The following is a 144179-nucleotide window of genomic DNA, read 5'->3' on the forward strand; positions in this document are numbered from 1 at the left end:
AATCTGTAGAAACATCAAAATAAAACAAATGAGCAAAAATACTCAATTACAATGTGGAAAAGAAGAAGAGGAAGAAGGAGAAGGCAACAATGATGACTGTGACAATGTTTTTTGAGGTGAAGTGCAGTATTTCATTCTCTAATAAATTCTATGTGTCTTAAAGGAGACACTAAAAATTGTTCCACAGGAGCATGGAGATATAACTCCTAATCATTGCACAAGAGATGGAGAAGAGAGGAATAAGGGCAGAGGTTGATCCAGTCAGTAAAACTTTTGCTCCTCAAGAAGGAGGAGGGATATTGTCAGTTCAGATCAGATCCATTGACAACTGATTCCTCCTTTCCAGCCAGAAGCTTTCCAGAAACTGCAGTAAGATTGAGGACAGAAGGTTCTTATGGGCTCTGACTACACATTTCTTTAAAACATTGAATTGTATCCTGGACTTGATAACATTTCATATACAAAAACAAACAAACAAACAAACAAACAAAACCTTTTTTTTATTATGCAATGAATATTTTACAAACGTTCCTCAAATTATGTCTCTTTTTTATATACTTTCTTATTTTTGCTCCTTGAGAGTTCATTTTCATTATTTACTTTTTTATATTTAGGATGACCAAGCTAAACTATTGAAATTCTATCAAATCTGAGGACCCAATTAACAATGAAGTTTCAGCAACTCTGCTCATATCCACATCCCACTTTATGTGCTGGGTTAGAACTGTGACTCATTCCTTAACATCACATTCACAAATGAAAAAACAGCTAACGGCAAGGAGAGAAGGCAGAAATGATCAGTTTCGATGTGAACTAAATATTTTTTACCTGTAGGAAGCCATCCTATTTCTTGCTTGAGGGAATTGAATACACTGTAATATAATGTAATCTTTAGAAGCATAATGGCACAGAGCTGTCTAGGAATACAATGTGCCAATTCTGACATTGACAAATTGCACAAGAGTTGATGGAATATAAATGGGACCAACAACCCTTCCGTTCCCACTGACATTTAGTTTCTTTGGATATAAAAGTGCTCAAGTCATTTTCATGCAAGCACTTGTGAAAGATTTTTAAACTTTTTGAAAAGAAGCTTAAAAGCACTGACTCTGGTATTATTTTGGTACAAACTAAAAGATTTGTGCTAATAATAGCCATTATTTCTAAAAGAAATGACTTGTAAACTGATCATACAAGAGAACTCAAATAAACAAAAACAATTGCCAATCAGCATCACAAATTTCAGTTTCTCTATTCAGGACATTTCTTCCTCCTCGTATCTGAACCCTGTGTGCTTTCCTAGAATCTTACTGGATGCATTACAGAGTTATTATTGTTTTTTGTTTACATAAAAATGGGTTTCATTTACTTCATTAATTCTTTGAGAGTTTAAACAATACATTTTAAACATATTTACGTCCTTAGTTCCCCATTTACTGCCCTCTGAACACTCACATCCCTGTCACCTAAACGGAAGGCTACTATTTTTCTTTTCTGATTTTCTGTTTCTTTTCACTTAAAGCAGAAATTATTTTTAATATTCTCTTGAGTTCTTTTTACATCAAAAACACTAAAATCTTTCCCAAACAAATTTGCTTCTATCTTTAGATAATTCTGTCAGAAACCTTAGATTGGCCACTAAATATCATGGATTTTCCACAAAAGGCTATATCGTGGATAACTTTAACTGAAAAACAATGCTTTTGAAATATGGAAAAATAAGAAGGCTTTAACAAACTGGGTCACTAATCATAAATGTTCTCAGCATTAAGAAATTAAAAGGTACAGATGTATGAACTCTGTTTTACATTGTCAAACACTCTTGAGCTTGTGGCTCATTCTGTTGGAGGAAACTTATTTTCTACTTGCATCAGAAATCATTTGCAAGCAGCTTCCTGGCTACTGGTGGGAGGTTCAGCGGACTGACTTTTCCCGTGTTGGGATTTTTGTCTGGCTGCAGCTTCTGCAGGCCTTGTGCCTGTTGTCAGAGTCTCTAGGAGTTCAGTTGTGAGTCAGCCCATCATTTCTAATGAACACTGTTTCTTAGATCATCAGTTCACCACTGGCTTTTACAATCTCTTCCATAGAGATTCAATGTAATTGTAACATAAGACAAAACTTATCATTATAAAATTCACCAAAATAGAAAAAAAGAAAAGGTGCATGACATGTGAATAGCAATGGAAATGAGAGTTCTTAACACCTGTGAGTTGGATGCTCCTGGGAAAGGGGATTCTAGATTTACAGAAATGTCAAAGGATCTTTTTTTCCAGAAGAAAAGGCAGAACGCTGTGAAGATGTCAATTCTTCATAATTTAATTTAAGGCTTCAATACCCATAAGATCAATATTTCTACAAACCTGTTTCTGAACTTGTCAAGAAACCTTTCCTAGTTTGTCATGAAGCAAGCAACTGTGAGAACCAATGTAGTTCTGGGGTTTAATTCGCAGAAACATGCTCTACTTTGGTCTTCATGTTTGAATGTTTATTTTGGAGTTAAAAAATACAAAAGAAAATGTATCACAGAAATATAATCTGAGAAATTGTTTATAATTTAAGAAAATAAATATAGTAATTAATCAACAAAGAGCAAATAAACTCACAGAGAAAAATTCCATTTGTGCTGGTTGAAAAGGATGGTTGTATCTAGAAAATTAACATAGATTCTCATCTATCATCCTGCACAAGACTAAACTGCAAATGGATTAAGAACCTCAGGGTAAGACTGGACCCTGAATCTTATAGAAAAGAAAGTGGGAAATAGGCTTGAAGACTTTTTGAACAGTACCTTGATACCACAGACATTAGGACCAACAAATGATAAATTGTCCCAGGAAGCTTCTTACAGCATAGGATGCTGTCATTTGAGCAAAGTGCATATGGAAAAAAAATCTTTATATGACAAAGGGTTAGTAACTACAATATACAAAGAACTAAAACCAAGTTAAATATTAAGACTAAAAAAATAGCCCAATTTAAAAAATTGCAGGATAGAATGAAATATTTTCAAAATACCAAACATAAATGGCTTACAAACACTTAAAAAAAGTTCAACATCCTTAACTGTCAGGGAAATACAAATTAAAACTACTTTGAGATTTTCTCTTACCCCAGTCCTGTTGGCAAAAATTAATACACCAAATGACATGTGACACATGTTATTTGATATATGATTTATGATAAATACATGGCAGTACATGCTTGCAAAAATGGAGGAAAGGAGAACACTAATCACTGCTGGCATAAGTACAAATTTGTAGAGCCACTATGGTGATCAGCGTGCAGGTTTACAAAAAAAGACACAAGGTACAGATATGCCATTATTGATCATACAACCAAAGCACTCTTCATCTTATTACAGAGACACTTGTTCATCTATGTTCATCGGTGCCATTTTCCAAATGTCAAAATACTGAAATCAGCTGAGATATAAACTTGCAAAAATGAAATTTTCAGTTATTTGGATGGAACTAAAAAAATTATTTTGGGTGAAAAAACACAGACTCAGACAGACATCACATGTTTTCTTATGTAAGTGGATGTTAGCTTTTATGTTTTAGATATGTATTTCATTTAGAATATCTTCATAGGTTAAGTAACTAGTAATGGATGTAGAGTGAGGAGAGGATGCCCTATGTAATGAGAACTAGAAAATAGAGTTACAAAGTGTTAAAAGAAAATTATAACAGGAGAATTAAAAATGGTGTTAGATGAGAAGGTAGAAAAGAAGAAATACAGGCAGAGATGACTAATAATCAAGACATTTTTAAACGACATTTGGATTCCTTTCACTGTAGAGCTCATGTACAAATAAAATGATTCTAAATGGAATTACCATATAATGGGAAAAGACAATACCTTACCTATGTGTTATAATCTACCAGACAAAACATACAGTATCAGGAATAGGAATAGGACACATCTTTTTGCGTTTTGGCCAAAGACTTCAAATGCACTCCCCCCATTGCGCAGGAAGTGTTCCAGGCTATTATCAATGATATGTGTTACCTCCAAATCTGATAGAAAGAACGTATTGCTGAAGACACCACATGCATGTATCTTTGAACATGAAGAAATTGAATTAATGCTCAACTGGTCACCTCACCCTCATTGTTTAGTGTTCACAGTGCTGATAGGTACTGTATACATGGTAACAAGAGGGAAAGGATTCATCAATCTCTCCCAGCTACACATACTATGATCAAAATACTGACCTCCTGAATGTTATACCGACTGGTAAAATAGTGTCACAAATGTTATTGAAGTAAACAGGCACCTTGGAATTGGATGTAAGTCCTCACCTATCAAGTGATACCTGTAGCTGGGGCCAAGAACCTGAGACTAGAAAGGTAACAGGCCTTAAGGGAAAACTTATTAATATTATTTGATGAACGAACATAGCATTTAAATGACTCCTAGTGACATTTTGAGATACCCATTGATCACTGCATTGCTCACCAGAGAAACTTCTTGCAGTTGATGGTAATTAAAATAGAAACCCAAAGACAGAAAACATATAAAGAATGAAAGATCTTTGCCACTCAGTCTGAAATGGTATATCTTTGTCACTTCCATAACCTCATGCTTCTGGGACCCACAAGGAAGGTGAGGTAGAAAGATTTTAAGGGGCCAAAGGTGGTGGATGACTGCAATAAAATTTTATTTTCCAAACATGGTATAGCAGATGCACATATGAGCTCACAGAGACTGTGACAGTATGCACAAACCTGCACATACTCAAGACACACAAAATTAAGCATATAGAAGAGTAAGTGGATACAAATTCCAACTCCATCCAAGACACTATTTACAGTTCATAGCTGAGGGGAGAGGGAAGGTCAGTTGTCGCTAGAGTTTTCCTGCCTGGCCCACAGTCAGGACAAATCTCTCTCACCTGCCAGTCCCACAACTGCTCAGACCAAACCAAGTAAACACAGAGACTTATAATGCTTACAAACTGTATGGCCATGGCAGGCTTCTTGCTAACTCTTCTTATATCTTAAATTAATCCATTTCCATAAATCTATACCTTGCCACGTGGCTCTTGGCTTACCGGGATCTTCACCTGCTGCTTGTCATGGCGGTGGCTGGCAGTCTCTCTGACTCAGCCTTCCACATCACAAAATTCTCTCCTCCTTGTCCTGCCTATACTTCCTCCTGCCTGTCTACTGGCCAATCAGTGTTTTATTTATTAACCAATCAGAGCAACACATTTGACATACAGAAGATCCCACAACAGTCAGTTTCTACAATGGAGTGACAGTTGGTATATATCATCAACATTCTATGGAAAATCTTGTGTTCAGGAATATTTGGCCAGCAAATACCAAACTCTGTGGTTTGTTTTTATTGCGGTTTTTGTCTATTTTTTTTTAAGACAGGAAAAGTATAAAGATGAATATAAGGGCTGCAGAAGAATCTAAATGGAGTTAGAAGAGATGATAGAATATGATTAAATATGTTGTATAAAACACTCAGAAAATAAAAAAATAAAAAATTAAGAAATTAGAAAAGTCTTCTAAGTAAAAGTAGGTACACTGAAAAATGATAGATCAATTGATTTTTAGGTAACTAATTATTGTTGCTTATCTATATAGATAAGAATATTCATAACAGCAAAGTTTCTACTAAATTCTAGACATCTATTTTTGTCTCATAACCCATCAGAAGTAGGTTATCCAAATTCATCAGCTCTTTTCACCATACATTTTTTTCTCTGATGTTCCCTATCAGAGATAATATCACTACAATCCTTCAAGTTGTCAAAGCTTAAAAACTATTTTTGATGTTTGACAAATATAGTTTGTCTCTGTTGGTATAATATTCTTCTTTTGAAAATATTTTTATATATCCACCAATGAAAATTCTACCTAAGTAATAAAACTCAAATCATGAGATGGTCAAATATTTGTGATTGACAGTAGAGAGAATCTCTTTTGATTCTGCTTAAAGCTGTTTACAACAATGTCAGTTGTATATCACATAAGCAGATTTACAACTCTCCACAGAAGTTGATGGAATTACTAAGATATTTTCTAGGGCAATTTCACCTGATGATTTTAGAGTTGATGATATTTGTCTTTGTGGTCTCCTTTGAAGAAATTTCTTTAAAATATCTGATTGCATTCAATGAGTTTCATGACCCTTGCATGAAGAAATTTAGTTAATGCAAAGACCGACTGTCTTGTTATGAAGAGTTCAATGAATATATTTTGCTTCTTCCAATACAATAAGTGCATAAAGATATTTTAATCCTAGCACTGTAACTTTTGTGCAATAAGCACTGTTTTGTTTTTGTTTTTAAGAAAATTTTAGTTCCAAAAGTAAAATAAAATAATTCTTAACATTGTTGCGGAACACTTATTTGCTGCATTTGCCATTTTAATTCCCAAATAACTCTACTAATTGTAGGAAATGCCCAGGAGGCCTCCACCCTACCCAAAGAACCACATGCACATAAGGAATGATGAGAGTGGAAAAAATAGTCTTCCCCAGACTAACTGTTATACAATATCAAATATCAACACGGATAAAATATATATAAGTAATAATATACATACAGAGCAGGTCATATACATATATACATATATGTGTATACACATAGGTGTGTGTGTGTGTGTGTGTGTGTGTGTGTGTGTGTGTGTGTGTGTTCAGGAAAGGGTATGTACAAACATATACCCATGTATTACACATATATGCATGTAAAAAATTTTAATGAGAACAGAGGTCTTGAATTTGAAAAAGAAAAAGGAGGACTGTTTGGCAGGGTTTAGAGAGTGGAAAAGGAAGTTGAAAACTGTGTTAGCAAGTTATTAGAATCTCAAACAATAAGAAAAACTTTGAAAATCATTTATGTCATATGCATTAACAGAATACTAACTAATGCATTGATAGATCTAAGATCTGAAGTGGACTTTTTTAAGTTTAAAAGAAATGTATTTGTTAATTTACCTTCAGTCTCAGCTAGAATTACATCATGTCCTTCATTTAAGGTGGCCTTGATCTTACGAGATGCTCAGTCCTCAGTCTTTTTCTTTACCTCCTAACATATTCTGATTTCACTAAAAATCTGAGAAATATTCAGTTTCAATGTTTTATTTAGATATTTGTTGTCTTGCCCAACAATAATGGCCTGTCTATAAAATTAATAAGCTGACTACATCAAAAATTTATGTGATCTTGTTCAATTTTGTATGATAAGAGTGTAAAAATTGTCTTGGAAGGTGTGACTATGCAGTAAAATGCATTGAATATTTGATGGCTGCCAATCAATCTTACAACCGTCTCTTTCATCCTTGTGTAACTGTGAACCTAGAGCCAGTCTGCACATGTTAAAAAAAATTTATCTTCCCCACTTAAAATGCAATAACATTTTAAATTAATAACAAGTAAAAATTTCAAAAATGTATAAGTATATTAAAATGGAGCAACTTGCCCTTGAGAAACCAACAGATCAGGGAGAAAATTAAGAATATATTTTTGGAAACAAATGATCATAGAGATACAATGTACTTAAACCAGTGGTTTCCTCTAAGGCAGTATGTAGAGCAAGGGTGACAGAAATCAATGCCTGCATTATAATTTAAAAATATATCAAAAAAATTATTACTACTTATCAGTAACAAGGCCAACATAGGAATTTTTGTTCGAAAAGTATAAAACAAAATTGACAGACCCTTTGACCAATAAAATAATGCACAGAATCTTCAAATCAATAAAATCAGATACTTACAGATAGTGAAACTGATGCCACAGATATACAAATGATTTTCAGGTGTTCGATCAGACATCAAATTTAATAAGTCTGAGTAAATCATAAATTACTGTATCTACCAAGATTACATAAAAAAAACCTGAACAGAACTAACATGACTTATGTGGGGTCTGGTGAGAAAGCTTCATTAAGTACTTTCCTTACATACATGAAGACCAGAGTTTGCAGTCTGGAGTCACACTTAAGTGACCAGGCATAGTGGCTTACACTTGTGTTTATAGAGCTGAGGGAGGTTGGCTTTAAATATAAGCCATAATATCTTTGATAAACAAAGATGTTAAATATCTTAAGGAAATGCTGTGAAGCACATTGAAATATCATATCAATAAGACAATACATCATACTAAATTATTTTCATTCTATGCATTCAAGAATATTTCAACATATACAAATAAGTAGATTGGCCAAACCTACCAATGGAATAAAATATATTACTGGAATTTGTATGGTGACATAAACAAAGAACAAACTACTTACCCCAAACATTAATTAATTGAGAAAAAAGTACAATGCAAGTACTGACAACTGATTCTCAGCAAACTTGTAATTCACTCTAATTAGAAAAGGCATATTCTACAACGAACGCTGCTAGGAAAACCTGAATAACAATGTGCAAAAAAAAAATCAATTGTGTTTCTCACCAGTTACAAAAAAATAGTTTAAAAACAAGTACAGAATTAAATATATGGCCTAAGGTTTTAAAATTACCAGAAGAAATAATGGGTGTAGTATTTAAGACATTGGAAAGGTGATATTTTGGGAAAGGATATAAAACCAGAAAAAGAAAGAAACCAAAATAAACAATTGGAAACTCAACTGAACATAGTCAACAAAGTAAAAGGGCAATTTACAAAACAATGGAAAATATTTTTGAACTATATCAGGCTAGAGGCTAATGTCCACATATGAATGGAATTCATAAGAACAAACAAACAAAGAAGAGACAAACACATTAATACTTAATTTACCTGGGTTTGGATCTCCTATTTTCTTGTTTTTTTTTTTTGTTTTTTGTTTGTTTTTTTTTTTTTTTGGTTTTTCGAGACAGGGTTTCTCTGTGTAGCTTTGTGCCTTTTCTGGAACTCACTTGGTAGCCCAGGCTGGCCTCAAACTCACAGAGATCCGCCTGGCTCTGCCTCCCGAGTGCTGGGATTAAAGGCGTGCGCCACCACCGCTCAGCTTGGATCTCCTATTTTCTAAAGACGACATACAAGTGAAGAACTCATCAACTGTACTGTCAGGAGCATTGTTTGTATAAATGACCAATATGAAACAATTGAAGAATATAGTATGGAGTTTTCTAAAAAATTTAAAAACACAAACATAAAAACATATGATCAGCATACCATATGATTCAGCAATCCCATTCCTTGGTATGTAAACAAAGACAAAATAATCAAAGTTTCAAAGAAATATTTGCATGCCTTTATCTTTTATAGTTCTCTTTATAGAGCACTAATATTTTAAACTGAGTGCCCATCAAATGATGAATGGTTGAAAAAAATGAGGATCAACCACACTGTTGGATACTATTCATTGATAAAAGGAATTCTGGAATGTATGAAGCATTAATATACCAAAAGTTAATTATGTTAAGTGAAATAATCCAGATTTCCAAATATAAATTCTGCATAATCTCACCTAATACAAGAATAGACATTTATAGAATCTGGGTTAGAGTTCTGGATTTTAGAGAATATTAAGAATAGGTAAAATGAAAAGATGAAAAAAATGCCCATTAAGTTATTGTTTTGTACTAAAAACTTGTGACATACTAAACCTATAGGTAATTAGATACTACTGATCTCAAAAAACGACAAGAAACATATTGTCACCAGAAGAAATAAATGTAAATAACATTCTAGTTTTGAAAATGTAATTATATCCTCAACCAAACAATAATATTTAACACAAACTGTGAAGCTAACTAAAAGTTAAAATACATTTTTTAGAAAAGCAAAAAATACGTATGAATTTTAGCTAATATAAGTAATTGTTCTTAGCTATATGTTTAAAAGAAAATATAGTGAAAATGATATATAAAAAGTATGAGTTGATTTTTTTGTGTGTTTATTTTTTTTAAGAAATAAAACAATCATTATATGTTTTGTACTTGTCTTTTCCTGGCTGGCACAATCTAACACCAGTTCATCTGCAATAGAATAATGATGACAGACCACAGAAATGAGTGTGCTCAAGTACTACTTAATGAACTGAGTTTCTTGGTTTGTTGTTGTTATTTCTAGTAGCGTAAATGAGAGTGGATGTCTAAAAGGTAGCTACTACATGGATGGGATGCTACCCAAAGTGGGATGATGACTCATGAAAGTTGCAACTGGAGTTCTTGTAGTCCTTAGGAAGTCAACCTAGTTAGAGATCATCGGTTCCTTAGGAATCATTTAATGCTGTTATAACCTTGTAGATAGGTCTGCTGAATCATCCCACCTGAGCTTTGTAAGTTTCATTTACTTCCTAACTCTTACAAGATGTATTCTTCCTTCTGGGAGGGAATGTTTGAATTCAGAAGAAATAGCTAGGCAACAACATTATATATAAATAAGAAAGGAGATTTAAAAGAATAAAAAATCTGATGAGATAAATGCAAATACAAAGACTACATTATGATAATCAAAACAGTTTTCAGGAAATGTACATTGCAAAAGAGATGAATCAGAACCTACTGAAAGAATTCACACTTGAAAATGCAGTCCTTTCTGCATTGATATTTAATTTTGTACCAAGTGACTATGTAGATTGTTACATGGTCATGCTTGTTCTCCTAAAATATTGAAATTAATTCAATATAAGTTTTATTTTCTCTTTATCTCAGTGAGTATAGTAGCTGTCATACAAACTTCCAAAAGTATTCTGTAATGTAAGATAGGAGTAGGTAATAGATATAGCACATCTCTGATAGGAATCCATTAATAATTCATTATCTGGACACCTCAGGGTGTGACAGAAGCTTTTAATAAATGCTCTAGTGCACTCCCAGTGGTGTGTTTTGCACTAAATCCATGACACAGAGGAATAAACCTGAGAGGATAAAATAGTGTGTTTATTTGCTGAATAGTTCAAGTAAAGAGTTATTGAACCATTTTTCTTTGTAAGACAGGGATGGATTTGGTTTATACTGTTCTACATTTTTATTAAAAGTAAGACTTGTCTTGTGTTTCGAAGTCTTTCTCATTATTATATATACATATATCCATTGATAATTTATGAGAAAGCCTGAGAAAAGAGGTAGTAATTTTACTGAGGAAACAAATGCACAAAATGATTTACATTACTTTAGCAAATATTTGAACCCTAGGAGGATCATTTCAACTCTTTAGGTCTTGCTGAAAACCCATGGTTTTCATGAATCTTTCCTTCTATGAGGATCTATTTCACATCCATTGCTATACTTAATGGAGCTGTTAAATTACTTCCCATCATTCTTTAGTCCTTAGAAGTGAGAATTATAGGGAGTTAGTAGCTATTTATCTCTTTTAGGGTGAGGTCAGAATAATGTTTGTTTCTATTCTTTGGCCTGATTATTCTCCTTCATCATGTACCCTTTTCTTCGGTTCCACATTCTGCTTTTTAAAATACTGTTTTTGACCCTTTATAGCTTCATGTTCTGAAGGACAGTAAGGTACAACATAGTGCTTGGTGCTATTAATCATTTATTAGCTAATTTTGTGATGAAGAAAAACAATGAGAGTTTATAAAGTGCAACTACAAATCAGGATTACATGGTGGGATTTGTAAATGGAATAAGGGAAATGAAAAATCAGAAGTTCAAAGAAAACAAAAATAAAAACTATTTCACCACAGTGGGCAAGGCAGGAAAGTAAGAAATATTATGTTAAATTTCTTCAGCTGAAGTGAGGATAAAAACAAAATTCTAAGAAATATTTTAAGGTCATGTGAATTTTATACAGACTGTGACAGCATGCACAAGGCTTATTCAAGTTCAGGTCAAACAAATTCCCATGATAGGAGATGGGGGAGGTAGTCATTGAAGTCCTGAAATCTTTAGCTGAGGAGCTATTGGTAATATTTATCTGTTGGTAGAGGAAGAGTTTAATTTCCTTAAGGGTGTGGCCCCTGACAAGTAGAACGTGCTCCAATGGATGGCCACACTTGTCAAAATCTACCTCCAGTATTAACTGGACACGGTAGATTTTAAAACAAAGAAAGACACCATGAAGGGTGGGCACAGAATCAGGAGTGTTCTTACAGGATTTAGGGAAGGGAGTGAATATGATCAAAATACAATTCATACAATCTGCAAAGAATTAATAAAACTATGTATAAAAAGAAGTTTAAAGTTATAAATAACTATATGTTTCTCTAAAACTGTAACAATTCTTCCCTGTTATTTTGTATAGCATTTTTAAACACTTGTCGCCGTTGTTGACACAATTTGATCACTAAATTCAGTAATTTTCAAAGAATTTTTCTTCAAAATAAATACTCTTTACAAGAAAGAGATCAGGAAAAATGATACACTTACCCTTTTATAGTTTACTTATTCATTTAAAAATGCTTTTTATTGGGCAATATGTAAAGTATATAGACATTAGGATTGGTTAAGTGAGGTACCCATGCCTATCAGCTTTGCAAGAATAAAGTCTAGTCATTAACTGGTGGATGATTTGGGGAATATTTTGGGTTTTTTTTTTTTTTTTTTTTTTTCCGAGACAGGGTTTCTCTGTGTAGCTTTGCGCCTGTCCTGGAACTTACTCTGTAGCCCAGGCTGGCCTCGAACTCACAGAGATCCGCCTGGCTCTGCCTCCCGAGTGCTGGGATTAAAGGCGTGCACCACCACCGCCCGGCTATTTTGGGGTTTTTTAGTTGTTTGTTTGTTTTGTTTTCTGAGACAGAGTTTTTCTGTGTAGTTTTTGGTGCCTGTTCTGGATCTTGCTCTGTAAACGAGTATGGCCTTGAACTCACATAAATCCACCTGGTTCTGCCTCCCAAGTCCTGGGATTAAAGGCATGCACCACTGCCTCCTGGCTGATTTGGGGTATATTTTAAAGGTAGGGTTAGCTAGCAGTCCTGATTAAATGAATCAGATCATACATGAATGTTATCATGAATGCTGCCAAGAATTTTGACCAACACAAGTAAAATACAGAAACTTTCATTTGAAAGGAACAATTTATTAATTGTTGAATTGAGTTCAGGCTGTATTAGGAGGAGAAGGGGGAAATTATAATTTTTAAATACAATTTTGGGTGTTGTAAGTTTGACTTTTGAAACTATAAATATAGATATGATTACAGAAGGTTATATATGCATTGAAGTTCAGTGAATAAAATTGATGAGATGGTATTAGAAAAACTAAACATTGATTTTTCAAATGAAAATAAAGACCCAAAATCCAATTTCAAAGAGGGAGATATATGCATATATAAGACGTATAAGATATATATATATGTATATATATACGTATACATATATATATATATCTTACGTTTTATGCAGTAGAGAAATGTGAGACAGTAGTTTTATAAGTATATTACAATGTCCAACCTATTTTTCACACAAGGTGCCTAAGGGAATGAGCTAGTTCATTGGGGGTATTGTAGAAATAAGATGATGAACTTGGATAAGGTACAGGGACAAATAGCCAAACGAATGGAAACACATGAACTATGAACCAGTGGCTGAGGGGCTCCCAACTGGATCAGGCCCTCTAAATGGGTCAGACAGTTGATTGGCTTGATCTGTTTGGGAGGCATCCAGGCAGTGGGACCAGGTCCTGTGCTCATTGCATGAATTGGTTGTTTGAAACCTGGGGCTTATACAGGGTCACTTGGTTCGGCCTGGGAGGAGGGGACTGAACCTGCCTGGACTGAGTCTACCAGGTTGATCTCAGTCCTCGGGGGAGGCTTTGCCCTGGAGGAGGTGGTAATGGGGGGTGGGCTGGGGGGAAGGTGAGGGGGGCGGGAGGGGGAGAACAAGGGAATCCGTGGCTGATATGTAGAACTGAATTGAATTGTAAAATAAAATAAAATTAAAAAAAAAAGAGATACCTAAAACATTATGTGAACCTGCTTAGAATATTTTATTTTTAAAATTGGGAGAAACCTATGAGCTATGTGCAAAGTCATTGTTAAGCTAGCAGCAAAATGACTGGGAAATTTATATAAAAGAAAAATACTCCATAGATCTAGGCATTTGCTTTCCACTAATCCCAGTTTTTCCAGCCCAATCCCAATTTCCCCTCCCTCTGCTCCCAATCCTTCCTCCCAACCTCTGCTATCCCTCCCCATCCTCTGCTATTCCTCACTCCTCTGCTCACAGTCCCTCCCCATCCTCTGCCATCCTTCCCCATCTTCTGCTATCCCTCCCCATCCCTTCCTCCTCCTTTCTCTTCAGAAAAATGGAGGCCTCCCATTTATATCAACCAGCCAAGGCATATCAAGTTGATGCATAGTTTTCATATTTTATCCTTCTATTTACCTTTGAAATTTTAATTCCTGATTCAAGTGGCAAACACCTCCAACATCATTAATTAAAAAATTTTCTGTAATGGGATCAAAGGTTGCAAGTGTCTTAATTCTCACTTGTTTTCTGTTGATGATTTGAAAGTTTAGCTCTATTTTGGAAAAGTGACTGAAGATATGAAAAGCAACAACCACATACTGGGCTAAAATTTTCCTTTTCAGATAATTAACTGATAATTGAATTCCTAAATCTCTGTGTTTATGAAACAGAAACAAGCATTTTATATTTTAGGGTAACCTATAACTTGCCACTCTAACTAGCACATAATTAGAAGAGATTCATGCTCAGAATGTAGACCAGCCATATTTCATCAGAAATGTTATTAATGTCCTACTTTAAATTTGCTCCCATTGTTATTTTCATTGAATCAGTGATCAAAGCACACTATGAAGTAAGGCCACTTATGTCCATCGATGTGAGCAAAGTGCATTTAATTGTAATGATGAGAAGTCCACCAACCAAACAATGGCCAAATCAATGCCAAACATTATTAAAAAGAAAACAAACATATGATGAATAAATGAAACTGTGTTTTTGTTAGAGTTTTAGCAACATCTGTGACAAAATATTCCAGATAAACAGCATGTATGAAAGAAATGGGTTGTGTTTTTTTTTTGTTTGTTTGTTTTTCTCGCTTCATATTTGTCAAAGTTTCAGTCCAAGTTTCTTTAGTTACTTGGCAGCATGCATTTAGGCATGTTTGGTAGCAGGACATCACAGACGAGGCATGATCAGAGGAGAAAGAAGAGCAATGAAAATCCCAGGATTCTTAAGTGTATAACCCGACTTATGTCTTCTTCCAGATCTTACATCCACAACATTCTACTGTACCTCACTGATAGACAGGATAAAAATTAAATGTCTAGTACATGAGACTTTGTAAGACATACCCTCGTTTCTAACTGCTGAAATGCTCAAAATTGTATCATCAGGGAACTACAAAATAAAACAAGGAAACAAATCTAGCACCAGTAATAGCATCTAAAGTCCAACAGCAAATGATGTTGGGGTTTGAAACCAACAAGGACTCTCTCCTGTGCTAGCTCCACCTGATATGATCACTGCCAATACTTATAAACTACCAAGAAATCCTTTAATAGGTGAATTAAAAATAAACAAACAAAAAACTTTGATATACACATAGAAATAACACTCCCTATGATATCATTATACATTATTTAGTAATCCACAAAGTGATAAGAAGTGACTTTAATTGCATATGGCCAAGTGAAAAAGTAAAATCTGAAAAGTGATGGCCTATGATTCTAGCTTCATGTCATCCTGGAACTTTAGAATTATGAACAGAAAAGAGTTAGTGATTACTAGAAGTTATGTAGTGTTGACAGAAGAGATGAATGGGTGGAGGAAGGTGAACCTGTAGGAAAGGGGAGGGGAGTTATTTTGTATGACTCTGTAATCATTATATACTAAAATAAATTATATACTAAAATAAATATAGTAAATGTGCAACACACAGACTGAAAACCTGAATTATCCATGAAAATTAGGTGACAATAATACATTAGTATTTTCTCATTAGTGAAGATTAATTCTACACTGTGCCAAGATATTAATAAGAAAAATGTACCAAGATAGGAGTGATAAGATGTGTGTGTGTGTATTCTATACTCCACACTAAGAGTTTCTATAAATTAAACATTTTATTAATTAACAAAAAATACAGAAGTCACATTTTTCCCTTAGAATATATTATGTTTTCTTCCAGTGATGCTGTGAATAGTAATTATTTCAGTCCACAAAGACACATTCGGGTCTGAGTATATCAGTGGTTCAAGGTGCTTTCATTGAACATGTGCATATAGTATGAAACTGATGAACTGAATGAAGTTGGTGTTAACAGACAGTGGAAGATGAGCAGCTCTGGATAATAGTCAGTATTACCATAGCAAAGAAACATTTGGACAGCATCTCCTTCTGCTGAACTGGATGATCACGCACATCCTCAGAATGGTTCTTCCCGTTAATTATCAGAATTTTTGCATAGCTCTCTGTTCAGAATTTCAAATAATTAAGTGTTAACACTAGCAAGGGACTTATTAGACATAGCAAAACCATTATTTACTGAAAAGATTCTAAGGTGAGAGAAACAAATGTTTGTTAGGTTAAAAATAAAAATAAATTCCTCTCAGGGGGTGAGTGATCGCCTCCCACACACAGGCCAGCCTTGGGGCTTTATGGCCTGGGCTGCTGGGAATGCGACTCTCACCTGCCTGATGCCATTCGCTCAGGAGGGTGGGTCTCATTATGAGGAGAAAATATGTGGTGGAGAAATGTGAGAGAAAGAGAAGCGGAATGGTTCATGTGCTATGGAAAGTGGCAGAACTGAAGAAGGCAGAGGCTAATGTGGGTGGCCTGCTTGCCACTCGGTGCCATGGTGACTTCAGAGCCCAGGCTACTGCCAAGAGCCATCATGTCTGGGTTTGTGGTCCTACTATAGCCAGGGTCTGTGTGGACATCCATGTCCCATATTGTCACCAAAAGCTACAAAGATGCCTGGTATCTGGGCTGCCACCTGTGCTCATGTAGGTGTTCAAGGGCCATGCCACTACTTGGGGCATGCTTGTCTAAGTGGCCTGTGCTACCACCTAGTGCCATGGTGTCCTCTGGGCCAGGCTGCTGCAGAGGACCATGTCATGTCCCTATAGTAGCCAGGATCTGAGTCATCTGTAGCTCCTGCTGCACTGGGGGCTGTGTGATTGCCTGGGGTCTGATCAGCCACCTAGGACCATGTTGATGCCCCAAGGGCCATGCTGCAGCTGGGGTCATACAGATCTGAGTGGAACCTACCACTACCCAGTGTCATGGTGACCTATGGGCCAGGGCAGCAGTTGGGGGCTAGGTTGGGGTTCGTGGATCAACTGCAGCCAGGGTCTTTGTTGATGTCCATGGCTCCTATTGCCATTGAGGGCCATGCAGATATCAGGGTCTGGGGCCATATTTATGTCCAAAGGCCACAATGAAGCTGGGGCTTTGTTAATCTGAGTGACCTGCACTTCTACCTGGAGCAATAGTCACATCCAGACCTGGCTACTGCCGAGGACCATATCTGAGTCCATGGCCCTGCTTCAGCTGGGGTCTGTGTTGAGGTCCGTGGCCTATGTCACCTCAGGGGGCCATAGGAGCCATGTGTAATGAAATCACAGGGCCGTGCTGAGCTGGTCCTCCCTTGACGGTCCTGGGAATACTTGACGTGACCCTTACTGAACACGGCATCAAGAGAGATGACCAAACCCCACAGGAGAGCTGTCACCTGCTGCCCCATGCACTTGGGACAGATGGCAACATCCCTCACTATAGGGTAAGGAGAACTGATTTTCATGGCATGAGCAAGCATACGGGAATGGGCTCACCTCTGTGGGACAACCCCAGTGGCCTGGACTGACACAGCTCAGCTACCATCCAAACCCACGTCTGGGCCTTGGGTTGTCCACCCTAACATCTACTCCACCTAGGACCTGCTGGAGCTCATGAAGGAGCTAGTCCTGGTACTGTGGAAGGATACCAACAGGATCTCCATGACTCAAGGCGGCTGCAGGATATCACAGAGTAGTTTTAGTGAGGATTCCACAGAAAATGCTGTACCCAAAACTAGAGGTCTTGAACCAGATGGAGCAGAAAAGAACATTTGTGGTTTTGTTTGTTTGCTTGCTTTTTGTTTTGTTTTGTTTTGGTTAGATTGTTTTTTATTTTATTCGGGGGGGGGGGCACTGCAGGGGTATGAGAGGTAAATGGAATTGGGATGTATTATGTGAAGTTCCCAAAGAACCAATAAGGAAATAGTGTTAAATTTAAAAAATTAAAAATAAAACAAGATTTTATTAGTATTTAAGACAGATTCACCTGGCTTATCTTGGATGTTGTACTTGTGCCGGTACATGGTAGGACCTAGGAGATGTGGTCAATCTAGTGGGCCTGTCATGGAGAATATCAGTAAGAGAACTAATCAGACTTTTAGAAATATGGCTATAGAAAGCATTGAAACTGATTAAACATGTAAACAAAATTTGCAATATATAAATTGTGTAAGCAAAACATAACATATAAATGTTATATGTATATTGTACATTGCTATAAATCTAAAACGTCAAAATCTATACCACATTCCAGTCAAAAGCAATATGTACAGATATCTGTAAATATTAGGACATGTAATATGTATTGCTGAATAGCTGCAAACAGTTATAGAAATACATATGTGTCGTTTCATATTTAATTACTACCATTATTAGTCTTTCTCTTTTAACAGTTTTATGTGGGATTCTCTGCTTTTGCCTTAGTAGTTAGAGACTTTGTGATGAATGTATTTCAAAGCAGGTGTTCCCTATGAACAGATGGAAAGCTTGTGGAGTCTCCAGTAATTGAGTCATTGATTTTGATATTTTGATATTACTAACTCCCCATACTTTCCTGCATGATCTGTAAGTTCTTCTCCATATTTCAGTTTCCCAAGAATACTCACTGGGCAGTTGAGGTCAACATTATAAACTGATGAAACAACAAGTACATTTTAATGCAGCTACTTATTAACCTTAATTGACAGAATTTAAGCATTTTTTTCTAACAAGTTGCAAAAATGCCTTTCGACTTCTAATTTTGAAGAGATTTTGAATGAAACCCTTTGTTAACATACTGAGCTCTAGACACTGAACAGAGTACTCTCATGTATTTAGCCTTATAAACTGTCCATAACCTCGGCGTTTATAACTGTTTTATTGATTTTTAGCATGTCCAGAGATTCTTGTTAAACTATCAGGATTACAGTAACAAAAATTACATACCTATTTTACTTTAAACATGCATTGAAACTTGTTTAAATGCTAAATTGTGAGGAAAATTAAGGTGCAACCTGATAGATTTACAGGAAAAAATAATATATGCAAAGAAAAATGCACCTACCCACCAGAATCCTGCAAAAAAGGCCATATTCACAAACACTTATCGTCTAAATTGTAACTACTATCAAAATGCTATTAATCGCTTTAGTATGACTTATAGGAAAGCATTACTCATCCTGTTTGATAGAAATGCAGGCCTTTCTACAGTCTCTAAGGTACCATCTGATCACAGCCACCATCACTCAAATCTGACACATATTGATATTTATGTATCAAGAACTTATAGCTCCAACATACTGACAAATTATTTCTAACTTTAACAAAAAACTATGAAGGAAAGCAGTATTTTAGAGGTCTGTGTCAAAATTCCTATTATTGTAGAGGTGGATCAGCAACATTTTTCTCTAAAACAGTGCTTTCTTGCCTAAGCTGAGAGAAAAATAACAATCAAAAACAAAAATCATCTCATTGGGTCTCCCTAATAATGTACATTGTTCTCCTGGGAGATCAAACAATAGCAGAGTTCTTCTAGAATTCACTGAGGCAGCAACCAGGAAACAAGTCAAAACAAAAGTTATATTTCTGACTATTTTATGGGCAGATAACATGAATTTAAGAGAAAAAAGACGAGGTTTTAGCAAGTAATTTTGAGTCATTTTTATCTGTAGTTTTGCTTGTTTGGATAATGTCTCCAATAAAAAGCCAATGCTTTTTATCCTAAAATTCTCAGACATCGACACTGGGTTTTAACAAATGTCCAGAAATTATACCACTTGGTTACTCCCCACTCACTTCTAAGGAACAGTGGATTAAATATGATTTCTTGACTATATTACCTTCATCCTGTAGATATCAAAGTTTACACTAGCTTCAAGTAAGAAAAATGTATGTGTAAGTTTGTTTATTCTTTCCCTTCCATACTTTTATCTAAAAGTTCATTTATGCCCACAGTCAATTTTTCAATTAGTATTATTTTTAAAGATATATTCATATGTGCATGTTTGTGTGTATATGAATTTTTTTCACTTGAGTAAATGTGTGTACAACTTGTGTGTGCCTAATATTCACATAAGTCAAAAGTGAAAATGTGGTCCTCTGCAAATGGTGTTGCAGGTGGTTTTGAGCTATCATGTGGGTGCTGGGTAGAAAACCTGGGCCCTTTGTGAAAGCAGCTAGTACTATTACATATGACCCATCTCTTCAGTCAGTATTATAAATACCTCTGCAATGATCAATTGGTATCAATAAGATGCTTACTTTGTAAAAAAAAAATCATTGATTTAAACATGGGAATTCTATACATCACCGTAGAAGTATATAAAATCCATTTCCATTAGGGAGGTAGTTATTAGATCTGGAAGGATATCCCTAAATGAAGATTTGGAATTTACTAGCTTATATTGTTCTGATTTGCTTTAATTTGAGACTTTGTAAAGACTAGTATTTCCCACATCAGGTTTTATTTATCATGTTTTTAACATAAGCAAAGGATGATATATGTGCCACCCTTGGAAGGAGACACATCATAGCTGGATTTTATTTTAATTTTTCTTAAGTGGGAGTTAGAAAATATTGATTTTAAAAGTCTACATTAAAGTAGTTTAGCTGATGAGCTGTTGACAACTGATCACTACTTTGGGAAGGACAACCACTTTTCCTTCATGTGATGGCCCTGGTTAGGTTGCTCATGGCCCTGTGGTGGATTCCATATTCATGTACATATAAGCAGCACTGATTGGATTCAATGGTTAAAGATAATAATAATTTTAAAAAGATCATTGGTAGGCATGGTTATACACACCTTTTATACCAGCAGTGGTAAGACACAGGAAGGCAGATCTCTGAGTTTCAGTTGAGCCCAAGTTTTCATAGTAAATCCTGGGACAGTCAAGGCTGCTTAATGACATCCTACCTCAAAGAAAACAAACAAGAGCACATGAACTCTAGATGTCCCAAGGTAAATTGGAAGGAGGAAGTGAAGTGTAGATATAATCAATTATATTGTATGTGTATATGAAATTTCAAAAGAATAAAAAAAAATAAAAAGTATTGCAGGGTCTGTGACCCATATTTCCATCATAAAAGTCTATGAACTCCAGTGATTCAATACAAATGCAACCACAGCAAATATGTCATTAAAGTCTACTGTTCTTTTGTTCCATTGAATCTTATTTATAAGTATTGAGCTTTTAATTCTTCAGTTTTATAATACACAAGCCACAATCGAGACTGAAAAGGTATGCATATGGCTTGCACAGGTCTGTACCTGATCCTCCACATATATATTAAGGCTTCCAGTTATTGTTCTTATGGGATTCTTGAGTGTGTGAACAAGTGGGTCTCTGATTCTTGTGCCTTCTATGGGCTCTTTTCCTTCTCTTTATTTGTCTTGTCCAACTTCGATGTGACAGTTTTTATAATAAATCTTATTATATTTTATTTTGTTATTTAAAAGAATGAATGAATGAATAAATGAATAAATGAATGAATGAATGAATGAATGAAAACCTAGACATTAGGGTAAAAGTGCCAACTAAACTTTCACTTATAACTGCTGGGAGAGGGAAAATCAGTTTTCTCCAATAGAGTAACACTGAGTATATCAACAACTACAGGACAGGTCTCATGTTTTGGAGTAGTTCAACAAATCATAATTGAACCCTGGGTTTTTTATTGTTTTGTTGTGTGTGTGTGTGTGTGTGTGTGTGTGTGTGTGTGTGTGTGTGTGTTTAGTTGGTTACAGTTTGGAGGGGCTTTTATTCTTTGTTTTTTGTTTTGTTTTCTTAGGTGTAGTTTTATTTTATTTTGTTCCTTTTAGGTGTAGTTATATTTTGTTTTAATAGTTTTGAGGAGATTCTAATTTTTTGTTTGCTTTTTTTTTGAAAAACAACTTTAAAAAGTTGGGTGGGTAGGAAGGGGAAGAGGATCTGATAGGACTTGAGGAAGGGGAAGAATATGATCAAAATATATTTACATTTTAAAACTGTGTTATGTAATAAAAATTTAAAAAATACCCATGGATTTTTCTATTGATATTGTGCTTCGTGTATCACAGACTCCATCTAAATACATACACAGCTTTATAATAAAGTAAAAAAAAAAACCCACATCATACAAATTATATAAAAGCAGATAATGGTATGGATCCAATCCTTAATTCAGACCTACTGAGAATGTCATAGAGATATGAAATTTTAGGTAAATCAGCTTCCTATGGAATGACTAAATAATTAAATAATTTAGGATTATTAGTAACACTGTTTATTGAAATGTATTATTAAGGTAAAGTTCAGAAGAAGAAAGAGAAGTGTGTCGGGATAGTTTAGAATTTCTCAGTAATTTGGGCTTTGACTGCTGAGTGTCATCTCTCAATTGGCTACAATATTTTCATTTTTAGATTCTGTTAGGTCATAAGATACATGTGAATTGGCCAATATGAAATATAAATAGAATTTCCCTAATAATTTATATTGTTATGCTCATTTTGCAAAAAAATAATTATTTTCAAAATTTATTTGCAGAAAAAGAATTCTGTCTTAGTCTCCATTTAATCTCGCTTTTTTTTTGTTTTTGCTTGTAAAATGAAAAATACATATATTCTAATTAAACTTGTAAGTAAGCAGTTACAAAGCTATATATTTTCTTAGGTGGAATTTAGCTCAACATCAGTGTGACGTAGTTTTATTATTATCTCATTCAATGAGGACATGAGTACTTAGCAAAACTAGGTTTTCATCAAATGTCAGACACTCTGTTTTAGGTTTTGAATTTCCAAATCATTCCACTATCTGGAAAGAATAATATTTTCAGTTTTGTTCCACTAATAAAATAAAGTGTACAATTGAAAAGAATTTTAACTTTTAGGAAAATTAACTACACCACTATGCAAACAAATAAAGCCATGTGTCTCCTTAAAACACCAACATTTAAATTTGGGTTTTATCATGATGAAAATTTTTAAATCTCAAATTTTTGATGAATTTATTGGGGAAAACAGTAAATATTCCTTTCTAGAAGTTAATAGCAATGGGATCTTTAATACTCTGAAAGTGTTATTAGTTTTATTGTTGCATTTGTGGTTGACATATATTGCAAAATAAATGATTGTATATTATGCATGGATAGTGTAGATTATGCACATTTAGAAAACTCTATAGCATAGGTGTTTTGCACTCTCTCTACAAAATCACATTAATACTTACTTGGTAATTAGTATATGAGATCTCATCTTATATAAACAAGATCAATTTTCACAAAACAGGCTTCACTTCCACACAATATGGCAGGTTTCTAGTTTTTGTCATGTGAAATAGAGTTCATGTCCTTGAGAGAGAGTATGTTACCTGCCAGAGAGAACAAACTCTCAGTGCCTTGATTGGGATTATCTAGGCTGCATAAATGTAAGAATTTTTTTTTTTTTATTTTGTAAGGTAATCCACAAACTGGACAAAGCATAAATATACCCTACATTAGTGAACTGGGAAATAGTTCCTTCTCTCATAAACTGTCTCATTTAAATGGAGGCTATGCAGAAGCTGTTGACATAGCTTTTAACTATTTTAAAATTTATTTTTTCTTTCTTATGTTTACTTTTATATTTTTAAGATTATAATTACAACATTTCAACCTTCCCTTTCCAACCTCCAAATGCTACTGTATACCTTTCCCACTTTCTTTCAAATTCATGGTCTCTTTTAAACGAATTGTTATCACATGTATGTCTAGGCAGCGTTCATTTTCAGCACTCAGGAGAATAACATTCTAAAAGAAAAATAGTGAATTTAAAGATACTTATCTCAAGACATATATCAAGTCAAAATTTCTTGATTTTTATCATATTGCTTCAACGTTTGTAACTTCATGTAACCTATCAAAGACTATATTATGTTTGTAAATTCTATTAGCAATGTAAAAGAATATGATTGTGACCAATATTCTAAAAATATGAGTTTGTCTAAAATGTGAATTTTTTGGTTTCTTACATATACAATATATCTCAAAAAATAAATATGATAAAAATGAGTCATTTCAAAAAAATATGTCTATATATATAGAAAGAGAGAGATACATATATATGTGTGTATATGTATGTAAGGATATAATATTAATTTGTATATGTATGTGTCTGTGTGTATTTATATGTATAATGTACACACACACACACACACACACACACACATATATATATATATATATATATATATATATATATATATATATTCCTGAATTCAACCTATTCATTCCACAGAATGTGACTTGTATTTGTGTTTTCCGGCTGACAGTTGGGCACTGGACAACCAGTTAGTGTGTTCTTCCTTGAGGAAGATGACCTTTCCCATTTCCAGCTTTTCACATTTTTATATAGTTCTTTCTGTAGGGTTCAGGACTCATTTATTTTCTTCCATCTAGTTCTACGACTCATGTATTTTCTTCCATCTAGTTCCATATGTCTATTGGTGTTGTCCTTACTCATTGGGGCAGTGTTGGTGAGAATTCATGGGTGTAATGGATATAGCTGTTGACGTTACTATGGGATGCAGTTTTCACAGAACCCCTCCCTCACCTCTCATCTTTCCATTACCTCTTCTGTAATGTTCAATGAGCTTTAGGTCCCAGAGGTTTTTATAGGTATAACATTGAGACTAAAACAACTCTTAGTTTTTATTGGTTATAGTTTTCTGCAAATTTTTTATCTATTGCAAAGAGAAGTTTCATTGATGAGGGATAAATAATTATCTGCAGGTATAAGGACAAACATTTGTAGATTGTTTTGAAAGATCATAATGGTTTAAAAAATTAGTGCTTGTAGATTGCCTTCTAGTAACCATGCTTCACTATCACTGATCTACTGATTTTTGGGATCAGGAATCCAATCCAAGTAACACAACAGTCCTCACTTCTCATTAATGTTTGGTTTTGGTAACTTGAAAGGTAAGTTACAGCAAAGAGTCCATCCTCTGTAAATGATCCTGTTAAAATACTTGCATAAGAAGCATTGCGAACATTCTGAAAGTACATAATTAATTTCAACTTCATTTATGTTTAAATTTTATTTATATTGAAGTAAAAATATTTCACACTTTAAGTAATACAGTAATATTATAAAGGTTAAAGAGAAGTCTTCATATAATACCATGCTGAGAAATAAGGGTGTATATTCCAGAAAATCTTAAATTTCTTAGGTATTCTATTACAGGGCTTAAGATATTCAAAATTTCATGATGACATTATATAAGTGAATTTGAAATACTTAATCAAAGACTTTAAATATTATTCCATATTTTGAAAATCCTAGAATTATTTTTAAGTGTTCCCAGGATTTGAAGGTAATTTCTTACATTTTAGATGAGTTCTGTATTATAACATGGTCATTATTGCTTATATTACTTATACTATCTTCAATATTTACATTCTCTTATATATTATAAGACATACCTAAGACACTGAGTCATTATTTCACGCTAGATAAGAACACAAAATAGCCTGTGCATTTAGTATATATACAATATAAAATTAATCCATACTAAATAACTAATTTTTTTATTTACAGTTCTATTTTACTGATATTTTATGTTTCTAAAGGTGCAAATTTTTTCTGACAGTATTCTAAATACGAAATTTCCATGAATTCTCTAAATAGAGCTCCCTGATGTGTTTAATTGGATACCAAATGGGCATGAGTTAATTTTAATTGTTCTTCATTGCATTTAGAACACCCTATGTTCTTAAAATATCTTTAACCAATGACAGCAAGAACAATAGATCTATCTATAGTAGGATGTCCGTCCCTGGTGAATTTCCCTCTGCTAGTAACATTACAAGATCCAGTCTCAATCGTCCAAATTGTTTGGATTCTGACTTCCCTTTCCAATTCTAGCACAGCTCATCCTCTATATTTATCTGCTTTTGGCATTGCTTCCACACAATAGATCTGGGAATTGGCTTGTCTCTCTGCTATCCCTAACTTCTGAAAGATATCTCATAACAACTTATCCAGAAATTCTTCCTTTCCATTATTTTGATCAAAAAAATCCACACTCATGGGTAAAATAAAAATAAGTGAGTTCCTTTTCTCAAGGTAGAAAATGTCACCAGATGAAAGCTTGAGGTTTTATTCAGCTTCAGTGTCCTGAAATGTTATTCAGTTTTGATGCCAAATGTTATAAATCATAGAGACATTTATCTTCCCATTCCAATAGATCAGCAGAAACCTCAGGGAGAAGCTTTTACATTATTGCAAATTCCTGATGGTTGTCCCATAATAAAACTTTGTCCATTGAAATTCTTTCTTTTTTCCCTTCACAATCAGACATGCTCAAATGCCTAACACATGCCCTATCTTTTGAGATATGAAATTGACACTAACAAAAGAATACCACGTATGGAAAGGTTATTATAATTTAGACATAAAAATACTTAAGTGAATGAGGGAATATATATATTTATTTATATATACATACATACAGTTAAATATATATAACTATATAATATATAATGACATATGTAGACATATATTGTTAAATACATACATATATATGTATGTATTTAACTTAAAATCCATGTGATTTATCATAAATAACAAACCTCACAGAAGTAACAATAAGATATATTTTCAGATTTTTTTCTCTGATATCAAAGTAATTCAGATATTAGAATGAAAACCTACTGTGCGGATATAATATTGCAGGTTTGAAATAAGTCTCTGTATTGATTGTGAAGGATTGTAATTGTCTCATGAATGATGGCTGGTTGAATAATGTATTTCAAATCACCCAAATTATCGTGAAATTGTTATTAGTTAAACACAAATCTTGCTCCAAAACCATAAATCTTGTCTTCACACTTGCCATCTTTTTTCTGTATTAAAAATATGAATATATTGTATACTGATTGGAATAAGGCTTGAGCTTGCAGGTGCTGAAACTCCAGTCCCCACTACATATATCTGATGGTACTGAATAAATCAAGTGGAAACTGTATCAGATTAATTATTATAACTAATATTAAATGTTCCAGACAGCATTAATTCTAAGACCATGTGCATATAATTACATCTTCAAAGAAAGCTATACAATGCTACTTCAGTGTTTTCTAGATAAGGAAACTGACACTGTAGAGACTAGGTGATGTGGTCCAAGTTGTCCCACGCTTTAACTTAGGCAGTGGATACAATAGTACATGTGGGAAATTCAGAGAAATATTCTTGTGGTCGCCAACACATAGAAAGCCTCAAGTTTCATTTTATTTATTTTTTTATAATGATTCATTTCTGATAAATTCTAATGAGTTTATTCACATGTCTCATATTTCCTTAGATATTCCAGAGAAAATCTGCATTCTCAACACATCACAAAATTCCTTTGAATAAAACAGTGCTCAGTCAGTGGAATAGTTAGGAAGCCACTGTAATTGTACATAACCCCACTTTATTTTGTGGTTACCTAATTGACTCTAAATATCTTGCTTCTTCTGTGCTTTAATTCTAACTTCATATAGAAATTAAATGTGCTTTCTTGTTTTCTCACAGTTTTGTCATTACTTTCAAAATTTTATGAAATTTTTCTCTTTTACCTGATATGCATGCACAGATTTTATTCATGTAGTACTAATGTTCATGAACATTTAATGTCTTGTTTTACTTCATTACTATGCTTTACTCAATTGTTTTTATGTTCTGTCCTATTATTTACTTTAGCCTGTTTTATAACTTAGCAGTATTTTATTTTGCAGTTTTTGTTTAGTATCATAATTACTGAACTCAAAGTTGTTTCATAATTTTTTAATTTGAGATTTTATTTTGATAATCTTTTTAAAAATTATTTATTTAAATTTATTTGATGTACATTGCTGCGAAGGGGTCAGATCCTTGGAGTTACAGACAGCTGTGAGTTGCCATGTGGATGCTGGGAATTGAACCCAGGTCCTCTGGCAGAGCCACCAGTGCTCTTAACCACTGAACCATCTCTCCAGCCCCTTATTTTGATAGTCTTTAAGGATATTACATTGGTTATTTTTATATTGCTGTGTAAAAATATGCAAAGGACCCAATATAATCAAGTTTAAAGGCAGAAATATAGTCCGAGCTATATTTCCCTTTGATTTGTGCTGGAGACTGGGAAGCAAAGAGGAGAGCTTAAAGGTTCCATAATCCTTTCAAAGACAATCATCAAAGGCCTGTCTTGCTTCCTAATGTCACTGTACCACTAGTCTGTGAGGAGTTTTGGACTACACAAAAGAAGAGAAATGTAGCTGAGTCTAAGTGAGCAAATGTCCATGCATGTGTTCATCATTTTGTGCTTCCTGGTTGTAGATGCAGTGAGATCAGCAGCTTCAAACATCTGCTGCCTTGCTTTGCTCTGTGTGTATTGATAGACTTCACCTTGAGTTGTGATTCAGTTGAATCTCTTTCCTGAAGGGTTGCTCTATTGTGGGGATATTTTATCACAACAACAGACACGAAAATAGAACACCTTATCAAAGACAAAATTTTTAAAATGCATTTTTAATTCTAGGCTATATTTTAATTTTGAGAAATACAGTCTTTGATTTTTAGTCTATAATAAATGTATTATTATACTTATCTGATATAAACCTGTATATTTTTCCATACTGATGACTTATTACTAGCTAAGTCTTCATTATTCATGAGGCTATGTGAAATAAATGATGAGCTACATATGACTGTTGAAGATGGACCTTGACAAAGTAAAGGAGGGAGGGAATATTGGAAAAGGTATATAACATAGAAAATTTAGGTCTGCTGCTTCGTGATGGTAAACCATATCATAATTAATTCATCTTAAAATACATAAAATAAATTTATGCATATAAAGTTTCATTTTTCCTGTGAGAGTATAGATTTCTACCAAGGCAACTAAGGGGGCAGAGAGAAGAGGAGTGTGTCTATTAGCATTGAATACAGGACATGAAGCTGTTTCTTTTGGTTATGAGTTAGTCTGTACTTTTTAGGAAGAAACACAGCGGTATCAAGTACAGATATGTGAAGAAAAAAACAGTAGCAGTCATATGAAATACATCATTTTGATTCATCTCTGTGTTACTATCTCAATTATTTCTCCTATACAGCTATGGTTTTAAAAAAATGTCATTTCCTGTTTAGCTAGGGGAAAATCTTTACTTCCACAAAGAGAATTACTTTGAGGAGTTTTTATGGGTTTGTACAAGATTTATGATAGAATGTTAAGCTGAAATATTTTAACTTCAATATCTTATAATTTAGTATAATTTGAGGTGCCCCAAAGCATTGCATAAACTTTAATAGAGAAGTCTTTCTGCCTCATTGCAACTGAATGATTCTAAGGAAGCCAAATCGAGGACTCATTATATGCGCTGGTGGAAGCATCCTTTTAAGCTGCAGTTTTGTTTAATTTCTGTCACCTTACCCATGACAGCTCTAACAAATAAAGAAACTGAGGATGAATTCATAGGGATAATTAAGCAGTGCTGATCTTAGGACAGTTGTCTTTTCAATGAAACACTGATTGCATTGTTCATAACAAAACTATCTCTCCATGACAGAACTAATTAGTGACCATCTGAACTTACTTAGCCAAATGAAAAAAAGCAATTAAAAGCGTCATCATCACTGGATCTACCATTGAACAGCTGGTTATATTGATAAGCAATACAGCAAGTTAAAGCTACTTTAGAACACAATGGAACATAATCTGCTTCCTGAGTAGTAATTAGAGAGCAATGAGAGAATATGAGATTATTGTTGAAAAGGTGTACTTGCAATGCAAACAATTTTTAAAATACATTTTTCGTTCCTGAATTGGCATAAGAATTATGGATGGATGCAGTATGTATTAACTAAAGTATTTTCTATTCCTATGAGATTTACATATATTATTAAAATATTGGTCAACAATTTAAAATCTCCCTCATATGCATTACATTTGAGTGGCGTGACAATTGAGTTACCAGGACAGGCGAAAAGAGTCTTTTCGTGGGAACCTTTGGTACAGAAGATTGGGAAACAGATTGCATGACATTGGAATGTAAAATCCTAGAGGACAGAGATAGATGTTTCTACTGCAATATGTGGCAAATTAATACTCTGAAAAGAGTAAATTTGTGAATGCACTTGTTTGTATGTAGATGTGTGTATTTACATGAGATCTGAATGTTCTTGAAATGACGAGAGATTTCCTCATCCCTGTGGTAACTCCAAGTCCAAACATTAATGATATTTAGAAGTGTGGTCATGTGGAGGTGATTTAGGCTTACATGGTGTCGTGATTACATTAATGATTCCAAGAGAATAGTGAGACAAACTCACAGTAGCAATCACATACCAATTGTTCCCTCTGGTGCCCATTGTCATCTTGGGGCACACAGAAGTACTCACCAGAAAAAATAAACTGACCATATGTAGATGTGCAGTCCTAAATTTCTCAGGAATCAGAACTATGAAATAAGACAATCTTTACAATACTCTTTCCATGTTACTTGCTATCTAGTATATCATGAAAGTAATAGAAAAAGAATCAAGGCAGTTATTCTTTTTAATTCTTTTAGAACATATCCATATATATAGAAATTTTTTAAAAATTTCGTCCAATATAATTGATACTTAAGATTTATTACAAAATTCATTTAAAGAGCATTTATAACATCCCAAATTCAATTAATCAATGGTGAATTCATTATTTCCTGATAAGAATTCACTCATCTATTTTATAGTCATTGAGTCCTCTCTTATTGACTGTTAGGTACCTCCTAAAACTACTGAGAGTACAATGTTGATTTTGAAAACAATACAAATCAAACAACACACACGTATTCTAATACACACATATACAAACACAAACACATACAGAGCCAAAAATTGGTGACTCCAATGTACAAAATACCAGCTTCTAAGCCTTGCAACCTGTTGAACTCAAAAGAAAGGTGAAAGAAAAAAGAAAGAAAGAAATAGAGAGAAAGAAAGAAAGAAAGAAAGAAAGAAAGAAAGAAAGAAAGAAAGAAAGAAAGAAAGGAAGGAAGGAAGGAAGAAGGAAGGAAGGAAGGAAGGAAGGAAGGAAGGAAGGAAGAAAGGAAGGAAGGAAAAAAGAATGAAAGATGTAGTGAAATTAAAAGTTTTAAGGTGAAGTTATGAGAGGTTTTCTAGTGGTTTCTTGGGCCAAGACAGATTAAACACACACCAAAAAAAAAACAAGAGAATGCAATGCTGTAGCGGGAGATAGGTAGAAAGTTGCCACAGAAGCTGATCCCCACCAACTAGATGAACGCCTCCTATACAACTGCCTGGCGAGCGATTTATCAGGTACTCTTGGAGATGATTTTAGTCTCCCAGCTTCCATAAATACAAATTAACTTCATTGTGGTTAATCTTATCATGTGTGGTATTTTGTTACAATTGCTACAGTGAAGTTTTTTGTAGTCATATTCATAAACATACAGATATGACCCATACAGATATGGGTCATATTTCACCAATATCATACACAATGTGTTTTTGAGGGAATTTTCATAGGAATACATGATCCTAAAAGCATATTCATGTCTGTAGATGAATTTCTAAGCTGTCTTATTAAATAAAGAACATGGAGCCAAATATAGAGATGAAAGTCTTAGAGATCAGGGAACTAGTGAGAGCCACCAAATAGCCTTAACTCACCAGCTCTGCAACTCTAAAAAGTGAGTTACTTCCTGTCTACTTGTCCTTTATTGCCATGCTGTTCTGCCCTCTCATTGGCTATTAACCCAGCTACTTCACTTCCTTGTCACTGTTTGTCTGTACAGACCTCCAGGTCTCTATGGTTGGTATTGGGATTAAAGGCATGTGTCACCATGCTTGACTATTTTCCCTAGTGTGGCCTTGAACACACAGATACTCTGTCTGCAAGTGATTGGATTAAGGGTATGTGCTACCACTGCCTGACTTTTGTGTTTACTTAAAATGGCTTGCTATTTCCTCTGATCTCCAGGCAAACTTTATTAACATAGAAATAAAATATCACCACATGTCCCCTTTTTTGTCTAATAAATTAAAAAATGATAAAAAAGTTATAACTAATATAAGGAAAACTATATACAATAAGTACAATAACTGTATACACTATATATAAACAACAAATACATCAACAATGTCTAGTCCATTTGCATTTGACAAATTCAGAGAAAATATTTCATATTCTGTCCTATTTTGGTGAGTCCAAAATATATGTAATTTACTTTATATCCTAAATTGTAATATCAACAGAAAACTATCCTATGATGTCTTTCAAACTTAAATACTTTATACCTCTTAGTGAATTTTCTTTCTGAAATTTCTTAACAACTATCTAATCTTCAACTCACTCAGAGACCCAAGAAGGAAATAACATTACCTAGTAAAACAGGAAGTGCAATCCAGTGACTTCCAAAAAAAAATGTGAATTGACAGAAACAGCTGCCTGGACCGTCACCAGAAGTTTCTCTGCAATGTTGGGGCATCGTCTTTAGCCTACAGGCTTAGCATATCGACAGACTCATTTGTGAAGTAGGATGTACACAAGATCTACAGCTCGACCTCACATTTGGTTTGAGTATTCAGTGTACCAGATAAACTTGAATTCCATCAGTGTCCTGTCATGATTCAGGGTTTTAAATTCTGGATATTGCTGATGGTTTTGGAATTCGCCTGCCTATTCTTGGCTTATGGTTGGCTTCATCTCCTTTATTAAATGCCAGTCTACCATTGAGAGATCAGACTCTGTCAGCCTAGTTACTTTTTCAAGAATAATTGTTTCAGCTACTGTTCCACTGCACATCAGAAGCCATTGGTCCACTACCTGTTCAGCTGCCTTCAAAGAAAAGGGCACTGTACCTTTTCCAGATTGCAAAGCCACTTCAGCAATGGTGTCATATTGTCCTAGCCTCAGTGGACACCTGTTGCCAAAGCTGCAATAACACTTGTCTTAGCAAAGATTGGTAATCCTTTGTTTTGTGTCCTATTTGTCCATTTTGAATAGCATACTGTCAGAAGTCAATGCGAGGGCACTTTGTTGCCCAGTGGCTAACTTTTGCCACAAAGAAAGATAACTCCATATGCAGTTTCTGTAAACCTATATCTTCTCTGAAGTAGATTGGTGCTGCCAGGAGCCAACATGTCTCACAGTCATAAAGAAAAAGAAAAAAATCTAAGTCATTAAATATGAAGATGACCTGTCTATCTAAAATATATCTCTGCTTGACCTCGAAAACATACATAATATGAATGTAAGTTCAATTGTAATGTCTAACTCCTAACTTTCATTTCTTTATATCCTAATAGTTGGTAATAATAACATTCAAGGATTAGCAAATTGCATTACAATTTTAAGAGCTTAAATTTTCTGTTTTTAATCAATTGCATCAACTTTCTCACTGATGGTGTAGTATCATCATAAGAAAATAACTTTCTTTTTTTTAATTAATTTTTTTCTTTATTAAGAAATTTTCTACTCACTCCACATACCATCCACAGATCCCCCCTCCTCCCTCCTCCCACCACCCAGCCCTGTTTCCCAAGCCACCTCACATCCCCACATCCTACAAATTGAGGTCTCCCATGGGGGGTCAGCAGAGCCCAGCACATTGAGCCTAGGGAGATCCGAGTCCTTTCCTACTGCATCAAGGCTGTGTAAGGCGTCACACCACAGGCACCGGATTCCCAGAAGCCTGCCCATAGACCAGGGACAGATCCCGATCCCCCTGCCTGGGTGCCCCCCAAGCAGTTGGAGCCAAACAAGCGTCTTCTGTATCCAGAGGGCCTAGTCCAGTGGCTCCACAGTCACCAGTCTACATTTATGGGCTTCCACTAATGTGGCCAGTCATCTCTGCATGTCCTCCCATCATGATCTCCACTTCCCTCACCTGTGCAATCTCTTCTCTATCTCATCAATTGGATTTCCAGAGCTCAACCTGTTGCCTGGCCCTGGATCTCTGCATCTGCCTCCATCAGTCACTGGACAAAAGCTCTATGATGACAGCTCAGCTTTTTGCTAGGCTGGTCACTAGAGTAGACCAGTCCAGGCACCCTCTGGACCACTGCCAGCAGATCAAGATGAGGTTGTTCTTGTGGATTCGTGAGAGCCTCTCCAGAACCCTGCCTCTTCCTATTCCCGTGATGTCCTCATCTATCATAATATCTTCCTCCTGGCCCTCCCACTCTGTCCCTGTTCTGCCTTGACCCTCCCATTTCCCTATATTCTCATCCCCTACTCCTCACCCTCTGCCACCCCCCACACCCAGTCTGTTCATGTAGATCTCATCTACTTCTCCTTTGCAGGGTCATCCATGTGTCCCTCCTAGGGTCTTTCCCTGTTAGCTAGCCTCTCTGGAGTTGTGGGTTGCAGTCTGGCCATCCCTTCCCTCATATCTAGTATCCACTTATGAGTGAGTACATACTATGTTTGTCCTTCTGAGTCTGGGTTATCTCACTCAAGATGATATTTTTCTAGTTCCATCCATTTGCCTGCAAATTTCATGATATCATTGTTTGTTTTTTACTGCTGCATAGTATTCCATTGTGTACATGTGTCACATTTTCTTTATCCATTCTTCATTTGAGGGGCATATAGGTTGTTTCCAGGTTCTTGCTATTATGAATAATGCTGATATGAACATAGTTGAGCATGTGTCATTGTAAGATTGAGCATTTCTTGGGTATATTCCCAAGAGTGATATAGCTGGGTCTTGAGGAAGATTTATTCCCAATTTTCTGAGAAACTGCCATACTGATTTCCAGAGTGGCTGTACAAGTATGCATTCCCACCAACAGTGGAGGAGTGTTCCCTTGCTCCACATCTTCTCCAACATAAGCTGTCTTCAGTGTTTTTGATCTTACCCATTCTGTCAGGTATAAGATGGTATCTCAGAATTATTTTGATTGCATTTCCCTGATAACTAAGGATGTTGAGCCGTTCCTTAAATGCCTTTCAGCCATTTGAGATTCTTCTGTTGAGAATTCTCTGTTAAGCTCTGTAGCCCATTTTTTTAATTGGATTGTTCAGTATTTTTGATGTCTAGCTATTTGAGTTCTTTATATATTTTGGATCAGCCCTCTGTCCGATGTGGGATTGGTGAAGATCTTTTCCCATTCTGCAGGTTGTCATTTGGTCTTATTGAACGTGTCCTTTGCTATACAAAAGCTTCTCCATTTCAGGAGGTCCCATTTATTAATTGTCGCTCTCAGTGTCTGTGCTACTGGTGTTATATTTAAGAAGTGGTCTCCTGTGCCAATTTGTTCCAGACTACTTCCTACTTTCTCTTCTATCAAGTTCAGTGTAACTGGATTTATGTTGAGGTCTTTGAACCACTTGGAATTAAGTTTTGTGCATGGCGGCAGATATGGATCTATTTGCAATCTTCTGCTTGTTGACATCCAGTTATGCCAGCACCATTTGTTGAAGATGCTTTCTTTTTTCCATGGTACAGTTTTGGCTTCTTTGTCGAAAATCATATGTTCATAGGTGTGTGGATTAAAGTCAGGGTCTTCAATTCGATTCCATTGGTCCACATGTTGGTTTTTATGCCAGTACCAAGCTGTTTTTATTACTATAGCTCTATAGTAGAGCTTGAGTTCAGGGATCATGATGCCTCCAGAGGTTGCTTTATTATACAGGATTCTTCTAGCTATCCTAGGTTTTTTTGTTTTTCCATATGAAGTTGAGTATTGGTCTTTCCAAGTCTGTGAAGAATTGTGTGGGGATTTTTATGGGGATTTCATTGAATCTGTATATTGCTTTTGGTAAGATTGCCATTTTTACTATGTTGATTCTACCTATCCATGAGCATGGGAGATCTTTCCATTTTCTGATATCTTCTTCAATTTCTTTCTTCAGAGACTTAAAGTTCTTTTCACACAGGTCTTTCACTTGCTTAGTTAGAATTACCCGAAGGTATTTTATATTATTTGTGGCTATTGTAAAGGGTGATGTTTCTCTGATTTATTTCTGAGCCCTTTTTTCATTTGTATATAGGAGGGCTACTGATTTTCTTGAGTTTATCTTGTATCCTGCCACCTTACTGAAGGAGTTTATCAGCTGTAAGAGTTCTCTGGTAGAATTTTTGGGGTCACTTATGTATACTATCATATTGTCTGCAAATAATGAAAGTTTGACTTCTTCCTTTCCATTTGGTATCCCCTTGATCTCCTTTTGTTGTCTTATTGCTCTAGCTAGAACTTCAAGTACTATATTGAGTAAGTATATGGAGAGTGCACAGCCTTGTCTCTGATTTTATTGGAATCGTTTTGAGTTTCTCTCCATTTAATTTCATGTTGGCTGTCAGCTTGCTGTAAATTGCCTTTATTATGTTTAGGTATGTTCCCTGTATTCCTGATCTCTCTAGAACTTTTATCATGAAGAGGTATTGGATTCTGTCAAAGGATTTTCAGCATCCAATGAGAAAATCATGTGGCTTTTTCTTTCATTTTTTTTTAATATGGTGTATTACATTGACAGATTTTCATATGTTGAACCATGCTTGCATCCCTGGGATGAAGCCTACTTGGTCATGATGGATAACTTTTTTGATGTGTTCCTGGATTTGGTTAGCCAGTATTTTATTGAGTATTTTTGCATCAATGTCCATGAGGGAGATTGGTCTGTAATTCTCTCCTTTGTTGCATCTTTGTGTGGTTTGAGTATCAGGGTAACTGTAGCCTCACAAAAAAGAGTTTATTCATGTTCTATCTGTTTCTATGATGTGGAACAGTTTGAAGAATATTGGTATTAGCTCTACTTTGAAAATCTGGTAGAATTCTGCACTGAAATAATCTGGTCGAGGGCTTTTTTTGGCTGGGAGATTTTTAATGACCATTTCTATTCCCTTATGGATTATTGGTCGATTTAAATAGTTTATCTGGTCTTAATTTTACTTTGGAATGGGGTATCTATCCAGAAAATTGTCCATTTTTTTTTCAGATTTTCGAATTTTGTGGAGTATAGGTTTTTGAAGTCTGACTGGAATGATTCTCTGGATTTCCTCATTGTCTGTTGTTATGTCCCCCTTCTCATTTCTGATTTTGTTAATTTGGATACTCTCTCTCTCTCTGATTTTTGGTAAATTTGGATAAGGGCTTATCTATCTTGTTGATTTTCTCAAAGAAACAACTCTTTGTTTCATTGATTATTTGTATTGTTCTCTTTTTTTTTCTATTTTATTGATTTCAGCCCTCAATTTGATTATTCCCTGGCATCTCTTTCTCCTGGGTGAGTTTGCTTCTTCTTGTTCTAGAGGTTTCATTTGTGCTGTTAAGTCACTAGTGTGAAATTTCTTCAACTTCTTTATGTGGGCATTTAGAGATATGAATTTTCCCCTTAGCACTGCTTTCATGGTGTCCCATAAGTTTGAGTATGTTGTACATTCGTTTTCACTGAATTCAAGAAAATCTTTAATTTCTTTCTTATTTCTTCCTTGACCCATTGGTGATTCAATTGGGCATTATTCAGTTTCCATGAGATTGCTTCCTTTTGTTTTGTGGGTGAAGGCACCTTTAGGAGATCCTTAAAAGAAAATTTTTGGGTTAATTGTTAAGTTCCAGAAGAGGTAGCTATATCACTTGTTGTTCAGTCTCTGCATAGTGCCAAAGTGTAGGGCTTACCAAGTCCTTGTTCGAGTAGTCTGTAAAGCTGGATTATCTCAGCTAGCCATCTTGAAATTGTTCTGAGCAGTTTGTAGTCCAAAGCTGAATGTTGGGTGATGTTTGTCAGCTTAGTGGTATTATTATTGTCCATGTGGATTGTTGTTGTGGGGCCCCATCATATCTCTGGAGATTGCAAATTTGCCATTAGGCCTGGTCGTGATTCCATGCAGAAAACTGATAGAGACTCCAACACAAAAACATGTGTAGGCAGCTAAATGAAGCCTTTTTTCTAGAATTAATTAGTATACTATATGACCAATGATATCATGACAAGATATATATACATATATATATATATATAATATATATATATATTATAATTTTTGATGTAAAATTCATACCTCAGGAAATGTTTAAAGAATTAAAATAGAACCAAAGAATTAGGATTAGTGGTGATAGAATAGTCCCTCAATTTTTCGTTTTCTTCTGTCCCATATCAGAAGGTATGTCTTTAAGTCCCAGTAAGACTATTGTGATTTAAAATATCATAAATATGAAAAGCACTTCGTACAAGGGATGTACCAGTCATCTCAGGATATCAATCCCTTACTCTGGAGACATTTGTTAATTTGCTCCAGAATATATCATACTATATTTTGGCCCTGAAAAGAATCAAACTCAAACTTTGAATTTCTTATGAATATGTATTGTTCTCATTAAGAATAGATAGTTTGAAACATAATAAATTAATTTGGATTGTCTCTGTGTCCTCATTTGCTTTTTACTCTTCATTTCTTTTTGAAAAATATTCAATTTATGTTTCCTTAAAAAAGAGAACTATTGTGGGGGTATCTTTGTGGATTTCTATGGGCCTCTCTAGCACTTTGCTTCTTCCTATTCTCATGTGGTCTTCATTTACCATGGTCTCCTATTCCTTGTTCTCCCTCTCTGTTGTTGATCCAGCTGGGATCTCCCGCTCCCCCAAGCTCTCTTTCCCTCAACCCTCACCCTTCATTACCCCCACTCATGTCCAGGTTGTTCATGTAGATCTCTTCCATTTCTCCGTCATTGGGCAATCCCCGTGTCTTTCTTGGGGTCCTGTTTTCCAGGTAGCCTCCCTGGTGATGTGAGTAGCAGTCCAGTCATCCTTGTTCCACATCTAGTATCCTCCTATGAGTGAGTACATACCATGTTTGTCTTTCTGAGTCTGGGTTACCTCACTCAGGATGATTTTTTCTAGATCCATCCATTTGTCTGCAAACCTCATGGTGTCATTGTTTTTCTCTGCTGAGTAGTATTCCATTGTGTATATGTACCACATTTTGTTTATCCATTCTTCAGTTGAAGGACATCTAGGTTGTTTCCATGTTCTGGCTATTACAAACAATGCTGATATGAACATAGCTGAACAAGTGCTCTTGTGGTACCCCCACAACAGTCTGCTGGCAATGGTAGAGAGACAGCTCAAACTGACTTACTCTGGTGATGGGATGGCCAAACACCCTAATTGTCGTGCTAGAAACCCCATCCAACTACTGAGGGATCTGGATGCAGAGATCCATGGCTAGGCCCCGGGTAGATCTCTGGGAGTCCAATTAAGGAGAATGAGGAGGGTTTATATGAGCGAGAATTGTTGAGACCAAGGTTGGATAAAGCACAGGGACAAATAGCCAAACAAATGGAAACACATGAACTATGAACCAATGGCTGAGGGGTCACCAACTGGGTCAGGCCCTCTGAATGGGTGAGACAGTTGATTAGCTTGATCTGTTTGGGAGGCACCCAGGCAGTGGGAACGGGTCCTGTGCTCATTGCATGAGTTGGCTGTTTGAAACCTGGGGCCTATGCAGGGTTGCTTGGCTTGGCCTGGAAGGAGGGGACTGGACCTGCCTGGACTGAGTTTTTGGGGGAGGCTTTGCCCTGGAGGAGGTGGGAGTGAGGAGTGGGCTGGGGGAAAAGTGAGGGGGGCCAGAGGGGAGAGAACAAGGGGATCCATGGCTGATATGTAGAACTGAATTGTATTGCAAAATAAAAAAAAAAAAAGAGGAAGAATAAAAAAAAGAAGTAATAGCAAAAAAAAAAGAGAGAACTAATTTCAGTGATACATCACTGAAGAATATATTCACTACAGTTCAGTAAAGTGATGCTAGGACAACAGGGATATAAGGGTAAAATACATTTTCTCTTATGGCATCACTACCATTTCTTTGCCAAGAACTACACTTAGGGAGATAGTCCATGTATGTGTCAAGCAAAGAGAAGAAATGAAGAAACCAAAGATTTAGTATTCTGGTTGAGAGGAGAGAGACAACACTCTCTGAATCTATGTATATTCAACAATCACTTCATTTGCATGGATTTATGGTTTCAACTGGCCTTCCACTCTCTTAACCATGAAGTCCAAAGGTTGCTGGTCAGTGCAAACATAAAGTACCTTGTACTTCATTTGCTAGCAACCCAGGCTAGAATCATGATAACAGCTTTTGTCATGTTTTAGATGGACTTTTCAAAAAAAATCACTCAAAAATATTAATATAATACTAATATATAAAATTCTCAATTTAAAAAATATATTTAAATTAGAATACAGAGGCCACTTTCCTTCTAGAGAAGAGCTGACAATATGGCAACTTCTGGCCCAGAATGACCCAGGCTAACTTCATGATGGCATACTTCCCTACAACACATCAAAGCATCACTAGCTACATCCTTCTAAATATATTTTTCCTCCCCACTAAGACCTCAAATTTCCCTTGTTTTTGAAGACACTTCTCATTTTGATTGAAACACCATTGTCATAACTCATACCTCTGGACTATTTGTTTCTTGGTCCCTCTCTGGAGGCCAAGCCAGACATCACTGCACTGCGCTCCCAATGCATCCTAATGACCTTCACCAAGCATAATGTTTAGGGCTTGATGGATGAGCTTCATTGTCAACTAGATGACATTTAGAATCTCCTTGGAAACACCTCTGGGTGTGTCTAGAAGGATTTTCCAGAAAAGTTTAGCTGAGGAGAAAAGACCAACTCTGAAAGCAGAAGGTATCCTCACATGAGCTGGGGTCTTCAACTTAATAAAACGAAGACATTGAATTGAACAGATATGTTTACAATGTGGCTAGCTGCCCCAGCCATACCTCTACCTTTCTCCCATTATTAAATATACAACCCTCATTCCAAACGTTAAAAGAAACACTTTCTTCCAAAGGACAGGAGGCAGGATACTTCCAAGTTGCCAAGCAACTGATCATTTAGGGAAGAAACAAAAAATGTGTTTGTGCTTTAATCTATTTACCAACCCATTTCCCAGTATACATTTTGATTTAAAAAAAAAAAAAAAGGAAACATAGCCGTTGCCCTTACAAATTGATGGTGTTTGTGTCCTCTCAGGAAATTGGGTGGAATTGCTAAGATTGAAGATTGCTTCCATCAAATAACAGTATATTACATTTTCTAGTAATTCTTCTTTTCTTATTATATATACTAAGAAATCACATTGATATTCAGCTTTTACTGTAGCATTGCATTTTTATTTGAAATGCCCTCAGTTAGTTATTTTCCCTTTCAAAATATTTTTTTAAAAGAATGCAATTGTCTTACCCAAAATTTTAATTTAAAATGTATTATACTGTAAAATGCAAGCATGGATAATATACATAAAATATCAAGCCACTCACATACATAAAAATTAAAAATATTTGAGATTTAGAAAATAATTTAGAATAAAATATGTTGAAGAAATTATAAATAATGAATAGTAAATTGAGAATTCAATTATAAAATAATGAAAACTTGTGAATGAATTTCATCGGATTAATATTTGCATTTGGCTTGGTATATATTATTAAATTCTTATTGAAGGTTCTATGTCTTTAAATCATTTTATGGATTTTTTTATTTTTTACATAATTATTACAACATTGTAGACTTTGAACAACACCCAAGTCTTTGAATTGAAAAAGATTTGGAAGAAAATCCCTGACAAATGAAAGGGGTACTTAAGCACTGATTCTTGCTTCTAACATAAAACTCTTTTTTCTATGAAACATTTTTCTAAGGGGAAATGATGTTAACTGTCTAGAACTTCAGAATTGAAAAGGCTTCTTTTTTTAATCTTTGCCTTCTCTACTTGGCTTTTATTTCATAACTACTTATAAAAATACATTTGCTGTATTTGTTCCTGTGTGTATATATTGCACAAATTACATTCACACATATTAATTTTTTGTTCTCATAGTTTTGCTATATTGTTTTTTCATTAAATACAATAAAGTTTCATTTTATCTCCTCTCTCTCTTGTTCTGACCATTCATCCATTACTACTCTTTGTTATATTTGGTTGTTTTTGGTCTACTTTCTGTTTGCACATACTCAAAGGTAAGAACCTATATATATTCTAAGAATCCAAAACAAAGTTAGTTTAAGTAGGTTGGAATAAACTGAATGAAATAACAGAGCAGGCAATGAGTTGATCATATTTTAATAAAATAATGGCATAGGTAAAATTAAATAAAACACTGGCAGCTGGAATGTTTAACAGTCATCACTTATATCCACAACAAAAATGAAGATGAATAAGTAGAATAACACCAACTCTTCCTATCTTCATCATCTTGATGAGGTCATTTCAAGCTCCCAACTCAGGGTTGGGAAAGCTGGTATACACAGCTATTCAACTGGCTGAGAAAAACTCATGTCTAGAAATTTCACAGAACCCAAATCAAAGTTGGAAAACCTAAACTGTGACAGTCAAATTACACGAGGCTCTGTGTACAAACTAATATCTAAAACCTGTGGGGAAATCAACTGGATGGAACACCAGAAAACCAAGTTCAAAAATGGAGGAGATTATCCAAGCTTTCATGAGTGTTATAACTGAGAGCTCTCTATGTTAATTCTCGCACAATGCACTATGGCAAGAGGCAGAAATACAGTTTTTATTAAGGCCCACAGTAAAAACAAAACAAAACAAAACAATTAAGTAAATAGCCGTCCTGTGAGAATTTTACCAAATACTACCTGACCTGGGGTAAAGGAAACACATTCCCCAAACCTTTCTGAACTTCATGTCTCTGAAGTCTCAAAGGGAAACATTAAATCAACCAAACAATGAAAACTAAAACAAACCAAGAAGCTAGCCTCCAGCTAGTGGAGTCGGAGAGAACCCTACTACATTGTATCCATCGTTGTGTAAAACTAATCTTTCCTTCCAAGAGTATAAGACTTCAAATGGAAGTTTATGCAGCTAGCACTCTATATTTGAAGGATCTGTAAGGAATAAAACAGAAAAATCTCTTTTAACTCCACACTCCATTGCTCAAAAAGTTGGTAGTAGTTATTATTACCTGTCTTGTAGTCAGAGACATCCCTTTGGGTTATATTTAAAGGTATTTCATTGGTTAAACTAATTACCACCAAGACAGTGATTTCACTGTGTATTTGGGATATGAAGCCAGTTCGATAAGAAGAGGGCCTGTATTCTTGCAGCATGTTCACTAGGGGCAAAAATAGACATTTAACAGACTGGGTGAGGATAAAAAAAGGAGACATGACAGGGTGGGGAGGAAATGACGGTGAAAGTACTGGGAGAGACAACCGGAAGTGGAGGGCATCTGGGTGGGACATGTGGAAACTTTCTGGAATCTATGTGGGTGATCCTAGCCAAGACTCTAAAATGGGGGGATACAGAGCCTGAACTGTCTATCTTCTGTAACCAGGGAAAGCTTCCAGACCTACAAGTTGTCCTGCTTGCAGGATGTGCTGGAGAAATGGCAGCACAGAATGTGTGAGAGTTGCCAATCAATGATTGCTCTTACTTGAGGCCCAGGTCACAAGACAGAGCTCATTCCTGACACTGTCTGGAAGGTCAGAAACCAGAGGCTGGATACACCACAGAACTAAGATAGAATTAAACATGACTGACTGGCACGTGCACACACACACACACACACACACACACACACACACACACACATAAATAAATTGATTTCTCAGGATATTCTGCTGTGCTTGTAGATCAGTTCCTATCTCAATTGTCATCAGAGAGGCTTCATCCAGTAACTAATCGGAGCAGATGCAGAGACACAGAGCCAGACATTGATGTGGAATGAGGGGAACCCTATGGAAGAAAGCAGGAAGGATTGTAAGAGACAGAGGGGAAAGGACACCACGAGGACACAGCCCACATGGTCAAGTAAGCAGGGCTCATGGGAGTTCACAGACTGAAGAGATTATCAGACTTTGTATGGGTATGTGCTAGGTCCTTTACATGTATGTTATGATTGTTAGCTTGGTTTTCTTGTGGGGTTCCTAACACTGGGAGTCTCTGAAACTTTTACCCTCTTTTGAGACCTCTTTTCTCCCAGTGGGTTGCCTTGCCCAGCATTGAAATGAAGGTTTGTACCTACTCTTATTGAATCTTGTTATGCTGCATTAAGTTGATATCCTTGGGAGACCTGTTCTTTTCTGAATAGAAATGAAGGAAGAGTGGATTTCGAGTGTTGGGGTTCAGAAGACTGGAGGAAGGAAACTGAGGTTGGGATGTAATGTGTAAGAGAAGCATAAATAAAAATAAAAATAAAAAGAGAAATAACTGATTTGTGTTCATGAAAAGACAGGGAGAGAGTGCTATGACAAAACGCATTTAAAGATTTGAAATGCAGATCGTTGAGCTGAAGGATTAGAATTATTCTAACACAGGAAAGTAAATATTCACTCAGGAAATGTAGTAGTTTTCAAGTGGTCAAAAGAATTATGTGGACTGGATCATACTCACACATATGGTGTTGTCGTACTCTTACCCCGTTCTCTCTTTCTTGAAGCTTACTGTGATGAGAGCCTTCTTAGAACAAATACTAAACAACATGGTTTAATCAATGTCAAAGTCTTCTGTGTAACAGAAACTATCTCAGTCATGTAGCTGCTTGTAACACCTGGTAGCCATAAAATATCCAAATGAAAGTCTATGTTACCATATTAGGGGAAGAAAGGGAGTAAACTATATAAGGCAAAGTCTTGCTCCAATCAGGGCTCAGCTTTAAGAATGTGAATCTTCTGAGCAAATGCTGGCACAAATAAAGCTACTTTTTGGCAAAGATTTTCAATATCCACTGTCCCTGTCAGAATACTCTGTTACATTACTGTGCTGAGTGTGGAGAGATGATGAGGGAATGTCAGTCAAAGGACCTAGGTGGAGAGTACTTTTAAAAAACAGACTGGCCATTAAGCATTCAACACTAGATACTGTTTTATGTTTTGCTTAATTTGGCTCTGTGATGTCAATAGGAATTACATTTACTCCTTTCTCCTTTGTGTTCACATGGCAACATTTGCTACACTACAATATACATTAGAGGAAAGAGATATAAATCAAATGATTTTTGCCAGATTTATTGAAGGAATATATTATATAAGAGATTTTATTGCCTTACTCACAGTAAAATATTTGACTAAAAATATAATTGTTAGTAGATTGACCATTCCAATTCAGCATTTTTAATAAGAATCACAGTGAAAAACAAAAATTTACACAATGAGCATAAATCAAATCCTGATAATGTGGTTTGAAATCTGATTCTCCACTCACTGTAAAATGATGGCATCAAAATGATGCTTGACATTGTATGTCCAACAGATCCTTCAACATTCGAAAGATGTCATTATTTTAAAATGTACTGTCAACAAAATGAAAAAGACAGCTAAGTTCGCTCCATTTATCAATGTGCACCTATTATTATACTTTAGTGGGCCTGTGTGGATATGTTAGTGGATCGTTGACTCAGAGTGAAATCATCTGTGCCCTCTGTCTTCTGTGCTTTTGTTCTGGCCAGGAAAAATAAACCTGTATGGTTTCTCATTCAGAGTCCACACTGACACTCACTTGCCTTCTGTGGACCTAAACTCCAGCTGCTGGCCTTGTGTTTTGTGTCCCTCTCACTCCAGATTTTTATATTTGGTGATCTTTCCAAAGCACTTTTGTTCAAAGTCCACTATTTCTGCCTGGACCTCTAGTCTTTCTCCACTTCCTCCAACAATGTTATTCTCTCAAGGAAGCCCTCCTCCAAGCACCCTGTTATTAAATTAATGACCAGTGTACATTTTCATAGCACTCTCCACCCATGATCTCCACAGTTCAATCATGTGTGTTTCTTTAATGTCTGTTCTGACCACTAGTATGCATGTTGCAAGAACCAAGTCTTTATTAAGATGACTTAGGAAAGGTCAGGTTGCCCCGATCCTGTACCTCCTCAGATTGGGAGCTGCCTTTGTCCATAAACTAATGATTTATCAGTCTTCTTAATAAAGTGTATTATAACTCCCAAAGAGCCCTCTTTCCATGCTGAGAGGGGGCCTAATGAGTACAAATAGTTTTGTCCCTCTGGAGAAAAGGCCTTTTCTAATGTTTAACAGGAGCCAAGGTTACATCATAAAAATCTTCTCCACCTGCACCTTGTGTCATGATGTCATTTCAGCCTTTTGACTTTAAATGTCCTATTCAGCTTTCCATTAAGGCTTTTCCCAGGACACCAGCTTGCTCTTGATCAGCGGGCTAGAGGCCTCACTATATTATTAAAAGACTCAATAAATCATGGTGATATGTAACTACTTTCTTGCACAGATTATCTCAGTTACTCCTATCTAACCCATCTCCACATCCCTGTATCTAGTGAAATCACTGACTTTTTATTTTATTTTACTTTATAATTTAATTTAATTTTACATATCAGCCACAGATTACCTTGTTCTCCCCCCTCCCACCCCCCATTCCCCCAACTTTCCCCAAGCCCACCCCCCATTCCCATCTCCTCCAGGGCAAAGACTCCCCTGGGGATTGAGTTCAATCTGGTAGATTCAGTCCAGGCGGGTCCAGTCCCCTCCTCCCAGGCTGAGCCAAGTGTCCCTGTATAAGCCCCATGTTTCAAACAGCCAGCTCATGCACTGAGGACAGGTCCTGGTCCCACTGCCTGGATGCCTCCCAAACAGATCAAGCTAATCAACTGTCTCACTTATCCAGAGGGCCTGATCCAGTTGGGGGCTCCTCAGCTTTTATGGTATTTTAGTATCTAGTAAAATCATTGACTTTGTGGTATTTGATTCAGTCAATGAAGAATTAGTACAACTCACATTTCTTTACTCTTTATTTTGATAAAATGAAATTAATGTTTAATTTGCCTCTGGTTATCATTTGGTAACATTGTGTTATATTAGTTTCCCCACCCCTCCTAAACTTATATGTAATTTTAGCATGTATTTCCTGCTGTCAATTAATAATGAGCCTCTCTAGACTTTTCATGATGGAAATTGCACTCCCTTTCTGTGAACCAAATTCAAGATTCCTACATTTCTTCCTCATAATATCTTGCTTGCCTATGTGTGATTTATGCATGTAATATGCATGCCTTTGTAAAGCAGTATATTCTATAATTTTACTTATCAGAATAATTCTGTTCATTTAAAATATAAGCCTTACAGCTTATGTTTATTTGGGGGGGATGTGGCTTATTTAAAACTTTTGATGTACTTTTCTTTTTCTAATGCATGAATTGCCAAAAGAATGAGTGGCCCAAGGGCAAAATTTACATGTCTTTATTTAGCCTACTGTAGCTGGAATATTTTAAATCTAGGCTTTTAAAAAGTCATTACTAATGGTATGGCATGCCAATATTAAAATGCAATTTCAACAAACAGAACTTACATGCTGACTGAACATTTATAGTTCTGAAGAACAAATTAAAATTTATTACAGTCTTTAATTTTCTCCTTGAGTTATCTTCTTTAATCTCGTTTACCTTCAGGTCTTTGAAGAAAGTTTAAAAAAAAAAAAAAGGAAACTGGCAGAAAAAACAAATCTTACAGGATTTTTTTGAAGTACCACCTTTTTATACTTAATATCATGGAACTTTATGAAAGAAATAAATGTAGAAATGTAGATATAACAGGAGCTGTCAAAAGATCACATGCTCTTTAAACTCAGTGGCTTCTTTTGAAAAGCTGCAAGAATAAACATTGTTCTGCAGAGGAAGTATTTTTAAGAAGACAGAATGGATGTTTCAATCTAGGCCCATTTCACATTCACTGTGAACAGTTGGACATTATTGAACAGGCTTTGCCCTTTACTAGTAAATCCTGCAGCTAATCTTATTAAGAACTGCTGGAAACGGAAGTTATATAGAAATCAGAAGTCAGCTCCACAGTAGAAGGATCAAAGAGGTTTTCTATTGTGTTAAATGTCCTTTCTGTGCTTGTTTTTGGAAGTCAGCTCATTGAATTAATTTTATTTCAGGTGGATATAAATGTAATCGCATGGGTTATACACCCCAGGGCCACCATGTGGGAATGTTCACAGGTTGAGTTCTCTGACTGACCCCCTTTCCTTAACATGATTTAGATAATATTAAGTTACTTTGAAGAATCTTTGAAGCATATAATATATTTTCTTAGAATGATGTACCCTTTACTCCTAGATAATTCTAATGAAGAAAGAATGAGAACTGAGTATACATATATTCCTCCAAAGTCTCAAAGTCTTGTAAAATCTTATATATAAAGGAAGAATCCATTGTGGTCTTCTGACTGTGTAAGTCAATGTGAAGTTCTGACAATTGGTAAATGTCCGGCTAGGAATGCTGTTTATGACTCTGTGAAGTGTCTTTTTTGATGCCGAGCCTATTGCTAATTGGATCTTATTAAAGTAATTGCAAACTTGCCTGTTGTCTTAAAAGTTCCCCAATGTTACTTTTAAAAAGTGTAAAATGTTCTTTGAGCACATCCGAGGTACTTTACAATCTCCCTTCCTTGACTAAACTCACCCTGTTGGGTTACCCCTCTTTTAATAACATCCCTGAAAGTTTTAGAACCCTATAAACCTCCTAGGTCTTTGCTAATGCCATGTTTTCACTGAAGACTGTCTATGTAACTGTTGCTTTTCATGGGCGATGCCCTCTGCTCGATTCTGTTTTCCTTATAGCAGTCATCATGTATCTGATGCACAACAAACAGCTGTGAACTACCTGAGTTATAATTTAGTGATCATTTTCACTACCTTAATTTATTGGATTAAACATAATTTAAAATGTTATAAAAACATTGTCTCTTGTTCCGTCACTAGCACTGAAGAGGGAGGGAGAGAGTAAGACAGAGATAGAGACAGAGAAGCAGCAGAAGAAGAAGAAGAAGAGGAGGAGGAGGAGGAAGAGAGAGAAAGAAAGAGAAAGAAAGAAAGAAAGAAAGAAAAAGAAAGAAAGAAAGAAAGAAAGAAAGAAAGAAAGAAAGAAAGAAAGAAAGAAAGAAAGAAAGAAACTAGCAAGGTATTGGACCATCCATCAAAGGTCTAATGGATTAGTAAAGGAATATCAGTTGTAAGAAGTACACTGATAAATTAAATATGATATACAAAAAGATAATCACCCACAAGTCTAATTTAAGTATGATTTAACATTAGACTAGAATTTGGGTTGATGTAGTGCTTCCAGAATGGATAAATACACCACTAAATATCTACAGAGATAAACATGAGTCATTTTTTAAATTAAAAGTTATATCTTTAATTTCAAAGTCTCACTAAGCAATGGATGAATTACCTTCAAATTGAAGTACTTATTGAAATTATTAGTGTATAAAAGATCTAATAACTCTCTAAGAAAAGAAATTTATGATACTGATATTTGCAGATAAATTATTAAGGTGCAGTTATACACATAATTGAAAACAATCACAAAAAGTATTTTATTGATATTATAATCTCGATGAGTTTGGGGGCACATAATAGGTGAGTATGGCTGCATGTAACGTTTATTTCAGTACCGGAGAGCAGAGGGAGGCGCACTCACAGTATTGCTAGTTACCCAGACTCTCTGCTTGATTATAAGGCTCAGAAAAGATCTGTCTATTGAGAAATAATGTGGAGAGCAATGTAAAAAGACATACGACATAAAATTTGGCTTCCACATACACATGGACAGCAGAAACATCCACATAGAGAAATATATGCACATACATATATACACATGAATGTTTAAAATTAAACAAAAATAATGTTCAAATTGAATTTATAGTGAGAAAGATGATCCAGATTTTGTCAGAAATATAGGATATTTACCATTTTGAAGGACACAAGAAAAACTGTGTTCAAAAGATTTAAAGGTAGAGACAATCAAAGATTAATTTCCGATACTACTTCATATTTTTACATTTTAAAATATTTATTAGGTAATGTGAAATGTGCTGTGAGTAAAGCTTTGTATTTATTTTATTGAGAATTGAATTCATGCATGAAATGTGTTTTGATTACCATTCCCTGTTCCCTCTGCTTCAATTCCATCCACACATTCTTACTTGAATTCTTTCTCAGCTTCATGTTTTGTTTTGTCTTGCCAACAAAGCCCGCTTCTCACAGCTAGTATTTGCATTGTCTGGGGGCATCTACTGAAGAAAGGGTACCCTCTCAGGGATGCATTCTTGAAGAAAACTGACTTTTCTTCTCCCCTCCTGAAGCTATCCATTGCCAAGAGCTCCTCACTATGGGTGAGAATACACAATTATCTCTACCTTCCATGCTGGAAACTTCCTTTATTTTACCTTGCTCGTTTCTTATGCATTCTTCCATAACCTTTAAGTTCAAGCATACAACTACTTTGTTGTGCCCAAGACACTATTTTGTTGTAGTGTCTAGCATCTGTGGATCTTAACAGTCTGTCCCCTCTTCTGTCATGACTGATGAGCCCAGAGCTGAGAGGATATGACAGAATTGTCTCATTCAAAGCCAAATGTGCTATACAGTCTCTTGTTCTCTACACATTGTCTCATGGTGGATCTCTCTGCTGAATGACTTCTGATGCTAAAAGAAGCTTTTCTGCAGAGACTGAAGAGACATCTACAGGTATGACTATGAGGCCTTAGAATTCATTTTAACAGTGTGGCCTTATAGCAGAATAATAGTATTATTCTGTAGCATGTTGTTCCCTAAGGACTGTTACCTGTTTCAAAAAAGGTTCTTGACCCCAATAATTGTGCCAGATATGAGTTTTGCCATGTAGTGTGGGCCCCAAATATAATCAGGAAGTGATCTATTGCTCCTATAATATTAATGCTATTATTTAGCCACTAGGTATATCCTTCCAGGTCAGTCACTATTGTGAATCATATGGTCACAGCTTGCTACAATTAATGTTAATTTTGGCCATAGCCTGCTAAGACTGATGATTACTTTTCTCCTTTGGAAACATTCATAATACCAGAGCACTATGAAATATAGTCACTATAAATATGTCTTCCATCTTACTACCCAATTGAACCTATATTCCATGATCAGATAGGTGGTATCTTCTGCAATAGGATCTCACTATTAACAAAAAGCAGTGGCAATACTCTGCAGTGTTTGGATATTTACAGACCTCAGTAAGCAACTGCTCCAAAAGAGGTAACACAGTCTTGGTGCTGGGCTTGTTATCTGATTGCGTGCATTTTCTAGTAGAGAGCATTGTCTCCCCATTATGGCTTAACTCATATAAATACTTTATTATGTTTTTTAACATGTATACATTCTAAAGATCTTCTACAGTGGTAGGTATCCACATTATTTTCTCCAAGTATGTTTGTTTTCCTTGCTGTGCTCCCTCCTCTACCCTGCATTTATAGCCTCATGCTCCATTTTGCATTTATTGGGGGAAAATCAAGGAAGACAAATTTGTTAAACCACAAGCACTAACGATTGAAGTAAAAAATGATAAAGGTGACAACACATAGGGTTAAATCAGGAAAGCACTAGAAAGCATAGGTAGCTTCAAGTGGGAATGAGTACAGATACAATAAAATAAAGATTTATTTGTTTCTGCTTAGAAAATATTTGTGAAGGAAGACTCATGAATACTAATGAACAGGGGAGCTTAAGAGTGTGTGTTTGTGTGTGTGTATGAAGTGTTTAAAAGGATGTAGAATTAAGACTCTGTTAAACATCCATGATTGTTACAATAAACCTCCTGTGTATAAATGATGTTGTCTCTAAGTGAAGACTAACATGTAGTTTAAGAAGGATAACAGCTTAACAAACATTTCAATTTGATGATGACTACACACACAAAGACTTTTATATTATTTTTGAAAATCAATTTTCATACAGTAAGTGAAGTTTCTACACTGCCTTAACTTTGTAAGTGCATAAACTTGTGTGGAATTCCTACTTTTGCCATTGTTGTGAAGTGTTCATGTTTTGCCTTGATGGTTTCTTTCATAACTTCAAGATGAGTTTCAACTTTTCTCATTGAACACACTGTTACTGGCCGTTCAGATTTCACTGCTCTAAAGCAGTTTTAAATTATTGCTCACAGTCTCATTTCTTTCATCATAATGGTGTTCTTACAGATAAGTGGCAGCAGGAAACTCACACCCTCCACGCAAATAGTTCTGACAAAGATGTAGTGTTATAATAGTGCTGGAGATCAAAATTTATAGATTGATAATGTTGGTCAACAGCCATTCATGGACCAATAGGTAACCAATGTTGAAAAGGAAATTTCAGCCGGGCGGTGGTGGCGCACGCCTTTAATCCCAGCACTCGGGAGGCAGAGCCAGGCGGATCTCTGTGAGTTCGAGGCCAGCCTGGTCTACAGAGTGAGTTCCAGGAAAGGCACAAAGCTACACAGAGAAACCCTGTCTCAAAAAAAAAAAAAAAAAAAAAAAAAAAAAAAAAAAAAAAGAAAAGGAAATTTCAGTTGGTCTGGCTAGCCAGGAATCTCTTAGGATGCACCTGTCTATTCCTACAATGCTGGCACAAAGACACATGAAAAAGTGCATAGCTCTTCTTATGGGTGCTGGGGATTCATACTGAGGTCCTTAATCTTGAACAGCATTGTCTCTCATGCAGTAACCTATCACCTACACCCCTTTACATAGATCTTACAGAAAATTCCTTTGTTAATTATATATTTGGGTATTTGTAGTTTTAAAGATGTTCAAGGCAACCTCCACAAAGAGGAAATAAACTCTTAGTCGGGAATTACTAAACTTCATGACAATTTTGCCATTTGGACGACAAGTCTTTTGACTCAAATTTGCAGAATCATTCCTCTTCCTGGTAATTTCTATAGTCAAGGAGTTATTATAGAAGTTTCTTGGTATTAAATATTCATTTTGACATGGAATTAATACTATTTAGCCTTCATCAATTCATGCCTGTGGCATTGAGGTGCTGTGACAGGGAATGTCATGAAATAGAGTTCGTTTTCTAAATTTCTAAGTGTATATAAATGCATATACATTTTAATTAGTGTATATAAATGCATATACATTTTAATTAGTGAATTGTTATATGCCTTCATCAAGTATAATGTGTACTTAGAAACATTTAAATAAATTTAATGATTTAATGAGGGTAATTGATGTATCTATCCATAAAATAATCACTTTTTTGAGAAGTTTATAGATTATCTCTAGTATTCTCTTGTATATACACATTTTCATAAATTATGTTCAGTTAAATATGCTACACAACCTTAGATGCTTACTTACTCTTTCAAACTACATCTCTTCAACTCCTACCCTTCCAACTGTGGTAGCGACTGACCCTCCTTCTCGTCTTCTTTTTTCTCTTGTGATTGCTTCTCCTCATCCTTCTTCTTTGTTTGGCATAGAGTGATTATCATAACCATACATATTTATATGTATATTGTACAGCCCGCTACATCTCTACTCATGCATGCAGGATATACTTACTCCATCAGGAAAGGAAATATGTATGTGTTCTGATGATCTCTTTACATTTAGGTATTCCAAGCTCTACTCTTCTTATTCTTCATAATTATATAATAATTTATCAGAGAGTGAACTCTTTAACGTGAGTGTTTTATTAAGGTCTCTCCTTTTTTTCCTTTTTAAGCCAAATAACAAAAAGAATAAACTCTTGAATTATCTTCATGAAACTAAATTTAGAAAAGATGACAGGGCAACATTTGATGGATCCAGGATAAATTATTCTACGTTTTCCTGACACACACATACTGAATTGCCAGGTGATAACTTTGCATGGGGTACATTCTCCTGACTACATAACTTTGACATGTTTAGAAAATGACTGATTAAAATAAATGATCTCACACTACCAAGAGAGATGGAAAAAGAGGCAAAGAAGAAAAAAAAACATCAATACATAATTCAACCCATTTCTTTATATGACAATTCAAAAATTAATTTTAAAAATTATTCTCAGCCCATGTTATTTGGAACCAAAGTGAGATAAAATCAGTGTGGGCTATTCCAAAAGTCAATGCTGAAGAAGGAGATGGCTTTAGGCATGGTTAATTATTACTCCATTTTATGTCTTTTCTGCTGCCTGCCTCCAAGTCATATATGTATACAATATATTTTGATCAAATCCACCTGCATTCTTTCTCCTCCAATTTCTCTTCTATCTCCTGACCTTTATCACCAAACTTCATGTGCTCTTTTATTAAAATCCAACCTTGGAGTACACGTAATGCTGCCTGTATGTGCGTGAGTATTCAAAAATCTACTAGATCATGGGCAACCTCACACGGCCCATACCTTTCTTATAACACTGGATGTGCATGTCCTAGCAGTTTATCAGTTTCAAGCAGCTCCTCAGATAGGTGTAGGACTCCTTGAACATCCCATAACCCACCCAATTCATGTGCATGATTTTATGGGCTTAATGGTGTACATGTCTTATACATACAGAGCCAGTTTCTGTGGGTCCCTGTGTAAAATAGTTCTGTCATGTCTGAAAAAATTATTTTGCTATACTCATCCCAAGCCTCTAGCTATTATAATCCTTTATCTTCATACTTTGAAATGATCCCTAAAATCTCACAGAGCATCTAATTAAGCAAGAACAATTATTGTATACATGTAACTGGGTTTATGCCCCAAAGCTTACATAAACTAGACAAGAGTTGATTATCTCTAAATGTTTGTTCAGTTATATAACTATATAAAGTATTTTGTTCAAATTGGTAGGGTTGAAATTAAATGCTAGACATAACTCCTGCCCTTATAAGCTTTTAGCTTATCTTTAAAAAGCATAAATAGCCACATAAAGTTAATATAAAGAATTAAATATCAACAAATACAGGAATGAAGAACTTTTACAAATAGTAAAGTCTAATTATTCAACACAAAATATGCCAAAATGACCATGACAGTTTTTTTATAGGTGTATTTGGATTACTGTGTAAAGTATATTGGGACACTAGAGGTATTTTACATATTCATATATTTGTTCATTTTTTTTCAGTTCATTATTGTGAGCTAGAAAATCTGCTTCATGGTATAGAATGAGAAGTAAATGATGGGGAAAAAAATCTCGTGAAAGTTATAATTTATGTTTAAATGAGTCTAAGCACAATAAATATGATAAACAAGTAGAATAAGCATGTTTGGAGAATGTTTGTTATAGGGAGATATCACAACCATAATGATTGTAAGTAGAAGTGTGAGCTTTAGAGATTAATAATTAATACTAGAATAAAGCTGAGTTGTTGAAGGCAAAATTAACAGCCAATTAAACTGCTAATATTGACATTGGTCATGCTTTTTAATGCTGTTATAATTGGACTGTGCAATTTGGATTTTGTGGAGTATGAACAAGGGAAACACTGAAAAGTTTTGTTTAAATGAGAGACAGACTCACAACTTTCGAGTGATTTAGCCAGGACTGCCAACAAGTGGACAAAAATCTAGAGCAAACACCAGAGGCCAGTGAACCTTAGAGAGCCACATAACACAAAACTTCCGTAATGTTTATTTGTTGTTTTTTGTTCCTAGAAAGCTTCATAAAAAGTTGTCAGCAAACACCTTTTTTAAAGAAAAGAACTATAATGTTGTCATCAAGGACAGACTTCTTCTCGTTGTTTCCAAGTGTGGTAGGAATATGTGAAGACTGGCCTGGGAGGTAGAAATAAGGAAGATGCAGATACTATTTATTCTCTATCTTATTCAATTTCTTGACTCATTTGTTTAATAATAAACTTATTAAATCTTCTGTGGGTATGTGCAGTATACCATGGCTATATTGACTAGTAGTTGCCAGGATTCTTCATCCCAGAGTGACATGAGTGACAGTATAATGAGGAAGAGGCGGGGGCAGGGTCTAACACGGTGAAGACAACTCTAACACCAGGTAGATGGATGAGGCAAGAGAGTTTGCAAGATTTGGACCAGGCCTGAGTAGTGATTGAGGGAAACCTTGGTTTCACGGCAAGACACATAATTCAAAAAGAAAATTAAAACAAAACCAAACAAAGAAAGACTTAGCTGTTACAGTATGTTTGCAAGTTAAGGATGTGGAAGGGAATGGGAATTCACTGGTTCTCCAGCAGAAAAAGGTGATCCACAGCCCTGCTCCCAGGAACTGATTCAGATGAGCCTTGTAAAGATAGAAAAACCACAACAAGGAGAGATTTGTAAAAATTCTATGGAAAGGGAATGCTCTAAGTAAGGAAACAAATGATTTAGGAGAAGGCATTACAGGTATGACTAGAAAGGAAGAGGAGGTCACAGTCTGCAAAGTTTACTTTTGTCAACTTGGATCTGTGTTGATAACAACTTTGTCATGGGGAGTTTATTAAGGCAAATAAATACAAATTCCAAGGAAGGATTAAACATTCATAATGGCTAATGCTCTCCTGGCAAAACCAAACATGCTGAAATGAAACTTTTACTTCGTTTAGGTGACATACAGCTGACGTTCATTAAGTACATCATGGTAATAAGTGATGTGAACAAGGGAACTGATCATTCTTGGAAGAAATAACAGAAAACAATTTTCTTTATGGTTAGGAATATTTCTAACTGAACTAATCTCCACTATTGCCAGAAAACATTGGAATTAAGTGAGACATCCAATTATATTTGGCATTGAGATAAACTAGCTAGATCTTAATATCAACATGGTGTTTTGTGTTTTTAACTCAAAAGAAAGAAGTTGTTTAACTATTTCTTATTACCATACCATCAGTTGGGACCAAACTATATTGCCATGTCTGGAATGTACTCAGACCCTAAAAAAAAAAAAAAAAAAAAAAAAAAAAAAAAATACTTCAGAATACTCCATGTGATAAACACCCAAGGGTATATTTTCCTAGATATTTTCGGTTTATACACAGATTTGGAGATTTGTTATTTTTCCTTAGTAGCAATAAATATATATTTAATGAACCTGATTTCCTGAAATGAGGATTCACATCCCAAAAGTCATTTCTTCTAAATGTTTATCATAGAAGACAATGTAAGCTGTATTTAAATTCAATTCCTTGCTTTAAAAATTGTTCTGAGAACATCTGTGGGTTGGAACTGTTCAGTGATGAAACCTGGAATCTTCTGGAGGTAATGAGAGACTCAACAGGAAGGAACAAAGAACATTTAAAGCATATGGTGACCTTTAACAGGATAGCACTTTAAGTGAAATTATTTTCTCAAGTTGTTTAGACATAGGTACTTCAATTACCTCTACTCTACCTCTTACAGAGTAAGTTTTTAAGACTGGGCTATATTGTGATGCAGCTTTTCATTAAGAGGAATTAATAAGCAAAATGAATATTGACTTCCAAGAACTCAAAATTATTTTTCTTCTCCAGGGCTTATGTGATGTTTGAAATAAGAACAATTATTTATGTACTATTCTTTTGTCTTTAAGACAGAAACTATTTCAGACATAGAAGTCAAAGTGCTTTTAATTAAAATAATCAATCTAAATCTAGACAGCGTATTTATAGAAGGATAATAATATGTTTGTAGTTATTTCTTTCAAAATATCGTAAGCTGGGAAAGAAATTTCTTAAATGGACAAGTGCGAATGTGTTGGGTTAAAGTCCCTGAAATACATGTCAGTGTTTTAAGAAGTTACCGATGGCTGTTTAACTATGAGTAGTAAATAATATGACTCACATGGTTTAGTCAAGTTGAAGAATGTAGGGCAATAATATGGTAAAAAGTGTTTGTATAAAGTTTCTTGGAAGAATTTGTTGATGTAGCAGATAATGGTTAACTGAACAGAGCTGAATGCAGAGGGAAGTAAGCGTTAAGTGGTGTGATTCAGGATATTGTCAACACTGAGCCAATAGAGCTTACATGTTAATTAAATTTGTAATGGTAATGAATGAATGGCAGTTACTCCTCGATTTGTGGTCTAAATAATTAGGACCAAATCTGAGGGTTAAGCATTGTTGTGATGAGGGATACTCACTAACTGAAAAGTAGAGATTCTTCAACTGTATTTGTTGTTGTTGTTTGTTTGTTTGTTTTTGTTCTTTGTTCTTATATTCTCTAATTCTTGAGCCTCAGACAATACATAAGAGTCAAACTCTCTTCTATCATGCAATAGTAATAATAATGTTTTTCCAATTGATGTGGATAAACTAAATAAAGTGAATAAACTCCACATTGTACATTGATTTATAAACCTGAACTTCTATTACTGGCTTTCGATTTAAAGATTATTAGTTCTTAATTCATGTCTTTTTTTTTCCTATAAGGAAAATAGACTTTTTCTTACTTAATAAATGCTCATTACAGTTCTCATATGTAGAACTCCTATTAACTTCTCACTTAATATGTACTCATAACCTTCCTCTACTTCTCTCCGCTCTTCCTGACTTCACTTCCCCTTCCTATCCACACACTTTCAATCTTTCATTAGAAAATGAACAGTGACCTAATGGGTAATAATAGAATAAAATATAATATAACAATATAAAATAAAATGAACACATCAGAATAGGAAAAAAACAGAAAGGGATGAGCTCAAGAGAAGGCAAAGAAACAGCAATACATTAACTTTCACACTCATATATAAAAATTCTACAATAAAATAAAAAATAAGATAACACTAAAAATAAAAAAGAGACTAAAATAACAATGTGAGACATGGAACTTCCAAAGATGCCATTTAGTTTGTTTTCTGTTGGTCATCTAATACCAAGCATATGGCCTACCTTTAAGAGTAGTTTATTTCTTCAGTGGGACTCCCTTGGAGAAAATATTTATTTGCAAGTGTTTATCTCTTGAAGATTGCTTGGTGGCTAGAGATGTTGGCATGTGTTCATTTCTACTTTCAGCTTGAGAATCTCATCTGGTGCAGACCCATGAAGGCCCTGTGCATGTTGCCTCAGTTTCTGTTGCTGGGGATGTCTTTCTTTATGCAGTGAATGTGTTGCTATGACTGATTGATAAATAAAATGCTGATTGGCCAGTAGCCAGGCAGGAAGTCAAAGGCTGAGTCAGGAGATGCTGCCAGCCTCTGCTGGCATGAGAAGTAAGATGTAAAGTACTGGTAAGCCACAAGCCACATGGCAACTTATCGATTAATAGAAATGGGTTAATTAAAATGTAAGATCTAGCTAGCAAGAAGCCTGACATGACCATACAGTTTATAAGTAATATAAGTCTCTGTGTGTTTACTTGGGTCTGAGTGGGACTGGAGAAAACTCCAACCACACTCTGTGAGTTTCTATTTACATATATCCTGTTGATGCAAAAAGCCTTGTTTTTTTTTTTTTTTTTTCATGTCTTCCACCTTCTCTGGCTCCTACACTCTTTCTAACTCCATTTTTGTGGAGTTCGCTGAGAGATGGGCATTCCAGTCTCTCATTATCTACATGCTGTATGGTTGTAAGACACTGGCATATAGGTGTGAAGGCTCTATATAATCACCAGCTCTACTTGTCCATGTTTAATGGGTTGTATAGTTGTTCTCTTCAGCAGTGAGGACTTGATGTCAGTTTTTGGAAAAATACCTATAGCTTTGGCAACAGCCTATGTGGTTCTCATGGGGCCCTTTTGGCCAACAACATGGTTTGATATAACCTAATCTCTGAGATGTCAGCTGCTAACAAAATAAAAAGCTGTAATGAATTTTAATGATTAGAAATCTATCATGAATACAAAAAGCAATTCACAAATGTCTCTTTAGAAAACCAGGTCTTTAAGCTAATGTAAAATATATACTCTAGAAATAGCAGTACACTTCCTTCTTTGCTATATCAACCTATATCGTAAGAAGCCACTCTTCTTCCTTTGGTCCAATGCCAGAGTTATAATTTAGGGCTTGCTGACAGAGAATAGTGTTCTTTAATATGACGACTTCAAATCCCATCGACCATTGAAACTGAACAGGCCATCTTAGACACAGTTCAACAAGGCAGTGTTAAATTGAAAAGATTATTAGAATCATGAGACTGTTGTAGAATATTACTTTAAGCTGTCTTACTTTTGTTTATGTTGCATTTGTTTTACTCTGTGAAGCTGTGTTACTGTGCCTAGAACACCTGATAGTCTAATAAACAATTGATGGCCAATAACAAGGCAGAAGATAAGTTAGATGGAGATGACAGGCAGGAAGTATAAATAGAAGGTGAAATCTGGGAGAAAAAAAGAAGAAAGAGGAAGAAAAAAGAAAGAGGACACCAGGGGCCAGTCACCCAGCTATACAGCAAGCCACAGAGTAAGACTAAAAGTAAGATTACAGAAATAAGAAAAGGAAAAAGCCCAGAGGCAAAAAGGTAGGTAGGATAATTTAAATTAAGAAAAGCTGGCAAGAAACAAGCCAAGCTAAGATTGGGCATTTATAATTAAGAATAAGTCTCTGTGCATGATTTTTTAGGAGCTCAATGGCGTCCCCCCAAAAAAGAGTTACAAAAACAACCAACAGCATGTGACTACTCTAGAACTTTCAAGTCCAAGGAACCAATCATAAAATAACAACAAAAATCTGAATACAATGGGGAAAATAAGCTAATACACAAGTTACCCTAAAATACAAATTATATAAAGTAAGAACTGAAGTTACAGAGGTGGGGCAACTGATAAACCTTTTAGATAAAAACTGTTAACATTATGTCTTGTTTATTGATTATATTGGAACCTCAGGAACCATGAGTAAATAAATACATAAAAGTGAGAGATTAGAGACTTTTTAAATAAAGAAATATGGAAGTTATTTCTATACACGAGTCTGTAACAAAAGCTGAAAATCATTTATGTACCCTGCAACTAACGCAAAATCCAAACTTGGTCCTCAGAAAGTCCTCCAAGAAAAAAGAACCCTTCAATATGTACATCAGATAGTATAGAAAGGTTCTTCAAAAATTCATGAAGCAATATAGGGAGAAACTACACCAGCATTATAGCTCAGTTAATGAAAGAAACTAGCACTCAATTAAACAGAGGGTAGTTATATTCAGTAATTGGAAGCACAGTTCATGACTTGAATAGAAAGAAGACAAAGGATTGCCCATTGATTTCATAAGATACTGTCATTGACGATGATTCACTTGCCTTAGTCAATAAGTCTGCTGAACTAATTGAATACACTTGAGTGAAAACCTTGCCTTAACATCTAGGCTTAGATCAGCAATGTGAAAAAAATGTTCAAGTTGAATTACTTGCCACCCCCCAAAAAAAAATCAATCTTCCCCAAGTTACCTATTCTGAGTAGAAAGTAGGGGGGAGAGTGAGACCGTGAGGCAGAACCACTTGGCCTGTTTTCTTCCACTCAATGCCACTTGGTTAATCTTCTTCTTCTCTATCCTATATCCTATCAGTTCATGTTTTATTATTTTCATATCACTGATATTACCTTTAAAGTATAGAATGAATATGAACTTTTTTTAATTGAGGGAATTTAATTGTGGGAGAAGAGGAACAAATGATCCTATTCTGAATATCTGTCCATAAATTCATCTCATATACAGTACAGATTTTCCTAGCCTGACAATACATGATGCCTATATATTCCTACATTAACTATAACTAAATGGATTAATTATTCTTGGTCCATGGTTAGTGACCATTCTCATGATAATTTACCAATCACAGGAAATTCTGTTAACCACTATGCAAATGTAACATAAATAGATACATTTGTCTTTTGTTGAAATACTTAGTTTATCTAATTTTAAAGTTTGTTTCTGAAATGTGGTTCCTACTGTAGTTTTTCAGGTTTGTAAGGATGTCACAGACAATTTATCATGTAGTTCTTTTTACAGAAAAGTGAATGTGAATTTTCTAACACACCCGTCTTTCTACATGGGTGAGCATTGAGACTGAAAGAGAAAACAAAAAAAGGATGAAGAGGAAATTCTGCCCTAATTTTGTCTCCTCAGATCCCTCACAAGACATTTAACCTCTCTAGAAATCTCTGAACTGGTTAGTGCAGGAGGGAAAAGTATTAGTTTTCGTGTTTCAGACCCATGGGGCAAAGTAGAAACAGAGGGTTTGAATGGAAAGTGGAAGAGGCTGTTGCCCTACATTTGAAGTAAGGGCTCGGGGGTGTGGAATCCTAATATCTATGGCAATCAAAACTTTCAATTTTCCTCTCAAACATGCACAATTTTATTCTTTTATCTTGCTACCATGAACATAAAAGGTATGTTTTATCTGAAAACATGAAGCGATGCAGACAATAATTTAATGCCAATGGAATGGTTTGTGTAAGTACTCTCAGAGACGCACATGTTAAAGGCTTAATCTCCAACCGGCAGAACAATTGGAAGGTCATTGAACTGGTAAATTGGGACATAGTGGAAGACTTGATGTCATTAGTGATGTGCTCTTGAAGTATAATATGGGATTGATAAATCTTACCTTAATTTATGTCAGTAGAAGGAGAGCATCTCCTAAAATATGTGCCAAACAAGAAGTAACCCTTTATCAAGACCTGGAAGCAATGGGTCACACATTGACTGGAATCTTAAAAACTGAGCCAAACTATTCCTTCTTACTTTTAAAGTTATCTTTTGTATTTTTAAAAGCAATATAAAACTGGATTATAAACTTTAGTCAGTGGCTTTCTAAATATTATGTTGCTTAATACTATTTCTAAATTATAATTTCTACCTTAATTAATATTTAACTTAAATAAAATAGTTGTTTTAGTTTCTGTTTGAGTGTAATTTAAGGTTTATATTTTATTAATTGTAGTACATTCATAATTCCATTTAACGGTGTTGTGTATATTCTTGCTCCTGTTCATCCTAGTCTTTACCACACACATACACACACAGACCAATGCAGATTCACAAAAGTTTACTCACAGAAACACCCACACACAACACCCCCCACCCCGTTCCCACCCCCATATATATATGGGAATATACACACAAATATATTTGATGTATCTATAATGGATTTTAGAATGATAATTAAAACTAATTATGATAAATGTATTTGCTTGGCTTAACATGATGATTTATCATTGCATTCATTTTTTTCAGCAAATAACATCATTTCATCCATTCTGGTTATTTGACAGTTTCATATGCACACATTTATGTTTGTGCATGTTTATAAAAATGTTGGTCATTTTCAATTCCCATTCCCCCACTTATCTACTTGTTTTTTTTTTGACAACGTCCTTATTCTCAATTACTATTTATAATTAGTAATAACCTATTACTGCCTGTCTTCTTTTTAGAATGACCCACTGAGTTTAATTAGAATTTTTGCCAAGAATGTGTGGAATGCACTCCTTCTTTTTGATAACTCCCAATATTTCAAGATTCTTTACAGTCATAGGATTGTATTCTATATTATGTAGACATAATATTTAAAATTAAAAATCAGTATGCAAACTGTCTACCAGTATTGTGAACAGTATGAATTGGTCTTAGAGTACTGTGTAAAGAGTGGAACCACACCTTTTTATTATTCATAGTCTTTTTCATGTTCTTTCCTTTTAAATAAAATATGAGCCATGGAATGCTTCCTTTATGCTACTCAATTTTCCACCAAAAAAAAATGCAATCTACAGATTCAATGCAATCCCCATCAAAATACCAACAAAATTCTTCACAGACCTGGAAAGAATAATACTCAACTTCATATGGAAAAACAAAAAACCCAGGATAGCCAAAAGAATCCTGTACAATAAAACAACCTCTGGAGGCATCACGATCCCTGACTTCAAGCTGTACTATAGAGCTACAGTAATAAAAACAACTTGGTACTGGCATAAAAACCGACATGTGGACCAATGGAATCGAATTGAAGACCCTGACATTAATCCGCACACCTATGAACAAATAATTTTTGACAAAGAAGCCAAAAGTGCACAATGGAAAAAAGAAAGCATCTTCAACAAATGGTGCTGGCAAAACTGGATATCAACATGTAGAAGGCTGCAAATAGATCCATATCTATCACCGTGCACAAAACTTAAGTCGAAGTGGATCAAGGACCTCAACATAAATCCAGCTACTCTGAACCTGCTAGAAGAGAAAGTAGGAAGTAGTCTTGAATGCATTGGCATAGGAGACCACTTTCTAAATAGAACACCAGTCGCACAGACACTGAGAGAAACAATCAATCAATGGGACCTCTTGAAACTGAGAAGCTTTTGTAGGGCAAAGGATACGGTCAACAAAGCAAAGCGACAGCCTACAGAATGGGAAAAGATCTTCACCAATCCCACATCTGACAGAGGACTGATATCCAGAATATATAAGGAACTCAAGAAATTAGATATCAAAATGCCCAACAGTCCAATTAAGAAATGGGCTATAGAACTAAACAGAGAATTCTCAACAGAGGAAACTCAAATGGCTGAAAGACATTTAAGGAATTGCTCAACATCCCTAATCATCAGGGAAATGCAAATCAAAACAACTCTGAGATACCACCTTACGCCTATCAGAATGGCTAAGATCAAAAACACTGAAGACACCTTATGCTGGAGAGGATGTGGAGCTAGGGGAACTCTCCTCCACTGCTGGTGGGAGTGCAAGCTTGTACAACCACTTTGGAAATCAATATGGCGCTTTCTTAGAAAATTGGGAATCCATCTCCCCCAAGATCCAGCTATACCACTCTTGTGCATATACCCAAGGAATGCTCAATCACACCACAAGAGCACTTGTTCAGCTATGTTCATATCAGCATTATTTGTAATAGCCAGAACATGGAAACAACCTAGATGCCCTTCAACTGAAGAATGGATAAACAAAATGTGGTACATATACACAATGGAATACTACTCAGCACAGAAAAACAATGACATCATGAGGTTTGCAGACAAATGGATGGATCTAGAAAAAATCATCCTGAGTGAGGTATCCCAGACTCAGAAAGACAAACATGGTATGTACTCACTCATAACAGGATACTAGATGTGGAACAAGGATGACTGGACTGCTACTCACATCACCAGGCAGGCTACCTGAAAAACAGGACCCCAAGAAAGACACAGGGATCGCCCAATGACAGAGAAATGGAATGAGATCTACATGAACAGCCTGGACATGAGTGGGGGTAGTGAAGGGCGAGGGTCGAGGGAAAGAGAGCTTGGGTGAGTGGGAGATCCCAGCTGGATCAACAACAGAGAGGGAGAACAAGGAATAGGAGACCATGGTAAATGAAGACCACATGAGAATAGGAAGAAACAAAGTGCTAGAGAGGCCCACAGAAAGCCACAAAGATACCCCCACAACAGACTGCTGGCAATGGTCGAGAGACAGTCCGAACTGACCTACTCTGGTGATGGGATGGCCAAACACCCTAATTGTCGTGCTAGAAACCTCATCCAACTACTGAGGGACCTGGATGCAGAGATCCATGACTAGGCCCCAGGTGGATCTCTGGGAGTCCAATTAACGAGAATGAGGAGGGTTTATATGAGCGAGAATTGTTGAGACCAAGGTCGGATAAAGCACAGAGACAAATAGCCAAACAAACGGAAACACATGAAATATGAACCAATGGCTGAGGGGTCACCAACTGGATCAGGCCCTCTGAGTGGGTGAGACAGTTGATTGGCCTGATCTGTTTGGGAGGCATCCAGGCAGTGGCACCGGGTCCTGTGCTCACTGCATGAGTCGGCTGTTTGAAACCTGGGGCCTATGCAGGGTCGCTTGGCTCGGCCTGGGAGGAGGGGACTGGACCTACCTGGACTGAGTCCACCAGGTTGATCTCAGTCTGTGGGGAAGGCTTTGCCCTGGAGGAGATTGGAATGGGGAGCGGGCTGGGGGGAAGGTGAGGGAGGGGAGGGGGAGAACAAGGGAATCTCTGGCTGATATGTAGAACTGAATTATATTGCAAAATAAAAATTTAAAAAAAAAAATTTAAAAAAAATGCTTGATTTTCTTATTTCTGTAGGCAATCTCAAAATTTGTGCATCTAATTCTTGTCGTTCTTTCAAATACCTGAATATTGGCCCATTTTCTCTCCTTCTGAAGAGTGGATTATTGATTTCTCTATTAATGATCTGCTGATTATTTACAGAAAATAACATTCTATAACCTACTGCTCATTTACAGACAAATAAAACTTTAATACAAGAATAAGTAAAATATGCTTTCTTATCTGAAGGAAGGTATATAAAATAGTAAACAGCAGAAGCAAAAAAAATGGTACCACCTTAGAGGAAATTGATTTCTTTTATCAGCATCACACAGGCAAGAGGCATCTGGGAAGATGGAACCCTATTTGTGAAAATGCCTCCTCTCTATTGGCCTATAGATAAGTCTGTGGAAATCTCTTGATTAATGATTAATGTTGGAAGGCTCAGCCAACTGAGGGTGGTGCTAGACCTTGTAAACTGATCCTCAACTTTATTAAAAATGAAGGTGAACAAGAACAGGAGCAGGCCAGTAACCCTTTCCCTCCCTTTATGGTTGATTCTTCAGTACTTGCATATACTTTACTGCTTGAGTGCCCACCCCAACTTCCATCAATGATGAACTATGGCACGGAAATATGAGAAAAAATACAATTTTTTATTGTTTTTTCTGTTTGTAGCTTTTTATTTCTTTTTTTGTCAACTTGACAAATCTAGACTTATTAGAGAAAGGGAATCTCAACTGACAAACTGACTCTGGACTCTCACTGAGAAAAATTTATCAGTTTGCCTGTGAGCATGTCTGTGAGGAACTTTCTTGGTTAATGATGGTTGTGAGAGAAGCCAACTTACTGTGGAATGTGTCATCCTGGCGTTGTGGTCCTGGGTTGTATAATTAAGTAGGCTAAACAAACCCTGAGATTCAAGCTAATAGTCAAAATTCCTCCAAAGACTCTGCTTCAGTTCTTGTCTCCTGGTATTTGCCTTGACCTCCCTCAATGGAATGTGACCAGGTATCTTGGTCACTCTTCTAAAGTGACATACACTCTGTGGTCTGAGTTGTGCAGTATCAGATACCTTCTGATGGAAAGACCAGGAATCCAGTAGTTGTTCAGTCTATAAGAATGGATGCATCATCATATCTGGTGCTTGAGTTCCAAGGAATTCTTATAGAACTCTATATTAAAAATGGTGAAGAAGAGGGTTCTAATATTATTTAAATAAGCCCTTACATACAGGATACATAAACTTACCACTGAGACTAAGGGCAAGCAGGCAAAAAAGCAAAAGGTATGAGTCAGATTATACTGGGCATTCCAACCTCAACTATTCCAGACTTAGAGTGGATTTTGCCATCTGATGTGATCAGATCAAGATAATTCCGAGCTGGAGTTCCCAGCTGCTTGGATTCATGTTAATTATGGTTATAGTCAAATTGGCAACCAAGATTAGCCATAACATCCAGAATAAATAGTCAAAATTAAACATCTTCCTTCCCAAGATGCTTTCGGTTATGGTGTTCTATCACATCAATAGAAAATGAACAAATACACCTTTATTACTCAAGTTGCTTTTGGTCACAGTGTCTACCACAGAAATAGAAATCAAACTAGGAAAGAAATTGGTACCAGAAGTGAAATATTGGAGGGACAACTTTGACTATGTTGTTTTTCAAAGGATTTTGGAGGCTTAAAAACAAAAAGCCATTGTTCGCTTATAGCTTAATGAATTGCTATGAGATTGGAAGACAATGTTGAAAACAGTGCAATCAAGAGAGGCTTCGCATTTTCACTTGTACCTTACTGTACAATTGATGTAAATTGGCTTGAGATGAGAAATCAGTTGTGATGAAAAGCGACCAACATCTGAGGTGAAATCAGGTTAAGTATTTCTTCAGAATCTGCATGTAGAAATGACGGTCCAAAGGATCAGGACTGTATTCATGACAAGAGCAAAACTTGATGTCTTAGCTACTGTTATATTACTGTGAAGAGATATCAAGACCAAAGCAACTTATAGAACAAGTCATTTACTTGAGGGCTTGGTTATAACATCTGAGAATGAGTCCATTTTCATTATGGAAGGAAGCATGGCGATAGGCAGGCCAGCGTTGTGATGGGGAAGTATGAGAGAGAGAGAGAGAGAGAGAGAGAGAGAGAGAGAGAGAGAGAGAGAGACCCTGGGATTGTCTTGGGCTTTTGAAACCTCATAGTCCACCACCAGTGACAAACCTCCTCCAACAAGGTCATGCGTCCTCTTATGCCACATCTAAACCAATGGTTCTCAACCTGTGGCTCACAACCCCTTTGGGGGTCACATATTAGAGATCCTGAATATCATATCGGATTTACATCATGATTCATAACAGTAACAAAATTACAGTTATGAAGTAGCAACAAAATAATTTTGTGGTTTGGGGCCACCATAACACCAGATACTGTGTTAGGAAGGTTGAGAACCACTGTTTCCTAAACCTCTCCAATCTCTCCAAACTGTTCTACTGCTGTGAGGACCAGCTTTCAGCAGCTCAGGAGTAGAGAGAGAGCCATGGAGTGGTGGACTAATCACTCAATTTTACTTTTTTGTCTGAGGGAGTAAACCTTAATTCTCTGGGGCTGGTGAGTGGGACAAACTTAACTCTCTGGAACTGGCATAAAAGGGAAAAACACATACCCCCCTTTTGACTCTTTCTAGCATGTCTCTCTAATCTCTTTATTTCTTTGCTTACCTCTATGCAGATAGGTCCTTTCTGTCTCTCCTTGTTTTTTCCTTTACAGCTTGTATACCCCAGCAAAATCTTTCAAGCAGTATAAAAATTACAATATGGTTACATTCTTTCTTTTAAAGGAATTATTGGAATGAATATAAGTAAAAAAAAATGTTTACCATTCCCTTACATGATTATACATTTTACCTTACAGATGAAAAGCAAATTATCTCCAAGAACTCACATATATTCATGTCCAAGCAACTTGTTATATATTAACAGAGTAAAAGATAGCAAGGATCGGGCAGTGGTGGCACACGCCTTTAATCCCAGCACTTAGGAGGCAGAGTCGGGTGAATCTCTGTGAGTGTGAGGCCAGCCTGGTCAGAGTGAGATCCAGGACAGGCACCAAAACTACAAGGAGAAACCCTGTCTCAAAAAAAAAAAAAAAGAAAAAGCTAGCAAGTACTTTTCTCAGCCAGTTCTTTTCCTGGCAGACTACATATTTTTTTCGGTTAACAGGAAAGGAACAATCACTTTATAATTTATCTCAAAATGTAATCTTATAAAAAAATCTTAAAAGAATCATGAATTTAAACTTTTATTTATAAAAACAATCAGTAAGCTCTACTCTAAATTTTTAGGGTGCAAACTCATTCAACAACAGTTTTTTACATCAGAAAGATGAGGGCAGAAATGAGTAAAAAGAATTAATCAACACCCTTGATTATCAACCCATCTTATCTTGAAAGGTACATCAGCTAGTAATAACTGGGCTATCTTTGTTGTTTCTTGGCCTCAATGAGTCCATCACTCAATGAAATGTCTTTCTAAACTTTGAATTGTTCCCCAAGGTTTTCTACCTCAAATCTATTAACAAAGCTTCTTAACCTAAACTTAAGTCATTATTTAAAGTTTTGTTTTAGTTATGATGCACACCAAAACCCATGAGCACATCTCCCAACATTAAGATTAAAAGAACTTGAGCGAGCCTAGCTTCTGGGACACAATAGTTTTCATTAATCCTTAACTGAAGCCACAGTCTTTAGAGCTCAGGAGAAACTCATAAGTCCCGTCTGTGTTACACTTCCTTGTTCTTATTTGCTATCCTCTAAGCCACTGGCTTATCAGGGGTGGGGACAACACTATATTTTACATTTACCTATATTAATTTTCCCACTAAACTATTATCTATCATAATCCTTAACTACACCTCTTAAAAACCCTTAGCCATCAAAATTCTATTTAAACTAACACTATTATTGTATAAAATCATCGATTAAGATAAATAGCACAGCTTCAGAGGAAATTATCTTCTTAATAATCCACAGGTAGAAATGCCCAGCAGAACAGGATACTTCCATGAGATAATCACACTACATTATAGGCAATGGGTATCCCCCCACTTACCCATTTACCCCATGCCAGGTACCAGAGAAATTTGACAGTGGAAAACATACAAAGACACAGCAATAGCAAGAGACATTTTGGAACCACAGCCCTTGAGGCCTTTCCTATCTGAGATTGATCCATCAGTGCTTTGCTTCCTGGGGAACTGATCTTCTGAAGCTCAGTTGCCACCTGTTGCTCCACTGACATAGTCACCAGCCCTGTTGCACTAACAGGGGACCAAAGATTGAAACATATTAGTATATGGGGGCCATTCTCATTCAAAAGGCAACACTTGAAAATGTGTGAACATTTGGAGGTGACACTAGTTTTGATGGCATCACATCACAGTGCTACAGCTGAAAAAGTCATGAAGAAAAGCTGAGGCTCAGTTCCACATGTGGGTTGGAGTCCCTGTAGAGAGGCCAAGAGGCCACTGGTCAAGGTGCAGGCTATGGTGGCCTCAGCATAATGAAGATGTCAGAATCAACAAACATGGCAGCATGTGTGGAGTGAAGCTGACCTGAGTCTAATAGACAAGGAACACATACTGCATTAGGAGTCATTTCTCTGTATTAGCCAAAGACATGGCACTATCCAAGACTTTAGGAACCCAGAAGATGACTGAGACATAGATGCTGGAAAATGAGTCATTTAAACTGTTGTCATTTCATTCTGCTTTAATTTGATTGTGACTGAACCCTGGTTCTTATTCTGGTCTTTAATTGTTTGTTTTGCCATTTATTATTATTATTATTAATTTAACATGAACCCATAGTTAAGAGACTTTGGCTTTTAAAAAAGACATTGGATTTTTAATGAAGAACTGTACATTTAAAGTATTGTGTGTTTTAAAGCCTGCAGGGCTTTTAAAGTTATGCTTATTCATAATATAGATGAGATTTTGTGGATAAGGAGTAAAAGAAACTCTATGATGTCACATGTTGTGTTTGTGTATCAAGAGGGCAATAAGGTCAATTTGCTGGTTAATTTTTGCCAACTTGACACAAGCTAGGGACATCAGGGAAATAGGAACCTCAACTGAGAAAATTCGTCTATCACACTGGCCTATAAGCATGTGTGTGAGACATTTTTGTCGCTGATGAGTGATGTAGGGGTGCCTGTTCACTCCATCATGCTACTTCTGGGCAGGTGATCCTGGGTTGTATACAAAAGCAATGCAAATGAGCAATTGGAGCCCAGTAGCAAGCACTACTCCTCCACGGTCTCTGCTTCAGTTCCTGTCTCCCGGCATTTGCGACTTCCCTGACTTCTTTCAGTGATGGATTGTGACTTAGAAATGTAAGATAAAATAAAATCGTTTCTCCCCAAGTGGGATTTTTGTTATGGTGTTTATTCCAGCAATAGAAAGCAAATTATGATATTACTTAAACTCAGATATACTTGATCTTAAAATAATTTATGGAGTTTCACTGACTGTTAATGACTATTATGTGATTCAGTGAGTGATGATTGTGACTATGGGTTGAAAATACAAAACCTGAAAAACAAGTGAAGTGGAAATAATAGTATACACATTTGATAAATAGGCCTAGTAGATTTAGAGTTCAAAATCTGTAGCAAGAGAAAAATAAATTCGATTACAATGACTCCTTTCTCTTATTCCCTCACTTAAAAAAATTCTTACACCAGAGATAACATTACTTGACAGATGTGGAAAATGGTTTCTCCTGCCTTATGCATAACAGCGAGTTGAATATCCAAAGTATAGTTATTGAAAGAGTAATAGAAAAAAAAATACTACGTTACTTTGATATTTGTTCTTTGAGTAGTGCTGTCAAGAAAACAGATTTATAAGGATGTTTTAATTATAACACCAAGGAGACAGACTATGATATGTTTGTACCATTCATGTGTTAGGTTTCATTGTAGACTGGGACCAATAGTGGATTTCTTTCTTTCTTTATTTTTTTAGACATGGTCTTCTTACGTTTGTGAGAAAATACAGATTGGAACCTTGGAATCTTGCTCCAGGTGCCAGGCACTACTTACTGCCTTTGCCACTCTCTCTGTCAGTGCTTCTGAAAATTCTGTTTTAGCAACCCAGACTTCTTGACCTCCATCATCAAATGAGGGATCCCAGCTTCCCCTGCTTAGGTCAACCTACACCACTCACGAAATCTCACTCCACATGCCCAGGCCACATGGCTTCCTGTACCAGGCCCTGTCTACACTGCTTCAAGAACCTTGATCTACGCATGAGACAGTAGTTGACTCAGAGGAAGAGTAGAAATAGAGACTCTGGTACTTCATGCCAGACCCACAGAGGAAGAAGAGATTTCAACCCTCATGTGATTTTGTCTCCTCCTGAACATTTTAAGAGATTTTGTTTAAGGAAAAAGGATAAAAAAAGAACAAAAAAGAGAGAGAGAGAGAGAGAAATAGACTGAATCAATTAACTGACATCACTGAAGCAACAAAAGACAGTATGAGTGCTCCAAGAATTACTAAACTCAATAAAATCCTCGAGTAAGGACAACCTGAAAAAAAATCTCCAAAGAATTGAAAAGGAAGGAATTTGTAACTATAAACATAACCATGACAGTAAATATCCAGTGCTATAAACTGGTTCAAAAACCATGGTTAAGGTTATAGTCTCAAGGAGGAATATTGCTCTCACTGTTTGCTTAGTAGTTATCACATTTTGTTGGAGGATAAGCCACTGGTGTATTTTCCTTATCCTAAGAACTAGGGCCTACTGGTTGATTTCACATGCATAGACATATCAACAGCATTAATTGTTCTTACCGGGTTACATGGTAATATAAAGATAAATAAATAAGATGACATAAGGTTGAGAAGGAAATGTGTTGAGCAAACTGTCCAAAGATAAATTGCATAGGAGTCATGGGAAAGAGCGATATGTACCAAATTTAAAAGAACACATATAAATAATATTTGAAAAGATTTATTTATTGAAAGGCCAGCAAATAGATTTTCTCACTGGTACACATCATTAAAATCTTGAGCCAACAGCTGCTATTTCAATGCAATATGTGTGTGAGCATGTGTGTGTGTTTGTGTGTGTGTGTGTGTGGATTGTGATTTTCCAGTAAGTCACACAGTATGAGGAATTTTAAACACATATAATTCTTTCATCAACACTTACGTATGCCCCACATAACAATATTCATCATATTCAAAGTAATGTATTGAAGTAAAAATAAGGCAAAGTCAAATACAAAATTGAAATTGAAATGTCTAACGATAATAAATTTTTGCCTAATAAACTTCATTTATGTATGACACAGAAATTACTGGCTTGTCTACCTACACTTTTATAATTATGTCAGATTCTCATGTGGAATGTGTACAAGAAATAATTATGGAATGCACTTCTCAAATCTTAGTATAGCATACTCTGGCATTCGTTACTATAATTTTGATGAAAATTGTATTTTGAATGTAATGAGTTTTGAAATGTATAGCATATATCAAATATTTGATCTTAAAATTCAAGTGTTTGTATGAGATAAATTTTATACAAAGCCATGTAAATATGCATGCACAGAACTTCCTTAAGCTTTATCCTTTATACTGTTACATATTTATACTTACTTTGCTGCACTTTGGGAATTCATTTTGAAGATTAACGTTTATGATTTTATAGTTTGCTGCATTTTATGAATTGGTTCATATCCTAAATCATGGTAAAAATGCCTGGTTACGAACCTTGAAGGCTTGTTCCACTTTATAGAACAAAACTGTTTTCATGCCTCTAGAACACTGTATTACTTTGCATTTTTATTCAATGGTTAGAATTTTATTCAAAATTTTGAGAACATTTTAACGTATTTCACATATACTTATCCCTCATATAACATAAGCAGCCAAGTGAAAATTTAGAATGGGATTTTTATAAATTAGGAAACTTAGACTATCATAAAAATAAACTTTACTGTGTTTATTTTACTAGTAAGACAGACATGCAAAATGAAAATGGATTTTCATAGGAGAAATAATTTGTTTTCTGCATGTATTCTCTATGAAAATGAAATATTGACTTTGAAAATTCATTTAACTTTTGAATTGTTACTCTATACAAGATTGCATACAATTTTGATTTTACTTACTTTACTTAATATTACCTTTTTCATTGCATTTTTATAAGATATACATATAGTCATTTTAATGATGATGAGTGCGATCCCAACAAATGGACAAGCATCTATTTTTGTGCAAGAAGTGAAAAATCCATACTCATGGCTTCCCAATCACACAAGCACATTAGATAACAGATAGCCAAGGCAGTCAATAGGCTCAGACAGAGAGGAATACCATGGGCTAAGATAGATTTCCTGATACTCGAAAGTACATGATCAAAAACTTTGCCTAATCTAAGTTGTAAAAATACAATTTTAAAAGTTATATTCCCTTTTAAACATTTCACATAACAGTATAAGTTTTCAATATTTTAGCTGACCTCAAAGGAGTAAAAGCTTCCTTAAATGAGATTGTTTGGTTAAATATATACTAGAAATACCAGCACCATATAAATTTTGGGCTGCAGGGAAATTACAACTATGTAAAAGTTCCCAAGTATAGAAAATGTGTTTTCTTATACATATAAACATGTACTCAGGGTCATTTAAAATATACTCATATGCACACACATATGACTAAATCAAATTTCTTCTCAACCACGTTCATGAGGAACCTTCATATAAATTCAAAATGAAACAACAAAATCATGATAAAAAATATCTAGGAATATAATTTTTATCTTTTAAAACTATTTTGTATCTTGTAATTTTATATAACTATATTATTTTCTTCCTTTTCTTCACGCTAAATCCTCCTTATAGCTTTCCTTGCTCTTTTTCAAACCCATAGCTTTTTTCATTAAATTGTTTTTCATAGACATGTGTATATGTGTGTGTGTGCGTGTGTGTGTGTGTGTGTGTGTGTGTGTGTGTGTGTGTGTGTGTAAAGCATGATCAGTCATCTATATAATGTTACTTGCATGGATCTTGGAGGAGCACCTACAACCACAGTTCCGTTACATTGATCTTCATGATGTTAAGACATAGTTTATGGTATCTGTTTTTTAAGTCCTAGTGAAGTAATTGTTTACCTTCCTTTACCAATTAAGAGTTTCTCTGTATTTCTCTCATTGATCTTTGTGTAAATCCTTTCTCCCACTCCAGTAGACATAACATCAATGGGATAAATAAACAAGTGAAGGAATGACTAAATAAGTGATATCTGGTAAAGGAATCCAATGATTATTTCTGTGGATTTAGTTTGTTAGGAAGTCAGAGAGACTGGTAGTGTTAAGAGAACAATTTTATGTAGGGAAAATGAATGATGATTATTAGAGAAGATGCATATACAAATGTTGAAAATTCAGTGGCTTCTTTCAATACTACTTTGAATTCATGTAACTTATCTCATTTTTTTTCAGAGTTACTTCAACAAGACTGTTTGCACAGAAATCTTGTTTGAGAATAATTTGTTCCTGAGCCATTACCACCAATCCAATTCCCTGTTTCCAATTTCCTAAGCAAACATCTATGACAAATGCTATGCAACCTCTGTCTCTTATCACCTTGATTAAAATTGTCTACTGTTCCCTTTCAGCGTATAGAATTTTCTATTTGCTGAGATAGTACAATCACGTTATATTAATATTCTCTGAGAATTTTTCTTTTTACCACTAATTTTAGGAAAAATTAAATATCTTTTATTCTGATTTCACTGTTTATTCCAAATAAACAAAAGCAAAATTAAAAACAAAATGCTAAATATTTCAAAGGCATCAAGAACAAAGTATTATTAAGAAACATAATTGTAGCATATGTGACATAGAAGATATTTTCAGGGGATGTTAACAAGCATAAAATGAAATATCTCTGTACTGTATTTTCTTGTATCACATGTTATAACATTTTAGATTGCTGGCATTTGCAGGAACTTCTGCAAAATTATTTTCAAGGGAAAGTTTTTAGGTCATCAGAGAGCAGTGAAAATGAATTATATTGCACTTAGGTAAATCATCAACAAGATGACTGTTCAGGACAATTTCAATCCTGGAAGCATTGGTGTGCTCAAGCCTTACAACTCCCATTGCACTCAGAAAAATAATGTATACGGATTTGAAGTCAGATCCCTTGCTGATTATAAAGAATATATTTGTCCAGTAATCTTCCAAATGTGTACTTGAAACACTTAGCAATGTGGAAAATTGATAGAATCTGTGGACCATTGGGATCATGGCCATTTTCATTTATTTCTGAATAAAGAGGCATTAAGTGCAGATAATATGTTGCTCTAAAATTTTAGCATGTATGCATTACAATCTTTTCTGCCTGAAATCGATTCTACATAGTCTAGTTTAAAATTCTTTGTTGCTATAAGTATTTGACAAATAGTTTAGCTACTGTGATCTCATTTTTATGAGTTTCTATTTCAGGAGCTGTTTGTGACCCTGACAGGTACATCCATAGGTTTAATAGGTGTCTTAAACAATCCTTTGTTGAAGTTATATTTTGGGGAAATTACATAGTTGTGCTGTCACAATATATAATATAACTTCTTTATAGTTACTACAACTTTCTGCATTTCTGAGAATTACATTTTTATAAAAATTATTTCTGAAGGTAGTATAAAGCAAATATATATAATACTATATATACATTTAAAATTATGCATTTAGCAATTATGAAACAAGTGTAGAATAGCATTTACTGAGCTCTTTTTAGTTTATTAAATTTCACACTAACTGATGATTTCAATTTTTTACTTAAGCCAAAAAAATAAGAATATATCATTTTTCTAAACTAATTTTGAAATACAACCATGGAATAGACAGCTAATTTCTAAGATATTAGAAAGAGTTGCATAAATTAACAATCACATAAAATGACAATAATATATGAAATCCAAATAATTCTGGGAAAATATTACATGACTATTTAACTGTTTTCTAGTAGCACACTTTGTAAATTGTCTATAGCTTTATGTTATTTAAATAGCCTTTTTAGGAGAAACAAGGCTCTGTTCTGTGCTGAGCTAAATATAAGAAAAAGAAAAAGTATTTCTTTCACACATGATATAGTTGTCAGAAAGAATGGTTAAGTACAGCATGTATAGTACATTGCACAGCTACCCAACCAAACACTAATTCATTTGGCACCCATTTCCTAGTGGAACAGTCTCACCAACTTGGAAGCAGGCAACCTGCCATCCTAACAGATGGTTGTCAAGTATTTGCAGCCAAAAGATCATGAATGAACATCAAATATGTTTGGTGAGGCCAGGAGTCCCAATAAAAAATGCCTAAACAGCTGTCAGTCCTAAGGTTAGGTACCAGAGTTGAAAGTATCTGCCTTTCCTTAGCCATGTCTTGGTGAAACTTAATTATCTTTAACCCCAATCTGTATTCTTCGTTTCATAACCAATAACCAATGAAAATAATCTTTACATGTATAACTGTGTGTATATGAGTTTATGTTTATGGTAGTGTTTAACTTGTAAATATATTCATTTTGTTGACATCTTGAGTGTATGCCCAAAGGAAATAGCACTTGTATACTTAAATGTGATATGAGTTGATATGAACTATGATCATTGTTATAATTATTATATACATATTCAAATTTGTCTACAGTCATAAAAGATTTATAAAGTAGAGAAGCCTATTGAACAATACCTTTTTTCAATTTCCTGCATACATTGTAATTAAAACTAATCTCCTCTCATCTAGACACACCTTCTTCCCTTTAAGAAATTTACCACATAGAATGATAGGCATAATCTTATTTCTCAGAAGTTGTATGTAGTCAGTATCTTGTATTAGAGATATCATATTTTCTTTGAAAAAATTACACTGAAGAAAATCGTGTTTTTCACATGTTTTATTTTCAGGCCGATTACTATATTTAATAGCTAAATTAGAGAAAAGTGGAAACATATGGTTTTAAAGAAAAGTTTAAATACGTTACTACATTACTGAAAATAAATACAGAAAACTTGTCAATATGAAACTGTATCAAATAAATCCTAGAAGCATTTAAGAAATATCTAAAACTATACACATTACAATCTTTTAAGAAATTCATGATATTTGTTCAAAATATGATTTTTTTTTCTATAATCATGCAATTATTTGGCAGGAAGACATATAGGAATTTGTTTAAGGTTTCAGAAGTGATTATTATAACATGTTACATTCTTCCAAAAACAACATGAAGTTCAATTTCCGAATTAATATTTATATTATTCTAAATTTGTTCACTAGTATTAAAAAAAACTGTGTGAAATATAAATTTTTGAAATAGCATGGATCATTTTTTGTTGTTTTTTAGAGAAAAGGTTTCTCTGTGTAATCATATCATGGAACTTCCTCTTTAGACCAGACTGGACTTGAATTTAGAGGTCTGTCTGCCCCTGCTTCCCAAATGTTGGGATTAAAGCTCTGCACCACCTTTTCAAAATTCAAGAGAACCATTTAAAAATTTTAAAATACCATAATATTATTTGTTAATTAATTAATTAACTAATTAATTAATTATTTTTTTTTGTTTTTCGAGACAGGGTTTCTCTGTGTAGCTTTGCACCTTTCCTGGAACTCATTCTGTAGCCCAGGCTGGCCTTGAACTCACAGAGATCTACCTGGCTCTGCCTCCGAAGTGCTGGGATTAAAGGCGTGTGCCACCACCACCCGGAGTAATTTATTTATTTATAAAATGAAAGTCAAACACGTTAATATAATATTCATTTAAAATGTCATAGTAGTACTTATACAGTTCAAACTAAACATAATATTGACCTCTTAGAAAAACAATGTAATATATTGCCTTGTTTTCACAAATTGAAAGAGAAATAATCAGTAAAGAGCCAAGAATTTAAAAATCAAATCTGTCTAACTTAAGTTTTGTATATATGTTTGTTAATTTGTATATAATTTTGAATTTTAAATAGTTGATAATTTTAGAAATGAAGAATCAGTTAGAGAAGAATCAGTCTATACATATCTTATTACATGTTTAAGTCATCACAATTCAAAGTGGGCCATATTGGCATAGTAATTGTTTTATTGGTAAGTGAGGAGGCTAAGTATGTGACAAAATTAATCACAGACACTTATGCAGGGAATTATTATAATGACAAAGAAGATACTTCAAAGCAATGAAAAATAACATTTTGTCTATCATACTAGATATGTTGCTTATTAGAAATAAAGAAATGAATAGGCTATCTATTTTATTTCTTTGACAACACTTGTCTCTTTATATAGAGCTTAGAAGTCTTAAAAAAAACAAAATTCTTCAATTACTTAACAGTTGTATTAATAGAGTGCAGTGCTATGGAATGTCTTCTGTATGATGTGGCTGTGAATGTGTGTTGCTCTGATTGGTTGATAAATAAAATGATGATTAGCCAGTAGCCAGGCAGGAAGTATAGGCAGAATAAGCAGACAAGGAGAATTCTGGAAATGGGAAGGCTGAGTCAGGAGTGGCTGCTGGCTGCTACTGGGAAAAGCAAGATATAAAGTACCAGTAAGCCACCAGCCACATGGCAGAGTATAGATTTATAGAACTGGATTAATTTAAGATGTAAGAGCTACCTAGTGAGAACCCTGAGCCATTAAGCTGTATAGTTCATAACTAATATAAGCATCTGTGTGTTCATTTGGACCTGAGCAGCTGCAGGACTGTGGGGCTATGGGAGCTGGGCAGGACCAGGAAAACTTTTAGCTACAAATGGTGCCCAATATGGGGGCAAGAATTTCCACCCAAAACCTGAGAAAGATTTAAAAAAGGGTTCTAAAATGGAGCTAAGAGCAGCTTCCTAGTTGTGTCTCACAGGAAAGCTCTGATACAGAGACACCTAGGCCTGTGGGCTTGAGCTACAGCATGGCAGGTTTGTGGTGTGTGTGTTTGAACTACAGCATGGCAGATTCCCACCACAACAGACAATGGTGTCTCCAAGCCATGCAGTGCACGGCATGGTAGATTTAGCTATTGTTGGTACAAAAAAAAAAAAAAAAAAAAAAAGAAAAAAAAAAGAAAAAAAAAAGTTTTTTTGGCTACATGCTGCTGGATGGGGCATGAACCTACAACCTTAAGATTAAGAGTCTCATGTTCTACTGACTGAGGTAGAGCATGAGACTCTTAATGTCAGGGTCCCGGGTTCATGCCCCATGTTGAGCACCAATTGTAGATGAATTTCTAAATGGTCTTATTAAATAAAAAACATGAAGCCAAATATTGGGTGAATGCCTTAAAGAGATCAGGGAAATAGGGAAAGCCTCGAGCCAACCTTATCTCACCAACTCTATAGCTTCCAAATGAGAGTTACTTCCTGTCTTCCCATGTCTATATGCCTTGCTCTTCTGCCATCTGATCTGCTCTCTATCCAGCTACATTACTTCCTCTTCCTACACAGCTCTGTCAATTTCTGTCTGTCTGTACAGACTTCCAGACCTCCATGGTTAACTAGTGTTGGAACTAAGGCATGTGCCACCACACCTGGCTCTGTTTCCAGTGTGGCCTTGAACACACAGAGATCCTGCCTGCTAAGTGACAGGATTAAGGGCGTGTGCTACCACTGCCTGACTTCTTTGTTTACTTATGATGGCTGTCCTTTTTCCTCTGATCTCCAGGCAAGCTTTATTTATTAAAGCACAAATAAAATATCACCACATTTCAACACAAACAAAATATCACCGCAGTGCAGTTATAATGTCATTCAACACATTAACAGCATTTGGATCAAAGATATTCACATTTAGGGTTTTAGTACATAAAACCATATAGCACTTGAAATTTCTATAATCAAATGTCATCATAACTAGCTTAATATTGTAACACACTACACTATGGGTAATTTTAGTGATTCTGTTGTAATTAGACCTACAGCTCTGCCAAAAATATAGAATGCTGTAGAGTACACAATGATGGATTGATAATAATAACTGAGAATGCTACTGATTTATGTTTTTATTGTAGCTATTCACATCCTCATCACTTTAGAGTATATTCCATCTTCTTTCACATAAAAAGTGTTGACTATAAATAATATGGTGTGTTACCCTAATAAGATCCTTAGACATTTCATGTTTATTGCCTCCTTACTGCATCTGTAGGCTCTATCCAGAGACTGACCTAAGTATACTGTCCAGATTTGATTCTATGAAGTTTCTATAAATAAAACCATATGTCTTTGCATTTCCCAAAGTGAATTCTCATGGTTAAGTAACACATGATTGTATTCAGTGTCGGGGCAGCAAAACAGCTTGGTAAAACTTACAATTCTTCTATTGTTTAACAGTAGCTTCTATAAATAACAGTTATATAATCTTTCAACACATAATAACATTTGTGTCAAAGGCATCCGCATTTAGTATAACAAGACTTGGTAAGCAAGTGTTTAAAGAATTCTGTCTCCATCTCTCTCCCTGATAGATTCTTTCCTAGATCGTCATGATTTCTAGCATTCAACTTAGAGTTGAGGAAATCAGCAGATGTAATATGAAATATGCAGACCTAAAAAGAAGCTATGTTAATTCTATTCATATTATATAAATTCAACACAAGGACTCCTTTCCCTCAGCATGATTCAAAGGCTGGTGAGGATATAAACCTTTCCTGATAGCTGTTTCCTAACTCCTCTGTTTAAGAGAGGTAGCATTATGCATCATTATTTGAAAGATAATGATCTCTTGCATAAGAAAATGTAAAAAAAAAAATCTATCAGTCCACACTCTAACATGGAGGGGTAAGGGAGATTAGAATGCCCTGAATCTAACTGAGGAATTATTGGCAGTTGAGTGCCACAGGGTGAAGGGGAGTTGCTTTTCTTCAGCATCATGATCCATGGTAGGTTTCCCTTCTTCTGCATATGGGCCCACTACTGGGTTATAAAAAAAATATTGAAAAGCCATTAACTTGATGAATTTAGGAGAGAAATTTGGGTTTTGGAAGCAGTTTGGAATTACATTTAGGTAGATAAGATCTAAATGCATTTTATTTGTGTAAGAAATTACCAAAGAATTTAAAAGAGGAAAATTTTTATTTTAAAGCATACATGTAGTCATAGACATGTTGTAATTTGAAAATCAAGCAAGAAATCATAATAGAAATCTAACAAGCATCTGTGATAATGTATCAAAAAGGATTTACTGAAAAACAAACAAGGTACAAAAACAGACAGTAAAAGGATGAATTATAAATAAATATGCATACACAAAAAATCTCAAATAATATTTTATTATAAATGAAACATGATGATCTCTGATAAAATACTTTTCATTTGTAAATATTATTTATCCCAAAATGGTGAAAGTTTTTTATAATGTCTTTAAGTTCTCATACCCATAATGTCATGGGTAAAGAGAAAGAGATCGAGGCAGAGACAAACATAGAGAGACAGAGAGGTATTCCATAGCCATTGGACGTTGTTCATCAAAAGAGTAGAACGGGAAACTAATGGACATCCTTAGTATTAGTTATTCTTTATTTTATCATTTACTTTTGCAAAATTTATGGATTGAAATTGTAATATAAATGGTATGCTTTCCACAAATTGAATAAGAGTTCAGAGAAACTGTACAAACTTTTGAAAATACTATAGTTTTAAATGAATTAATAATTGGTCTCTGGCTCCATTGTATGATTGTCAGATTTCACTTTTTAAAAAATACAGTACTAAAAAGATGCTAATAGAGCACAGACTGCATAACTTATCTTCCAATACCTCTTGAATCCTAGAATTATATCATGAATACATGTTGTTAATATTCGTGATGATTCTGATAGTGATGGTCTTCATTAGAAACAAGTTCACCTAGTAATTACAATACCTTGATACTTTCCCCAAATAATATATACATGTGTGTCTCTGTATGTGTGTATAAATTTGATTGTTTTAATATTTTTTTCTGTTTCAATGAAGCTAACTGTGTAAGAGGTTTACTTTCATGTGATATAGGAATGCTACTCACATTATGTATACTCCTAAAGAATTAAAGATATATTTCCACTGTAATTGTCTCCACTTATATGATAAGGATTATGAGCAACATGCAGATTTAAACTTCTGAACCATATGTCCATATCTATACTGCTGCAAAAATTAATTAGCAAAATACATATGCATTAAAGGTTTTCTAGCCATAAAGAGTTAGAATAATTCCTCATAAACAACATAGCTCATGGAAGTGGCTAGCTTTCTTCCACAACAATTAGGAAACATGAAAGCTGGAATCCCTAATTAACAAATCACAAAACAATTTATGAAATGATAGCAACATAATAATTTATTATATAAACATTTTAAAACAGATTGGACTGAGGCATAGACTTGCTCATTTAAAATATAGTGGAAAAAAGCAGAATTATATTAAATCAAGAGTAATATTCAAATGTTAAATATTTTAAGATTTCAAATTCATATATAATATAAAAGAAGTAATGACAATCAAAGTTGATTTCACTAACAAAGCAAGAACTTCCTATTTCCTTTTCGACTAGAAAGAATACTACATTTGATTATTTCTCCTGTCTGGCAGTCAATAATCAAAATCCTTCCTATATCAAATATGAACTCACCTGAATAAAATCATCCCCCACATTGATTTTCACAATGTCTGAAAAGCAAAGGTGGGGAGGTAGAATATGGGTGGGACAAAGAGAATTCTCAGTGGGTATGCTACATTAGCCAAGGGTTTTGGATCACATAAGTTATGCTCCATCAAAATACATATGAGGTTTAAGCCTGCTTGGTTTTCAAGATCAGAGAATATATGGCATTTTCAGGGTTGTATGACAATAGTCAAAGTTACTTCCTATGTAATCCATATTTTTCTATGTTATTTACCACTATTATTCTACTTGATTTTCATTACTACATACTAGATAGGAATTTTTCTTAATAATGTTTTGTACAAAGAAAGCTATATATATAAAGGTATTGAACTGATAATTTGTATATCTAAGTTCAGTTCATTTGTAATTTTTGTTCCTTGAAAATTTTAAATGGATTTTAAGGTGTTTTGTTCAAACTCATACCCCAATTCTCTCCTCTGCAATTTTACTTCTATTATCCCAACAATTTTCTCTTGACTTAAATTTAGAATCCACTTTATTTTGCCTATATGTACATTATGTAGAGTCATCTACAGTTGCATAAAAACCTCTTGGGGCAACACCCCTGAAATAACTTCTCCTTCCTCAGAATTCATGAATTACCAATAGCTCCTCACCAAGGACTGAAATTTCACCAAGGACTGGAATTTCATGAACCTGTTTCCCATTCCACACTAGGATTTTAGAATACTTGATCTCATGTGTGCAATCACAGCTTTGTGAGTTCATATGTACAACAGCCCCGTCATGTCTGGCAAATACTTGATTGGTAAAGATATTCAACAGCTCTGACTAGCACAGTCTTTCTATCTTCTGCTCAGCAATGGTCTGTGTGCCCTGGAGACACTAGGTATGATATGGATTTCCCATTTAGAAATGAAAATTCTCACTTCTCTCATTCTTTTGCACATTGACCAGTTGTAGATTTCTGTGTTAATCAACATATCCCATAAAAAGATTTTTGGATGAGGGTTGAGAGATGCACTAATATAAGAATATGAAGATAAGGGTTTACTATTAATATAATACAAGACCCTTCTTATATAATAGAATTGTATTAGATTCTTTCTAGATCTAGGACAAAATCATGCTTATCTATGCTTATTATTGCCCTATTCATAATAGCTAAGACATGGATACAGTCTATTTGACCACTGACCAATGACTGGATAATATAAATGTAATGCATAAACACAAGAAAATATTATTCAGCTGTAAGGAAAATAATCAGTTTCACAGAGAAATGAATGGAACTGGATAAATATATTGAGCAGTGTTACCTTGATACATAAAAACACCTGCATCCCATTTTCTTCAAATATTTTCTCATATGTGTAGATCATACCCTAGAACCTTTATTATTTTGGTCATATAGTTTCAATTAATTTACCTTATGTTACCAGTATAAATTAGTAACTAAAATTTATTTAGCAATATATGCAATAATAAATATGTTTCTTTAATCTTTAAAAGGTATAAATCATGACAATATAAATACGAATTATAATTACAAATTAAAATTTTCTCTTATCCAGGCAGCGTTGGCACATGCCTTTAATTCTAGCACTCAGGAGATAGAAGCAGGGTGATCTCTGTTAGTTTGAGGACATCTTGGTCTACAAAGTAATTTCCAGGACAGCCAGGGCTGTTACACAGAGAAATTCTGCCTAAAAAAATAATAGTAATCATTATTACTACCACCACCACCACCACCACCACCATCATCATCATTATCGTTGTCATCATTATCATCTTCATCATCATTATGTCCTACTCTAGGAGTTGATAGTACAACACTGTTGCTACAGATACTACAAACTTGAGTCATAGGTCATGAAAAAATTTATTTGGTACTTACTTAGAAATTTTCTTCCCAACTCTCTAGTTTTCATGTTGCTAGAAGGTACTATACATAAAACTGACAGAGAAAAGTAATCAATAGTCTTATTCAGTTTTTTGGAAGTAGTGTTATATGTTTCCCTTTTTTGGTATTAGTTGGTATGGGACTATCTATTGCCTGTGTTGTCATGGGTGTATCTAACTTCCTTAGGTTGAATTTTTCCTTCAAGTGCTTTCTGTAGTGCTGGATTTGTGGAGAGATATTGTTTAAATCTGGTTTCATCATGGAATATTTTGTTTACTCCATCTATGTTGATTGAGAGTTTTGCTGGTTATAATAGTCTGGGTTGGCATCCATGGTCTCTTAGTATCTGCATAACATCTGTCCAGGACCTTCTGGCTTTCAGAATTTCCATTGTGAAGTCAGGTGTTATTCTTATGGGTCTGCCTTTATATGTTACTTGGCCTTTTTCCTTTGCAGCTCTTAATATTTTTTTCTTTATTCTGTATGTTTAGTGGTTTGATTATTATGTGGCAAGGGGACTTTTTTTTTGGATCCAGTCTATTTGGTGTTCAGTAACTTTCTTATATTTCTATAGGCATTTCCGTCTTCAGGTTGGGAAAGTTTTCTTCTATGATTTTGTTGATTATATTTTCTGTGCCTTTGAGTTGGTATTCTTCTCCTTCTTCTAACCCTATTATTCTTAGGTTTGGTCTTTTCATGGTGTCCCAAATTGCCTGGACATTTTGGGTCATGACTTCGTTGGCTTTAGTGTTTTCTTTGACTGATGAATCTATTTCTTCTACTGTATCTTCAATGCCAGAGATCTGCTCTCCCATCTCTTGCATTCTGTTGGTTATACTTGCATCTGTAGTTCCTGTTCATTTACTCAGATTTTCCACTTCCAGCGTTACCTCAATTTGTGTCTTCTTTATTGACTCCATTTCAGTTTTGAAATCTTGAACTGTTTCCCTCACTTGTTTAATTGCTTTCTCTTGGCTTTCAAGGAATTTACTGATTTCTTCCCATTTTTTTTTTTTTGACTTTTTCTCGATTTCTTTAAGGGAATTTTTCATTTCTTCTTTTAAGATCTCTAATATCTTCTTAAAGTCATTTATTATGGTAGATATCTTCTGTTTCTTCTGTGTTGGCATGTTCAGGTCTTGCTGATATAGGTTCTGATGGAGCCATATTGGTTTTTATGTTGTTGACTGTATTTTTGCACTGGCATCTACCCATCTCTTTCTCCACTTGGTGCAATCATTGTCTGTGTCTTGAGGGAACCTCTCTTGGTCTGAATGATACTCTTGATCCAGTAGGAGCTCTTGGTCTAGTCGATGCTGATGGACTTCTTGTCTTAAGGAGCAGCTCTTAGTCCAACTGGAGCTAGTGGGCTCTTTCTCAGGATGTAGCTGCAGTCTTAGCGTGTGGTAGATGGTGGTAGTCTGACCTGTCTGCAGGATGTCTGCCTGCCAACTGGCCTCTTAGTCCAGTTGGGTGCTGGCAGGCTCGGTCTCAGGGAACAGTTGCAGTCTCAGAGGGTGGGTGGAATTTGGGGGAGATAGTGCTTGGGTTACAGGGTCTGATGGGGGATGGGAGTAGTCTGACCTGTGTGCAGGAGGTCTGCCTGCCAACTGTCCTGAAACTGGAACTGCAATGGGTAGGCGTGTAGGGGCGCAAGGTTGTGCCTCTGTCCCCAAAGCCTAGGGGCTGGGGTATTCGGGTATGAGGATAAAGACTCACCTCTTAGTCCAGTCAGATACTGGCAGACTCTGTCTCAGGGAACAGTTGCAGTCTCCTCTTCTTTTTTTTTTTTTTTTTTTTCAATACAATTCAGTTCTACATATCAGCCATGGATTCCCTTGTTCTCCCCCCTCCCGCCCCCATCACCTTCCTCCCAGCCCACCCCCAATTCCCACCTCCTCCAGGGCAAAGCCTTCCCTGCAGACTGAGATCAACCTGGTAGACTCAGTCCAGGTAGGTCGAGTCCCCTCCTCCCAGGCCGAGCCAAGTCATCCTGCATAGGCCCCAGGTTTCAAACAGCCAACTCATGCAATGAGCACAGGACCCGGTCCCACTGCCTGGATGTCTCCCAAACAGATCAAGCCAATCAACTGTCTCACCCATTTAGAGGGCCTGATCCAGTTGGGGACCCCTCAGCCATTGGTTCATAGTTCATGTGTTTCCATTCGTTTGGCTATTTGTCCCTGTGCTTTATCCAACCTTTATCCAACCTTGGTCTCAACAATTCTTGCTCATATAAACCCTCCTCATTCTCGCTAATTGGAGTCCCAGAGACCCACCCGGGGCCTAGCCATGGATCTCTGCATCCAGATCCCTCAGTAGTTGGATGAGGTTTCTAGCACAACAATTAGGGTGTTTGGCCATCCCATCACCAGAGTAGGTCAGTTCGGGCTGTATCTCGACCATTGCCAGCAGTCTGTTGTGGGGGTATCTTTGTGGATTTCTGTGATACAAATTGTCTGAAGAGTGCTGGTTGATGTGTCAAATTTACAGTGAATTATTAAGTATGTAGCAATTATTAAAAATAAAAGAAAGACAAAACATTTTTCATAAATTGATTGCACTATAATTAGAAAAACTGATTTTAGTAAATATATTTTTTGTGATTTTGTATATTTTTATCTAACTTCATATTTTGTTACATTATAATTTTTAGTCAATTCTTTGTGTACTAAATTAAACTCTATTAAAATTTACTTAGCAATATGTAAATTAAATTAATTATACTATAGTTTTAAATCTTACTATTAACAATAATCTGCTTATTCACTAGGGTAAGACTAGGTATATCAACCACATTTCCAGAAAAGTCTCATGTTCAAGGCTGCTTAGCCAAGATCAACCTGACTCCGTATTTACTGTGCTTTTTGTTTGTTTGTGTTTTGTTCTTCTGTTATTTTTTTCTTAATTTAGGGGGGTGTTATTTTGTTGTTGTGTTTTGAGATTGTAACATTGTTCATTATTTACTTCTTTCCATTCCTCTCTTCTGTATACTCTTCCTTTCTTTTTTTTCATATTCATGGTATCTTTCATTTTCTTCGTGCAGAGAAAGAGTATGAAATTGGATGGGTGAGGAATGCATGAAAGTGTATCTGAAAAGAAGCATAGGAGATAATATGTTAAAAGTATATTAAGTGAAATTATTAACACTTTGGTAGTGAGCCTAGTGTGTAAAGGCTCAATTTATTTCTCAAAAACTGAATGCATAAAATCAGAAAAAAATCATGAAAAACAAACACAGATACCTATTGGTGAAATTATTTAGGCCACTCCATGTAGTTAAAAGGAGATTTATTTAATGTCGTAACTTACAAATTAAGGGATAGGTAGGTCGCGGGGTCTGGGGAAGGTGTATCACAGTCCAGCGGTGTTCTCTGGAGCTCTGCTTTGTCCACCTCCACCATCCAGGGTCCTGGAACCAAGAGAGTGTTCGCCGATCCAGATCTCGGGTCCCCAGGCGCCTCCCTTGGCCCCGCCTTGTAGGCGTGACAGTTGCCGAAGTCTCAATGGGGGTTGGAACTTCCAGAACAAAGCTGGAATGGCTACCCACTACAGATATCTGTAGATAAATATCATTATTTTATTAATGCTATTGTGATTTAAAATTATTACCATTTATTATAGTTCAGGCTCACATACAAAGGCAATTATGGAATATAAAGATATTCTATTGGATATTATACAGTCTTTGATTGTGACTCTACTTCTCTATTGACACTGTTCAGAATCAAAAAATTTTATTACCTTAATAATAATTCTTATGAAAGAAAACTTAAGTGATATCCTTTAAGAAACTCAAACCCATTTCACTTTTAAAGTATAGATGTTTTTAAAACTTTCACTATTATTTTTAATTGAAATGGTTTATTACATAACTATAAATTATTATATCTGTTTAAGATGAGTCTCAGAAGATAAACAATTTTTCTGATATTTGAAACTATACCTGGTAAACCAGACTATATACTGTATTTCAAGTAGGTCAGTAATAACAAATATTTTTTTTCTTTTTTTTTTTCTTTTTGGTTTTTCGAGACAGGGTTTCTCTGTGTAGCTTTGTGCCTTTCCTGGGACTCACTTGGTAGCCCAGGCTGGCCTCGAACTCACAGAGATCCGCCTGGCTCTGCCTCCCGAGTGCTGGGATTAAAGCTGTGGGCCACCACCGCCCGGCAGTAATAACAAATTTTAATGAAGGCTTTTATTCCCATTTCTTCAAATGACAAAATAGAGGTTGACAGTTACCAAGGCATCTTCCAAGCAGAAAAATGGAAGCTGTAACTCCTTATATTTTGCTAAAATAGATAATTTTTCCAATAAAAGTACATAGCATTCTGTAGTATCACATTTTTAATGTCACATGAAACTTCTAATTCCCATGGAGTATTGAATTTCAAACTTTAAATATGGATCACTATATTTATAAGTTGTAAACCTACGTTAAAGCTAATCTGCTATGATTTCTGATCAAACTTAAAAACTCAGATAATAATTTTCTATACAAAATCAACAAAACTACTTGTATAATGTAGTGAAATTGTACAAAAGAGCTGAAAATATTAGTTTTGACCCTTTAAAACACACACACACACATATATATATACATATATATATATGTTCTGATAATTTGTATATTATTCATAGTTATAATTATTTGAAGACAAAATATTACATACAATATAGTGCGTTCATATATATATGTGTGTGTGTGTGTGTGTGTGTGTGTGTGTGTGTGTGTGATCAATATAGTATGTAATTCTAGGAATAAATGGCAGAGAATTGGTGATCTAACTCAGTCTTATAGTGATTGCCTAGTGTGTACAAAGTGTCAGTGTTATACATGGCTTTACAAAATAAAATGAACAGGCCATGAAGGAGAATTTTGATATTTTACACTTTGTATATGATGGTTTTCAGAGGATTTTTCATAGCATACTAGATAAGTTAATTGGTTATTATCGAAAGTGCTTCAAATTCTAGTCCAAAATTGTACTTATTAATTCTTATATATTAAAACTATTTGCTATTCTTAGAACTCCAAGAGCCCTCATCAAAACTAAAATATGTAACATACTCATTTAGTATAGAAATAGAAAATTATTTTATAGCCATACTATAAATAGACACAAGTTACCAATAACTAAACACATTAGCTCAAACAACTTCCATAGACTAACATAGAGGCTCTCAAAATTATCAACTTGAAGCTGAGAGATGAAAAAATTCCATTAGGTTTGGATGTCTTTCTGTACGCTGTGAATAAATGTTGTTCCCATTGGTTAATAGATAAGCTACTTTGGCCGCTTATGGTAAGGCAGCTTAGAGGCAGGCAGGAAATCCAAGGAGAGAGACAAGAAAGAGAAAGACAGAGTGAAGATAGATGCGAGCCTGCCACCCAAGGAGCAACATGCCAGCAGACTGGTAAAGTTATGGAACACATGGCAAAATATAGACTAATAGAAATGGTTTAATTTAAGATATAAGAGCTAGCTAGGAAGAGGCCTGCCATGGCCATACAGTTTGTAAATAATATTAAGCCTCTGAGTGATTGCTTTATAAGTGGCTGTGGGACCTTGGGGCCAGGCAGGACTGAAGAAAAACTTTCTACTATGTAAATCCTTCTAAAAATGTTATAATTACTGATTTATTATAGCACTTGTATTATGTAATATACCTCATAAGTCTATTATCTAGCATTATCCATTATCCACAAATCAAAATATATGCTTTATTGTGTAAAAATCAAATATTATAAACTGTAATTCTCTTATTAATGTATATTAAAACTTCAATTTACTTTGATATGGATAATTATTTTTACTTTAGCATTAGAAAACTTTCTTAGATTTATAACATTTTATTTAATTAACATTTTACAATGTTATGCATATATATAATATTCTTTCATCAAAGATAATCATTACCATCTCTCCTTCCCCATCCTTCCAAATCACTTCTAAAGTGCCACTCCTGCTTTTTATGTCTTTTTGTGAATGTGAGCCTTTCTATTTAACTAGGATTTCTTGCATTTTAATGGACCTGAGGGGTAGTTTGAGTGGAATCAATACGCCATTGAATACACCACTGAGGAGTATAACTTGCAATCCTCTGCAGCCTTTCTCAATAGCCCTTCCTGGAGGAATGAGATCCAATGAGATCTTCTGCTAACCATGATGGAAAGTTGATGGATCTATTATTACACTAGTCTGGTGCAGATAGATTCTGATTCTGTGAGTTCATGTGTGGAAGATGCAATGGCATGTCCAGAAGACAGAACCCGTTTCCATCTTCAGGCTTTTACTCTCTCTCTCCACTGTCTTAGGTAGAGTGCAATGAACATTAGAGGTGTGCTATGGATGTTCTATTTAGCACACTGCACTCTGTATCCCCTTCTTCGCAACACATTTAATTCTTTTGACAGAATATCTCTATGTACTCCAGATACACCTCAAGTTTTTAAAATTCCTGACTCAGTTATCCCAGTCTGAGATCCCCACTGTGTAGCACCACTCTAACTGTAAGGTATCTTCTTTTAATTTAAATTATTATTATTTTTTTTTTTTGGTTTTTTTTTTTTTGGACAGGGTTTCTCTGTGTAGCTTTGCACCTTTCCTGGAACTCACTTGGTAGCCCAGGCTGGCCTCGAACTCACAGAGATCCGCCTGGCTCTGCCTCCCGAGTGCTGGGATTAAAGGTGTGCGCCACCACCGCCCAGCCCTTAATTCAAATTATTAATCTATCATGTCATAACAGCGATATGACTGACATTAAAGATAAGCACAAAATGAGTCTGGAAATTATTGGCATGTACTTATAGCAATCATCCCAAGAACATAGATTTTCAATACAAAAAATAATCACTTGTTCTTTTAAGAATAATTTCCAAGATTCATATCAAGTGCCCATTTGTTAAAACATAATTTGTCCAACCATTTATATTTTTAAAAATAATTTGGATAAATACATCTCACTAAAATTCCACTTGAGTCTATTTAATTTCCTATGCTTTGGTTATATTAGCAAAGGAAATTTTCCTTGAGTTTGAGGCTTAAACTTGAATAAGTCTTAAGTTAATCTTTTAGGTACTTCAGAAAACTCAAGAGTGTCTGCTGACTGCCATTTTAAGAACGGATTTTCTTTAATTTATCAGTTCAACAATAAAAATTTAATGCAAGTGTATTTCATTCTATTTAGATGCTTCTGCTTTATAGCAAAGGCATCTTTGCCAACAGCTTTCATTTACAAAATGGCTAGATCCTGCAAATATCTAAGCACCTATATTCATCAGCTAAAGGTCAAAGGGTGTTAATCATAGCTCTGTAATTGTTCCCAACCTTCATTAAGAGACACCATATTAAGCTGACAGAAAGCCTTGCTTAATCAAGCTTTGCTATAATCACTCAGGTAGGTCATCAAGATGAAAGAGTGGGGATGTTGGAAAGTGCCCGAGGGACAAGAGACCCTATTGACATCTATCTTCCTGACATTAGACCCAGGTAACACTGCTAGATATTTAAAAGGGAAAAGTTCAGGCTAACTCTTTGATTTTATTTTTAAACATTAGACTCCAGTGTTTCCAAAACTTGAAAATGAAAAAGTGTGGATTGTGTAACAAGTCAATTTCTGTAATGTTATCTGATTTCTTGAAATATAACTGCAAGCTTTCTCTATAATTCTTAAAATCCAATGCTATTTGGATTTATGTAGACCACACATTTATGGCATTAATCCTTCAAAATGAAGATATGTGAGGCATGACTGAGTACATAAATTAAAGGACAGGTTTTCACATTATTAATATGTAGCTATCCATCTATCTCTTAATTCACACCAAACTCTACTTGTTACTCTGAATATTATGAAATAAAAATAAGGCAGCATCTAAGTGTTAAGTGCTTTATTGTAACTGCTGTGATACACATGTTATATTTATAAGAAAGCATTTTGATCAAGGAAAAATGCATGTATGTATACTTCTGGCATATATTATATATATGGTGGAAAAGTATAATGACACAAAACAGCATTTATTCAATACAAAATAAAAGCTATTTCCTTTCCACATCAAAAGGTAGTGACTAACTTGAAAAATAAAAAAAAAATCGTGTACAATATGTTAAATCACAAATGTCACTTAAATTGTCTTTCTTAATGTACATAAATATGTAGCTAAAAGCAGAGAAAAGGGAATGGATCATTTTACAGTTTTCAAATTTTATAGAGCTGTGTAGAAACTACCAGTTATTTTTGGTTGGGAAACTATAACATTTTATGGCATTCTTCATAAGTCAAGTACTACTTGAGAAAAAAAAAACTCTTTAAAACAATATAATGGTTTTAGGCAACAACATTTTCCCTTCATTATAGATCACTATGTAGAAAAATATTTGATACTAGATATGTGTAATTAGATATATAAGAAAGCACTTACCAAGCCACTAAAGCATAGAGACTTTAAAATATATATTAAAGCGTCAAAAATTACAAACCAAAAGGAAGTGGAATGATGAAGACATTTTATATTTATTTATTAATTTATTTGCTTACTTATTTATGACATTGGGAATTGACTCTAGGAGTTACTGTATGTTAGACCAGATATTTACTGCTGTGGTATCCATAAGTCCTTATGTATAAATGATATTCTTTCTTTTGAGACAAAATTTTGCTAACGTGGACAGACAGGACCTAAACATAGCAGCCGTAATCTTCCACCTATCTGGAATTAAAAACTTACAGATACCAACTTGCTGAAAGCTGGTATGTCAGTCACTTAAGATTGCATATATTGGGTTGGAGAATTGGTTCAGCTGTTAAAGGTTAGACTCACAACCAAAAATGTAAGAATACTAGTTTGGTACTTTGCTCAGCCTGGGAGGAGGGAACTGGTCCTGCCTGGACTGAATCTACCAGGTTGAGCAGAATACCCAGGGGAGTCCTTGCCCTGGGGGAGATGGGAATGGAGGGTGGGCTGGGGGGAGAGTAGGGAGCTGGAGGAGAGAGGACAGGGGGATCCGTGGCTGATATGTAAAATTAAATCAAATTATAAAATAAAAATTTTAAAAAATGTAAGAATACATACTACTCATATATAAGCTTATCATAAAATTTATTAGAGGACATTTTTTTAAAAAACAATGGGATATTATGATTCCTATTAGTTCCTCAACTGCAGATCCTACTGTTACAGAGTTTAAGGAACAAAGAAGAGAAGACGGATTTAGAGAGTGTTATTAACTTGCCCTATGCTACAATGAGTATGTATCAGTGCTGTGAATGTGTTGCTCAGATTGGTTAATAAATAAACCAAATCTGGAGATTTGTCCTGACCACTGGCAGGCTGGGACACAGGAAAACTCCAGCTACACATCAGTATATGCAGGCTAAGGGTAATCAGGAAATAAGATATTTAACTCTGAATTTGAAGGTAAATACTTGACCATAAGCACAGGAACGTAATCAGTCTGCCTGATCATGTTTTAGGGTTTGCTATTATCCCATTACTGGTATGGGTTGTTTTTCCTTTTGGTTTGTTTCTGTCATATAACTGATCTTATATTTCTCAAGGAGAAATCATTCTGTATAAAAGTAATGGGAGGGAAGAAAAGTCTATCAGATTGGATTATGATACTTTGATCACAGAAATATATTTTTAAGTTTTATCCCCTACCTAATATCACACACTTGCATTGAATTACTAAGGATTCTGTAAACAGTTAGAAAGTAAGATTGTTAGTTACTACAACTCCAAAGATCTCTTTTTCAATTTATGTTAATACCAAGGTTTGATATAATTTTATACTTGTCTTATATTTACTTTTATAAATAAGGTGATGTTGGTCCATTATCACTAAACTCAACTCGTTGCCTTCACTAATTAACAGTATAAAAAGCAATTAATCATCTGAAACTAATACTTTTCTTAAATTTACATGAAACTGTTTATGAAGTTTGCACAGAAATATTCTTAGTCACAAAGTTGAATGTGCAAAGATAAGGATTGATATGGTGTCGATGTATCAAAATAACACATTTCATGCTGTGTGATAAAATTTTCACCACTGTCAAACTCAGAAAAATGATATTTTAGCAGGTTTACAAGAAGGCAAAACATGCTTCATTATCACTTTGAATATTTCATGAGATCAAAGGAAGTATGTTCTTTTTTTTTCTTTCAGGAAGAACCCATTTCACAACTGAGAAAATTTGTTTAGATTTGAACAGGTCAACATTTCTGAGATAAATGTCATATTTTCACTTAAAAAACAAGACTTGCCTTTATACAGAGTGAAAAACACAATCTAATAATTATAAAAATATATTTATAGATATTTTCTTATAATTGATGTCTTTTGATTGAAAAAGCTTTGTAGATTTTTAAACATAGGCAAGATAAATTAAGGTTTATCTTATAAATTAAGATACATGATTTATTGTTGACAATATATAGTCTTTTGAAGCTACTGGAGAATGATTTAATCTTAACGGAATGTAGGGCAGCCTCATCAGTCTCACTTTCCTTAGTATCGATACTAACTGACTTGGAATCTTATACAAAATGTCACTGACTTGGTATCTTAAGCAAAGAAACCCATTTTCTAACAGCAGCAGAGCTTCAAGTTCAAGAACAAAGTGCATCAGAGTTTGATAATACTTGAGCTCTGTCTTATTTCAAGAATGCAACCCTCTCATTGTATTCTCCTACTGATTTTGTTTATTGGGTCTGTTAGCATTCATTTTCTTCTCTCTCCTTCTTTGCCCCCTCCCTTCCTTTCTGAATTAACTTCTTCTTCTATGGAATTCAGCCAGATTTTATTAAAGGCCACTCTAATGACATTATTTTTACTTGTGTCTACAATAGCCTTATGTCCAAATACACTAATATTCTGTGACACTAAGGGTTAGGGTTTAAAAATGGAGTTAGAAAGAAGATGAAAAGTCTTAAAAAGTCATAACTTCTTCCAAATACAAAGCAGATGAAAATAAATCACAGCAATTTGGAAAATGAGTAGAAATGAAGCAAACTTCCAATGCAACTAGATGACATGTTAAAGATTTTTTTTTACCATAATTACGAAGAACAATTTTTGTGATATTGTACAGTGACCTTTTTATATTTTTATTTTCAATGCTCATAACACAAATACTATTGATTCCAAATATATTCAGTCACAAAACAGAATAATATATTTTCACCTATATATTATGTTACCAAACACATGTTCTAGATCTTGACAAGAATTATTTTATTTATTTTTCAATTGATTGGCATTTGACTATTTCCTTACTTCATGTGTAATTTACATTATATAAACCCCATTTGCTTAGTAATATACAGATTACTTTGGAGAAGTGAATTCCTATTTCATTGTCATGAATTAATTAATGTTAATAGCAAGCCCACGTGTATCCTTAAACAGTAGACTTGTTAAAAAGAAAATAAATAAATATAGTTTTTATGTTGAAGAAAATCCAACTCCAGCTGGTTGGCTGTAGAATATTAAACAATGATTTTATAGAATTGTTCATGCCAAGTATTAGTCTTAAAGAACTTGCAAATTTCTTTGCATAGATCTGTCTTCTTTGCTGATATTAATAAATTCTGTAAACACCCATTGAAAGTTACAACTTGTATATGGTATGACTTTTCAAAAAGGTTGAGCAGTGAAAGAGGCCGTGAGTGAAGGGCAGTGTAGATGAGGCTTTTTAATATTATAACTAGAGACAAAACATGACTTTCCTTACAGAGGAGGGCATTCTTCACATTATATTCACTGTGCTTCAGATAAGCATGCATGGTATAGGATATGGTACACCAAATTTCATATAAAATAATTGAATATTTTATCTAAAATATAGTTTGAATGTACATAATACGTAATGTGTGCATGCAGTTTCAAAAGATACAATTATATTTGAAAATTTCCAGCAAAACAAACAATTGTATCATTAGTAAATGATGTAATAATTCAAAAGAATTTTTGGCTATTGGATACTAAAATGAAATGAATTTCATTGTTGTTTGGTATTTGTACATTGTGGGAAAATGTACTGCTGTGCTTTATTCATAATAACCAGAACCTGGAAACAAACTAGATGCCCCTCAACAGAAGAAGTGATAAGAACAATGTGGTACCTTTACATAATGGAGTATTATTCAGCAGTAAAAAATAATGACATCATGAAATTTGTCAGCAAATGGATGGAGCTAGAAAGAATCATCCTGAGTGAGGTAACTCAGACTAAGAAAGACAAACATGGTATATACTAACTCTTAAATATACATTAGACTCAAAGCAAAGGATAATCAGACTACAATCTACAACCCCGGAGAAACTAGGTAAAAAGGAAGACTCTAAGAGGAACACACATGGAGGACCCCATGAAGGGAAAACAATTATGATCTCCTAGGTAAACTGGGAAGAAGGGTAAAAAAGGGAGGGATGGGAGATGGGAACAGGAGGGACTGAGTTGGCCAAGTAGAGGGAGGGATGGACAGAGAGAACAATGAAAGAGATACCTCGGGAGAGAGAACAATTAAGGGGTTATGGAGAAACCTGGTGCTAGGGAAATGCCCAGGAATCTGCAAGGATGACATTAGCTAAAAATCTTAGCAATAATGGAGAGGGTGCTTGAACTTACCTTCCCTTATAATCATATTAGTGACTACCCTAATTGTCACCATATAACCTACATCCAGTAACTGATGGAAGCAGATGCAGTGATCCACAAACAAGCACTGGGCTGACCTCCTAGACTTCAGTTGAAGACAGGGAGGAAGGATCACAGAAGCAAGTGAGGTCAAGATCATGGCAGTGAAAACCACAGAGATAGCTAACCCAGTCTGGTGGGAGCTCATGGACTCTGGCCTGTTAGCTAGCGAACATGCATGGGACTGAACTAGACCCTCTAAATGTGAGTAACACTTATGTGGCTAGATCTGTTTGGGGAGCCCCTTACAGGGATACCAGGACTTGTCCAGGGTGCATGAAATGGCTTTCTGGTACACATTCCCTAGTGTGGATATCTTGCTCAGCCTTGACACAGGGGGGCGGGGGGGGGGGGCGATGTAGATGTAACCGTCTTATTAAATAAGAAACACAGAGCCAATGCAAAGATGAAAGCCCAAGAGGTCAGAGCGATAGCTAAGAGTTAAAAACCTTACCCTTCACTGCCGCTGCTATCTTCCTCAGCAAGAGACCTACTTCCTGTCTGTTTGTCTTTTTTATAGACTTTCTATTCTGCCTTCTCATTGGTTGTAAACCCAACCACATGACCTCCTCATTACTGCTTGTCTGTAGAGACCGCCAGGTCTTCTATAGTTGGTATTGAGATTAAAGGTATGTGTCTCCATGCTGGCTGTATCTTTGAACACACAGAGATCTGCCTAGATCTGCCTCCCAAGAGCTGGGATTAAAGGCGTGCACCACCACCGCCCAGTTTCTGCTATGGCTTGCAATTAGCTCTGACCCCCAGGGAACTTTATTTATTGACATACAAATAAAATCACATTTCAGTACAATTAAAATATCACCATATTTCCCCTTTTTTATTTTAATAAAAAGAAAAAAAAAGGAAAAAGGTTATAACTAACAGAAGAAAAACTATATACAAAAGCACAATAACTATATACCATATATACAAGCAATAAATACCTAAACGATGTCTAGTCCATTTGTATTTGACAAATTCAGAGAAAATAATTCCATTATCTATCCTATTTTGGTAAGTCCAAAATGTACCTAATTCACTTTCTATCCTAACTAATCTTCAACTATAACTAACTAATCTTCAACTCCCTCAGAGACCCAAGAAGGAAATAATATTACCTAATTAAAAAATAAAGACAGGAAGTGCATGCAAGCAGCTTCCAAAAAAAAAAAATGTGAGTTGACAGAAACAGCCAGCTGCCTGGACAGTCACCTGAGGTTTCTCCGCAGTGTTGGGGCATCATCTTCAGCCTATAGTCTTAGTGTATCTGACAGACTCATTTGTGAAGTAGGATGTACGCAAGGTCAATAGTTCTACCTCACATTGGGTGAGAGCAGTCCATGTACCAGAAATACCTGAATTCCAATAGTGTCATGTCATGATTCAAGATTTTAAATTCTGGAAATTGTTGATGTTTTTGGAATTCAGCTGTCCATTCTTCTTGGCTATGTGTATGTGGCTTCATCTCAGCATCCCGTTCTTCCCCATATCCCTCTATCAAATGCCAGTTTACTATTGAGAGGCGTGAGCTTAGTTACTATTCAAGAATAACTGTTTCAGCTCCTGTTCCATTGGACATCAGAAGCCATTGGCCCACTGCCTGTTCAGCTGCCTTTGAAGAGAAGGGCACTGTACCTTTTCTGGATTGCAAAGGCCACTTCAGGGATGGTGCCATATTATCCTGGCCTCAGAAGATGCCTTTTGATAAAGCCATAACCACACTTGTTTTGGCAAGAATCAGTAGTCCTTTGTTTCATGTCCTGTCTGTCCATTTTGTCCTGTTGTCAGCAGGATACTTTGTTGTCCAGTGGCTAACTTTTGCCACAATGAAAGTTAACTCCATATGCAGTTTCTATTCTTGTTTGAGGAATTATGTTTATGTAACTCATTTAGATTGTAATGGATAATTAAGAAATACAGATTAATAATTAGTCTTCTATGATAGTCAAACTTGTAGCCATGTTAGTTAAGTTTTCTAGGTATATATAGATATACTTCAGATAGACGGGTAATCTTCAAACACTTCAAAGACCTACAGAATATGGCATTTAAAATGTTTTAAAAATTTAGACTTTCTGGACAGTGAGACATGTCTGCTCCTGGCAACACCGGATTTACTTCAGATAGAAGAATGGGCATCGAAGACACTCTATATGGAGTTTATCTTCTTCTTGGCAAAAATAGCCATTTGGGCAAAAAAACTGTTCTTGCCTGGACTGCTTGATAGACTGGACATGCAGGACCCATAAGAAGGTAACCACTGAACTTTGCTTGGCAAAATAGTCCTTCAGGTTCCTGCTTCACAGAGGAAACTGCCAGACATTCTACAGGACACTAAAAAAAAAAAAAAAAAAATGACAGAGAGACTCTATCCCTGTGCACTAAAGACAGATGCTCCAACTTTACAAGAAAATTTGGACGATTGTCCAGGCTGACAGCTGTCTCTATCTACCCTGCAAGACTTTTAAAAGTTGCTTACATCCTTCTCCCATTTCTCAGGTAGTATTATATCCTTCTGAGGTCTTTGATGTGGTTGAAGACTAGATAGTTATAATTTCCTCAGTTATGATAAAAGGTGGGTTAGATAAAAAACCTTAGACTCACAAATATAAGATAGGTAGGATATCTTCTTCAGTATTGTAACTGTAATTCTTGCTTGATAATTGTTTTGTTATATGTAATTTTACTATGTAAAGTTAAAACTTTCTTTTTTGAAAAAGAAGAAAAGGGGAAGTGCTGTGGATATCACTCTATATAAATAAAACACTAATTGGCCAATAGCCAGACAGGAAGTATAGGCAGGACTAACAGAGAGGAGAATTGAGGAAACAGGAAGGGAAGAGAGACACTGTCAGCCACCACCATGACAAGCAGCATGTGAAGATGCCAGTAAGCCATGAGCCACATGGCAAGGTATAGATTTATAGAAATGGATTAATTTAAGATATAAGAACAGTTAGCAAGAAGCCTGCCACAGCCATACATTTTGTAAGCAATATAAGTCTCTGTGTTTACTTGGTTGGGTCTGAGTGGCTGTGGGACTGGCGGGTGAGAGATTTGACCTGACTGTGGGCCAGGCAAGAAAACTCTAGCTACAGAGGGAGGGTCTTGATCCTACCTCAACTTAGTATACTAGACTTTGTTGACTACCCAAGGGAGACCTTGTCCTCTGAGGAGTGGATAGGGTTTGGAAATGAAAGGTGAACTATAGTGGGTAGCTGTTCCAGCTTTGACCTAGAAGTACCACCCCCATTGAGGCTTCCAGTAGCTGTCAAGCCTACCTATGGCCTACCCTTGAGGTGGGGCCAAGATGGGAGCCCTTAAGACCCGAGATCTGGATATGTTGGCTCTCTTGGTTCCTGGTAATCCTGAATGTTAGATGGTAGACCTAGCAGAGTTCTCTGAAGAACACAGATGGACTGCACTTCACCTCTCCCGGACCCTGTAATCTATCCTTTTACTTGTGAGTAAAAACCCGAAGTAAACCTCCCCTTTAACTACATGGAGTTGCCTTAATAATTCCACCAATAGAGGGCAGTGGTGGGGGAGGGAGAAGGGGAAGAGGGGAAGCTGGGAGTGGTATGTAAAATGAAAAAAAAAAAACTTAAAATAAATAAATAAAATGTATTGCTGTGATTGTTTTAATAAAAAGTTGAATGGCCAGTACCTAGGATTTCCAGACAGAGAGACAACTTTGGGAAGAAGAAGGTGAAGTCACCAGGCAGATGCAGAGGAAGCAGCCTGGTTGATACAGAGAGAGATGAGCTAAGAAGCCACGCCAAAAAAAATGGGGACTAAAATAAATGGGTTAATTTCAGTTATAAGAGCTAGTACGACAAGCCTAAACTAAGGTTGAATTTTCATAATTAGTAATAAACCTCTATGATGTCATTTGTGAGCTGGCAGCCTAAAGAAAAATCTGACTACATTTCTTCTGAAGTAAACATCTATGCTTACTCAACTAACAATAAAATATGCATTATTCTTCGAAATTTGTATTAGAAACTTCAGTTTTGATTAAACCACGCACTACTACTTCCTACCCCTTCCCAATCAAGCCTTTAGTCTTCAGTATTCACTCTTTTTCTGTTATTTTATATGGATGCCATTACTCTTTTCATTATCTTTAAGAGGTCTATGTGATTGTGTGCTACCAAATGGGTTTTGATGTCTCCTTTTTTTGGGGTTATACCTTCTTTTTACCTCCTGTTATCTCTCAGATTTCTAGCTTAGGCCATTCTACCCTAAGTATTCCTTCTCTCTTCTTTCATCTTTTCCATAATATAGAATCTCTCCTGCCTAAACAAATCTCTTTCCAAAATAGGGCCCTTTCTAATTTTCTGGGTTCTGTATTTTTTTTTATGTTTCTGGGCCTGAGTTTCTTTGTTCATTTTAGACTTTTTTCTAGTTACATCCATTTTACATGCAAAGATCATGATTTCATTTTTTTCTTTATAGCTGAGTAATACTGTGCTTTTTATATGTACATCACTTCTTTGTTCATTCTTTCATCCATTGAAGGGTTTCTAGGTTGATTTAATTCCTTCCCTTTTTTAATAGAGCAACAATGAAAGTGAATGTGTGAATATCTCTTCAATAGGATATAAACTTAATTTGGTATATGTCTAGGTGTAATAGAGCTGGGTTGTGTACAGTTTGATTTCTTCTCTTTTTAGAAAACTCCAGAATGTTTTCTAAAGTGGTTGCATGTATTTATGCCACTAACCGACAGTGCATAGAGTTCCTCATTTTTCCATATTCTCAAAGTCATTTCTTGTCATTTCTATTCATGATGACAACATCTGACTGGGGAGATGGACTATGGCTACAATTTGACTTTTAATTTCCTAGCATGTGACAATTCTCTTTGATTTCTTGGTCATGGAGAACCCAGGAAACATCAAACAACAGACTATTTGTTTTCTATCAAACTACATGACAAGGCTCTCTTGCTGAGGACACCATATACTTTGACTAAAGGATACATACAGGAAAATCTTTCTCAATTCAGTCTGGAAACTCTCTACTAGATGGCTTTCATAGTGCTGGAAGGTGGCATACATGCTGCTGTGGATAAAAGATATTAATGGGCTTACCCAGCTCTAAGTGGTGCATACAGCAATACTGATATGGTGTCATACAAGATATAATGAATGGTGAAAAAGTAGCAGGACTAGTAAGGGGTAACTAGCCACTTTCTTATTGGATTTAAGGCTTGATGCAGAGTTAGGAATTTCCTAACTGATACTATAATCCTGTTCAGAGAACAGCACTGGGGGTCCAGACAGCAGAATTCTGGTATAGGTGATCTTCATGCCCCACCTCTTACTGAGGATCTATTGACCACTAACAATTATTTGCAAGGGAGAGCATCATCCTTCAGTGATGTGGCCACTAATAAGATACTCATGGCCCAGAGGATGGCCCCACAGCCATGCATGCATGGCAGCAATAAATGCCATAGTAAACTCTTAACAAAATCATTGACATGAAATTTGGAGAGGAATTTGATGAGGTAAATATGAGATGAGTTCCTGAGGGAGGGACAGTGGTAGACATGATTATATATCATTATTTACATATAAGAAATTCTTAAGCATAAATAAATCATTTTTGAATAACTTGGTAAGTAAAAAAGGTAGCCAATCATGTTAGCCATGATAGGGAACAAAAATTTATGAAGTTTTGGAAAACACTCATTTTAGTTGAAATTAATGTCCATATTAAGCTTTCAGTTGCTATCTAACTACTGTCATCTTGTGGTGACAATATATACAGTGTACCCTAAGAAACTTGCTTGATCAGAGAACAGATCCAGCCACTAGATTAGACATAGAGGCCAGGCAGTGTTGGCCCATACCCTTAATTCAATCACTCAGGAGACAGAGATCTGTATGGATCTCTGTGAGTTCAAGGCCACACTGGGCTACATGAGATTGATTCAGTATAGGAGAGAAACAGAGCCAGGCAGTGGTGGCACACACCTTTAATCACAGAAAGTAATATGGCAGGACACAGAAAGGTATGTAAGGTGTAAGGAAACAGGAACTCACACTCTTTAGGCTGAGGATTTTGTAGAGGTAAGAGCTTGTGGCTGGCTCTTCTGCTTCTCTGTTCTTTCAGCTTTCACCCTGATATCTGGCTCTGGGTTTTTCATTAAAAGATCATCTAAGATTCAAACAAGATTATCTTACCCAAATGGGGATATGAGTTACATCTCCAAAATGAAAGCCAATAATGTACACCATCAAGTGGATACAATCCTTCACCTACTTCATGATCCTTGAAGAGGAGAATTTCTTCAATACTCTATGCTGTCAGCAACACAATCAGAAAAAAAATATTGAAGTTATTGTAAAAAAAAGTACACTTTGTACTTTTAGTCTCTCATAACCTTTAGAGATCACATGTTCTAGTACAAGTGAGGAGAAAGAAAAGCAAGAGATATACCTGAAGTTGATTAGAAGGATAAAGTGCTCTTATTTTCATTTCTTAAAATTCCAATACTTTTGAAAAGCATTTTTTTTCTGCTATACCTAGAAACCCTACATGTAAAAACAAAATTGCAGAGAAATCTTGATTGTGTGTCCTGGTGTAACCTTCTCAAATAATAAACTGTGTGTTTCATTGAGTTTGCAAATATTTTAAAAAAGAGTAGGACAGAGCTACTCAACCTGTAAATGAAAACCTAACAAGAAAATAAGGACAAACTATCTGTATTATGTTCTTATTTCATATTTTGAGTAATATGGATGATATAAATTAACACTAAAGACAAATATATTTCACTATCAAAATTCCAATTGCAGATATGTGCACATGAATATATATGACGTTTATTTGAACTAATCTTGGCATAGCAAATTACTCTTAGTCACATTATATATGTGTGTGTGTGTGTGTGTGTGTGTGTGTGTGTGTGTGTGTGTGATTAAAATGTTTCATTTTACTGCATTCTGAAAAAATATAAATAAATGTGCTAGAGCGTCATATCACCTAAGTGGGAAAATGAACGCACACACTCACGCACCCATACAATGTTCTGAGATATGGCTAAGCTGGTTGCAAAGCAGCAGCTAGCAATGCAGAATTGCAATGTGATGGTTTTGTGTACATAAGGGTGTGCTGCTGAATTCATTACAGGGATCAAAGATATCTATTTTCAGTTATTTTTCTGTGTTAACAAGTAAATGCTATTCCAGTATGTTGTTTTCCGACCAAATATTCATCACACTTAAATGGAACCCCTGTCAATTATTGACCTTTGTACATTATTATAAAACACAATATCAAATGTGATGAATTTAGATTTCTAATAAGTAATTTTGCTTTGTGTTTCATTCTCATAAAGTATACTTATTTATATTAAGCTATAATAAGTGCATATACTGAATTAATAATACTTTTTCTTTTTCCTAAGCTCAAGCATTCATCATTTGTTATCCCAAGTATCTTTCTAACTCTACCTCTGACCCAAAGTTGTGGGAGGATTATGAATATCTATTTGTGGGTAATGAAGGTCAAGTGGAAGCAAAGCAATACAAATATCCTTCTTTGTCCTCCCTCTACTTAGAATGAGTAGATATTCTCATAACGTGGCACTTAACATGATACGTGAGGGGCCAGGCTGCCTGGTACCTACCCAAACCCTCCCTCAGAGCTTTGAATGCAAAGTGCTCCCTTAACAATGCCATTTCCTCACGGTGGCACTTAACTTTGCATTCTTACAAACATTATGAGATCTGGGCACACTTTAAAATTAAGATGCACACTTAAAAAAATCTTCTTGGCCACAATATGTCAATATGTTTATTTCTGCTACTTACCAACGTCACAGGTCACAGAAAATGGTTTGTGAACATGTTTATGTGTTTTTTTCCAAGTTTTTTCTGTGTTTACATTTTAAAAAATATTGTTACCCATAAATAAAAAGTGCATCCAACAAGGAAAATACCATACTCTGTCCGGGTCCTTTAATCAGTACCCAACTCATTAACCCTCATGAAGCTCATTAATCCCAAACTTACCCAGCATATCAAATAATTACTAGTAAGAGTATGTAAGCACACCCTTCAGAAAGCTTACCAGATGTTTGGGTTTTTCTAAAATGTGTAGAAGCTCATGGAACAAATTTTATGGCAACAATTTTCTATTTTAATAAAAGCATTAATATTTACAGTGAGATGATAAATGGAATGAATTGATGATTCTTTAATATAGTTGATGACTCTTTAATATAGTTCAATGAAAATTTTAAAATAAGATTAGCACTAAATAGGATTAGCTTATATTATGACCCTAAATATGGATTTTTATTGCAAAAATTTCTTAAAACTATAAATTTTATAACTCTATAAAGCTGTATTTTAATTTATATATTTTATACTTATGACTGTTCAGATAAAGTATATTTAAAATTCAGCTGAATACTACAACATAAATACTTTATAAAAAGAAAAAAAGACATAAGTATTGTATATTTAGTTAAGAATGTGTACCATGAACATGATTTCATTGGTATGATTAGGAAACAAGCATATAACTTCTAATTACAACATCAGTGACCCTCATGTAAACAAGTAGCTTATAAAAGGTAAATATTCCTCGGTGAAGAACATCTAGGTCATTTACAGGTTCTCGCTATTATGAATAATGCTGCTATGAACATAGTTGAGCAAAAGTCCTTGTGATGTGGTTGAGCATCTTTTGTGTATATGCCCAGTAGCAGTATTGTAGGTCTTGAGGTAAGGTGATTCCCAATTTTCTGAGATACTGCCATACTGATTTCCAGTGTGGTTGTACAAGATTGCATTCCCACCAGCAGTGGAGGAGTGTTCCCCTTTCTCCACATCCTTTCTAATATAAGGTTTCACCAGTGTTTTTGATCTTAGTCATCGTGATAGGTGTAGATATTTGCTTTTCCCTAATGACTAACAATAATGAACAGTCCCTTAAATGTCCTTTGGCCATTTGAGATTCTTCTGTTGAGAATTCTGTTTAGCTCTGTAGACCATTTTCAATTGTATTATTTGGTATTTTGTTGTCTAGTATCTTGAGTTCTATAATCCATAGCCCCAGAGAAGCTAGGTAAAGAGGAGGACACTAAGAGGGACACACATGAATTGCCCCAGGAAGGGGACTAAGGGATTAAAATCTCCTGGGTAAACTGGGAGCAGGGAGTAGAGAGGCAAGGATGGGAAAAGATGGGAGGTGGTAACACGTGGGAACATGGGGGAGAGCAATGAAAGAGGTATCTTGACAGAATGTACCATTAAGAAAATAGAGAGAAATCTGCAGCTAGGGAAAACCCCAGGAACTCACAGCTAAGTTGTCCCCAGCTAAGACTCATAGCAATGGTGAAGAGGATGCTTGAATTAGCCTTCTCCTGCACTCAGATTGGTGTTTACCCTAATTGTCATCATAGAACCTACATTCAGTGGCTGATGGAAGCAGAGGCAAAGATAGACCCACAGCCAAGCACTTGGCCAAGATCCTGGAGTTCAGTTGAAAAAAGGGAGGAAGGATTATAAGAGCAATGGTGGTTAGAATCATGATGGAAAAAAAAAAAAAAAAAACAGAAATAGCTGACCCCAGCTAGTGGTAGTTCATGGACTCTGGACTGACAGCGGGGGGGGGGGGAGCTGCATGGGCCTCTGAATGTGGGTGAAGTTTGTGTGGCTTGATGTGTTTGTGGGTCACCTGTCAATGGGACCAGAACTTACCCAGGGTACATGAACTGGCTTTTTAGAGCCCTGTGGTGCGATGCCTTACTCAACCTTGATGCAGAGGAGAGGGGCTAGTTCCAGCCCCACCTTGGAATGCCAGCCTGTGTTGACTACCCAAAGGAGGCCTTACTCTCTATGAGGAGAGGATGAGGGTGGGATGGAGTAGGTGCGGGTAGCTGGAGAATAGGAGGAAGGGAAAACAAGGAAATGGTATGTAAAAGGAAAACATTTTTTAAATAAAATACTTATAAAAAAGCAACTTTTTAAATTTTTACTACTCATTTTCTATAATACAAAAAAATCTTGATTTTCATTATCACAGTTATGAACTTTACAAAAATTCTAGTCAACAAAGTTAAATCTCATAGATCAGTTTTCTGTAGCTATTTGCCACAGCTTATATTTAAACAGTAATTTCTTTCATGTGTAATTTCTATGTATGCTTTCAATTCCTGAGATATATATTATATTGAAAAATGGAAAATAGTTAGGATTAGTAGACAATATTACTTAAAATGTGCCTTGGCCCTGAAGAACACAACCTAATTTTTACCTGATAGACACAAAAACGTTCTTTTACCTCATTGTGTCAGGACTTCCTTGTTTTTTCATTACACAATGTAGTACATATCATCTACCTGCTTTATACACTTGTGTTATACTAGAACTTCATATCTGCAGTACTTTGATTGGTTGGGGGATTAATTCTTAGGAATTAAGGTTAATTGTGCAAACAAAATATTTGTCTTTAACTCATGTTACTTTCAACAATAGTAATTAGAGAGATAACCTTTCAGTTTCATGTGTCTCCTTGAAAACAACTTGATGTAGCACATTGAGGATTCTTTATTATGGGTAGTTGGACACTTCCTATGGTATTTGGACTAGAGAACAGACAGGTAGGGTAAAAAGTATAAATAATGAAATAGTAAAAAGATATTACACTGCATTCTTATATTTGCAGATACGTTATTTTGTACAAAACATCCTTCATAATTTTAAAATTATTAATTAATGAGCAAACATCAAGAAAATAAACAACCCAATTAAAAATTAGATGTGAATCTGAACAGAGAATTTTCAAAATAGAAAATATAAATGTCTAATAAGTACTTATACACAGGTTCAGCACCAATAGCCACCAGGAAAAAGCAAAGTAAAATACTTTGAGATTCCAAATCATTATAGTGAGTTGTTAAGAATGTAGGGGAAGAGCAACACTCTTGATTGATGCTGGGAGTGAAAACCAGTGTATCTACTATGGAAATGAGTTTAGAGTGTCCTCAGAAAACTAGAAATAGAATTACCAGAATGCTCAACTATTTCTGTCCTGGGTAAATACCTAAATGATTCTATATTCTATTGCAGTGAGCTTTCAAATTCATGTTCATTACTACTCTATTCACAATTGCTCTGGAATGGACCTAGGTTAGTGTTCATTCATCATATGATGGATATAAAATGAAACTGTAATACATGAACAAAATGGAATTTTATTCAGTTGTAAAGAAAAATGAAATTATTTTGTTTGAAACTGAAAGGATGGAACTATATAGCTACCTAAACACACACACACACACACACAACAACAACAACAAAAACTGTGAATGTTCTCCCTCATATGTGGATCTTAGCTTTGAATCTCTCAATTTTTGTGTTCAGCTTAGTATACTAACCATGAAAGTAAAAATTGACTGTGTCAATGGTGTGTCTTAGAGGAGGAGGTAGTAGAAGAGAGAAAATATAAAAATAAAGAAGATAAAATCTGTAGGTAAAATCAGGGATGGTATAAGAGGATGGAGGGAAATTGTTGTAGGGCTAACCAAAATGAGGATGAAACAAAAGAAAGCATAAAATTTTAGTACCTTATTACCACACTAAAGAGGTATAATACACACACACACACACACACACACACACACACACACACACACACATATTTAAATAAGAACTTGTGAGAAGATAATTTGCATGCCTGTAGAAAACTTTTCCCAGAAACTATGGGTTACTAAATAAAAACCCAAGTTCCAAGGGTGCCATGACTCCTCATTAGTTTCTGGTCAGGGAAGACCCAGAAAGCAATATGGGCTTTGGCTATTCCTTTTGGCTGCTCATCAGAAATAGAGAATGAGATTATATTGTTGAAGAAACCATACAACTTTAGATGCATAATACAGAGAAGTTAAGTTTGGACCTGAGCAAGAAAATTCCTCCTTATAGAAATATTCCTAGTCACAGAAGGTGTCATGAAGGCTACTATGGGATACAAGTCTTTGGTAAAATCAACCAGTTCAGGGCTAAAGAGAGGGATCAAAAGTCTAGAACACTTGCTGATTTGTGGAGGACCTAGGTTCCATTTTGAGCGACAATTGTCTTAGCTCTAGTTCTAGCATATATGATATACTCTTCTGACCTTTGCAGATATCATGTACATATTTCATGCACATAGTTACAAACAGGCAAAGCACATAAACATACTAAATAAATAAATAGAGATAAATAAATAATAAAAGCACATTAAAATTAATTGTTTAATAATTGAGCATGTGTTTACCCTCAGAGAAAGAATTGCTTTTATAAAATAATTTATAATATTTAAACCTAAATTATCATTTCTTTGTATTAGAAAATACCTTGTATTATGAATTCTGCTTATATTCATTGTCTGTTTATTTGTGAACTGGGCCTTTACATGTAGCCCAGCTGGACTCAAACTCAGGAGAATCCTACTACCTCAGGCTCCCAAGCACTAGAATTATAAAAATAGGTCACCAGTGTTAGCTGGTACATTTAAAAAATTGTTTATTAATTTAGTTATTTGACAATTTCATATATGTGTACAATGCATTCTAGCTACTCTTGGCCCCTGCCCCGACAAGATCACTTCCACTGTTATCAACCACCCTCCCCTGTACTGCCCACTCCTTTCTGCCTGTCTCTTTCCCAGATTCACCCTTTTGTTTTAGCTGTTGTGAGAAACATTTGAATTAAACTGAGTTAATTCTGTGACTGTTGAATCCAGGCTATCCTTTGGAATCTGGTGGAGTCACCACCAGATACATCATCAAATATAATAGCTATCTCTTTTCCGGAAGCTATCCATAGAAATCATTCAGCAGCAAACAGTAGGCCTTTTTTCTTCTTTTTACACTAGTGACTCATAGGGTAAAGTGCCCTACCCCATTCCCTCATCTTTTCTCTGTCTACTAATATGCAATTCATATTGGAAGACTTTCTACCAGTTCTCAGCCTGCATCCTTTAAAGTTACATGTGAAGAAATAATGCAATTAAGATTGTTAATAAGCATTTTGTAAACCTTCCCTCCTCTGAGCCCTAATTACTATGTGCCATTAAGCTGGAGAATGCATACTCAAGTGCAAACTGCAACAAATTATATTTAATTGGAAAATTAAACTAAATCTAACCACTGATACCAAGTTTAAAAAAATTAAAACAGCCTAATATAGCTAACAAAATGTAATAGTATCTAACACATATGTGTCTTCATAAAAACACAAAATTGTGTTCTTCCATAGTATTCATAATTTGTACTTGTAAAGCTACTAAATTATTTTTTAAAACATATTAAGTGATAATTAAAATTATTTGTTTCTCAATTTATTAATATGTAGCACTTTAGTATTTTGATTACAATTATTGGTTCCAGTTCTTTTAATGATGTAGACTTAAGTGTAAGAGTCTGTGCCTCTAGTTACTAATATTTTGAGGAAGTGGGCAACCCCATGTATTACCTTCCAGTGTAACAACTTTGAACTTATTTTGTTCCTAACAAACCAAAAATATGACCTAAACTGTGCACCTTTGATAAAGATGAAGAGAAATATGTTTACTAAAAGTATTTGTTAAGATCCCCTCAATAAATAGATTTTAATCCAAAATCAGATGACATTTTCTTAATTGTGTTTACAGAGGAATATATATACATGAGTGTTATGGATATCGTTCTGTATAAATAAAACACTGATTGGCCAGTGACCAGGGAGGAAGTATAGGCAGGACAAAGAGAGAGGAGAATTCTGGGAAGGGAAGGCTGAGTGGGGGAGACACTGCCAGCCGCCACCACGACAAGCAGCATGTGAAGATGCCAGTAAGCCATGAGCCACGTGGCAAGGTATAGATTTATACAAATGGGTTAATTTAAGATATAAGAACAATTAGCAAGAAGCCTGCCATGGCCATACAGTTTGTAAATAATATAAGCATCTGTGTGTTTATCTTATAAGTGGGCTGTCAGACTGCCGGGGCTTGGCGGGACCCCGAGAGAAAACTCCAGCTGCACATGAGGATTTGATCTGTAATAATTTATACACTTAATTATATAAGTTACACATGTTTCATAATGCTTTATTTTTATAATATTCATTAGTTATATTTATTATTATATAAAATACTAATTTATTTTTATAATTATAATATCACTTATTTTTTTGGTTTTTCAAGACAGGGTTTCTCTGTGTAGCTTTGCACCTTTCCTGGATCTCGCTCTGTAGACCAGGCTGGACTCGAACTCACAGAGATCTGCCTGCCTCTGCCTCCTGAGTGCTGGGACTAAAGGCGTGTGCCACCACTGCCTGGCATAATAGTATCACTTTTTAGTTAAAAAATATATTAAGTCGTTCAAAAGAATGTACCATATTAAGTTTTCATTTTGTGTAAATATCTAGTGTGTGATGATCTTTCCCTATCATAACCTTACAAAAATTTAAAGCAGCACTTACCATCAGAACGAGGGATGACTTATACTAAAAAAGAGGATTTTCCTTATCAGATTTCACTAAAGGCCTTGGAAGCTCTTTGACCTCAGTGAAAGAATTTAAGGAGCTTCTGCTTCCATCTTTACAGGACCTGCATCACACTATTTACTAAAGTGAGTATATAGAATCATACCCACTTCTCCCTGTTCTTGTCGTTTGCAAAGGACTAGGAGCATATCAGGATATCCAAACCCTATGTTTTACCTTCAGTTAGAGCTTGTTAGTTTACTGAGAGTTGTCTATATCCAAGCTACTCCATGGTTAAGATATCCATATCATGCTGTAATTGTAAATAGCCAAGTTCAACATTGAATTTCAGTGAGTTCCCTCCACTCTTCTCCATCTATTCTACTGCAACTGTTCCTACATAAAATATGGTTGGGCTTCTTTACCTATTAATTGCCTCTGTTTCTTTAACATTATGCAAAAATATACCTTAAGTTACCAAAATGGAAATATATACTTAACTTCTGTTATATTTAGTAACCCAAGTAAGAAATCTTAGCTCATCTCTATAAAATGATAGTAATGCAATTATCATAATGATTCTCAATTGAATACTATGCATATGCCATTTACTGAAAAAAAAAACATATATATTTTAAGCTCCACAAAACACTAACTATAAAAAATAGAATATCTCTTTTATAATAAATATAATTCTGTCAACATTGCATTCACAGTGATGAAATGCATAATGGGGTTTATTGACATTTAATTCCTCATTATCCTGAGGCCATTTGTTAACTGCCCTAATGTGCCTGTGGTTATGATATACTAATGAGTTTTAGGAAGAAAAGTAAATAATTCCTTCTTTTGTGTTGTAAGAGTCTATATATCAAAACTACCCAAATAATCTCACTGGTAAAATAATATATACTCAGAAATTATGGTGTATTTTTAATATTGCATAGCTCTTGACTTCTTGATACTTACAGCTTAGAAATACAAGGAATGAATTTAGAAGAGACAGGGGATGTTGAGAGGAGCTGGAACAAGTGGAGGGAGGGGAAACTGGTCAAGATGTGCTATAGGAGAGAAGAATCTATTTTCAAAATAAGATGAAAGAAAGAAATACGTAGAGATGGATACCATTATTCTTTTACTCAATCTTTTCTTTTTCCAACCACACGAAAATGTAAGGGTGTGTAGGAGAGAGGAGCTGTCGTGTATTTTCACACATAACGCTTTGTCTAGCTCTCAGAAGTGATTTAATTTTCTGTCATTGAATGTATAAAAGAATAAACTTAGAACCTGCATGTTTTGTTATTGCTTTCCCATGAGTCTATCTTCTAATTGAAACCCCACACTGAACCAGCAAGTTTTTTCCATACTGTTTTTTCTTCAGATTATATACACTGTGTGTGAGTGTGTGTGTGTGTGTGTGTGTGTGTGTGTGTGTGTGTGTATTTGTATGCAGAATTTAAAGATGTCATGTATGTAATCTACTATTCAACAGTTTCCTCCAAGTTTGAAATACCCTATCCCATCCTGGAAGGAAATGCCTTAAAACAGAAAGCGAACAATTCAAAATCACTTCAGAAACTGCTGAAACTGATCAGATTCCCTAGGACCCTCCCATTTCAAGAATATGTAAACAGCAAAGATTACTGAAAGTCACTTTTAGACAAGGCAACCTTAAAAGAAGACTTTCAGACAAGCCCAGCTGCCTGGTAAAAGGCCAGCCAGACAAGCTGATAGAAGCAGAGATCAGCCAAACTGCTTAGAAGAACCAAATACCAGCTTAGCTATCTGTAAAAGGCTCAGACTAACTGAGCCACCTGAAAAGGACACTGTACATTTGTCAGTTGTCTCCAGGCTGTGCAGTGTGCTACCGATTCCCAGCTCTCAAGAGCTACTGCACATGTTGGGGTAGGCTTTGCTAATATAGCTGTTGTTGAGTCATTTCTGATCCTCTAAATTACCTCTCATCCATATTCCAGTAAGTAAACCCAGAAAAACTCATTGCTTCAGGAAGTTGGGCTGTGTAAATATCCATAATTTGTTCTCTTGCTGGTTCCTGTCTGGGGTGGTAATACCATTGTTACATCTCCTCAAGCATAGTTGGTCACACCATAAATCCCAACAACTGGAAATTAAAAACAGGAGAACTGAAAGTCACTGTGTGGCAAGCTGAACACCAGATTCAACTGCATGAAATTCTAAATCTTGTCACAAAACAAAACAAACAAACAAATATAAAAAAAAAACTAAAAGCAATAAAACAGCAATTGAAAACAGAGTACAATACTTCTCATTTCTCATAGTTGAATATTTGAAAGTCACATATAATTTGAAAATTTTCTGTTTGATACTATATTTGTTTTTAGAATGTTAAACAGATGTTTCTATCATTTGCATATATTGATGTTTATATGTGGGTGCACATTGGATATGCATGCAAGCATATTTTAATTTCTGTGTTGTAGCATAGTTCTCCACTTGGATTTGGACCCAGAGTTGTTTGATCTGACTAATTTGGTTCCTAGCACTCACAACTGATTTACGGTAAAGTTAACACATTTTCAAATCAAACAATCTAAGCTAATTGTTTGTACGCAAGGTATCCTCATCTAAATATCAATCTTTCTGAAATTCACCTAGACTTATATATTTATATATGGTTATATTCAAAGGCTAAGAATATATTGACAAACACAAGTTTCACATTTGGTTAATTCATCAATATAAAATCAAGAAGACTGACATTAATTTTTTCTGGATTTTTTTCAGCAGAATTTCTTGTGTAGGTTATTAATTTAAATTAGATTTAGAGGAATTATCTCTTATGAGGATTACTAACACTGTTTTGGGTGACTGATGTAAATTGTGTTTTGATAGGTAAGTTTTCACTCAAATACTCAACAGTCACATTCTTTTAGATCTTATTAGGAATTTGGGGTCACTTTCATGATCATAGATGCAGAAGGTAGTATGCAGAATAATCTGGTCCTAGGAAAATTAATACAAGGCCCTAGCAGAGCAACTTCAAGTAATACATTTTAAAATACTTTATAAAATTGGCCTCAATAGTAGGAAGAATACTCACATTATACTTTGGAGAGTACAAACAAAAATAAGTAAGTTTGCAGTTTGGGGGAAATGCTGTGTCAGAACTACCTTAGATTCTCTACAACCTTCTAATTGTCTTGGCGCTTCTCATCCCATTGGGTACTACTATTGCCTAAAAACTATTTCCCATTTGTCATTATTAACTATTTAAATTATTGGAAAAATACTGCAACAAAACAATATCTTTATTCATAGACATCACTTCTTTTAGTATGGAGTGTATTTCTCACAAGCTAAGAGCTTTCTTAATAGGACAGATAATTGGAAGCACGGAAGGAAGTGAGAGCCAGGAAGGGACAGGGATGAAGGGGGGGAAGTAGCTTAAACATTGCGACCATTTAAATGCTTTGCGTTTCTCTAGTTTAAATTATATTTTTGAGCATCATTTCAACGGCAGATGCTGTCTGAAAAAATAGCAAAGAAATCAACGTTTGGTACATGTCTCATTAGCATAGTATTAGTGAGTATAAAATCAAAACTCTCTGCTGTTCATAGAAAAACATTCGATTTTCTCATATTCTGTACAGTCATCAATACTACAAAGAAGTTGTTGATACTCAGTATTTCTTTGGACTGTGTTACTTTAAGACTGCAAAAATAATCAATGAGAAATGAATATATTTGCTAGGGATATAATCATGAATTAAAAATATCAAAACACACAAAAATCATTTTTAATTCGTTTTTACTTGATTTTGTTTGCACTAATACTGATTGAATAAATGATGAACAAGAGACAAAAAATCATCTCCAAAATTTTGAAGTTATTATATTTTATGTTTAGATATTTCATAGGCACAAATATTTTGGTCTGTTTTACTTTGTTGCTTGAATCAATCATTAATACAATATCACATTTTATAATTTAATTATAATTGTATTTGTAATAACTTGATTTCTATATATCTTATTTTCTAGATATATGGTCTTAAAATACAACATGATTCAAGGCATTTATGGTGTTGAGTATTTAGTGCAAATAAAGATAAATATGTATCTATAGTAGATTGAAAATATCTGCTTCTGCTGGTTATTTAAGGACTATCTTTCATCATCATCTTATGTTTTACATCACTGTCCATGTCACCCCTGAATTTTCTTTTGCTGATACCACTTTAATTTTTTCTAAAAGAAGGAAATTATTTTGAGAGATGGAATGCATTATACTCACTCAAAGCTTCATACAGAAATTACATTATTCAGGTACTTTTCCACTAAATTTTCATTTTCATTTGTTTAATGTATATTGAACTTTTATTATATCATTTATTAACTTTATTTTAAAGATATGAGTTTTGAATTAATAGATGCAAGGTCATCCAAATTCACCTATTACATTTTAATCCCCCAAATACAACCTTTATGTGTTTGATTTATACATATACCTATTGAGTTTATTATTTATAAATGATATGTGTCTTCTAATTTGGTTTTGCAACATACCTAAAAACTTAGTTTAAGGAAAAGAATTCTTTTTTTAATAAATTTGTTCTAAACAAATTTCATAAAAACATTTATGCAGTGTAATATGTAATGTTAAAGATTCACCATTTAGCATATTCTACTAAATACACACCAAAGGGCAAACACACTCACATGTACATACACACACACACACACACACACACACACACACACAAACACACAGTCACACATGCACACATATAATGCTTTACTATATTGCTGTATTTGTTCTCCTTTATCATTTTTCTTAAACTTTACAAATGTGTACAAAATGTGTCATATCAGAAACATGTGATTAAATTGAAATTTTGAAATTGAATGCCACCCAACACAGATGCTGGGAACTGATCTAAGGTCCTCTGGAGGACAGCAAGTGCTATTAATTGTGTGGGAATGTCTCCAGGCCATCTGATTCACTTTACTGATTAATTTTAGGTAATGTTTTTACCTAAAACTAATGTACTGGTAATTAGAAAATAATTATTTCCCATTCATAGGTAAATATGGATTAACTTCCATATTCAAGAATGAAATATTTATGGTTGTTTAATTTTTTTAACAGATCCTGCCTCAAGTTTATTTGTAAAAACAGCATGGGGTCCTGATCATCTGCAAATAGTGTGTAGGTGTGTCACACCAGTCCATCTGTCTGGCAGACAGAAACCTTTTCTATGAGGCCTTCACAGGGGCCTGGGCAACTTTGGAAGTCTGAGCTGGAGCTAAGGCCTCTGCCTTGATTTGAGCCTTGGGCTTTGGCTGGCAGAGCCTACAACCCTAGGCCATGTAGCTTCCAACTCGCTTCCCAAGCTTGGGGTGAGCGATGAAAGCGAGACGGCTGAGCTTGCGGCTGGGGCTCTTTGGCATCTTGGGCTTAACCGCCTTGGGGTCCCAGGCGCCACCAGTTACCGTTCCGACATGGCCAAGTCCAAGAACCACACCACACACAACCAATCTCGAAAATGGCACAGAAATGGTATCAAGAAACCCCGGTCACAAAGAAACGAGTCTCTTAAGGGGGTGGACCCCAAGTTCCTGAGGAACATGCGCTTTGCCAAGAAGCACAACAAGAAAAGCCTGAAGAAAATGCAGGCCAACAACGCAAAGGCAGTGAGTGCGCGTGCGGAGATTGTTTAATTTTTATGAAGTATGTCACTGTGTTTAGGTTTCATTTGTAATAACTTAATCTCTATACATCTTATTATATTCTAGATATATGGTTCTAAAAATATAACATGATACAAAGCACTTAGGGTGTTAAGGATTTGGTGCAAATTTCTCTTTTTTCTATCATTCTGATAACTCTTACAAGAAGTTAGGATGAGTACATTTTCTTTGATAGTGTGAAGGAAAGATCTCCATTGGCAGGTGACAAAATTAGTATTTAGGATCGTGTAAATGATTCCTTCAATCTCTTTGTCGTTGTTACGGCTATTGTATTATATAATCTGTTAGTAAGTATTTAGAATATGAACTTTCAATTTTTGAAAATACATCTCCCATACCCCAAAATCCAAATATCCACCATCATATCATGTTCTACAGCCAGAATATTAAATCAATTTCTTCTATATGGTGTAAGGTGACTATGATAATTATTGAAACATTGTTTGTAAAGTGTTTCTTCTCAGCATTTACTAATTATTCTTGTCACTTAAGTTGCATCTCTTTTGACATGATACATCAAAACTGCAGGAGGTTTTCATACTAATTCAGAGGCAATTTGGAAGAGGCAGATTTATATACATTACTATGCATCTTTTGGGGTTTCCAAAATTTGAATTATATAATGCAATGTAAGAATATGTACCATGAAGCAGTAGAGAAATCTACAGCAAATTAGAAAAAAAAATGAAATAATATACTAAACATTAATTGTTCTATCAAAATTGCTATATTCAACTATTACTAAAATTGACTTTCATATTTAAGATAAAATTTTGCCTTTAGAATTTTGGAGATTGATTTTTATCTTAAGTAATTCATTTTAGCTTTTATTCCTGAGAATGCTACAATATCTTTAGTTAAAATATACATCAATTAATAAAATACCCAACCAATCTCCTAATTATTTATTGAAAGCATCATGTCGGAGGAATTCATGTCTCAGAGCTAAGATAACAATTCACAGGTGCCTGATTTCTGTTGGTGAGTAATGCTGTGGACTATAGTCCAAAGTGAAGTAAGTTGTGAGATGGGAGATTGGCAAGTGACAGTTTCCTCCATTAATTTTGTATTCCTCCTCTCACTCTGTGTTACTCCCTCAGGCTGGAGTCCCAGTATGAGGCTTGTCATAGTCTGTATCTGTCACCACAAATGAATGAACAATATATTCCAGTACATTCCTGACAGCAGGACTTCAACCATGTGAGAGGACTGAAGAGTTGCCCCTTGATTGGCATTTCAAAACTCCCTTATCAGCACCAAAGTGATTTCAGTTCTGCTGAAGAACTCAAGTGTTCCAAGGTGGATATTTTAACTAGTTCTTGGTTGTTTGTTTTAAATATGTTTTGGAAAGTTATAGATTTTCTGAAGATTTTAATGAAATAATGAAAGGGATGAACTTTGTTTCATTTCTATCCTATTGTTTAATTTACAGTTTCCTCCCTAAAGATATGTACTGTCTAACATTCATAGGAGAAAGAATTAGCTTGAAGGTGTTCCAAAGCTGAAGATGTTTGCAGCTTAATTAAGTAAGCTTACATGTATATATCATTAAAAAATATAGCACAGGGAAAAATCAAATGGAAATCACTTGACTTTCCTTTCTCTTATTGTACTGATTATTTATAGCCATGTAAATGTAGGCAACTTCTAATTAGGGAGTTAGTGCTTTATTTTTTTATATGCTTAAATACAGAATAAGTTTTGTAATATATTCTAGAAATTTAGGTATCTAACTATGGTTCCTATTTATTATTTTATACTGACTCCATTTTCACTAACATTTGCCTTATGATAATGAATGAGAAAACTAGGAGGAGAAATTTTTCAGATTATCATGAAGAACTTGTGGCTAACCAGATCTTAGAATCTAAGAGAAAACTTATACAATTACCAGGCTAAATAAACATAACACTTAACCAACTCTTAAGGCCCTATCATTTTACCCATATATTGAAGTATATCTCAATCCTCATCAGAAGAGCTTCAGTTTGCAGTAAGTAGATGGTCTAAACAGAGCCTCACAAATGGCCAAAGTACAGGGAATAGAATGTTCAATCATGGCCAGATGGTGGTGGCATATGCCTTTAATCCCAGGGTTTGGGAGGCAGAGCTAGGTGGATCTCTGTGAGTTTGAGGCCAGCCTGGTCTACAGAGTGAGATCCAGGATAGGCACCAAAAACTACACAAGAAATCTTGCCTCAGAAAAAAAAAAAAAAAAGAAAACAAAAAGATAATTCAGCCATAAATGGCAATATACACCACACTCCAGGCCTAGGAGGTGATTGTAACAAAGGTGCTGGGAAGAATATCAAAGCTAGAAGTGATAGATGACTAAAAGGGACAGTGTCTTTTGGACAAACAATGCAGCTGCACATAAGAACCCCCAATGGTTGTGACGTCATGAACTAATTCTGCACAAGACTAAACCTGACAAACTTCCATCATGAAGAGGGGATTTGAGCATAAAGAGTTCACACTTCCAGCACAGGAGCTACTGCCAATTCTAAGAGGAGTGAAAGGGCCATTTTTCTGCAAGAATATTGTCCCAATAAACTTGACCAGAGGCCAGTGATAGGCTACGTCTCCAAGAAACTTTGGATAGCACAAATTGTCCTTGACAAACAAATTTAAAAAAAAAAAAAAAAAAAAAAAAACAAGGACAGAAAGTTGTGGATGTCAACCTATAAAGAGTTGGAGAGGGAGAGTGAATATTGCAAAACCATTGTATGAAATTCTCAAAGAAGGAAGCGAAATAATAAAAAACTAAAAAGAGAGTTTAAATAAAGACCATGATAAAAGTATAGATGGTATTGAATGTACTTGAAACATTATTCACATATTCTTACTATATCTTTTAAAGTGAGATCAAAGGTTCACTTGAATGTATATATTTTCAAAGGAGTCACTCTTGTATTTAATCACTGTAATAGATCATCAATATAAATAATACAATTCAAAGATAAATATAGGAAATTTAATATAATGAAATTTATAAGTAAAGCTTTATAATCTATATATGTATGGCTTTTGAAATTAGTAAACAAATTAAATATATATTTGTCAAGCACTAAGCTATTTAAAAGTTTCAAAGTAAATACATTTATTTTACAATCACTGACAGTAAGCATGATATGGGTTAGAAAGAATATATTCTCTTAATTATTGCTAAAATAAAAATAATATAAATAAAATTAATTTATATATTACTTACTATAAAACATATGAATAAGACAGTGTTGTTTACTGTAAAATCAATTGAAAATAGATCATTGAGCATGGAGATAATGAAACATTATAATATTTAGTATTCATGATGCAATTAAGGTGTGAGATTTAGTTTAATAACTTCACCAAGAGGGTGTAAATAACATCAGAATTGTTCAGGAGTGGTTATGACAAGAGTGGACAAAAATCTAGCTGAGTGTGGTTTTATTTATGAGCTCATTACAATAAATTTATTTAAAAAAACAGAAACATTTCTTTCAGATTTTCCAATTTTGCGGAGTACAGGTTTTTGAAGTACGACTTGATGATTCTCTGGATTTCCTCATTGTCTGTTGTTATGTCTCCCTTTTCATTTCTGATTTTGTTAATTTGGATGTTCTTTATCTCTGCTTTTCGATTAATTTGGATAAGGGCTTGTTTATCTTGTTGATTTTCTCAAAGAACCAACTCTTTGTTTCATTGATTCTTTGTATTGTTCTCTGTGTTTGTATTTTATTGATTTCAGCCCTCAATTTGATTATTTCCTGGCATTTGTTTCTCCTGGATGAATTTGCTTCTTTTTGTTCTAGAGATTTCAGTTGTGCTGTGAAGTCACTAGTGTGAGATTTCTCCAACTTCTTTATGTAGGCATTAAGAGCTATGAATTTTCCTCTTAGCACTGCTGTCATGGTGTCCCATAAGTTTGGGTATGTTGTACATTGATTTTCATTGAATTCTAGGAAATCTTAATTTCTTTCTTTATTTCCTCCTTCACTCATTGGTGACTCAATTGGGCATTATTCAATTTCCATGTGATTGTAGGCTTTCTGTAATTTTTGTTGTTGTTGAAATCTAATGTTAAGGCACGGTGTTCTGATAGAATACAGGAGGTTATTCCAATTTTTTTTAATATCTGTTGATATTTGCTTTGTGAGTATGTGGTTGATTTAAAGTTCTATGGGGTGCTGAGAAGAAGGTATATTCTTTTTTGTTAGGATGGAATGTTCTGCACATATCAATTAAGTTCATTTGAGACATAACATCAGTTAGGTGCCTTATTTCTCTGTTACGTTTCGATCTTGTAGATCTGTCCAGTGATGAGAGTGGGGTGTTGAAGTCTCCCACTATTAATGTGTGAGGTTTGATGTGTGATTTAAGATATAGTAATGTTTCTTTTACATATGTGAGTGCCCTTGTATTTGGGACATAAATGATCAGAATTAAGATTTCATCTTGATGGATTTTTCCTGTAATGTAATGTCCTTCTTGATCTCTTTTGATTGATTTTAGTCTGGTCTATTTTGTTAAATATTAGGATAGCTACACCAGCTTGCTTCTTAAGTCCATTTGTTTGGAAATACTTTTTCCAGCCTTTTTCTCTGAGGTAGTGTCTGTCTTTGAAGTTGAGGTGTGTTACTTGTATGCAGCTGAAAGATGGGTCCTGCTTTTGTATCTATTCTGTTAGCCTGTGTCTTTGTATAGGTGAATTAAGTCCATTGATATTAAGGGATATTAATGACCAGTGATTGTTAATTCCTATTATCTTTTGGTTGTAGTGTGTGTACTTCTCTTCTTTGGAATTTACTACTGTGGGTTATCTATTGCCTGTGTTTTTGTGAAAGTCTCCAAACCAAAAATAGTCCCAGGACCAGATGGATTCAATGGAGAATTCTACCAGATTTTCAAAGAAGAGTTAATTCCAATAATCTTCAAATTGTTCCACACAATAGAAACAGAAGTCATCAAACTCCTTTTATTAGGCTACAGTTACTCTGATTCCCAAGCCACACAAAGATACAACAAAGAAAGAGAATTACAGACCAATATCCCTCATGAACAGTGATGCAAAAATACTCAATAAAATATTGGCAAACTGACTCCAATAACACATGAAAAACATTATCTACCATGATCAAGTAGGCTTTATCCCAGAGATGCAAAGATGGTTCAACATATGAAAGTCTGTCAATGTAATACACCATATAAACAAACTGAAAGAAAAAACACCACATGATTGTTTCATTAGATGCTGAAAAGGCCTTTGACAAAATCCAACACCCCTTCATGATAAAGGTCTTGGAGAGATCAGGAATACAGGGAACATACCTAAACATAATAAAAGCAATTTAAAGCAAGCCAACAGTCAACATCAAATTAAATGGAAAGAAACTTAAAGTGATTCCACTAAAATCAGGAACAAGACAAGGCTGTTTGCTCTCCCATATTTATTCAATATAGTACTTGTAGTTCTAGCTACAGCAATAAGACAGCTAAAGGAGATCAAGGGGATACAAAAGAAGTTAAACTTACACTATTTGCAGATGATAGGATAGTATACATAAGTGACCCCAAATATTCTACAAGGGAACTCCTATAGCTGATAAACATCTTCAGTAATGTGGCAGGATACAAGATTAACTCAAAAAAAATCTCCTATATACAAATGATAAAAGGGCTGAGAAAGAAATCAGAGAAACATTATCCTTTACAATAGCCACAAATAATATAAAATGCCTTGTGGTAACTTTAACTGAGCAAGTGAACGACCTGTATGAGGAGAACTTTAAGTCTCTGAAGGAAGTAATTGAAGACATCAGAAAATATAAAGATCTCCCATGCTCATGGATAGGAAGGATTAACATACTAAAAATGGCAATCTTACCAAAAGCAATCAACAGATTCAATGTAATCCCCATCAAAATCCCAACACAATTCTTCACAGACCTGGAAAGAACAATATTCACCTTTATTTGGAAAAACAGAAAACCCAGAATAGCTAAAAGATTCCTGTACAACAAAACCACCTCTAGAGGCATCATGATCCCTGACATCAATCTCTACTATAGAGATATAGTCATAAAAACAGTTTGGTTTTGGCATAAAAAACAACATTTGGACCAATGGACTCAAACTGAAGATCCTGACATTAATCCACATGATATGTACCCACTCACAAGTGGATACTAGATATAAAGCAAAGGGTAATCAGGCAACAACCCACAACTCCAGAGAAGCTAACTTACAGGGAAGAGCCAAAGAGGGACGCATGGCCTGGCCTTGGAAAGGGGAAATACATGAGATCTCCATGAGTAAACTGGGGATAAGGGGTGAGCAATGGAGGGTAGGGGACAGGGGATAAGAACATAAATGAATGGGATGGTTGAGCTGGGACAGGGAAGGAGGATAAATGCAATGAAAGAGATACCATAATGGAGAAAGACATCATGGGGATAGAGACAGGGCTGGTGATGGGGAAGTTGTCAGGGGTCCCCAAGTATGACCCCAGTCTGGGCTAATGGCAATAGTGGAAAGGGTGCCTGAACTGAACTTGCTTGCCCCAGAGATCAGACTGGTGAATGTCCTAGCTGTCATCACAGAGCTTTTCTCCAGTTACCGATGGAGGCAGATGCAGAGATCCACAGCCAATCACTAGACAGAACTCCATGAGTCTAGTCCAGGAGAGAGAGGAGGGATTCTGTGAGCAAGTCCATCAGGATCATGATGGGGAAGCATGCAGGGACAACAAAGCCAAAGTGGAGGGAACTGATAAAAGTTGGATCGATGGCTATGGGGCCCACATGGGACTGCACTGGGCACTCTGAATGGCGAGACAGTTGTGTAGCTTGATCTGCTTGGGTGGGCCCCTGGTGGTGGCATCAGAATCTATCTCTGGTGCATGGGTGGGCTTTGTGGAGCTCACTCCCTATGATGGCACACCTCATGCAGCCTTGAGGCAGGGGGAGGTGCTTGGACTTGCCTCTGTTGAATATGCCTCCCCATGGGAGGCCTTGCCTTCTTGTATGTGGGAGTGCGAAATGAGTTGGGAGGGAGAGGCTGGGGGAGTAGGGGGAGGGAAGAGGGAGATGTTTGATTGGTTTGTAAAACGTAAAATTTTCTTGATAATAAGAAAAGAAAAAAAAAGAATAATCTATTGTCATATTTGGACATTATTTATTGAGCCAGCCTACTTCTATGGTCTAAAGTGGTATATCATATTCAATGATGTATTCTAAAATAAAGAATTAGTGGTGTGAATATCACATAGAAACTTGTTCATATAACATTTTAGTTTAATGAAAGTTCTTAAAGGATTGAAGACTCATCTTTTATACTGAGTAATTACGACAGTGTCCCAGCCATGTAATGAACAGTGCTATCTCTGGAGTCCTATCAATAGCTTATCAGATGACTCAGAGTTGTAGAAAATGGTTTCTGTAAATAAGATCAGGAAGTCATCCTGTACTGTTACAGCTAAGGAGAGGTGTAAAAACCAGGAACCTAATATAAAAACTGATTTTAGTCACAGCAACAGAAGGAAATTCATTCCCTGCTGGCATTGAGAGATGTTAAAATGCCCTTCATACTACCAATGGAAAGCAAAACAATGAATGTTATTCCTTTAAACCAACAAAATAAAATAAAAATGAGCTACATGTCTCAATATTCCAGGATTCTACTCTCTTTTCACTTTGAAATCCCTGAGTTTGTATCATGTAAGAACATAGGGTAAAGAGGACAGTATTGAGCTTCTGGCTATGTCAAACACATATCACCATGATATGTACTTGATATGTTTTTTCATTTGTATATGTTAAAATATCTATTTTAAATGGTCCAATAATGTTCTTATACTTATGATATATGTTCCTTATGTCAAGCCTATGAAGTATAGATGCATACGTTTACTTTATATATTTAGTATATATTTTCTTTATTTCAATGCTTATTCAATAACTAGGTTAATGAAAATGATGTTGGCATCTGTTTACAAAAAAATAATGGAAGCAGAATGATAGTAAGTCTAAGATAAAATGATTAGGAGGGAGTGAGGAAAAGAAGAAAAGAAAGGGTGAAGGAAATGGAGGAAGAATTCAGTCTTCAAAGGGAAGGCCTAGACTTTCACAAGTATCATTGGTGTGATTTATTTTGGAAGTGATGTATGAATTGACATGAAGATTGAAAATATAAAACAGTGTTTTTGTTTATTTGTTTAGAACAATTAAAGACAGCTTTATTTAAAGCCAATGACAACAGAATAAAGTTGTGTAGGTACATGTTTTTCAGAGCTCATGGGCTAACTTAGTTACTATATTCTGACCATTTCTTCAGAGAAAGACGACCAAAGGAGAGATCTCTAGAAAGATTTAATTCTCAATAGAATTTCAGATACTCATGGTCAAAAGAAAAGTTTGAAAGGATCAAAAAGTTTAGTCTAAGAAAGCAGAAAAACACGACAAAACAAGATACAATAAGGTTGTTGTCTTTTGGAGGCCTGTTCTTTTCTGAAAGGAAATGGAGCTGGATGGGTGGGTCTGGGGAGAGAGGAGGTGGAGGGAATCTGGGAGGAATAGAGGGAAGGGAAACTATGGTCAAGATGTATTGAATGCCAGAAGAAGCTATTTTCAAGAAAAAAGAATATAGAAAAGACTACTTAATGGTTCAGAATAGTGTCTCTTTATTTTATTTCAATATAAAAAAGAAAATAAACAGCTGATATCCTGGTGAACCCAAATACCTTCCTTTTGGGAACCAAGAAATAAAGTTAGTCATAAAAGTCACCTGTTATTTACCATAATTCTGATCTGAATTGGGTGATGGCCCACTTTATACATAGGTACAAAAAATAAAGCAGCAAGGATTTCTGAATTCCTCCTATTATTACACATATGGACATCATTATGGCCTATATATATAAATGTCAGGTATATTTTCTACAAACAAGACTAAAAATCCTACATTATTTGCTTTGTTTTCTACATTGTATTTACTAAGTTTTAAAAATATTTCACTAATATTTTCTTTTGTAAGTTCTACTTCAAATAACTTCCATAGCAGATAATAGATTTTTCACACTTATGTGCAGCAGTTTTGCCCTAGTCTGCTTTCCACAAATAGTTAATATTAATTCCTTTAAAAAAAACAAAAAGCAGATCATTTTAGTAATATTGTTACATGTAGAAATAGGAACTGGAAACCATATTGACTCCATTTCAAATTTATGACCTCTTATTCAGTTATTACATACATACATACACACACATACACATATACACATACACACACACATATACACACACTCACAAACACACATATAAAACCTGCTGAGCACCATAATTTTATTCCTTTGTGAAGGAAAAAAATATGTTTTCTCTCTCCCTCCCAGCCATTAATAGCCTGTAGTTCTTCACCTAGGAATAAGATCATGTGAGATATCCCACAATCCTATGGTATGTCTACTGGTGTTATCATAATACTGGTTTTGTTAAGTGGACTATATTGTTAAGATATCCTGGATTTAACATTCTTGGCACATATAGAATACACAAACTCTTGGCAGAAATTCTAATCTTTAGGCTCTTAAAGCTTTGTGTTCCCCTTTCCATAATGATTCAGCTGTAGGTGAAGAGGTATAGTGTAGATTAAGCAATCATTGCTGGATACCCTCATGGTCAGTTCTCTGTATTTTGACCAGTTTTGAATTTGTGTAATGACCACAACAATGGTCAACTTGAGAAGATATTCTGAAGGGTGCAATGGTAGTACTTTTATTTGGGGGGCAACACACAGTTGTTTACTTGGATCAGTGACTGTTCAATCAGGAATATTTATTTATTCTAGTCACATAGAGCACTTCCAATAGTATTTATATACCTAAAATATGAATTCAGTTTTTATATGAGAGATAGGTTATTCTATTTCGTTCTTACGTTGTGAAACTTTATTTTCAAACTTCTTAGTTTTCTATCACATTAGTCAGTTTTGTTTAAATGGGATTACTGTACCAGAAATTGGATATTTTTTTAAAGACAGCAGTATAAGTTTTGCTCATGGATCTGGAAGACCAAGAGCCAGCAGCTGGGAATGACTTTCATTCTAACCAATGCCAAAAATGGCCCAAGGTCTTCAAAGTAAAGTGTGGGACAAAAAGAACGCTTTGATAGTTGTGTCTTTTCTGTTCTACTTCCCTTTTATAAATTATTGTTATTCAATCATAAGGGCTCTATTCGGGTGACCTTATCTAATGCTTATGAGCTCTGAAGAGCCCTACCATTGATCACCTTACAGTGTCTTTCTAAACTAGCTCAGTGTAGGGATTAAATTAATACACAATAAACTTAGTGAGGACACATTAAAATCTTATCTAAATCAGATTAACTATGCTATATATAATTAATAGGAAAAAAGTTATCATTTCACATATGTGAATAATTTATCAAATATTGTGTATGGTAGCCTCATGTATATTGAAACAATACAAAATGTGTATTATACAAATTATACTAATACCTCAAAAGTACAATTTATAATAGGAAATTGAGAATAAGACACTTTGTTTTGAAAAAGAGCTTCATTGCATGGCCATCTTGAAGTCTTGTTATGGGATTAATTAGAAATAATGAGCTTTGTGTGGAAACTTTTTTATTGTGTCTCAAAGGGATTGTAAATAATAGGAATCTGAAGAGCTAATAAGAAATGACAAATGTATTACATTATGTAGAGAAATACTAAAGAACAATTGAGTTTTTTTTCCAATTATGAACTAGCACTCGAAGAAAAAAGAACACACTGTCACATATCCTCTTTCAATTGCAATAATATAAAATGTAGCATTTTACCTCATTAATTGCTGTCTTGTCCTTGTGCAAAGAGAAGTTGTTTAACATAAGCCAACGTGGTCTTTCCATAAAACAACAACAAAAAACTTGTGATGAGATCCTTGGCTACCTCATTAACTCAATTTAGAAAGAGTGACTCTTAAAGACAGAGAAATGATTTCACAAGCATATCAAAGCCAGAGGTCATGTTTTCAAAGCTCCAATTATAGAACATAACTGTGAAAGCTATCAGAGGTGAAGAAAAATAACATAATGTCTTTTTACTGAAGTCAGCCTTCAAATTTCAAATATAGAAGTATGTTCTTTTGCTTATTGGAAATAAAAGTAATTCCTTTTACCCATATCTAAAATGAGTCAGAAAACAAGATATGTAAATGAAAACATCCCCTCTGTATTATAAATTCTGCTTTCCATCCATAATTCACCACATCTATTTTTCCATAACATTTTTATTCATAAAATCTGAGTATAAAACATGCTAAAATATCTTTTTTTGATATTTACTGATCATAATCTCAAAAGTAAAGGCATTAGATGATAGAAAAAGAAAGCAATTGAGATAGCAATTCCTCTGAGGTATGTCTGACAACAATACAACCGTAAAATTTCAAAGGGAATTTAAACAAAAAAAAAAAAAAAATCAAGAATCACTTGGAAGATTTCCAGGGGACAAGGCATATCAGAAGCAGGCATCCAGTGGCGCACTGATGAGAATAATCAAAATAACAAATAACAGACTCTGCTCCACAGAGAGAAAATATTGAAGAGCATCAACATTAGGAGACAGTTCAATATGACATTTGAAAAGCACAGAGAAAGTGGAGTTGGGTAGCAGCATATGATTTCAGTTGAAAGTCAAGAGAGAAAAGTAAGTATAAAAGCCACATCCTAAGAATAAGCGAGGTAACCCTGTTGAAAGGAGACTGTAAATTCTATCCTCAGAGACAGTCACAATTCTATGAAGGCATAATCTGTTGAGTATTTCGACAAAACAGTAACTCTTCTTGCTCAACAGAGCAACATTTGAGAGTGGATCTGTTTAGTTACTCCTCCATTCTCAGTGGGCTGAGCATGGGCATCATCTTATAAAAGAACCTTAAGATCGACTGATAGGGGGCCAACTAATAAGGGACATTATTGAGTTAAGCAGCCTTAGGTCATCCTGCTGTATACACAAGGTCAGATATACTCATATGAGAATTGTGGAGAATGTTATGGCAACAAGTGGACATACTGAGGAGTTCAGGCCACCGAAGGCTCGGCTATATTAGTGACAGTGACATGGGGAGAGAAATAATACATTCATTGTCTCAAAGAAGTAGCTACTATCAGAGGATAACTGTAGAGCTTGACAGACTCAAGCTTAACATCAGTAGGTGAAAATAACTGGAGTCACCTATCTGACATACAGTTCATGGCTGGAAGAAAGGATTCAGAAACTCCAGTGGTGCTTGATTTCAACAGTTTCATCCCTCAATGGAACATTAAATGCTGAGTGGTATTTGAAACCACAGCAACTGGCCCTATCTTACAGAAGTCAGTGTTATGTACACTGTGAGACACCTACTGATAGAGCTCTGCTCCATGGTATAGGAACTAGGGAATCTTGAGGGTAAGAGGGAACCTTCTTGACTCAGATTGTAATGCTAAGTGCAGCAAGCAGAAGCTCAATGTATGCAGAGAAAGAAACATTAAAAGAAAAGACAGTAGTGGTATTATATAACACATAATTGCTCTAGGTTTAAAACCAACTTACTTGTTATTACTTTTCTTTTCTTTTTCCAATGGTATGAAAAAGTAAGTAATCCAAATTAGGCTTCACACTTAAGATCACAGAATAAAACTGTAAGAGATAGCCAAGCCAACAAATATGCAAATTGCAACAGAGAAACAGAAGAAACATGAAAAGACCAAATGGCATAAAACTCCCAAAGATCCTAATCCTCATTTCTTAATCCAACAACATAAATATAATAAAGAATTCAGCAGACAGATCTATACTATCATAAAGAGGAATCAACTTCAAACTATTCTTCTAACAATAACATAAAATTGAAAGGGAAAACAAACTACCAAACTCCCTTTAGGAAGCTCTTTTAGCCTGATGAAAAGGATAAAGTTATAAGAACACATACATCACACACAGACACACACAGACACACAGACACACACAGACACACACACACACACACACACACACATAGATACATACACCTCATTGACAGATTTTGCTCATGAATGACATTCAAAAACTCTAACTATAATACTTGCCAGATGAATTCAGAAATACATTAAAAAGATTACACACTATGATTTATTTGGCCTTATTCCAGAGAAATAAGAATGGTTCATCATATGAAAATTACTGAATAGAACATTACTTATAAATCAACTCGGGGGTAGAATTCACTTGACCACCTCAATAAATGTCAAAAATGCCATTAACAGAGTTCAACATTCTTCATATAAAATCTTTAATGAAACTAGAAATAGAGGGAATAAACTTACCACATTAAAGGCTATATGATAAAGCTATAGTCAATATTGTACTAAATGGGGAAAATCACACCAGAAGCGTTTGCTGCAAAAATAGCAAATGGATCAGTACTATTGGTAATAAAATAACGCCTATCTTCTTACAGCACTGTATATGTTCAGCAACATCCCAATCCAACTTACAGTAGCATTCTCCTTTGACAATAACAAACTACCCTAAAGTTCATAAGCAATTCAAAAGACCCCAGAAAGTTAAGGAATTCTAAGAGGAAAGACCAAGGTTGTAGATGTCACAATACTTGATTTCTAGCAACACTGCATAGTCATATTTTTTTTTTTTTTTTTTTTTTTTGGTTTTTCGAGACAGGGTTTCTCTGTGTAGCTTTGCGCCTTTTCCTGGAACTCACTTGGTAGCCCAGGCTGGCCTCGAACTCACAGAGATCCGCCTGGCTCTGCCTCCCGAGTGCTGGGATTAAAGGCGTGCGCCACCACCGCCCGGCTTGCATAGTCATATTTTAAAGGAAAATATTTCCACAAAAATATACTCATAACCTCAGGAAATAGAAAGGAGAAGACAGAAATAAACAACAACCACTTGATTTTTCATAATATTGTCCAAAACAGCATTGAAGAAAAGACAGTCTCTTCAACAAGCAGTATTACAAGAAAGTAGATATCTATTTATATAAGAATAAATATAGATTGCTTTCTCTCACACCAAAGAAAGTCAATTTAAAATAGATAAAAGACCTTAATGTAAAACCTGAACTTGGAAAGAGCTGGAGGAAAACATATGTTCATGGCCAGGATTTCTTGGAAGTTCTCCAACATCTCAGCAAACAGAAGCAAACTGACAAACAGGATTAAATGAAATTAAAATACTCTGTACTGCAACGGAAACAATTTGCAAATTGAAGAAAGAGACAAACTACATATGCTAGGAAATCTTACCCAAAGAGGTATGTGGCAAGGAATTTTGATCCAGTGTTTATGACAAACCAAGAAACCAACAAACCATCCTCAAATCATCCAATGTTCGGCCCACCATTGAACTGACAGCTTGAAAAGACAAAATAGAAATGATAATATGTGAAAATGTTCAATATTTTTTCACCTCAGAGAAATGCAAATTTAATCTTCTTCAAGCTTCCATCTCAGAGCAGTCAGATATTCTATCATCAAGGATGTTAGCATGTGAAAAACAAGCTTGTGAGGGAGCCCTTGTAATAACCACTGTCCTCTTCTGCCACCTTATTTTCTATTACATATGGAAGGTGGTTTCAGGTAAAACTATGTTATTCGAATACTTGATAATCTCAACATGATTAACTAAAAATAAAGTCTAAATCATTTGTTTCCTTCCTTTGGTCTTGTTGTTTGCCATATAAATGTGTTCTTATAATAGTAATACAAAATTGATACATTCACAAATATATGCAAGATTAAAAAATGGCAGTGTGCATGGCTACATGCCATTGACACATTTCCTATATGACAGCAAAACGCTTGCATTGTGACTCCTTTTATTGTTTTCGTACAAAATAAAACTTGGGAGTTAAATATTAGAGGATAAATCAGAGAGATGTAGAAACAACCACCTGCTCTCTTCTCCACTTTCCCACTGATCAAAACAGGCCTGTTCATCTGTCTTAGCCCCTCCTTATTCTTCCTGTGTGTCCTTCTGTCTTCCTCTGAATCTGTGAGAAATTTCTATGATCCACTCTGGCCAGATGAATGTGGACTCTGCCCTTTGAACCAAGGTCCAACTCCATTGGCAGTCTAAGAGAAGCAACACAAACCAATCTCCACAACACTTACCCCTTTTTTGTCTAAATAAAAAGGAAGGTTTTTACCTCTAAGATAGTAAAACTATACGCAATTAGAATAATTATCAAGTATTGTCTAATTAGAAAAGAAAGGTATTAACCTTAAGAAAACGAAACTAGGTACAATAACAAAAATTATCAAGTAAGAATTACACTCACGATGTCCAGATGTCAGAGAAAATACTCCATTATCTTTTCTCTCTTGGTGAGTCCAAAGTTTTGTACCAAATTTACTTCTTATCATAACTATGGGAAACTGTCACTATGTCTAGTCTTCAACCCCAACAAAGAAACAAGAGGCGTCTAATACTACCTGAGTAAACAGGACAGGCAAAGTAAACAACTTCAAAACTACAAAAATGACTGAGGAGTCTGGCTGTTGGACAGTCACCCCAAGTTTCCTCTGCAACATTGGAACATTCATTTCTGGCCTGTAGGCATGGAATATCTGACAGAATTTCTTGTGAAGCAGGTATTTTGAAGGATTCTACTACCTTATATTTGCAAGTTTGGCAGTCACATTCTTAGTAGAAACATATATCCAGTATAACAAAAATAACCTTAAATTTGTATCAATATAGAAAAATACCTTTTTTATTTTTAAGAAATTTTCTATTAATTTTACATACCAATAAATTGTATAAGTCTTTTGATTTTTACAAAAATATCTTAAACAAGAGTAGAAACATATATATTATAACAAAAATGATGTTAAATTTGTATCACTGTAGAAAAAACTATACTAATGTAAAATATTTGGGAGTAATAGTTGTTTTTTTAATTTAAAAGTAGATTCAATAATCTAATCTTTTATCCTATCTTTTCTATATACCTTTCTTTTTCTTTTCAGAACAAGATCCCAAAATATAATTTCCATTGCTTAGTTTCCTCCCTGACCATGACCAATAACGACTTGTAACCATTGTCCCTAAATGGTGATAAACATCTACTGAATGACCAAAATCCATCCACCCCACCTCTTGGGAATATGGTTGTCATGTTCTTAAAATTACTTCCTGTTCTATGTTGGTGAAAGAATTTTTAGGAGAGCTTGAACAAATTGAAATAAAGATCAAGTCCTGGGAGAGCTAAATGTTGCCCAGTTTTGGTGTGATGGGAAAGTGTATGGCTTATCTGAAGTCCTGACTGGAGTGGTCTACGAGGCTGGACCATCTTAGCTAACCATTCTGAAGTTGCTCTGAGGAGTTTGTAGTCCAAAGCTGATCTTTGGCTGGTCTTTGTCACCTTATTGGCATTGCCACAATTCAGGTGGGTTTATCATAGTGGGATCCTGTCATCCTCTTGGAAATGTGAAAGTTTGCTGTTAGGCATAGTCACAGCTCACTGCAGAAAACTTAGACATTTTAAGTGTTATATACAGCAGATCTCAGAGAGGTATAGGACCATAATATATTGAATATATCTGAGGTACAGAAGCTTAATTACCTGCTTCTTAGTTACCTGCTATAGACTCAAGCCCAAAATCATGTACAGGAAGCTAGATGAAGTCTATTTCTAGAAACAGTTAGTACTCTATATGATCATTAATATCAGACAGAAATTTTATATATACATACATATGTAATCTTATAAATTGAGATAATATTTATGCCTTAAGAAATGTTTTAAAGAATTAAAATAAAACCAAAGGTTTATGATAATGGTGACTATAGAACAGTCCCTTAATTTTGTTTTTTTCTGTCCCATTCCAGGTGGTTCTTCTGACATGAGCAGAGACTGAATTTTCCTTTAACAAGCATCCTTAGGTTTAGAAAAAAGAACCATGCTCCAAATCCAAAACCAGTTTTAGGTTTTAATTGAGTTGAGACTACAAAAAGACCATTGGTCTTATATGACAGCAGAAATAAACATTTGGGACAATTTATAATTTTTTCCCTATTGGAAATGTGCTGTACCATTAAGACAAATTATTATTTTTCTTGGGACATTTTCTCTGGATGATTGTTCTTCTTCTGCAGATGTCTTATTTGTCCAGTGATCTTCAGATTCTTTAATTGGATGTATTTATTCTAGAAAGACAAAAACAAAACCTTTCCCCAACCCTGTCTTTGGTAGTTTTCCTTTTTGACAGGTTATGTCTAATCAAATGAAAGGCATTCATTAGTCTTATTAGTTAGTTTAGATTGAACGACCAAGCTCTTTGATGAACTATTGAAATTGAAAAATCAGTAGCCATCTTGAGAGACGCTCCCTCCTCAGCTTTCTCTGAAGGTATTTGCTGACCAGCAGTTTTAGAACTGATCAGAAGTTGAACTCATGGGAAGATACGGCTGGAAAAATAAATCTATATATCTTGGACTTCGCAAGATATGGGGAGTAATGGACTCAACTGACCAGAAATTGAACTCATGGGAGAGTAGGACTGGAACAATAAATCTGAATGTATATATCCTGAGTTCAACAAAAAGAGGACACAAGGAATAAAAAATTTATGTCTCTGTACATACCCTGCATCCTGTTAGCTACTATTAATTTCATGCTTATAGTTCAGCCAGTAACTTCAAAGAACTACCTTACTCTAGCTACTTATCCAATCCCGAGATATGTAACTCTCTGCACGTAAACCTTTCCTATATAAACTCCTTAAAGTGAGTGCTCGGGGCTGTCCTCCTCCACCTGCTGTGTCGAGTACTGGACATGGACCAAGCCTGGGCTTGCTTTGTTATTAAACAAGCCTCTGTGTGCTTGCATCAGATATTGGCTCTGTGGTGGTCTTGCTTGGGGATCTTGCGACTCAGGCACAACACTATCACCTCTCCTAATCAAGCCGTCTCTCCTGTTCCATTCTAATCTAAAATCTTGATGGTATCCATAGCTCTTCTTCTCCTATGGAAGTGAAAGCCAAAACTCTTCCCTAACAATAGACATATCTTGATTAACATTCTGAGGTCAACACATCTTTGAATTATAGAGGCTGATTTAATTTAGCAGGTTTTTTTTTCATTATCCAATGTCTTTCCACAGCTGCCTTTCCTTTCTCTCTAGCATTTAAAAATTAAAAGTTAGCCGGGCAGTGGTGGCACACACCTTTAATCCCAGCACTAGGGAGGCAGAGGCAGGCGGATCTCTGTGAGTTCCAGGCCAGCCTGGGCTACAGAGTAAGTTCCAGGACAGGCGCAAAGCTACACAGAGAAACCCTGTCTCAAACCCCCCCCCCCAAAAAAAATTAAAAGTTAATAAAATATCGTTCAATCTATCTCTGTGGGTCTTTATTATCCCCTTCTGTTTATTAAGCATATCTTTTACAGTGCAATTAGATCTTTCTATAGCTTCTTGTTGTGCAGGAATGTGTGATATACCTGTAATATGCTTTATATTATAATATGCAAAAATGTTTCATTTTACTAGAGACATATGCTGAAGCATTACCAGTCTTAATTTTTACAGGTATCACCATGATGGCCATAACTTCTCATAAATGTGTATTTACAGAATTAGTTTTTTCAGAACTCAAAGCAGTTGCCTATTGTATTCCTGAATAAGTATCTATGGTATGGTACACATACTTTAATTTTCCAAACACATCCATTTGATAAATTTAATTTCTTTGAGTACCTTTTGGGTTACTTCCTACAGGTAGTGCAGTTTGGTTATACAAAGAACTAGTAGGACATTTCCTTATAATATCCTTGGCTTGTTGCCAAGGATATAGAAAAAATCTTTCCTGAAATCTTGGCTATTAACCTAGTGTTTCTTATGAAATTCTGAGGCATCTAACACTTTTCCTACCATTAGATAGTTTCATCATTACCTTTTGCTAGACATCTCGGTAGGCCAGAATGGGATCAGATATGTGTTACATATAAGATATAATTTTTATTTCTGATTATTACTTGCAAATGAATAAATGATAAAGTTAAGTATGAATCATCTGGAATAAGTTCAGTGGTTTCAACATGCAAAACAATTTTTTTCTGCATATTGAGAGTCAGAAACTATATTAAGAGGTTCTAGAAAATCTAATAATACCAGGAAAATAGCATATAATTCTGACTTTTGAGCAGAATCATAAGGGCTTTGAACCACTTTGCTTAAGTTTCCTGACTTATAATCTGCCTTTTCTCATTTATTTGCATCAGGATAGAAAGTAAGGGCTCCAGAAATTGATGTTTCTCATGCAATGTGAGGAAGGATCCAATTAGTTATTGTATAACTTGAAACCTCTTGCTCTTGGGATATTTATTGGTAATCTTTCCCAAGAATTTACTGCAAACTATTTGCCAAAGTGCACTGTCTTCCCATAATGAGACAATTTCAGCATTAGTAAAAGGTATCATAATTTCTGTTGGGTCTATCCCCGTAAATTGACAAAGTCTCAACTTACCTTTCAGAATCAATTCAGAAACCTTTTCTGCATAAGTCTTTAGTTTTTTACTCTGTGTGGAAAAGTATTGGTTCTAAGATATTATCTTCTCTCTGTATAAGAATTTCTGTAGGAGAATGCATAGAAGGTAAAGTGACCAGAATAAAATCAAGCTCTGGATCCAAGTGATCCACATGTGCATACTGTAATTTCTCTTCTGTTAAAGCCAATTCTCTCTCAGCCTCAGCTGACAACTTTCTTGGACTATTTAAGTCATTATTACTTTGTAAGGTTTGAAATAAATTATTTAGTTCTTGAGTAGTTAATATGATTGTGAGTTGTAGCCAGTTAAAATCTCCCAGCAATTTTTGAAAATCATTAACAGTTCATAATTGATCTTTCCTGATTTTTACTTTCTGTGGTTGAATTTTTGTAAAACTATCTTAGACACAAGGTAATTAATAGAATCTCATCTTTGTATTTTATCAGGAGCAAATTGTAATCCTTAAAAGGACAAAATTTTCTTTACTTCATAAAGCATTTTTTTTTTCTAAACTACCTGTATCTGAATCAGCTAGTAAGATATTATCCATATAATAATAAATTAAAGACTGAGAAAACTGTTTACAAATTATTTCCAATGGTTGTTACACAAAATATTATCACAAGGTGTGGATGATTAATATCTCTTGTGAAAGAACTTTACGCTGATACCTTGTAAGAGGCTGGGAAGTATTTTAAGTAGATACTATGAAGACAAATTTTTCTCTGTCCTTTTCTTGTAAAGGAAAAATTGTATACTAAAAAAAATCAGCTTTTAAATCAATTAGTAGAATAGACCATCATTTAGTTAATAAAGAAGGCAAGGGAAGTCTAGGCTATAAAGAGCATATTGGCTTAATCACCTTATTTATGGCTAATACATCTGTTAACATCCTGCATTTTCCAGATTTTTTTTTTTCACTGACAAATGTAGAATTCCAAGTAATGGTTGATTCCTCAATAATTGAGCATCTAGCTGCTCCTGAATCAGCTGTTCCCAGGCATGTAATTTTTCTGGTATCAAAGGCCATTGTTCCACTTACATTGGTTTTGTCAGTTAACATATAAATATATATATATATGTATGTATATATAATTTTATTTCATAATTCAATTTAATTTTACATATCAGCCATGGATTCCCCTGTCCTCCCTCCTCCAGCCCCCCCTCCCGCTCCCCCCCAGCCCACCCCCCATTCCCATCTCCTCCAGTGCAAGCCTCCCCTGGGAATTCAGCTTAGCCTGGTAGATTCAATTGAGGCAGGTCCAGTACCCTCCTCCCTTTGACCAGGCTAAGCAAAGTAGCAAAGTATCCCTGCATAGGCCCTAGGTTCCAAACAGCCAGCTCATGCACTAAGGACAGGTCCCGGTCCCATTGCCTAGGTGTCTCCCAAATGGTTCAAGTTAATCAACTGTCTCACTTATCCAGAGGGCCTGATCCAGTTGGGGGCTCCTTAGCTATTGGTTCATAGTTAACCATTTTAAAGGTGGCATTTTGATGTCCTTGAAAGACCAACACCTGTTATACCCTGTTTTATGTAGAGCCAGAATGTGCTGTGGGATGTTCTGTATGTCAAATGTGGGACAGCCTGGCTTGGTGGGACACGCAGAGAAAACTCTAGCTACATGAATGGTCTGTGAGTGTTCTTGATAATACCCTTTAATATTTCTCTCAAAAACAATCCTTATTTTATGGTTTGTTACTGAGATTGGGGAATGCTAATCTGTGCTTTCTATTCCTGTAACAAATCTGGTCCCCATAAATTTATTGTTATCTTAGCCACCTATGGTTTTAATTTTCTTATCTGTCCCTACTGGCCCTATACATAAGACACACCTTTTTTTTTTTTAACCTGAGAAACAGTTTAATTTACCTAAGAAACAGTTCTAATCCCTAGAAGCTGAACATTTACCTCATGAAGAGGCCAATCTGGATGCCAGGATTTTGGTGAAATTATTGCTACATATGTTTCTGTGTCCTCCAAAACCCTCTTGTTTTTATCATGTCTCCTGAAGTTTTTGTTCTGTCTATTGAAGCTGTTCTGTCTTTGATCACACCCCAGAGCAGTGTGGAATTTAACAACAGCTAGTAAGTCTTTTAATTGATCTGTGGATGAATTTATCTGATGCTAAACAGGGAATAATTGAAGCACTTTGATATTGGGGCCTGTGGGAAGCACCTCAGGGAGTTTTCCCAATAGAAAGAGTTACCTTGCCTGTCCCTTGTTTATCTGTATTCATTCATCCAATGCTGGCTTCTGCTACTCCCTCTATATACTACAAAAGGCTGGAGCCCTTTGCTTGGATTATCTCTAGGGAAAAAATATATTGTTTCTAAGAACTTCTTGCCTACAATCCCTTTTCTTGTTCTTGTTCTTGTTCTTGTTCTTGTTCTTGTTCTTGTTCTTGTTCTTGTTCTTGTTCTTGTTCTTGTTCTTGTTCTTGTTCTTGTTCTTGTTCTTGTTCTTGTTCTTGTTCTTGTTCTTGTTCTTCTTGTTCTTGTTCTTCTTCTTGTTCTTCTTGTTCTTGTTCTTCTTCTTCTTCTTCTTCTTCTTCTTCTTCTTCTTCTTCTTCTTCTTCTTCCTCTTCTTCTTCTTACTTCTTCTTCTTCTTTTTTGAGACAGGGTTTCACTCTGTAGACCACTGACTCACAAAGATCCACCTGACTCTGCCTCATAAGTGCTGGGATTAAAGGCATGTGCCACCACCACCCAGCATATTACAATCCCTTTTCAAGTGATATTTTTACCACAAATAAAAGGTTTGACATTTTAATTTTCCTTCAAATTTTTAGAAATCACTTCTATAAAAGCAGCATTAAATCCAATATCAGCCATATTTCTAATTAATTCATATATGGGTAGTGATCTTGCCTTTAAAGCCTTAATCACTATTGAACACGTTGAATTAGGCTTTTCAAAATTCAGTGATTCAATTAATACTTGTCTAACTTCTGAATCTAATATCATTTTATTTAACTTTGAAGTCAATCTTTAAAAAAAAAATCAATGAAAACTTCTTTTGGGCCTTGTATGATTTTAGTAAATGATTCAATCCCCTTTACTGATTCTTCAACCTTGTCTCAAGCATTCAAAGCTGCTCTTTGACACAGATCACCAAGATGTAATCATCAAATCTAAACTATCTTTGTAAATCAGCATACTGACCTTCACCAAGGAACCGATCTTGAGAGATTTCCATACTTCTCACCCTACCTCATTGTTCTATGATAATAGCTTCCTCTTTTCACCATGTTTTCCCATTGTAACTGAGGGCCAGCTACATTTTTCCAGTCTTGTGGGTTACTTCTATTCTGAATTGCCCATGAATTTAACATATGCTTTACATAGGATGAATGCCACCATATGAAAAGACTGTATCCTTAAATCTTTTCAAATCTAACATCTCTACAGGATCTTAGTCAACTTCTGCACAGCCTTGGGGATGCCTATTATTTGGTGGTCATTTTTGTATAATGAGTGGATAAACTGAAATTGGTTTTCTAATAATTTGGGGTGAGCCTTCTTCAATTTCATAATGCAATGGTGAAGTAGGCTCTAAATTCTTCTGTTTGTGTCTGAACATTTTTCTTATTTTCATTATTAGGTCTGTCTAAGACTTGTATCTCATCAATAAATTTTTATTCTTTTCATTAGTAAGTCTTTCTAAGGCTTGTATCTTACCAGTAGTCTTCCTAAAACTTGCATCTTATCCTTAGTAAGTCTTTCTAATGTTTGTTTCTTATTAGTCAAATTTTCATATTTGGCATAGTTGTCAAACCACTCTCTTAGGGATAAAACATGAACTACCAAACTGTTAATAAATATAAGTTATTATATTTATATATTATATTATATTATTATATATGACATTATGGCAGTCCTAGTGAGGTAGATTACTCCTTTATTTAATTTTTCCATTTTCAAAGCAACCATTGTGGAACGATACATAGACCTAACTTCCTGGACCATAATATTATTCCCAATTCTTAAACTGGTAAAGACTGACCAAGCCCTCTCTCTCTGTCTCTCTCTTTTCTATCTCTTTCTCTCCCTCCCTCCCTTCCTCCCCCCTCTCAAAAGCCTAATTTCCCATTTTCGAATTACCAGCTTTCTCACCAGAACTGCTGATGATGGCAGTGTAGGTGGAGATTTATGTGTGTGTGTGTGTGTGTGTGTGTGTGTGTGTGTGTGTGTGTGTGTGTTGGGGGGGTAGTAATCAGCTGCAGTAAAGATGTTTGTGCCAGCAGGGATGGTGGGCATGTGGCAGCGCTACCTCAAGCTGTGCTAACTCCACACCTGGGGTGGGGGACCACCATGGCTAGTCACTTATTGTGTGGGGCAGGATGGGGGTGCCAATGGAAGACATAATGTAGGGAAACTGGTAGCAACAACCCACACATGACTGGGCCACATGATGGGAGTGGACCAAGCCATCTGCCCTAAGTTATGGAGGGCAGCTTCCTGGGGAATGCAAGTAACCACTACTGGCTGTTGCTGTGGTGGTGGCAGTTCAGTGCTACTTTGGCATGATCTAAGGCCACATGTTGGATGACAGCTACTGACACTTCTGTTATTGTTTTGTTAGAAAAGAAAACTCAGAAGTTAAATATTAGGGAATAAACCTGAGAGATCCATGGAACGATGGAGAAATGATCACTTGCTCTCTTCTCCCCATTTCCCTATCGAAAAGGCCCACCCATCTCTTTTAGCCCCTCCTTATTTTTCCTATGTATCCCTCTATCTTCCTCTGAGTGGACCAAAATCTGTGATCCACTCTAGCCAGCTGAATGTGGACTTCTCCCTTGGAACCAAGGACTGACTCCATTGTCAGTCTCAGAGCAGCAACACAAACAAATCTCCTGGAACACTCCTGATTTGTTTTCACATGGAAGATGTACTCTTGTGACTCTCCATTCCTTGTCCCATTTCCTAAATATTTAACAGTCAGAAAAATATTCAAAATATGACACTCAGTACAGAGTATATAATTTCCTGTGAGAAATTGACTTACTTAATTTAGATAAGTGCTATTCAGTGAGTGGCTCACACTCATGAACTAGTCAAATATTTTGTGTCCATAAGGAAGTATAAAATATATACAGGAATGTAAACTGAGAAATATTTTCTATATTAATAAATCACAATTCACATACAGCCCACCACCTTAAAACCAAATTTGATTAAATAAATCTGAGTGTATGTATTTTATTTTCTGTGAGAGTTGATTTTTTAATCCAGTGAAGGCTTCCAAACTTTTTTAGAGATGAATTATGAACACTTTCAGACCAGTCTCTTTGAGTAATTCTAATTAAGACAAGAGCATCTGGCCAAAATCCAGAGAACTCTTTGGCAATGATACATATATATCCACTCAGAACTGAAATACTTCTGGAATGATTTTAAATACAATTTAAGTTTAAAAAAATTTCTAAGAATTATGTGGTTATATATTGTGTACCCTATAAAATTTGCCTGAAGATCAGAGAACAGAACAAGCCACTAGATTAAACATACAGGCCAGGCAGTGGTGGCACATACCTTCAATCTAAGCACTTGAGAGGCAGAGATCCGTCTGGATCCCTGTGAGTTCAAAGTCACTGTGGACTGTGTGAGATTGACTCAGTCTAGGAGAGAAGCGGAGCCAGACAGTCGTGTCACACACCTTTCTTGCCAATATGTGGGAGTCACACACCCTTAATCCCAACACTTGAGATCTCATGACTTTGCTTGGGAAGCACTGCTGCATATCACTCTGTATAAATAAAATGCTGATTGGCCAGTAGCAAGGCAGGAAATATAGGCAGGACAAGCAGAGAAGAGAATTGTGGGAACAGAAAGGCTGGGGAAGAGACTCTTTCCTGCAGTCCAGGGAACAGTGTGTAAATGCAACAGGTAAAGCCACGGAACATGTGGCGACATATATATTAACAAAAATGGGCTGCATTTAAGATGTAAGAACTAGACAATAGTTAGCCTGAGCTAATGGCCAAGCAATTTTAATTAATATGGGCTTCTGAGTGATTATTTTATACGTGGGCTGAGGAATTGTGAGGGCTTCTCAGACCTGGAGAGAAACTTTCCAGTTACAAAGCACACATGCCTTTAATCCAAGGAAGTAATGGCTGGGCGGAGAAAGGTATATAAGGCATGAGAAGACAGGAACTAGGGGCTTTTTCAGGTTGAAGAGTTGGTGAGATAAGAGGTGGTGGCTGTGGCTTGTCCCTTTGTCTCTCTGATCTTTCAGCATTTACTTGAACATCTGTCCCCAGGTTTTTATTACGAGACCATTTAGGAATTCATGTTACAGAATTACTCATTTTCATTTGATCTTGCATTTAGTAGAAAGAAAAATAAACCTTTTCACAGACAACTAATTATTTTTCATGACATTCACTAACAAGAAACTTGAAAATAAAAGGAG

Source organism: Peromyscus eremicus, chromosome 10 (assembly GCF_949786415.1).
Source record: "Peromyscus eremicus chromosome 10, PerEre_H2_v1, whole genome shotgun sequence".
NCBI lineage: Eukaryota > Metazoa > Chordata > Mammalia > Rodentia > Cricetidae > Peromyscus > Peromyscus eremicus.